The sequence below is a fragment of the Electrona antarctica genome (assembly GCF_951216825.1).
Source record: "Electrona antarctica genome assembly, chromosome: 21".
Classification (NCBI taxonomy): domain Eukaryota; kingdom Metazoa; phylum Chordata; class Actinopteri; order Myctophiformes; family Myctophidae; genus Electrona; species Electrona antarctica.
Window position 1 is genome coordinate 17,624,355 of NC_136802.1, and position 132,553 is coordinate 17,756,907.

A 132,553-nucleotide genomic window follows, 5' to 3' on the forward strand; every position below is an offset into this window, starting at 1 on the left:
GCCCTGGCAAATAAAACCCTTTTTTTACTGTCAATTATTTTTAAGGTATGACAATAGTCTTTGATTCTGAAAATAATAAATAGGTTAAATTAGTTAAACATTGTTATTGTGTCCATCTACTTGGATGCATGCATTTGTGATATATTAATAAAATGCTTTTTATACTTTAATATGCACACCCCATCCATAGTGACTTACTGAACATGGATGGATAGAGGTTGTAGGGATTGAATTACAGCATAACACATGGCAGTTGAAAGTATGTAATATGTTGGTTATGGGACATAATTTCAGACCAGTAGCTTGTAACCCCAAACATTCCCACACCAGGCTATGTTCTTACTGGTAGTAGACTAGAAATAAACATTTAATATACTCTATATACAAGACATCAGGTCTCAAGTGTACAATCTAGTTGAGTCATTACAAGAAACACTGTCACCTAGTTGTGTATTCATTTAAGTGTACACAAAATTGAAAAGTCCCATCTGCACAGAGCAAATCAATAAAAAATCTCTACAACCAAGAATTTCTTTTGGCCATTCACTATTTTACACACACAAAAACACACATTTCCAACTTTTTTTTGTATCCAGTTTTCTTTTTTTAATTTCACAAAACACGTGAATCTGAAACATGAGTTCATTTTTCCTTCTGTGCAGCTATCAATCTCACCATTTTTAAAAACAGGAGAAGAAAAATAATTTACACATCTTTTAAAAATCATATCTACAAAAATAAAATCAAAGATGAAGACTAAGGCTTTACAGAACGAACAAAATGAAACCAATAAAACAAATAAACATATATATATATATATATAGAAAACAGTGGGGCTGGACTCTATATTACATTAGTGGACAAGATTGTGTTCTTTAAAAAGAATACAATGAGATGGTGGTTAAAGACGTTATGTGTATGCATACAGTAGTTTGCACTGTGCAGGGGAAGGGATTCTCTGTGCAATATTTTACAAAAACAAAACAAAAGGTATAAAGATGATGTTATTTAGCTAAGTTATAGCTTCAACCGTCACGTCATTTTAGAAGATATAAAGAAAAGAAAAACACTGATGAGTATAAAGTTAAGCAAAAGAGGTAGAAATTCCCAAAATGAAGAATGCTGTAGGAATGAGAGGAAGAAAATGGTGGAAAAAATGGTTTTACAACAGAATCTGTGCGTTTCATTATGGGTGACATCTTGCATTGATTTTCAACACAAGCAGTTTGAGACAATGCATATTTAGTCCTTTGTTAAATCAACCTGACACGACGGAGGAGATGCTTAATAATTAGCAGGCTTAGAATTCTCCACCGACTGAACTCTTCAATTGGCATCTCATTTAGATTTTATTTATTACTTTGTAGTGCATGCAGTTCTACTGGAGTCCATGAGTGGTCATGACCCAATACGCTTTATTATTATTATAATATTATTACTTTCATTAGGAAAACCTCCTCTGTAAGTTGTTTGAACCTGCTTGGGTAATGTTTTTAAATGGTCCCTTGTTTGTTTTTTTCTACCAGTACACATTTTTCTCCGGCTATTCTTTTAATTAAGCTTAAAGTTTTTAACCACATAGCATTTGTTTTATCACAATGTGTGCAAAATGAAAATCACTACAAATCTTGTATGCGCTAACAAGGGATTCAGAAGGAAGAAAAGTGACAGTTAATTTTCCCTCTCCTCTGGGCAAAAAACATTTTCTACTCAAGTAAAACATCAGCTGAGTGACTGAATCAGTGATCTGATTAAACTCAGATAAGAGGAGCAGTTGGTTTAGCTTAATTTTGGCAGTAATGTTTCCAGTTTCAAGGTTGGAAAAGAGCCTAGGTTCGTCAATAATAGCGCTACTCTTCAAAATATTTGAAACCAGTTCAAATACAGAGTGAGATGTCAGTGTGTGTTCTGTGTTGGCTCAGCTAGATAGACAGTGTGATCCTCAACGTAGGACTTACAGACTAGAACCATAAGAAAACCAAAAGCATATAATATAGCCTGGGTCTGTACGGTATTGAATCAAAAAATGTAACATTTGAAAGCACACCGGTTGCACAGACCTAAACAACAAAGGCCTACAAGATGAGTTACACAACATTCTTTTCTCAAATACAAAGAAACTGCACATTGTGTGTCTCCAATACGTGATACAGTCAGCAACGAGTATTATTAAATGGCAATTCAAATAACTGTGCTGCTCCAATATAACGATACAGCACAAGTATAACGAAAAGACACTTTAACCATCTGTGCTGCGGCTCTGGACAGATCCACAACGTTACTTTGCCCACATGTACCGACTCTTTCAAATGGAATCTTTCAGACTTATTGGGCCCTGTTTGTCAGTGCTAAACCCCTTATCCCTAAACTTTGCCTTTATCATTTGGAAAAGTAAAATTGTTCAACTAGCCGATCTACATCGACACGTTGTGAGCTTGTCGATCGACTATTTTGAACTATTAAAAAATGTTTTTCAAAATAGTAAAATAAGCCAAAGGTTTAGGGATAAGGCGTTTAGCACTGACGAAAATAGGGGCCATTATCTCTGGACCAATCAGTGTTAAATGTCTTGTGCACACTACCAGTAGGCCATATGCTTACTTTTCTTTTCATACATTAATATTGCTTTACTTTTTAGAATTTTTATATGGGAAAAGTCAATGGAAACTGATGAACCTTTAAGTTTGCTCAATATGGTAGATGACTAACGTCATAGTACTGACGTAGACAGACTGGCGGAGATAGGCGCATGCACAATTTTTTTTCTCCTTTTCTCCCAATAAATATAAGTTCTGTTCTGTGCACAAGGGGAAGAGGGAGTGTATTGCTACAATGCTACTTGGTAAATATAACAGTCCCTTCATGGTTTTCAGGCTTGGGCGAGGTGGTTAGAGTAACATAAAAAACGCTATATCTAAGACAGTTTTATCCGAACATGTGACACTGAGGCCCGGGAGAATTCTCTAGGCATTCATTCCAACCAACGAAAGGCCTCACCAGATAAAGTCCCAGTTGCTAGACAGTGGAACAGTCCAAAAAAGGACATTTATGTATGTAATTATTATTTTAATGTATTTATTTAGCTGATCATAAACAAAATCATTTGTGGAGCTTGATCCAGTGTGTTGCAGACTATTTCACTAATAGCTCACGTTCAACCAGAGAGGGTGAAACCAAAATAGTGAAATGGCCCTCCTGGTGTGGTTGGAATGAAAACCTGCATAGCCCATTCAGGACGGGAACCCCTTTTGGGGTTCTTGTTGCCACCTACAGTATATAGCAAACATCGGCCTCAGTCCTAAATGGGATAGACACCCACCATGTCCCATGACTGAATACCACTGATTTATGCATATTACCGAGTGGGACAGAGGGATGGTTGGTTCACATGTGTTACACTCAATACAGTAGAGACAGGCCTGAGTGACGCACAGGCAATTTCTAAGACAATGCAGAGATTCTACTTTTGACTTTGTTTTTTGGCAAGCAGTTTTTTTTCTCATGGTAAACCTGCCACAGATGGTTCAAGTTTTTAATATATATAAGCCTCCCCCCTTCAGTTTCTAAGCACACTGAAAAATTGCCTGTGTTCCATCTACCTTCTTAACAAGAACAAAAATAAATGATGCATACAACTATGGATTCACTGAAACTGTTACTTTGTTGTGGTAATCCCTGTGGGTCTCTAGAACAGCGCTATGGAAGGAGGGCCACACACAACACAGCTCTTCAGTAGCAAACAGCGCAGTAGTAGCAGTAGTGTTTTCTTCTATAGTCTCTCGAAGTCAGACCGTCGACTCCCACAATTTTCAAACGCTTTCGCCATGCAGTGCAATGTGCAATGGAAGCTCTGAAAATGTTTCCGTTTAGTCTTTGCAGTCGCACAGATTTGTCCAAATGTAAAACAAAAAGAATCAAAGCCTATATAGCTTGTTGCTATAGAAATGGAAATAAAATAAAATAAAATGTAGGCCTAAAGATAGTTTTTAAATATATTTTTGTGAACGGAAATTACCAACTTCCCTTTTCTTTCAGCTTTCGGGGGGGCATTGTTCCAGACTCATTATACTGTAGCATTCGGAGATTGTGGAATAGTTGTCTGGCTACGCAAGACTATGTTTTCTTTTCTAGAACTTAATCTGTGATCAACAGGAGCGATATAGTGATCCATATGTTGCACCGACTAGTGGAGTCGGACAACGCTGACATGCGTAAAGCACTGCGTTAAACGTCAGCGTACGTGTTCCCAAAAATAACACAAACAACATTTTTATTGTCTCTACCATAGTGCTTCTCAAAGTGGGGTCCAACTAAGGACCCTCTGTTTCTCTGAGAGTGTACAAATGGAAACCAAATGTTCCATTTGTACACTCAGTCGAAGGTTTTGAGAACCACTGCTCTAACCAGGTGTGAGGGAGGAGGAGGAGAGCGTAATAATGGGGCCAGGTTGCGTGAATAACACAGACAAACGTTTGAGTGTTATGTTATATTGGTATCCTCAACGATGATGACCCAGTGCAAATAACCTGAATTATATACAGACACAGTCCTTCGGCTTCAGCGGTAGGTGAATTCAGTGTAAAAGCAACCGGAGATGGGGAGGGAGGCGGGGGTAGGGATGCATAATTTGTGGGTAAAGTGCTGGGATTGCGGGTCCCTTGGTCTATTATTTACTTGAACAATTCAACACTTTCCTGCTCCCGTTTTCCTTCAACCAGCTCAAAGTACGCAAGTGACTACTAGTCCTCCCATCTTTCAAAATGTCGCCCACGTACGGTTCTCCTTCATGAACCTCCCCCGCACGCACGCACGCACGCACGCACGCACGCACGCACGCACGCACGCACCTCCGTTGTCCAGTAAGGGTTCTTCCAACTTTTCCCCTTTTATTTGTTCTTCAAACAATCTTCCCTTCGCCGTTTCAACATTTCACTTCTCCGCCTTTGATTTTTAAAAGTTTTTTTTTGCTTCTTCCTTCATGTTCCACGAGTGCAGCAGGTGCTCGTCGCGACCTCGGCAATCGCGGGAGGTACCCCCTCCCCCCCGATTGGGTCAGGCGTCCAGACTTCCTGGTATCCCAGCACAGCGGTCCTTCCTGGGTTCTGTTACAGTGGGTGTGCATGCAGAGGCTGGGTGGGGGGGCGGGGTGGGTGCAAAGGGGTGTGAGGCTGAGGTGCCTGACTGAGTCTGATCGCCAAGTACGTTACTGTAAATGTGCGTGTGTGTGTACTTGTCTCTTGTTCACGCCAGCGACCAAGTGTGTGTGTCCGTCAGTTCACCAACAGTGAGGTGACGTCAGAATCCAGTGGACTGGATCTTGAGTTCTGCTGGACTGCTGCCCTCCTTGCCTGGATTAGATGACACAAAATCTAAAATAAAAAGATTCATCCGTTACCGTCTAAATTATATCAGCCCTTCTTTCACAGGTATATCCATTTAAGCCATTCTTTATTTCAACCAAAGTAAGTTGATTTGAAAAGATTTGTAACGCTGAATACATAACACTATTTCTTAAAGACAAGTACTTAAATAAAGTACTTTTGCACACCTACAAGGACAAATGCCTAGGATAGAACAGCCAACGTGGCGAAACACAAAACAAAACAAGTCTCACGTACAAACTTTTATTTATATACTTTTACAAAAACATTCCAGAATATTTAACCCAATTTCCAGACCTATATAACAATCCTTCAGCACAATAATGAGTCTCTTACTCCTATGTGCAATGCCCAAAGACCAAAAAATAAGGCATAGAATGGTACGATTCCTTTCCAAATTTCATGCCAACGTTTTTGCTACACCACCACTAAGGCATAGGATCACGCTGCAGCACGGTGTGAGCTTGTAGATCTGTTCCGTCACATCCGGTAGACATTAGGCTGCAATCACGCAGCCCGTTTGGCGAAAAATGACTTATGTTACATAGTTTGTGTAATGTTATATATGTTTTGGAAAATGTTTTTTTTATTAACTAAATCAATGACCAAAAACAATGCATATCCAAATACTTTTTCCGGGAACTTTTTCAGGACTGGAACAAGTTTTTTTTTCAACTTTCAAATTATTTCCAGGAATTTCATGACCGTTGTTGGAACGCCGTTTATTACACATTGTCCAGCTGTCTGATGGGTAACAGGTACCGTCGCCCATAATCCATCTCGCCCTTGTTTTTTTTCACGCTGACCTCACGCCGACCACTCGGTGTGGCGGTTCTTGTATTCTTTATTTTACTGAGAATAAGGTTATCAATAAGTTTAGGGTTAGGCATAGTTTTACTGGGGTTAAATTTAGGAATAGGGTTAGGTTTTGTTTTACTGAGGTTAAGGTTAGGAATAAGGTTAGGTTTAACTGTTTAAGCATCATTTACTTAGGTTACTTTAGGAATACCAGGCTGAGCAGTTCCGCCGGCTGTACGCCCGGAGCGAGTTGGTAAAAGGGCGACTTCGTTGGTATTTGTATGATGATACCCTGATGAAGGACAGTGACTGAAACGACACCCAACTACGTACCGTGCCACGTCCTTCGAAAGCCTCCACGGGTTGTGCAAGGACGCGCTGTGATTGGCCATTAGTCAGTCGGGGCGGTAAACACTCTCGCTACAACATTATTTACTATATCGGGTTGCAACTCGAACGGCCCAGAGGCTATCCTTTATAACTCTATGGTTGCGACATCCAAACCTGCCAGTGAACTTGGGAGCCCAACTCACTCACCGTCCCCTGAGCCGCGGTCCAGAGATGGCGTCCTGGAGACCGTTGTCGAAGCACACGGCTGCTCCTCCGACTCCTGATTGGTTGTGGACTCTCTGAGGGTTTTAAGGAGCTCCTGGTGAGCCTTCTCAATGTCCTGGGGATGGATGGAGGGAGGGATGGACACAAGACAGTGCGCTTAAAACATTACAGTTATTAGCTCTGGTCAAATTATATACAGCATATCGTTGATGCAGGCCAGAAAACTTCTATTTCCATATTTCTAACGCAGTGGTTACAAGGGGCTGTTATCACCCGCATGTGCTGTCACAGGGCAGCGCCACATTGAAACATACTGTAGCACAAAACAGTTCAGTAGGGACCTACTGAACCACCATAGCTATGGGATGATAACGGTGATAAAAGGCCCTTTCAATAGGATGATAACGGGAAGATCGGCTGACCACACATTCAATCGCGCAAGGCACCTCACCCTGGCTGGTATTAGTAACTCACCCTTAGCTGGTGCAACTTGCCCATCAGCACCTCGATGGTGTGGAAGATCTCATCTACGTTAGTGATGACGTGACTCTGGGGGCCCGCCTGCTCCTCCAAATGGCACAATTCCACGTCCTGTTCCTCCTCCGGCTGCACAGGGAGGTCCGACGGGTCGGTGTCTGTGGCGCAGCGCGCTTCCTCCTCGTCCTCCCGAGGCCGGCCCGGCGATGACGACAGCGCCTCCTCTGGGGGCAGAGGGAACAACACTGCTGCGGCGGTAGGGGCGGTGGGGGTGGCAGGGTCGTGGGAGTCATCCGTGACGCTCTCGCCGTGCTCCGTTGGCATCACCAAGTAGAAGACGTTCCCTGAGACATACAGACAGGGCCTCGTCATTATGAGAGCAAGGACGTGGGAGGGCTGGGGGAAGGAACTAAAGTATATTTACTCTGCTGTGATTCAACCCATTTAGACCCGAGGCCGATCCATTCTACAAATGCCTTCTTGACCAGTAGTTCTCAAGCACCCAGTAGAACTAATACATTAGGCTAAAAGCGTATCAACATTTTAACCCATTTTCACCTGAGATCAGATTCTAAAAATGTCTTCTACATCCCGACAGTTTTCTGAAAAAGCTATGTTTCTATGTCAGTGGTTCTTCGATTTAAAAAAAATCACACCCGTGTGAACTGAGTGGTGTAAGGTCTTATATAGCCTGTCTGACGTAATGAAATAATGTCTGATGTAATGAAATCACACCCGGGTGAACAGGGTGAACATAGCAACCATGCTCATTTTTTCTGCACAGAAAAAAAACCCTGTTCACCCGGGTGAACAGGGTGAACATAGCAACCATGCTCATTTTTTCTGCACAGACTAACAAAGCCAGTTGTAGGAGTGGTTTACACCACTCAAAAAATAGCAGACCTACAAGCTCGTAGCGCGCCACTCGGTGGCACGCTATGAGCTTGTAGATCTGCTATTTTTCAATAGCTAAAGCATAACATAATGCTAACACCAAAAGGGGTTCCCGCCCAAAATGGGTTAAATGAAGCGCTAACCTTCCTATGGATTTCTTGTGTAGCAGGAGACCGACGCGTGTTTATGACTGAATTAAACCACCGTCTTTGTTCTGACCTGCATGGACTACCAGCAGGGAAGGAGTACGCCTCATCAGGACTATGCGTGCAATGTCTGTCATATGTAGAAAACACTTTAAAAAAATGCGATACTTTCCTGTGATTGTCCAAGCTTTCCAAAACTCACTATAGTGTATATAGTGTATTGTTTAGTGTGTTACGCAACATACAGTGGGCACAAAAGAAGTCGAGAAACTAAACCAGTATAGTATATTTGGAAAAATACTATTTGATCCCAGTTTGGCAGGACAGAAGACTTTCAACAAGGATGTGACTGCATTGAGGTGCCTACAGGACAGTGTCCACTATATCTGGTTACCATTACCCTGCTCTGTGGCCTCGCCTCTCGGCTCAGATGATTGGTCGAAGGGGAGGCCGACATCATCGGTGATGTCGTCAGGGATAGAAGGACAGCCCGCAACCACAGCTATGCAGAGGATAGACGTGAAGAAGAAGGTAGTGCATGTGTGTGGATGTGTGTGTGTGTGTGTGTGTGTGGACAGTATGGGAAGTGTTTGTGTGTTGCACATTAAGTGAGAGGGAATGAGGAGCAGGCAGAAAAAGAAGTAGCAGAAAAAGAAGTGAATGAGAAACCACCACAAAAGAATTATTCAGAGTGTGTGTGGAAATCATGCAGAGGAAAAGCCGGCCTTTGCAGAAAGTTTACCCACACCACAAAGAGCCAGTTGCCAAGTTCATTCAAGACTTCGATTAGACTCTATTCACCTTTAATTCAGTCAATTTAAAATACTAACCAATACCCAGGCCAGAAGTGTAATTAATTGAAGTGCAGCGCGGTATGATTATTACGTTTTGTTGAATTGACTGAATAGAAAGTGAATAGAAAGTGAATGGTCAACCTTGATGGAGAGACTCGACACTCAATGATTCCTAGATGACTCATGCTGCTTCATGAAGAATCTTTACCTTTTCTCATAACCTGAAAACTACGCTGCTGTTGCTCCGCCTCCTCCTCAGGGGGCGGGGCCTCAGGAGGAAGGCAGTCGTCTTCAGGTTCTGCATCCCATTGGTCGGTGCTGCAGCTGAGGACGGTCTCCAGGGACTCGGGCCTCTGCCGGTCATTGGCTGCCTCGTTGGTGGGTGTGTCGTCTGAGTCGTGGCTGCTCCAGTCGTCCTCATCCAGATCTCTGAAGATGAGCTGCCTTAGCGTTTCCACTGTGAATAACAAGCCAAAGAAACATGCATGTAGGAGCAAATAACACAGTCTGTGTCTGCGACTCCGAATGATATGATATAGTACTTTGTCAGTTCGCACTGAAATTTGTCTTGCGGCCCAGCGGCCTTGTATGCAACACATATACACACACATTTGACATAATACAAAAACAGAAATAATACATACATAGAGACATAAGGGCACAGAGCAATGTCCACAGCTCAGTCTAGTCCTGGCCAAAAACCTGATTAAGCCTCAAAGTCGACTGATGGACAATGGATTGTTGAAAAGCTTATTAACAAAATGTCAATAACATCACATCCTTCAGGTTTTGACATTGCTCAACTATGTCCGACACTGAATGAATTTAAGGGGTATAAGTAACTAGATAATGTCTGTGGCATGGTAATTAGTGGTGTTGGTAGAACTGCCAACACTACCGACAACGGGCTTTCATTCTCACCGTCTTGGAGAGCGGCCTCTGCCACGCCAAGAGCCTGCACATCACCGCAGAGGAAGGATGCTGATTGGTCCGTGGGTGTGGTGGGTGTGAGAGCTTCATCGCCATTGGAGGAATCCGTCCCCATAGAAACCGATCGCTCGGTCATAGAGTCATCTGGGAGATGAGTTGAATAAATTGTTAAAAACTAAGAAGAACATACCGTTTTCATAAAGCAAAATCAAGTTAGGATCACATTTTACTAGTGCGGTTTATCAGTGGAGGTTACGGTAGATCATTTGTTGCTGACGATAGTTGTTAGGAATGAAGGGTTGACTGAAATACTGTATAGATGCTTTTGCTAAAAATGTAGTGATGTCTACTGGTTAATGAAGTAACTCTCACCTGAGGTGAGATGGCTGCTTGCAGGTGAGACTGGGGAAGAATTGCAGATGCCAGGGGAACTGCGAGAGACAACGAGACATCTATTGAAAACTAAACTAGAAGTGACGTGGTCCTCCACATACACACAAGGAAATCTACATCTGCATTCTATTGATTGATTGAAACTTTTATTTCACAGTATGCAGAATGGGTAAGTCAATACAAAAACTGTTCCTTTGTGAACGATTCATGCTTACGCATTACACTTATTTACAACATGGTCCACCATTTTCAATTCATCAGAATTGAAAAGCATTTTCAGTTCATCAGCATTAAAGACATAAGACGTTACATTTACAACAGTGACTTGAAACAAAAATGACATTCTTGTATTTTTGATAATGCATTAATCATTAGAGTCACTCACGATATAGGTGTGGATCCGTGGTTGGTTAAAGGTGACGAGCCTCCAGCTCCAGCCAGTAAGATAGTCTTTTCAAGTAAGTCTTTCCAACTGGAAAATGGCAAAAAGCCCAAGTCAGTCAGGACGAGTTAAACTAGCGGGGACAGACAATTTAACCCATTTAGACCTGAGGACACGTCTGTGTCGCCTTAGCTTTTAACCACTTTAACCATTATTTTATACTTTATCTGTTGAAAAATAGCAGATCTACAAGCTCATAGTGCAGCACCGAGTGTCGTGCTACGAGCTTGTAGATCTGCCATTTTTGAAAAATTGTGAAAACGTGGCGCAAATCTTTGAATATATATTCGTTCACAGTGAACATTTTTAACTTTAATCTTTGCTTCTTGTCTCAGGTCTTACGTGTTCTTCTCTGAGGAGGTCCCAGCTACCAGCTCATAAATCTGCCTCTCCATGGTGCTGATAACATAGAGGGCCTTATTGTCTGGGGAGAACAAAAACGAAAGACACAGAAATGTCATCCATCGGAGGTCCAAACTAATCTTTAAAAATGTATAGATAAAAGGCACAAATTAAAATAGAAAGTTAACTGAATAAGAATGAAAGAAAATGTAAACGTTTTCAATTTAAAAAAAAAAACGATTCACAAGCTTTACAACGTGTTGTGAGCTTGTAGATCGTGACACTCAAATGACTCAAAGTCCTAAATAGTTAAATGTTAGTTAAGTTGTTTGATGGTGTTGTATGATGGGTAAACAAAACATTAAAGGAAAGACAAATTCAGAGGCAAGGAACAGGACATGAATTCATGTCGACTTGTTGATTTACAGTATAAGAAAAAAGGAAAGAAAAGAAAAAGAAAACCGCGCTTCTCATTTTTTATGTGATTTAACCCACATGAGCAATATGAAGTTGGTTATTGGTTCTAATGGCCCGATCCCCTTTACTTGACATGCTGTGATTTAACCCACATGAGCAATATGAAGTTGGTTATTGGTTCTAATGGCCCGATCCCCTTTACTTGACATGCTTCAACAAACCTGTGGCCACATCACGAACCAACAGCGAGTCCAGCTTCACGAGGGGGCTGAAGGAGGTCTTGGTGTCAGTGCCCCCGCCCAGCCAACGGGACGGGCAGCGGAGAAGCAGCCTCTCGTCTGGGCCCCTCTGCAGCAGGACCAGGCAGTCTGATAGCAGCAACGCCTGGATCTCTGCATGTGGTAGGGAATAACAATGGTGATAGTTAACACTTATGATGCCCATGATTGCACACGTCTCCATAATTACACCCGTAGGAGGCCCAGGACGTGTGGACACGTTTTTAGGTCCTTCATTTCTGACTTCACCAAGCATGTCTAAATCCGTACCTAACGTCTTTTCTTTGCTGACTTTCCAAGTGAGGGGACCCTCGTGGATCATCGTCTTTGTGCTCAGATTAAGACTCTGTTGGAAGCAGCAGTAACACAAAAACAATAGATTAGACAGGAGTGTGTCTGGACGCGCATACACGCACAGTCGCACACGCACACAGCCACACATATATGCCAGATAAAGTTGTTGACCTTGAACTGAGGGGCGGCGTCCAGCCTTCGCTGGTACTGGTTGAGTCGTTGCCGGTGTTCCGTTATCCGGACCACCTCGTTGACATCCTGCAGTATACCACGACAATATGCCTGGGCCTGCTGGAGGTACGGGAGATCCGACGAGCCAGCTGGAGGAAAACCAGAGGGTTCATGTTTTATTCACCATCTAACTATAAATGCACCATGTCTCTGTGTGTACGTCTGTAATCCACATAACTCGAGAACCCTTCGCCCCACCGACACAGACAAAATAACTGGGTGGGGCATGCATTTCTAACTTGCATCGTTCAAGTAGGCCAGTGCCCAACGGGCGCTCTAGTTATAACGATGCAATGCGTCTCTAGTTGCACGGTGGTAGCACGTTAACCACATCCTCGTAGCGTCCTCAGTGTGATTCTCACTGGATGCCCGTGTCGGATGCATTTCCACACCTGTGTGACAACTTTTCCACCGGTTGGTTCCCAATGGGAACCGGTTTAGGTGTTTTTGGTTCTTAGTTCATGAGCCAGAGCTCCAAAATTGGAAAGTTAATTATGAATTGAGTGGACAAAACAATTCCTTTATTAAATTGTTTATAGGATCAATACAAGTAAATGAATATATGATAACTTACCTTCCACAGTAGTAGCCATTTCATATTTTTTACATAGTCCTATATAATGTCTCATTTGCATATTTAAAAATTAAGAATTTGTAATACAAAAAAATCATTGTCTTCGTGTAAGTAATCAACTGGGGGAAGTTTCACAATTTAATATAGGTATGGTTTTGCATACTCAATTCATAATTAACATTCCAATTTTGGAGTTCTGGCTCGTGGACTAAGAACCAAAAAGAACTGAACCGGTTCCCATTGGGAACCAACCGGTGGAAAAGGGGTCTGTGTGTACGCGTGCGTGCGCCCTGCACTCACCTTCTGGGAACCAACCGGTGGAAAAGGGGTCTGTGTGTACGCGTGCGTGCGCCCTGCACTCACCTTCTGGGAACCAACCGGTGGAAAAGGGGTCTGTGTGTACGCGTGCGTGCGCCCTGCACCCTGCACCCTGCGCCCTGCACTCACCTTCTGTGTGTTTGATGATGTTGTCCAGCAGTAGAGGATACTTGGTTAGTCTCTGCATCTCTGACACCAGCAGGTCTTTGAGCTGCAGTCTCCTGCAGTGAGGGCTGGCTTCACACTCCTATATGAAAGCAACACATGCACAGCTCAGTTCACTAGTAAACGCTAAAATGCTGTTTATTTATTACCTGTGGAAGAGTTGGAAGTCAAAATCTTGTCAGACACAATGGAAAATAGGTATATTATTTATTTAAAAAGTGGAAAAATTGCATATAGGCATTAGGAAAATTGTCACATTGCGGGAAGTGACGAGGCTGATTGTGATTTTTCAATTTGTGTCCCAAATTGTATTGATTGTTGGTTGTCAGGGTGACGCCAACACCCTGGACAGGTACATTTATACAGTTATGTGGCTCGTTTCTTTTTCTCTTCAGTGGGTTGGCCAGGCCAACCCAAGCTTTTACATAATTGACTATTGGCATATGAAGAGACCAGTGTTAATTTTTTCACAATATTTTGATTTAGTCTTGAATAACACACCATTTAGTCTTAGTCCTAATTAGTCGACTTAGTCTTTAGTCTTAGTCTTAGTCAACAACATTAACACTGGAAGAGTGATGAATAAATGGTAAATGGTGCATTTATAGATTTACATTAGGCATGTAACGATACACTCAACTCACGATACGCACGATACGCATCACGATATGAGGTTCACGATACGATTTTTCACGATATTTTCAACACAATTATCTTCCAGACAAATCTTTTTTTTTTATGATTTATCTTCCCCCCCAAGCTTTTTTCACAATTTCTATTTAACTACATTGCAAAAGTAGCATTACTTTTCATGTAAAATTACTTAATTTCTGTGCAACAACTGTAAACATGCTTTCATGTTTAAACCTAGCTCGAGTTAACATTTCTTCTTTTCTTTGATGGCATCTTAGGATAGATGTAGACCTATTTGACAGTGCATAAACATAATTGCCTTCCTTGTATTATATACATATTATACTATGTATTAATGAGCATCAATAACGACCATCACCTGTGTCAGACACATACAGCTCCCCTCTGCAGGCCTCTACTACTGAAAGTGACTGCATGGAGTCTGTCTAATTTCTCTCCAAAAGCACGTGAATATGATGGAATATAATTACAGCTCACATTTCATATCACACACTAGCCCCCCCTAAAACAAATATATATATATATATATATATATATATATATATATATATATATATATATATATATATGTATCGATATATTAATCGATGCATATCGTTGGGATATAATATCGATATATATCGATATACGATATATCGTTACATGCCTAATTTACATAGATTGTGCATTACATTCACCCGTTCACAGTTCACACCGATGGCGGAGGAAAACATGCTAGGCACCAACCTGCACATCGCGGGCAATTAGGGGTTCAGTGTCTTGCTCAAGGACACTTCGACACGAACTCAGATTCTTAACCAATGTAAGCCATTAGCATTTATCTGTCAATCCCAATGTTTCATTTAGCAAAAATACAACTGAACAGGCACCAAATTGTTGTTGTGGAAACAGAGTTATACTACCGTATAAGTATATTATCAATCGTAACTCTAATATTATCACACATGGTTTCATTTCATATGTTATCTCATTATGTCATATCATAAAGACATTATGTCATATATATAATATAAATGCACCACGTCTGTGTGTACGTACGGCTGTAATCAACGTAACTCGAGAAACGTTCGCCTTCAAATTTGACCCACTGGGCTCTGGACCTGATCAACCCTATATGGAACTCCTGGTGAAATCCTGGTCTCTAAAACTACCTCCCCCTGGCCAGCCGGGGCGCCTGATGGAGGGGAAAGGAACTGGTCGGAATAACGTGTTCCTTCCACGTGCTACGTCCGGCCAGGGAAATTCCCCCCTGTCAGGTGAAAAGAAGCAGCTTGGACTCCTCATGCATAGAAGGAGGCATGATGTCAGTCCGCTGCCCCCCCAGGTTGGCAGAGGAAGTGTAGCGCCCAGGATTACAGGATTAGATAATTGGCACTGGGTGAAAAAACTGGGTTGCAAAATCGTGGGATAAAAATTATAGGTTTTAAAAACCCTAAATGGAACTGGCCTGTTCTGACATCAATGTTTTTTCTGACATCACAATGATGTTCTGACATCTACATAGACTCCATGTTTGGGAATGCCTGACAAAGAACTCCATATATGGGCATGTTACCTGGATAAGGTGCGCAAAGCGTGGATCTTTTCGCTGCTTGTTCTTGATGAGCTCCAGTGCCTCAGACTGCTGATTACACAGCTGGGACACGTGGTCCAAGAACTCCTCTCCTGCTGCTCCCTCAAACTGAGACACACACACACACGCACACACACACACACACACACACACACACACACACACTAAAGTGATTCCCTCCAAACAAGCTTTACCATAACAATTAATCACTCAAGCTTAGCCACTAAGACTTGCGTTCAACACTTTTGCAGAGTGTCGCAGTCCCGCCCTCTTTCAGAACGACGAGCGGCCCAGAAGAGAGTTTCCCATTCATTTTTCCACAGACGTTTCAAAAAGTAATTATTTAAAGACCTTTAAGCCTCAGACAAAGCCAACTCGGCTCCTGACAAATCATGACAATAAACTATTTTTTTTGGGACCCAACAAATAATTAGCAAGAAGTAAAAGTCAAAGAAAAAATAAGTGTTGTACCTTGCACTTTTCTTCTTTCTAATCATTTGTTCGGCCTTAAAAAGGTCTTTAAATAAATACTTTCTGAAACGTCTATGGGAAAAATGAATGGGAAATTCTCTTCCGGAACTCGTCGGGGGCGGGACCATAACGCTCTATTACATGCACAAAGTAGAGACGACAGGTTCAATGTGGCCGAGACACAAGGGGTTGGGGGTTGTACACAGATGCATTAATAAACAAACACTCACCCTGGCAAACATAATGTCCCCGATCTTCTCAACGACGGGGGACTCTCTTCGCTTCTTCATCGCCTCACAGAGGTTCGCTGCAACATAACACCAAAACAGATGAATGAGAGAACTGAGTCAAGTGGTGACTGTACTGTTCCCAAGTGGTTGCACCACTCAAAAACATATCGGCAGGGAAGAGGGTTTTCTTATTGATAAATGTGTTAAACCACTTTGGTCTGGACGGGGTTTTACAACAAACCTGTTTAGGTTATTGTTCAAACTGAAACGTGGCTCAGTCAGACCTGACCTGAACTCAGCTTGAACACCAGCCTTGGCACTTCTTGACAAGTAGATTTGCATTTAGTTTTGCATTGAACATAAAAGCACAAGAAACAATTTAGTTGATATAATCTTGTTAGGAATCAAAAGCCTCATTGTGTGATACCCAGCACCACCCACTACTGGTAAACAATGGGAATTACGCTGCTGTATTTAAAAAAAAGCCTTAAAAGACAATAGCCGTGAAAGGTTATAAACAAGCGGTCATTTACATTAGAGTTGGGTAACAGCGAGGGAGGTTACAGGTACCGGCTGTTGCAACAGTTGTGAGAACAGTGACTTTGGACTACATGCTTTAGAACAGTGAAGAAAAAAAAACTAAAACATGAATAGCATTTTTATAGCGCTTTTCCAAGTGCTCAATGCACTTTACAATGGTTCATTCATTCATACATTGGGAGGTGAAGCGGCGAACAGTCGACGCCAGCGTCCTCACTTCCCACATTCACACACCAATGGTGGCAAGCTCACACCGACCAACTCATTGGAGGCAATAGGGTTCAGTGTCTTGCCCAAGGACACTTCGACATATGGACAGGAGGAGCCGGGATTCGAACCGCTGACCCAGGGATCATTGGACGACCTGCTCTACCTCCTGAGCCACAACCTAACCCTAACATAGGGGCGGCAGACAGAACATATCACTCAGTATTATGCCTCAACAAAACAGCACGTGTGCCTCTATGTTGAGTCCATTAAATACAATCATACATATTGTGCCTCTATGTTGGGTCCATTAAATACAACAATCCATATTGACCTAGGCCTATGGGCAGAGATTTACCATTACCAGTGCCACACACTGCTCTGAGTCTGAATACATATTTGCTCCAAGTCTGAATACATATTGACCCAAATTACAACTGGTTTCAGTGTACACAAAGCAGAGCTAGTGTTACTAATGCAGGCATAGTATGAGAGGCAGACACGTATGAGAGTGCAAGGACATGCACGCACAGAGACAAGCACACATACAGGCTGCTCTGGCCCCCTAAACCTAACCTCTAAATGCATAATCCTAACCGAAACCCGAATATTTGAGAGAACTCAAATAATACTTGTCCTCACACTGTCTATTCCTCTTCTTTTCTACTATACTTCTGGGGACATTTGGTCCTCACAGGTATAGAAATACAAGCGCACGCCCCCAACACACTTAACACACGCTTGTAGATCTGCTATTTTTGAAAAATCGTGAAAATGTGTGCAAATCTTTGGAAATGTATTCTTTCACAGTGAACGTTTTAACACACTACACACACGCACGCACACACCCACCATGGAGCTCGTAGACTTGTTTCAGGTTGGGGAAGATGCAGGACAGCTCGTCTGGCCTCAGGACGTCCCTCATCTTCTGGAAGAACACCTGGTCTAGAACCCTCAGCGTCCTCAGGTGGGACGCCTCCGTCGTAAACAGTTCTACGGAAGAGGAGAGTCGACAAAGGGGAATTCAGTTGGATTTTATTACGATCTTTTTTTGTTTAATGGATCTAGATATTTTTATTTTATATTTGACCTAAAAGACTATCTGTCTAAAAGACTCTTTAACTATTAGGGCTGGATCATGTACATGATCAAAGGCCCTAACCCTAACCCTAACACTTAAACCCTAGGGACCCCCAGAGGTCGGCTCCTTTTTTTCCCCATTTACACCAAATGTCTTCAAAGAGAATAGCCAATCTACAATCTCACGTGTGTCGTAGCACTATGTGTTGTGAACTTGTAGATCTGCTATGTCGTCCACAGACGTCCTAGGACGTCTTTGTAAAAAATAAATAAATAAATTTGGTCTAAATGTGGGCACCCCACTTTTGAAAGAATGAAAGGGCACATTATGTGTTAAAATGTCAATTAGACATTTCTTGCAGTGGGAAAAAAATCGCTTTCCTTCAACCTTTTACGTAGGGACACTGAAGTGTCTTGAACAATGCCTACACATTACCATTGATTGGATTTTGATGGGGACAGAGAGATAGAGAAATATATACAGAGATAGACAGACGAACCCTGTCTAGACCAATGGTTTTCAACCTTTTTCATATCAAGGCCCATTATTTATTCTGCATTTGAGCTGCTGACCACCGTTTGATGAGATTTAGCCTTGCTGACCCAAAACTAAAGACTTTGTTATTGTTGGATAAGAATTTGTCCACAATTCCATGCTGTATATTGATCTGGTACCATAGGAGAGATGAGGCAAAATCGAAATAATTATTTTACATTCTCTTTGTTTTACATTCTACAATTGTGTAGACTTTTTGTAAATTAAGTAATGCAAATGTTTAACAATATTAATAATTCTTGAGAGCGTAAAATTAAACCAAATGTACCCGTTTCATTTTACACTCTGCATAATTTAGCTGGGGACCACCTGGAACCCCAACCTGGTGGTCCCCGGACCACTGGTTGAAGACCACTGTTCTAATCTAGATGGCTACTAGGCACCAAGCTGTAAAAAGAAGCCATGGTTCCGACGGTGGTTTTACCGTAGATGACGGCTTGTCTGTCCACCTCCCGCGGGCTGAGGGTGCAGAGGAGCTGAGCAGACACGGTCTCCTGCCAGTTCTGACCGTCGCTCACCTCCTCCTCCAGGGCCGAGACGTCTGGGAGCAGGGCCAACGTAGACTCTATGCTCCTGCATGGGAGGGCACACACACCGTTGTCACTCATCATTGACATTTTGGCAGCAGCTACGATGCTGTCACATGCTAATGCACAGGTACAAGTTATATAATTCAGAGCAGACAATCATTGCTAATTATTTTGTACTCATTTCAAGTGCTTCTGAAATTTGACAATTCACATCTTGACACACATCTCTCATGATAAACACCTGTGTCAGTTTATTAAGTGTAAAACTGGAGTGCAATCTCCAAGTTAAATGAACATTACGGACTTGTGTAATGTGGGAGCTACAAAATTGGGTCTCCTTTGGGGAAAAGCACAAAAATCGGACGCAGGAACTCACCTGCGTCTGGACCTGGGGGTGTATGGGGGCGTTGCAGTCTCTAGAGACCTGAGGATGAGAGAGAGCAGATAAATTGGAAGGGTGGAAAGAGAGAGAGAGAGAGTGCCAACGCAACACAGGGATCCCAGCTATTGTTTTTGGTCGTCCAACAGTTTCTTAACCACTCGGTGGGAGGAGACACAAATATACCAAATCCAGTGTCGGGGAGCAGCCTTATAACTCTATGGGAGCAGCGGTGATAGTGCTGGCGGTGCGCTGAACGCACGTGCATTCATTCACTGGACGCAAAAAGTGTCGTTCTTGATTGACAGGGGCGATTGTGGCTCAGGAGGTAGAGCAGGTCGTCCAATGATCCATGGGTCGGCGGTTCGAATCCCGGCTCCTCCTGTCTACATGTCGAAGTGTCCTTGGGCAAGACACTGAACCCCAAATTGCTCCCGATGTGCTGGTTGGTACCTTGCATGGCTTCCGCCGCAATCGGTGTATGAATGGGTGAATGTAATGCACAATCCATGTAAAGCGCCTTGGATAAAGGCGCTATATAAATGCACCATTTACCATTTATTGTGTGTTTGATTTGGTTTTTTGATTTGATTTGATTTGATTTAGAAAAGCAATCATAATACAACATTATAATCAGCGATTCAAGGATTTCACAGTAAAGTCCAAAGACTTATTTCCACTGAGGTCCTCTCACGCTGAACGGAACAATACTTTAAAATACATCACAAATACATAACCGTACATATACATTACATACACAACACAACAAGTACGTCCCTATCCATCCCTCTAAGATGACCCTTTATAGGGGAACCTGGTATAGCTCCAGGGCCCTCGGAGGGGTTGATTCAGCACTGTGTGTGTGTGTGTGTGTGTGTGTGTGTGCGCGTCCTCTCACCGTGCAGAGCTGCTGGAGGCCGAGGACGAGGCGCTGTGCTGCAGAGGCCTTAGCCCTGCCGGCCCCTCCCTCTCTTCCCCTCCTCCACAGTCCTCCATGTCCACGTCGCTACGGGAACGGGGCACCACGAAGTCCGGCCCGGAGGAGGAGGGCACCACGCCTCCCCCCCGCCTCCGCCCCTCCCCCTGGGCCTTCAGAGACTCGCTGCGCGCCAGACGCACCGAGATGGTAGGACTGAAACACACGCGCGCGCACACACACACACACACACACACACACACACACACACACATTGAAAGAGAAAGAAGATAGATTGTTATACAAAGTTTGGTATGATTTGAGAGAGAGCTGGAAAAGAGTGGAAAGTAATACAGAATATATAAAAATCGTTATAGATTTCATTTCAAGGACAACAATGGAAATTAAGTGAATTTATTTGGTTTAAATATTAAATTAAACGGGGATGGGACATGCAAGATTGGTTCATATTGTAGTTCTGTTTCTCACTTAGAAACAGTCGACTCACACGTTGCGGATACTAATGTCCCATAGCCTGAAGGGTTGGTTCAGAAACACACAGACGTCCAAAATGCCCAAACAAAAAGCCATTTGTCCATCTTTAACCAAGCCACCCCCCAGCAGTAGCAGTCATTCAGTCACCTCTCCATGCCGTCGTCTCCCAGGCTGCTGGTGGACAGTCTCTGGGTGTCGGGACCCCCCTCCTCCCCCGGGACCTCCGTATGGTTCTCAAACTGCTGGATGATGTTCCTCACATTTCCTGAACGCACTGTAATAAATGGAGTTAAAAGAAACAAAGTTACTCCACATGCACACAAAATAAAATCTCAAGACTGAAAATGTAATGATGATATTTTAGGCCGACCAGCTGAAGAAATCATGACATTTATGAGACCATTCATGTTTCTGGAAGATGCTTCTAAACTTGTATTCTATTGCACTTCAAATACTCTTTCATCTTGAAATAACTAATGACTGAAAATAGGCAATCTACAAGCTCACAACACGTCGCAGCTTGTAGATCTGCTATTTTCAGTGTGCAGCATGCTGGCTTCTATGGAATCCAAATGACTGAAAGCAGTCGTGGCTGAGACTGAGAACTTTAATCCATGCATACAACCATAATAAGAACATGAACGCACGCACAAGCACAGCTCAAGTTTTGATGAACAAAACCAATGTATAAAAAAAACAAAAAAAAGGCAACAAGCGGAGAAAAACAAAGGGGAATGTGTACCTTCAGTGGGAGACAGCGGGACATGGAATGCTGGGAGACCAAAACCAACCGAGAACAACAACAAAAATATACAATGAAATTAAAATAATGGGGAAACCAATAAAAAAATCAGTCAAGCCAAACACATGTGATGGGATGGAAATAAATGAGGAAGAAATCTATATTGTTGACTGAAATCAATGAATGAGTGCATCTGGACTTCACATGCAGTCAGTGGGGAATAGAGGGCATGTGTTTATACTGAGTACTAGTGGACAAGGAGGTAACCGTGCTAAATAATGCGTCCCTTGTTGGATTGATGTGTTTTTGGGTTAGCCTGGCAGGACTCTTGGCCATGGTTTATTATATTTAGTGTGATTGGATGTGTTTTGGATGGGCCATAGCCGCCAGCCGTACCAAACGCATATGGCTGGATAAGTCATTGGACCGACAAATGACAACCCACCTCATCTCCTAACCTAACCATAACCGCAAGCACGGGAGCAGACGCTAGTCCGACATGCGGATGAATGTCGGACTAGTGCCCTGTCTGAAAAGCGTCCACCTCCCCTGGATTATACTGCAAACTGACTTTGACCATTTTGTTATGGTTTGGATGTTTGTTTGGGATGCACACGCAGATTAGACACACCAACAGAACGACATGCGGAAACAACGGTCAGACATGCGGTCGAACCTGCGCTGCTAGGTTGTCGGTCTAATGACAGTCGGACCAATAGTAGGTCTAAACTAAAGCCTGTACCTGTTTATTTTCATGTCGTTTTGTATCTCTGATAAACTTCACTATATAAAAAATGGCTGCTATATAAATATGGACTTTATATTTAGAGAGATTGTAACGAAGAAGTAATAATAATGTTTTACTTCGTAGCAAATTTATTTACTGCTCCTAGCTTGAAATACTCATGTTCTATTTTGGAAATGAGTAACAAATAAAGAGGAATACAGTATATTTTCTGAGTACACATAGTGGTCAGTCAATCATGAAATTAAATATGGAACGTAATCCCAGACCAAATGTATGGTCAAAGGTGTCTTTGTGTATTATGTGATTGTTAAGTATTTTGTTTTGCCTTCAGTGTTGCAAATGGCAATACTGATGATGCACAACAGATTTCACAGCAATACGACAACAAAAAGCATAAACCAAGTCCATGGGCAAATCAAGTGTGTGTGTGTGTGTGTGTGTGTGTGTGTGTGTGTGTGTGTGTGTGTGTGTGTGTGCACGTGAATGCGTATGTATGTACACTATCAATAAAGCCTAAGGCAGAAATAATGTAGTGTGTGTGTGTGTGTGTGTGTGTGTGTCAGTGTGTGTGCGTGCATGCTTACTGGACTGCGAGGTGCTCCGTGGTTTGCCGATATATTTCAGTATTGGATTTCTCTTCTTATTCTCCTCTCCGTCCTTCTCTTTTTTGGTACCGCTCAGCTACAAACAGAGCAACATGAGTCCAGTTTCATTCAATGGAAGCTTAACCCATTTTGACCTGAGATCAGATTCTAAAAATGTCTTCTACATCCTGACAGTTTTCTGAAAAAGTTATGTCAGTGGTTCTTTGATTTTTCAAAAATAGCAGACCTACAAGCTCGTAGCGCGCCACTCGGTGGCGCGCTATGAGCTTGTAGATCTGCTATTTTTCAATAGCTAAAGCATAACATAATGCTAACACCAAAAGGGGTTCCCACCCAAAATGGGTTAACAGATTAGGGCAGATATACTACTTCTTAAGACAAATAGCAAAAAAATAGCCATTTTGTCTTATTACAGAATATATAAATATAGCATAAACATAAGGTAAGCTATATCGTATGCATCAAACCCCAGCCCATTACCTTCTTGGTCTTGGGGAAGAAGGCCAACCACTTCTCCCTCTCTGTGCTGAGCCCTGGGAAAACCTTGGAGTCCCTCAGCTTGATGCCGGCATGGCGGAGATACAACAACACCACTGAGGCCAGAGGAGAACTGTGGACACGAGACGACAGGAGAGAGAGAACGAGGGAATGAGGGAATAGGAGGACAGGAGACGACAGGAGAGAGAGAACGAGGGAATAGGAGGACAGGAGACGACAGGAGAGAGAGAACGAAGGAATAGGAGGACAGGAGAGAAAACGAGAGAAGAGGTGGACAGGAGACGACAGGAGAGAGAGAACGAGGGAATAGGAGGACAGGAGACGAGAGGAGAGAAAACAAGGGAATAGGAGGACAGGAGACGACAGGAGAGAGAGAACGAGGGAATAGGAGGACAGGAGACGAGAGAAGAGGTGGACAGGAGACGACAGGAGAGAGAGAACGAGGGAATAGGAGGACAGGAGACGAGAGGAGAGAAAACGAGATAAAAGAGGACGGGCAGTGACACGAGAGGCAGAGAGAAAGAGAGAGAAAGGAAAAAAATAAAGAGGATCGATAAAGATCCGGAGACAAGAGGGCGAAGGAGGAGGGATGTGGTAAAGTGGTGTGCAAAAAAGACAAATTAACAAGTGAGTTGGAGGAGCAGATGATAATTCACAAGTGTTCCATGTTACTGTAAAAAAGGGGAAAAATACGGGTCGGGCGATAATATGACACACTCGGTCTTACCTTCGGTCCTCCTCGTGTTTGGAGCTGTGGTGGGAAGAGACGAGAAAGAAAGAAACAAACGCTCATTAACCCATTTTGACCTGAGATCAGATTCTAAAAATGTCTTCTACATCCTGACAGTTTTCTGAAAAAGCTATGTTTCTATGTCAGTTGTTCTTCGATTTTTAAAAAATAGCAGACCTACAAGTTCATAGCGCGCCACTCGGTGGCGCGCTATGAGCTTGTAGATCTGCTATTTTTCAATAGCTAAAGCATAACATAATGCTAACACCAAAAGGGGTTCCCGCCCAGAATGGGTTAAATCCCTCCACGGTAGGAAAAAAAAAACAACAGCTCTGACATCGAACGCTGGGTCGATTCAAAGCCGGGTCTCCATTTTATCCCAGTTACCTGCAGCCGATTCAGACACCACTGTGGAAAAGCTGAAAACTGGCTGGGAGGACGCCGGTCATGTGATGGGAGTCGTGTGTGTGTGTGTGTGTGTGTGTGTCTGTCCCTGGCTTGTGTGTACAGTAGAAAATGTCATGTGGTTGTGTGTGGCTGTGACCTTTGATACTCTCCCTGGTTCTTGGCAATAACTTTTTTTTATTAGCCTGCTTATATTTGGGCCTGTTGCTTGGCAACCCCGTCTCACTAACCTTAACGCCATGTGAGATTCTCTTTAGCTGATTAGAATTCCTAATTCAAGCGCTACTATGTATCCTGATGTTTTGACACTCGCCACACCTCCCCGCACACCTTGTTCTTAAGTAAACAATGTGAGCTGAGAGCTCCTCTCACCATCTTCTGAACTCTGCTCTTATGTCTGACCGTGAGCTCTGCTCAACTCTTTGTACTCTTGCTCAGCATACACGTCTTCCTCAAACATTTGAGAGCTTTGAAAAACTTGAAAAGAGATGAAAATAATCTAGCGCCTCAAGTCCTGTGCAGGGTGCTGGTTCTCTCACTGAAGCTTTTTCTATGATTCCTACCAATTAGGCATTCCCCTTATCTTAAGCCCAAACCACACCAAAGGGTCGGGTTGGGACAAAGCGGGGTTTTAAGGTAAATCATACCAATGCAACTACATTAAAAATGGGTGTCTGTCCTCCAATAGATACACATGCCGTCGCCAGCTGCTTCTTTTGACTTGACATTGTACGTTACTCCTTCCCAGTGAAATTCCTCAGATTGAACATACTATCCTCCCCAGTTCCACTGCATGCAGAGTAGCCGCCCCTCGCCAAGCTGTATGAGTCGACAGTGCATGCAGCAACAGAGACCGCCCTCCCCACCCGCAAAAACAGGCAATTGTGTTTGTTAAAGTGCCTGGACAAGCTGGAGGCAACGTGTAGGAAATGAAACCCATCTGTATCTATAACCGTGGACAGAGGCGCACGCACGCACACGCACGCACACGCACACGCACACGCACACACACACACACACACACACACACACACACACACACACACACAAAGGTTTAAAAGCAGTAGACTCACAGTATCTCCCAGAGGGCAGTGACCTGTCTGTCCACCACCTGTCTCTCTTTAGCTGGGTCTCCGTCAAGTTGTAGCAGGTCTCCCTCTCCAAACAGAGAACCCAGGCCCATCATCTGCTTGTTCCTAGGAGACACACTTTCATTATGATCCTTAACACTCAAAACAGGGGTATAGTATCAGTGCAATATTGGCTAAGATATTTTTCCATAATGGCAGCACGAAGTTGCAAAAGAATGGTACATGGATAATACTGGGGAATTCTGATTAGAAGTATATTTCCACGGGAGTGCATGATACCCCTTTCTTCCAACTAGAGACTAAATTTCACCATGTTTTATTCATTAATACATGCGGTCTCTCCCAAATGAACAAATAAATGAAATGCAATTAAATCTAGAGATTTACACAACCGTTTTATCAGTTAGTTTTTGGTTTGGCTTCTTAAAAACACAAATAAATCCCCCCAGACATTGGAAGTCAGAGCCAAGGAGGATCATGGTACCTGTAGTCCTGTATCTGATCCTGGATGTCAGGGAGAACCTGCTGCTGGAGCTCCGACAGCGGCCCTCGGATGTCCTCCTGGGCATGGAGTCGGCTCTCTGGACGGACAGGACACACACACAGTTAGTAGGGTTGCATGATGAATAACACCATTATACAGCAGTGGTTCTCAACCAGTGGTCCGGGGACCACCAGTTCCCGGTGGTCCCCAGCGGAGAGTTGGTAACCAAATGCATCCTTGGTCCCTTATAGATCTTTAGATCTCTCGAGGGGTCCATTTGGTTTCATTTTACGCTCTCGAGAGTTAAATTATTGTTAAACTTCTGCATTACTTACTTTACAAGAAGTCTACACAATTAGAGAATGTAGAATAATTGTTATTTTTGCCTGTTATCTCTCCTATGGTACCACATCAACACAGCATGGATGGAATTGTGGACAAAATCTTATCCAACGAATATTCTTTAGTTTTGGGTCTGAGAGGCTAAATCTCATCAAATGGTGGTCCGTGGCTCAAATGCAATAAATCATGGGCCTTGATATGAAAAGGGTTGAAAACCACTTATACAGCCATAAAATAGACACAAAATGTTGTTTAACATACATAAGAGATTGATAGATCAAACACACAGGCTGAGAGATTCAATGAAATTGAAAAAAAGGCTGCTCTTTGGAGCACAGGTCTTCGGCAGACCGCGCATGCAAAGTTTCACGCTGACAGGTCCAACGGTGGCGGAGAATAGCTGTTCATAGATGGATGGACACTCACACGGACTGACGGACAAATAAATATTGAAATAAAAATTCTAACATCTAACTTTGCAATTATTTCAATGGGTGAAACTTTACAACATCTAGAAGGGAGGTGAAGGGGGAATTCTAAGCTAGAATTATGGGCCAAGTTACTGCTGAAATGGCAAGAATACAGAAGAGTGGAGCAGAGGACGTCTTACCTATGTCTGTGAGGTACTCCTCTCTTACTTTGATTTTCAAAGGCTGAAGGCAGAAAAGACATAAATTAGTCAAGAGGAAGTGCAGACACGATGAGGCGAGAAATACACTTGGTACGTCAGGACAGTCAGGACAGAAAAACATGTATTCTAATGAGATTTCATCGTTCGCTCGCATCGCTGCCAGTGTAGATGAGGTGCCGGTAGTCAATTCCAAAATAATTGGAATTGACTACCGGTATTTTATCCTAATAATAATCAAAATATGTTTAAAACTGCACTCGCCAACACCCATTATATCACAATGACAAGTCAGCTAATACAAATAATCTACCTGATGAATAACTTTTCCAGAGACAGAGGTACAGTAAGGTCAGCAGAATGAAGGCAAAAAAACAATCTTAAATTATAAGGTCCTCCTTCATAAATACAATCAATTATAAGGTTGCATAATAGAATAACAAATTGAGCCAAATCTGGAAAATCCAGACACTCGTGAGGATATCTATGCTCATGTGAGGGACATTCACGATTATCCTGGTTTTATTGCAATCAAATTTTAAATCTTTTAACCTCCAAAACCTACAACAGACACTCAAACACAATAGAACCAAAACATTATAAATATGGAACAGTTATATACACACGCTTTCAGTATATAAAACCAACACGTACTGCGTCAGGGTCCAGGAAGTGGGAGCAAATCTGAGGGGCAAGAGAGCGAGCGTCTTTGGGACTGGAACCAAGGTAGGCCTCCACAGATAAGTAGAACAACTGTCTCACACACACACACACACACACACACACACACACACACACACACACACACGTCAATGTATATCAAATAATACCACTTAACATTTGGGGTGATAAAGCAATGACATGTATGTCAGACTATGTCATATGAATGGGACGGACAGACAGACACTGACCAGTGGGTTGGGGTCCAGCAGCTGAGTGAAGACATATCTCATGAACACCGTCATGTGGGCCGGCCGAGACTTTAATAGCTCTATGTCCTGGAACGGACCGTCCATCTGAAGGGGGGGAATTAAGAGGCAGAATTGGGTGAGGAAGATGAGACCAGAGATGGCAGAATCGATGATGAGGCTCGCTCATGATGTTACCTCATTGAAGGCATAGCCATCATCCTCTTCCTCCTCTTCCTCAGGGCCAATGATCTGTGCTTTACCACCCTTCAGATAAACACACACAAAATGACTGATGTCAGGGAGCTGCAGTTGGCACACGAAGTGAAGGATTAGTAGCTTTGCCGGTTCCTTTCACTGCTCGTGTCTGCATGCATGCGAGTCAGGAGGCCTTTTCAAAGTGTCTGCTGTGCGTATGTGTGCGCCAGGAAGACAGAGGCAGCAGGAGACACCAAGAGAGACACAGAATTATGAAGAACAGAGGGGGAAAAGGAAAGCCGCAGAGACGAGACCCAAAGAGAAAAGAGTGCGGGCACAAAAGCGCCTAGAGAAGACGTCTCTTCCGGGTTTTTTAACACCTGGAGACTGGAAATGACGCTCGCGTGCGGCTTCAACTTGTAGCGTTGGTAAAGCGTTTCCGTTTTTTGCCGACGCTACAAGTTGAAGCCGCGCACAAGCGTCATTTCCATTTACTAGCCGTTTCAAAACCCGCAAGAGCCGCCTGCTCTAGGCGCTTTCTTGACGCGACAGTGTAGTTGTACCAAAAACAATGGCCGGCGATGTCAGTCTCACCGAATCAGAGGTGGTGTGTGTGTCGGAGCCCTGTCGCCTGTGTTGGGGAATCCTGAAGGAGGTGGAGGTGGATGAACAGGGGGAGGAGGAGTGGGGGCTCTCACAGGCCTGGGGAGGAGCAGGGGGAGGGGTGGGATGTAATGATTGCATGGATTTAAAGCAAAATAAAATCTCACGACAAATGCTGCTGGGCCAAGTCCTAATATTTAATTAAGCGATATCACATGAGAGGGTGTTCTTTATCGTCATTAATGCACGCCTGTGGTGCCGTAGGAACTCACCCGCAGGGCGAGTTCCGAAAGGTATCGCAGAAGTGATTAGGTGTTCCTTTGCGTTTAAGGAACGGCTAGAAGCCGTTTCAACCAAACAGATTGCTTCCTCGAAACGACCTGTTGTATAATTTGTGAAACAGCGTGAAAAGAGCCACCACACGCTAGCGCTGTATGTCCATTTGTAAATGTACAGTATATATGTCAAATTATGATTAGTTTGGTTGTCATACAGCTAACCAGTTCAACAAATTTCAGATTTGAGGCGTTTACGATCGCGGTTATGAAATATCTGAGATCATTAGGGTTTTCTGGAAGACATCTACAAGCTTACAACACGTTTTGTAAGCTTGTAAAAAGCCTATTTTTGGTGCAGGACACACTTCTATAGAAGGCATGTGGACTTCTATGGAATCCAAATAACTGAAATCAGTCGTGGCGACTGAGAACTTCAATCCATGTGATTGGGAATGTCACAAACGTGCCAGGGCTGCACAGTCCATCAATGGACATGATCTTAACAGCAAAAGACGAATAATTGCACAAAGAAACTGATTATTCGAAACTGCGACATCAGCAGCTTGCAATACATACATTCATTGTCATGTGTTACAATGAATTATGCACTCTATTTGGTGTCACTATCACCAAAATCAAGCTTACAAACTGCGCTGCTCAGCATGTGAGCATCGTAACCAATCACAGACATCTATTGAGTGCACAGACGAATCAGAGGCCAATATCCCGAACCGGACATTATTTCATACACTTAGGCCATCCCTGTAAAAACAGATACACTTGCTTCGTTTTATTTGTAAAAGATGTCTGACCTTACCCCCGCTTGTATGATTTTTTTATTTAGCAGTTGGAATTGGTATTTAATTATAACTTTATTTATCACACGATAAGGAAAATGAACACAATCATCATTTTGATCATAATCGTGCAACCCTAGCACCATTACACACACACAAACACTAGTGGGGTGTGATTCTGTTGCATTAAACGCTGGAGCTTACCTCCATGTCTCCTTCACTGGAGTCCACTGACAATCGACCTGCAAAAAGTACACAACATGCTTTTAACAACCAGAGGCAATCCAGTTCAATCCACCATGTTTCACAGTAACACAAATGAATCATTAATATTCTGGATTAACGCCGTCCTACAGTAAATTGTACGTCCTTGATTTCCCCCAAACTCTCTCACCAAACAACATAAACACACTGAAAATGAAGATAATAGGATACAAACCTTCTCCTGCAATGAGATAGTTGGTCACAGATTCTGACCGGGTTCCCTCCTTGGGAAACAGAGGAGAGGGTTCAGTTAAAGGACGGTGAAAGGCGTCTATCCATGCATTGCATTTTCTTACATTTTGGTATGTTTTAACACCTGTGGGACAGCAATGCCTAACAGCATAGAGTACAGGTCAGATCAATCAAGAGTGATTGTAGATTCATTTTAAAACCCATTGACAACAAGTCGTCCTCACCAGATCCTGCTGAATCTTAACCCGCACTTGGTGAGCCCGCTTCTTGGCACTTGCGATTCTCTCCTCTAGCGATGTAGAGGGGTTCCGAGACAGCTCCTCCATCAAGTCCTGTTGACGGGTCAGTGTTATGTGATTATTAGTCATGACTGGCCATGAAAAGCTCCAAATGTTAAACCTTGATTATGCTAATGAGACTATGCTAATAATTTTTCTCATAGTTTTTTTTAGCGTTTTCTGACCTCAATTGCACCCAGAAAAACCTGAACTTTAAACATTCAGTGGATTTTCTGCGGTCTGCCTGTGGACAGTGATGTAACGGTCCACAAATCACGCCCTTCTCCTCCCTGCCCCTCCCCACCTCTATGCTTCAGCCCCTGGGTGGGTGGAGCTAGTCTCATATAGCGATACTAATATCACTCCCTCTCAGTTTTGCAATGTCCCGCCCCATATTTGAATACAGGGGCCGGGACGAATCTGGTTGGCTCGTCAACACTTCGGCCGTGAAGTCCTTCCACAATTGAGAGGGGCCAAAGTTAATCTGCCTGGGGCAAAGGCAGATGAAGGCTGGCTATGCGAAGCAAGAGCGGAGCAGGGGCGATGATTGACAGGCAAAGTGCCATCTGTTGGCTAAAATAAGGCGTTTTTCCATTGCATGTGAAGAAGCAAAGAACACAGAAAAACACCTGGCATGGCATACTGTGTGTGTGTGTGTGTGTGGTACCTGGAGCTCCGCCTCTCCCTGCTTCAACATGTTCCTGAGGATCTCACTGGCCTGTTTCTGTACCTGCGGGTCCTAAATGACACATTTACAAGATTTTGAGGAGGAAAACACTGCAGATAAAATGTGTTTGGTCTTGGCAGGACATTCCATGCTTCTGTATCCCATTAACCCAGTGGTTTTCAACCATTTTCATATCAAGGCCCATGATTTATTGGGTATTTGAGCCACGGACCACCCTTTGATGAGATTTAGCCTCTCAGATCCAAAACTAACGAATATTTTGGCGTCGTTGGACAACATTTTGTCCACAATTCCATTCTGTATTGATGTTGGTACCATTAGTAGAGATAACAGGCAAACGTTGAATTGTGTAGACTTCTTGTAAATTAAGCAATGCAGATGTGTAAGAATAATTTAACTCCTGAGAGCGTAAAATTAAATTTGGTTTCATTTTACACTCTCAAGAGTTAAAGATCTATAAGGGCCCATTTGGTTAGCAACTCTCCATCATTTAGCTGGGGACCACCTGGCCCCTCAAGGCCCACTGGTGGTCCCCGGACCACTGGTTGAACCCTTTCTGAAAGCATATGTGTCATTTTAGATTTGAGCTAAAACGTATTTGTAGATCTGCTATTTTAGAAAAAAATTATATATTCTTTTAAAGCATGCATTTTTAACTCCCTGGAACAAAACAGTTTGAGATGGGGGTCGGCGGCCAAATATATAGAATTGTGGGTAGTCCTTGACATGTAAAGGTTTGAGAACCACTGATATTAGAAACATACGTGTTTTCTGAATTCTGGATTTAAAAGACAATTTTACAATGGGCCTCAGGTCTTAAAGGGTTGTTGTATTAAGTGTGTGTGTATGAGTGTGTGTGCCTCAGAATCACCTGCAGTGGCTTGGGTCCAGTGATTCTTTGGGAAGGCGTGCTGCTCAGCCCAGAGGGCAGCGGTGGAGGAGGAGGGGGTGGGGCCTCCCCACCCAGAGACGTCCTCTGATTGGGTAAAAGGTCAGTGGGGAGGGGCTCTAGGGGCAGGGCAGCAGCCGAAGGGGGTGGCCCTTGTAGCGTGAGAGCGACATAAGTCCCAGCTGGAGGATGACATGGAATTTTTTTTAACTGACATTATTGACCATAGGGCCACAGTGGCTAGGCTGTGCAATACTAGAAAGATCCAATATTTCAAGTACTTATGAAGGTGTAACACCAGCGTGTACCAAAGTCATAGTTTGTACTGACATTATGGTTTAGGCTTTTGAATTACAAGCATTTTGTTGCCTTTTCACACTTTGTTTGTACTCACATTTGATGAGCTTCACCACCTCTTGATGAGACATGGAGGACACCAGAGAGCCATTCACCTGATTGAGAGACAGAGAGATGAAGTAAAGTGTACAGGAAATTAAATTATCCCCAACAACAAAGCCTTCTACTGTAAAGTACATGTCCAAGCCATCTAGGCTAAAACTTTAAAACGTTTCCATGCTAAGGAACCTCAAATACCCATAGTCTCTGGCTGTGGTCACTATCGGGAAATGGCTTTAATACAAGGGGAAAAAAGAAATGGCAAAAATATACTAGTCCATATTTAGTCCACTTGCCAGAATGTGAACCCGGGCATTTTGACTTTTGAGTACCCCAACGTTTTATGTTAGAAATGTCGAGTATGGGTCCCCAGCATTTAGAAACTGGCAGATTCTAACTTGCATATGTTGGGCAATTTTCATAATTGGCATAATATGTGAACATACCATTAACAACCTATGTAAGGCAAAAATTTCAACATGTTTTAAGTAGCATGTGACATGTCAAACTAGGGGGTTTTCATGATTCTGAATCCATTCCAAGCATTAGTTTTGCACAAAAAACATTAGTTGGGCTAAAAACGGCCATAGCAGTCATCACAAATGTGATGAGGTCAGCACATTTGGGCAAAAATAACCTTTATGATTCGATCCCCTTCGTGGACTCCTGCCTTGACCGCTGCTCCGCCTGTAAGGAGTCAAACAGTAGTTACAACAAGGTGAGGCCCAGGAGGAGAAGAGCATGCAGGAGCGCTGCATGGGTTTTATAAACAATTATCACATTGTGTAAAATAATGTTGTTTGGTAGCCATACAGCCAACCAGTTGAAGTAATTGCAGATTGATGCTAAAGTCGGCCACACCGGTGCTGACGAATTGTAATTTTGTATTTTAAAACAAAACCTTTACTTTCATGAAATATCTGAGATCAATAGGATTTTCTGTAAGACAGAACATGCATTCTATTGCTAGTTTGATCACTTCAAAAAGGCAAAAACGCTTTAATCTTAAAATAATGAATAAGTGAAAATACAGGGCTCTACAGGGCAGTGGCTCAGGGGTAGAGTGACCGGATGGGAACCGCAAGGTTCCCAGGTGTCGAAGTGTCCTTGAGCAAGACACTGAACCCCTAATTGCTCCCGATGTGTAGGTTGGTGCTTTGCATGGTTTCCCCCGGCATCGGTGTGTGAATGTGTGTATGAATGTAATGCACAATCTCTGTAAAGCGCCTTGGATAAAGGCACCATTTACAAGCTTACAACACTTTGCGACACGTTGTAAGCTTGTAGATTTTCTGTCCATGACATGCAGACTGCTGCTGGAATCCAAATTACTGAAATCAGTCGTGGCGACTGAGAACTTGAATCCATGAGAATGAATAAGAAATAGAGCTTACCTGGGCGGACGTTTTGAACCAGCTTGATCCTCTCTCCGCACACGGTGAAGCCGAAGCCAAGCTGGTCCTTCTGAACCACCACACATCTCTGGATGAGACCCGGACCTGGGCAGTGAGGGTGACATGTTAGCCAAGCAGACAGACTCTGAAGTCTACATTGTATTGTATAGAGTCCTACAGTTCAGTACATAAAAATCACATTAGTTTAGTTTTAGTGATTAGTTCAGGTGCTGTATAGTTGATCAGTCTAGTTATTTGCAAAAACAAGTTGATAATTAAAAAAAACATGCCGTAAACAATTATTAAAACAAATAAGAAACATAACCAGCAATGACACCGCAGATTGTGGAGGAGCAAGATGATGTCAAACCCAAATAGGGGAAAATAAAACAAAAATAAAATAAATAAAACACACAAATGTGAATTCTGGCAAGCCATGATGGACAGAATGGATTATGTCATGTGAACTAAACAAGTGCTCCCTCCTCACGTCTGACTCTTTGCCGATCACAGGGATTGAAGACAGGATTTTGAGCTCAACTGTATTGGGAATTTCTCACAAAAACATAGCCTGTGTATAGGTATGTACATACATGAGGATTCACGATAACATGAATTTCTCAGTGCACACTGATGCACATTTTAAACATCAATCGATATACAGAGACAATCCATCTTCCAAAAATAACTACCATTTATTCAAGTGTGTGTAGGCGCAAGCATGTGCTTGTGTGTGTGTGTGTGGTGTTTTCATCTTCAAGCGCCTACCAGTGCTCTCAGCTGGGAAGTCGGCCGTTGTCTCCCTCTGCTGGGTGCCAGAGGACTTGCGCTCCGAGTCCCCAATGGTCAGACTGCTTAACCTGTGAAAGGAGAAGACAAGAGGATACAAAATCTAAGTACAGATAGAGCGGAACTTGGGAGATGGAAGGAAAGAGGTGTAAGGCCTATTCATAGTCCAGTTTTCGGTGAAGAGGTGGTTAGTAAAAACAGAGAGATGTGTCGCAGTGGCGGAATGTTCCTATAACGGCAGTGGGTGCCCCCCAGCCACCCCCTCCCCCGGCTGCAGTACTTTATTTACAGTTTGCTAATAAATACAGTGGTGCGCGCTTTCAGTTCACAACGATTAACGTTGTTTAACACATTAAATTGTTTCAGCATCTTGTTTCAACAGTAAAGAATTAAATTGTTTCAGCCATAAGCGGCGGGTGGATTTTACCTTTAGCTAGGTGGGACGCCGACGGCGCAGATTTATTTATTTATTTCCCCCAGATGGTCTAACAATGTCATGACATTGTTTGACCAATTTATTACACCATTGCTCACGAAAGCAAGATCCTTGACCCAATTACAGCCACTGCATCTTACCTTTTAATTAAAGTAAAAGTAGTCTGAGGAAAATGAACAGTTCTGTTCCCCGGACATTGTTTTGGGATATCTTGGCTGAGATGGCTCTGTTTGTCAAGTCTCAAGTCAGTGTGGCGATTACGGTGTTGCTGCCCCTCCCCTCCCGGCTCATGGCTCTTTACAGACAGGCCGACGGTACACAGACAGCAGCCTCTCCGCTGACCGTGTTAGTGTTGTGTTGCTGCAGGAGACGGAGTGTGAATGAACCGTGCGGTCACTGGAACAAAGCCACCGTATTAGCATTTGAATACCTGCTCTGTGAACACCGTAAAGGTGTGTGCCTACGTGACAAAATGACCAGGGGGAGGGGATCTTCAGCCTTCAGTCAGTGGGTGCTTTTTGGCTTATTATTTTGTCAGTGGGTGCTTGTGCTCTCAAGCACTCCCGAAGTTGACGCCGTTGGATGTGTGAACGGTGACCACCGCGGTGTGACGTCATGTTGTAGTTTTCGGTGGTCACCTCTTAACCGAACTGGACTATGAATAGGCCTTAAAGGGGAATACCACTCAACATTTAACTATGTCATTAATATACCTTAGAGAAATAATGAAAAAGTTCCCCCCTTCTATTTAGTCTAGAACTGGAGGTCTAAAACCTGGGGTCATATGATCAGTGACATCACAAAGATGTACTCTTTGGCTTGCAAAGTACACTCAGAACAGAGACATGTGAATAGCATATGGTCAGATGTGAGTACGAGGGAGGTAGGGATAGGGAACGGAAAAGAGACAGACTAGAATAAGGATAAAACACAACAGGTGCACAAAAGAGAGTAACAGACATGGGTGCTGGAATGGGGGGTATTATTAAGTCTAGTCCAGGTGCTATAGTTAATAGAACATTGGTGATAATGCTGTCTAAGGCACTAAGCTTATCACTATTGTCTAGTCTACCCCTAATGTGTCAACCTTTTAATCCCATCATAAAACAAACTAACATATGGACCGATAACTCAAATAAGATGATTGCAGCTCAGGACCTTTTTAGCGAGGTCAACAAGTTGAAGTTACCGTGAATCTACCTCAGTGTGGTCCTCAAACTTTGGGGGCTCAGAGCACCCCAATACATACTTTCTTCATCCACAACACCCCTAAATTACATTGTTAATTTTTACTCTACCTTAAATTTATGGCATCTTTTACTAGCATCAGCTGTACTGTAACTATAACCATTTGTGTCTTTATGATAACTATTACTACTAGTCCTTACCCGTTGTGAGATATCCCCCCCCCCCCCCCGATAAATATTGTTAATTACCGTTCATTTTAACTTGTATAATGTGTTTCTCTCACACACACACACACACACACACACACACACACACACACACACACACACACACACACACACACACACACACACACACACACACACACACACACACACACACACACACACACACACACACACACACACACACACACACACACACACACACACACACACACACACACACACACACACACACACACACACACACACACACACACACACACACACACACACACACACACACAGCAAAAAGGTAGAGAGGCAGAGTGACAAAAACCAGCCGATCCCCAGCTTATCAATCCATTGAATGGTCAAGTTGTCATGAATTGTCACCCATTCGTCTGGGCCCAGTAGGTCCCTACTGGCCTACCAGGAGATTCTGGTAGGCGCTGTCAGCCAGTTCTATCGTTGACACCATGTTAATGCCTGTGCTGTCACGTGAGGGTTAGGGTTATGGTTAACCCTAACCCTAACCCTAACCCCCTAACCCTAACCCCCTAACCCTAACCCCCTAACCCTAACCCTAACCCTCACATGACAGCACAGGCATTAACATGGTGTCAACGATAGAACTGGCTGACAGCGCCTACCAGAATCTCCTGGTAGGCCAGTAGGGACCTACTGGGCCCAGACGAATGGGTGACAATTCATGACAACTTGACCATTCAATGGATTGATAAGCTGGGGATCGGGTGCAGCCAAAAACAGAGAGATAAGAAACTAAAAAGGTGGACACAGAGCAGCGGTGACACACTGGCAGTTACGGGTAATAGTACTACTTGGCCTTTTTTTTTTTTTTAAAGAGGCATTTAGAGCAGTAAAGGAAAGCAGTCAGTCAGACTCACCAAGCAGCGAAAGGGCTGAAAGCGAGGCAGAAAAGGTTGGGGGCAGGGAGAGAAAAGGAAAAGATACACACACACACAAAGAAGAAGAAAGCAGACATTAAGTATGATGAGGTGACGTCTAGAGAAAGAAGCAGAACAGTGAGGGCATCAGGGCATGCACAAATATAAGGCCAAAACATGTCCTTTTACATCAGTGGTTCTCAAAAGTGGGGTCTGGGGACCCCCAGGGGTCCTTGAGCGGGCTCCAGGGGGTCCCCAGCAAAAAAACATGTTGATACAGAATCACAATCATTTTATCCATTTATATACGTTGGCCATTCAAAAATAGCAGATACACAAGTTCATAGCACGTCACTTAACTTTGTGCCACGCTGCGAGCTTGTACATTTTCAGATGGGGGTCCGCAGCCATATATATATATATATATATATATATATATATATATATATATCTCAATTTGGGGACCATTGGCACAAAAAAATGTTTAAGAGATAGTTACTGCTTTACATCCCACTAGGGCTGCGCAATGATTAATCCGACCAAAATAACTGAAAATTGTGATTTTTATCATGAAACTTGTCGATTAGGCTAATTCACCATGTTATTTGGTCAGCTGCTGCGCTGTTCTTTTCTCCTTATAGAAAGATGAATAACCTGTACTATACATGGTAACCCATCTTCCCATCCATCAGGATCACAGAGGACATTGGATGACACAGAGAGAAGCACAATGAGCAAGAAAAGCCTTTCCAATGCCGCCCCCACCCAAAAAAGAATCGACATTAATATTGTGGTTACAATATTCAGCAAAATAGGAATAGTTTTAATCATAATCGTGCAGCCCTCCATACCACACACACATTCTATAGGCTTAATGATTGTTAACATGGACTGCAATCACTGGCTTTTCTTAGATATGAGACAATATTTTGATTAATAAGGTGTGCTTATAAAACTATCCCATGCATTTTCACGGTTTACGTGCCAAGGAGTATTGCCTGGTTGATGACTTGATGATACCGGGCCTGAACAGCGCGATAGCAACTGCTTTTTAGGGCCAGGCGATGCATCAGTCTGCCAATATTGACTTATTGCAGATATATTGGTATTGGCATATCAAAGTCAAATGATATGCACTGTATGTTGTTCAATTTACAATACTATATACAGCACGCAAGGTGGCAGAGTAGCACATCACGACTGAGGGTTGACTTGAATGACTTCTTGTTAGGTTGCCAATAGCCGGGGAGCCACAGGCCCAAAAGCACAAGGAATAGAGATTAACCTGTGATGTCATCATGACATACTTTTTATGTGCGTTTTTTCTATGCACTTGGTCATCAAGGTCCACAGAATGAGAGGTCTGCTCTGCCGGAAACATCGCGAGAAAAGGTTATGGCCATTTTTGTATACCACACCATAGACAACCAATATATGGCACAAATGTCCAAATTTCATCATACTTTAAGATAACATGCTAGCATGTGACATGTCAAACAAGGGGGTTTTCATGATTCTGAATCCATTCCAAGCATTATAGTTTGGCACTAAAAACACTCCTTGGCCTAATTCGGCCATAGCCAGTAGCCACTTGCCCAAATGTGCTGACCTCATCACATTTGTGATGACGGCTATGGCTGACCCATGTTATGTATTAAAAATTCAAAGAACAGCCTCAGCAAGTTAGTACAAATGCAGTACTTCCACCGCCGTTTTCATGCAGCAGTTGTGGCATTTTAGTGTCCATTCCACATACAGTTTAATGATTTTACTGTAGGTTGAAACGCTAATTGTATTTTCTTTTATCACACCCGTGGGAAGTGAGGGATGCTCTTATCGTTCATCATCATACATCATCTCATCAATGTTTGTGTTACGCAATGTTTGTGTTTACACAAACACTCAAAATTGTCCATTCATTGTCAATGGCATTTAATGTTTGTGTTAGGACAAAATTTGGGTTTTACACACAAAAGCTGGTCATAGGAACTTAGGAATGGAAGGGCTATCGCCCATCAAAAACACACTATTTTTGAGGAGCGCTAGCTTTGTAACATTGTTATTAACATGTATCATGGTGAGTTGACAAATGAATTCATGAGGAAGTATATTATTTTTTTTATTGGATGATGTACGATGATAAGAGCGCCCCTCACTTCACACGGTTGTGATTTTTAAACATACATCTGTGTATACACTGGTGTATTCTTTGTTTTTGTGTTGTAGCTGTGGTGCCACACCACTGCAGAATGAAAGCAGAGGAAATGTGTTAATGTTCTCAGTAGCACTGACACCCCCCTCATCCCAATGACGAGGACTCCCATTGCACAGCTGTCCTACCTGAGCAGGTGGGAGGGTTTCTTATTGGCTGGCCCACTGTCACGTGACATACACAGACACAGACAGGAAGTAGTGTACACAAGGAGACAAGACGGTGCAAGACAAATAGCAAAAAAGGCATCCTTCCATCAACAGGACAAACATGATCACAGCCACAGTTGGGGTTAATGTTGGTCAGTCACCAACAGCAAACAAGTTAAATGAGCAAGATCACGACAAACAGATCTACACACAGAGACAGAACAGAACAAACAGCCAAACAATACTTTACACTCAGATGAACACTAAACACAAATCAATAGAGGGTATGCGCGTGACATCATCATCATACCCGGAAGTAATGGGGGAACGCCTACTGAGTGGCAAAAAATACTTTCTGGCCTTGACAGCCCATATATCCAAACAGAAAAGTCCTATTTGATTCATTGCATTAATTGGCTTTAATCAACATTAAATTAAACTTAGTCACTCACTTTGCCACTCGATCTGCCATTCACTTTATGCCTGCGCATGCCCTCTATATAATTACTTGGCAGTTGACAATAGTCATGCAATTCTCTTCTCTCATCTGTTTCTCCCTCTGCCCGACTCTGTTTCGGTCTTGATATTGAAGGGAGCTTTCTATTGTTTCCTCTCTTTATGCAAAAGTGAGCAGTTTTAGCAACTCTCAGCTTGCCTGACTTGTTCTTCCCAAAAGGAGCCTGGCCGACTGACAGCAACTCACAAAAGATAAAGAAATTGTAAATTGGTTGAGCTGGGAGAGCTGCATTTTTGGGGGCAAGGTGATAAAAGTACCGTTATGCCCAGAAACCCAACAGCAATAAAACAAACACTAAAGACTGAAGCTAGTCTAGCACAACAGAATCTGATTAGCATATCCCTTCAAAGAATGAGACCAATCCGCATCTTTCTTTCTTTTTGGCAAGTGTTAGTGGAACAATACCTGTTACAGTATGTCCTCTCCAGTCTCTTCTCCATCAGCTGCAACCTAAAAACGATCAGTATTTGGTCTACTCTACATCAGCAACAGAACTTTGACTGTGTGCCTTTCTTTCATTCTGGGGTCTTATATTAACAGTCTACCCAACACCGCTCTCTCAAATGGTCAATAATATACCATCTATTATCTGCAGCTGCCAGCCGGGCATTGTGGTTTGGAGCCCAGCACTTCTACTTACTCTAAATGTTCTTTGGGGAATATTTGCAAAACAAAAACCCTCATCTCAGTCATTATTTTAAATAATTAGCTCTGGATGAAAGCATCAGCATATGTTCCACCAGCATTATGCTGCTTGTACCTGCATGAGTGAGAAATGTCTAAACATTTAAGGCAGTGGTTTTCAACCTTTTTCATATCAAGGCCCATTATTTATTTGGCATTTGATCCACGGACCACCTTTTGATGAGATTTAGCCTCTCAGACCCAAAACTAAAGAATATTTAGTTGTCGTTCGATAAGATTTTATCCACAATTCCATGCTGTATTGACGTGTTAGGTGTTACCATAGATAGGAGGGATAACAGGCAAATGTTGATCAAAATAACAATTCTTCTACATTCTCGAATTGTGTAGACTTCTTGTAAATTAAGTAATGCTGATGTTTAACAATGTAACACTTGAGAGCATAACATGAAACCGGTCCATTTGGTTTAATTTTAAGCTTTCAAGAGTTAAGGGTCCATTTCGTTACCAACTCTCCATAATTTAGCTGGGCCCTGGGGACCACCTGGAACCCCCTCAGGGACCACTGGTGGTCCCCGGACCATTTGGTTGAAAACCACTGATTTAAGGGAAAAACACATTTGGATGGCTGGGGAGGGATCATGCCAAATCCAAGCCAAGAAACAGCCTTTGTTACCTGTCCAGTGTGGAGGTGGGCTGGCGAAGACTCATGTCTGCAGCTTGAGATGGTGCTCCACTGTCTCAGGTGTGACTGTGAGAAATCCACAGGCCCAGCTCTGTCACTGGATGACTGGCAACACCATCACTTTCCTCTTCAAGTTTATATCAGTCCACGGCACGCTAAAGGGGTTCTATAAACCTCCACTGGGCTTTCAAAAACTGGAAGTTCAGTCCAAAATCCCCCACGCTGTGTGCATCAGCTAGCGGGAAGGTGGTCTGATTCACTGAATGCTCTGAAGATGCTCTTCATGTTTTAGTGATTCAGGTTCGTACGCCAACTGGCGGTTTGGCCAAGGTGCTGCAAGTTAACAAAGTGCCACATCTATCACAGTATTGACTGTCAACAAAACACGAGTCCAATATAAGTCCAAAAACCAAAAGTCTAATCCTTTCGTCCCCTTACTGTCATTTTAAATTAGATTGTGCAAAATGAATATAATTCATCAATGAATGATGAATGAATTCACAAGTAAGTGTGTTGACGGCTTAATGTAGGGGTTTCCTTGTAGTCTTGACAGGGGAAAAAAAGAAGAGCTCGGTTCCTCAGAGAGGTCATCAATTATGAATTATTTGAGGGGAAGTCTCACTGTGTTGAGGTCAACTCCCAACTCCCAGGCTGTGTGCTGTCTACACGCTTAAACCAAACATAACTAACACACATTCAGCTGAGCGTACGTACATTGCATTGCAGATGTGTGCAATTCTAAAATCACCCAAACAGTAGCACCTTGCGTAGTCTGTAATGTTTATAATAGTGAGTTTGCATACAGGAATATCGTAGTGCTAGTTACTGGCTATAGTGTGTCCCTCCCTATCATCTATTTAACAAACCTTTACGTATGTGGCTTTGAACACTGGAGACCTAATAGCCCCATACAACAGGCACTAGTTTGGTTCATTTGTTTTGTCAGTGAGACCCTAGCAAGGCTAACATCTGGGGCTGGTATTCACAAATCAAATAACACAATAGCTTTCTAGTCTCATATCATCATGGTATCAATATTATATTGATACAGCAGCTCATACAACAATTACATTGGTAATGCTACCGAGTTTAGAATACATTAATATAACAACAGTGCAGTTAGTAGATCAATGCAGTCTAGTGCTAGTCAGGTCTGACCCCCAATGTAAACAGTGCCAGTGTGTTGGCTCGCATACTGTAGTCAGTGTAAACAAGCCTCTAGTCTAGTGTTACCTGTAAAGCTTTGCTATGGGGCTCGTCTAAAAATGGAGGCCTGTACGTCATGCAAACGATATTATTTACACAAAATATTAGTTAGTTACCCAGGAAACATCAACGACCATCTATAACGAGGCCTAGTGTCGAGCTGGGCCAACGGTGGCAATCCCCGGCGTCGCGTCGGGACCGAGGCCGACCAAGGACGCTGTCGGTCGGCGTCGACGTGCGCCACCGTGTCGGTAGTGCGGAACGGCTAACTAAAGCTAGCTGGCTAGCCTAGGCATGCAGGTAATGGAAGCAAGCCAGCAGCAACAACGTTACTCTCCAGCTGCATACGAGCGGTTTAAGTGATTATATCGCAGCATTTGAGATTATTCTAATTCTTCGGAGTCCATTGAAATGCTCAAATGGTTGACATTAAAATCCACAGTCTTGTTGTTTTCCGTGCAGTGTCTTCTTCTTCGAACACCAACACTACTTCAGTCTTCTTCATGTAGAATTATTAATGCTGAATGGATGGCATCCCAACGTGATGGTGGATTACCGCCACCTTCTGTCCAGGAGAGAGAGAGAGAGAGAGAGAGAGAGAGAGAGAGAGAGTGTGTGTGTGTGTGTGTGTGTGTGTGTGTGTGTGTGTGTGTGTGTGTGTGTGTGTGTGTGTGTGTGTGTGTGTGTGTTTGTGTGTGTGTGTGTGTGTGTGTGTGTGTGTGTGTGTGTGTGTGTGTGTGTGTGTGTGATAAGAATTCGATTTTTTTATTTCGTTTTGATTAGTTATATTTGTATTAACTGAAGCTGAATAAACATGATGAGGGACATGGCATTTTAGCAAACCATTATTTTATCCATTTCACTCTGAGGTACAAATCTGATAGAAAAGCTTTAATAGTATAAGATAAGCTTTTTGGAATTAGTGTTTTGGCTTATCCTACACAATATAGGCTGTATTATGAGTATGACCTGGGGACACAAATAACACTGAATACTATAGGAATGACCCGCCTATATGTTTATTGTTTTAATTAAACAAATTGGTCTGCATTTTAAATTGGCATAATTTAGCCGCAAAAGACCTACTGCAAACCCGTAAAAATGTAATGAGTTGTCTACATTGTTCTGCCAAGAGCAGAATAATACATTGACACCGTATATATTATTTATTTGTTTACATGTTGTAGCCTAGACTGATTGATTGGGGCTGACTCTATTACTACACCATGTCCAACAAATCACACAAACAATGTTGCCCTCTTCTGGGCAGACTTCGTTACAGCAAGCGAAATTCTAATCTGACAATCACCAAGTTAGATCTGAGAATTTATAGTGTAATTTATAGGCCTGTAGGCCTATTTGTTCACTGTCTGTGAGTGTGAAATATCTCAAAAGAAAACGGAGTTGATAACAAGTGTTTATATAGGTTTAACTTTAACTTTCAAGTGAAGTCACACTACTGTTTCCAACCTTTTAGCCTACGCCTACTTCGAATAAGCAAAGGCCGCCTGACCTGCATACAATTTGCTAAAGTTACTACAATGCTTAAGTGTGCTTAACATAAATTATTTGACTATCTATCTATCTGGGTCTACGAGCGCGCGCGTGCATGCGTGTGTGTGTGTGTGTGTGTGCGTGTGTGTGTGTGTGTGTGTGTGTGTCACCGTCTCCACACCATAGCGCAAAACTTTCTTAAGCTGCGCACTTCTTAAGCTGCGCGCAGCTTAAAGCTTGAGTTTTTAGACAGCTGGTGGATGGAAAAGAAGCTCCACCTCCGCCGAAGACTTGAGCGGAGGAGAGCGTTTCCGGGAATCTGGCCGTCGCGCAAGTCTTCGGCGGAGGTGGAGCTTAATTTCCATCCACCAGCTGTCTAAAAACTCAAGCTTTAAGCTACGCGCAGCCGAGAACGTGCGCAGCTCTTTCGACCGTCTGGCAGCACCTAGAGTGTGTGTGTGTGCGCGCGCATCTGTGGGAGGCAGGGCAGGGAGCGATTAGAGACTAATAAACGTGACTTGTATATAGGAGTCGGAGTCTCCTCATCTCCTGTAAAATGTTTCTCTTTTAATCAACTCTACTGGCTCAGCACTGCAGTCAGCCATGTCCTCTTGCTCTTGGTTCCTTATTTTAGCCACAGCCCACCACGCGACCCCCACAATTGACTTGGAGAGGGATGAATCATGGAGCGCACAGCACACCACAGTACCAAATTTGGGCATCATGGGGCGTGGGGTAGACACAGACTTGCAGAAATGCAGTGAATGAGCCTCGGCACGTAAAGTACGCAAATTAAGATAGGAACATAGCTGGCAAGAGCACAGAATTATGAAACAGAACCTCAGACCGGTAAGAACGAAGAAGACTAATCGTGTGCTTTGTTTTAGCCTCATACCATTTATACGAGGCAATACTTTGCATGTTGTGTCAAGAATGTTTTCTTTCTTTCTTCCTTTCGTTCTAGACTGGCTATTTCTAGAGCTATGACGGTGGCGTGTCCGCTATCCAATCCATGCAGACTATTGTCTTCTCCGGCCTGGTGTTTCTAGAGAATGAGTGAGTATCATTCTTTATTACAGTTCTAAACTTAAAACCTAGGCCTATCCATCGATTTCCGTTAGGCAACAAACTTTACTTTTAAAACGGTGTCCTCTGTGTGTGTGTGTGTGTGTGTGTGTGTGTGTGTGTGTGTGTGTGTGTGTGAGAGTGCGTGCGTGTGTGTGTGTGTGTGTTTATTATAGTCCCTACAAGGCTTAAAGCTGCATTCCCAAAAAAGTTAAATTTAGCCTACTTTTCAGTAATTTCATGACAAAATCAAAGAAAAATCTAATAAATTCCATAAATTAGAAAACAAATGTTTAAAGGGTAAGACCACTTTTGTAGAGGTTTGTGTGAGCTAACGCGAGGCGTTGTGAGCCAGTGTGATACTCACTATGGAACCGATTCAAACTAAATTTAATCCCTCATCTCCTACATTCCAAATGCTTGTCAGGATATAGGGGGGGGGGGGGGGGGGGGGGTCCTGGTTCAAATATAATTATTTTGGAGGGTCACAGCCTGAAAAGGTTGAGAACCACTGAAAGCATCAGTAGAATTTAAATTTGTATTGGTTTAAAGTTCGGCTGGGTGGTGCTCATGTGGGTTCCTGTGTGGATGTGTTGTTATGTTAAGTGATTTCCTGTGCTGTGTGCATGAGTATTATTACTGAAAGGGGAAGTGTGGCAATGAAATTCATGTCTAATGGACTGCAGCGTGCTCTGTCAAATTAACGGAGCTGAACGTGAATCCCCCCCACCGCCCACCCCTTTTTTCCCTCACTGTATATGTTTCTTTTCCCTTTTTACCTCCTTTATGATGAATTCCTGTTCTGTCCTTTGTCTATATAGAAGTGTCTATTTGTACGTCTCTAAATGTTTTTGATGATTTGAACATGGTGGACCCTATTGGAAACAAGTGTAATGCTTAATTGGGTCGTCCACTCACAGTTAACAGCCTTTGTATTGAGTTTGTGCTTGAAATGTACTGTAATTCTGCAAACTGTTAATACATTTTTCAATCAATCAATCAATGTTGTGGCCTTTAGGTCTGCTCTGAATAAACAATAGTCCTATGGATTTGCAATACAAAATAATGCATTCGATGCACGTTATCTCCAGAGGGACTTTAGACGTTGAATCTGTGCAGCGGTTGAGTAATCTTGAACCTTAAAGCAGAGGGTTTTATTTCATCTTATCACTATGATGATGGTACTGTAGGAACAAACTCAAAACTAAACTAAACTAAAAGAATGGCTGACCTCAAGTGAGCATGGTAGTAGCATCCTCTGCCCCCGCCCCTCCTTTCTCTGTAAATATACCGGTTGATGCTACTGAGTTTTCTATCATTATGTATTGTAATTGTATTGTATTGTATTACTGAGTACAATGGACCACAATGGAACCTGTATTGTTAAAGTTGTTAAAGTAGGCCTATTCAGTCAATCAATCAGTTATTTATGCTCTATACATTTCAAAATATGACAATGCAAGTTGTATGTGCCATCTCGGTCAAAACAAACAAGAAACGGTCTATGATTAGATGTAGGAAACTCATTTCAATATCATGTAGACTGCCAAAATGGCATGCCATAGTTTGTACAGTAGATGGTGCTATTATTATTGACTCTCCTCTGTGCCATGCAGGGACTTTCCAGGCCCCTTGTGACCGTGTAGACCAGCGGTTCCCAAACATTTTTGGCCATGCACCCCCTGTTACCTCCCGACCTAGCTGATGCACCCCCCCACATGGAAATATAAATTGCATAAGCTATCTAGAGACATATTATTTATATATTTCCTTTTTATCCACATAATATGCACCTATATGAACCTGAATATGGCATAATATATGCAGCATAGGCTATATGCTGCATTACTTGCCATATATTGGCATATGTTAATATATTTAAAATAAAACCATGGCACCACCATTAGACATTTCATGTCGCGCACCCCCTAGAAGGTGCTCGCGCACCACAAGGGGGGCACCACAGTTTGGGAACACACACACACACACATTGTTTTGGGCTATTTTGGCTGAGATGGCTCTGTTTGTCAAGTCTCAAGTCAGTGTGGAGATTACCCGGCGGCCGGCGGTCGGCGGTGTTGCCTACGTGACAAAATGACCAGGGGGAGGGGATCTTCAGCCTTAATCTCAGTGGGTGCTATTTGGCTTATTATTTTTTCAGTGGGTGCCCAAGCCCTCAGGCACTCCCGAAGTTGACGCCGTTGGGGCTGAGCCACAGTAATATAAAATATATGATACAAAATATTACAACTAAGAAACACATTGGTATTGGCTTTAATCCATTAAAACTGGGAACGCATATCTTACCTGTGTGATTTTAGATTTATAGCGTCAAAAATCGCAGATCTACAAGCTCTGCTATTTTGGAACATAGAATTGGCCCCAGGTTTAAGAGATGGCACCAACATGCTGGAGACAGTGTGGCCACAAGGGAGCAGGCCACGCTCATATATTCTGGACTTGTCCTAAAATTCAGAAATACTGGCAGGATATCCACTCCACCTTGGAGACCATTCTGTGTTTTGAGATACCTCTGACTTGTTCCTTCTTATTGCTGGGAAATATCCCTGAAGAGTTTCTAATACATGATAAATATTTAATCAAGATCCTCTTAGCAACAAGTAAGAAAGCGATCACACGACGCTGGTACCAACAGGACCCACCAACGAAAGAACATTGGATGGACATTACTGAGGAACTGTATGTTATGGAAAAACTAACATTCATACTTAGACTACAAGAGGATAAGTTCTATAAAAAGTGGGAAAAGTGGGATCTCTTCTCTCAGCCTAGCGATAATGCAATAGGATTTCAATGAATGTATCTTGTAATATGAAAAATGCAGCTTTGTCTTTTGTTTTTTGTTTTTGTCTTCCTCTTTTTGTTTAAAATTAAGTGAAAAAAAAAAGAGATGGCACCAACAACCAATTTATTCTAATCATGTTCCATTTCCTTTGTTTCCTTACAGAAAAGTGTCGACAAGGGATGTGATAATAAAGGACACACGCAGAATCGTCTCACAGATTACTTTAAACTAAAGGGTTCTCCGGACACCACGCACTGACCCTCTGACATTGACCTCAATCATCATGCCACTGATTGTGCTGTCCACTTCACAACTGCTATGGGTTCGCTTGGCAGCACTCGTGTTCACCTGTGTGGCCTTCAGCGTGGCAGCCCACGGGGCCGCGCTTCCTGACGGAGGTATAGCTGACTGGTGCATCTTCTGCTGGGCCTTCAGCTTCGCCGGCACCCTGCTGGTTCTCCTGGTGGAGCAGTTCGGCCTCCAGGCCCGAGCCCCCGTGTCCTGGTCCAACTTCCCCATCACCATCGCCTGCTACGCCGCCCTGCTCTGCCTCTCCGCCTCGGTCCTCTTCCCTCTCTGGTTCCTCAAGGACCGCGTCGACGGTGAGGCGCGGGGCTACCGCATCGCCTCCACGGTCTTCTCCTGCCTGGCGGCCGTGGCCTACGTGGGCGAGGTGATCCTCTCCAAGGCCCGGCCCGGAGAGGTGGCGGGCTACATGGCCACGACGCCAGGCCTGCTGAAGGTGTGCCAGACCTTCGTGGCCTGCGTCATCTTCATCCTGGTGAGCAGCAACCCTGTGACGTACGACAGCCACCCGGCGCTGGAGTGGTGCATGGCAGTGTACTGCATCTGCTTCATCCTGTCCATGGTGGTGGTGGTGCTGTGCGTGGGCGAGTGCACGGGATACCTCCCAGTGCCCTTCTCCAAGTTCCTGTCGGCGTATGGCCTCCTGGTCGTCATCATGTACCTGACCGCCACCATCATCTGGCCCGTGTTCCAGTTCGACAAGCGTTCCCAGGGTCGGAAGGACTCGAAGGTGATCGCCACGGCGGTGCTCACCGCGATCAACTTCCTGCTTTACGTGGCGGACCTCGTGTACTCTGCCAGACTGGTGTTTGTCAGCATTTGAGAGAACACGGAGAAAGGAGTGTGGAGTAATAGAAATAGAAGTGAATACACCATATCTTTATTTATACAATGAATATAGTACTAGTGAAATAGAACGCTAAGGGCCCTATTTTCGTCAGTGCTAAACCCCTTATCCCTTTGCCTTTTTTACTATTCTGAAAAACATGTTAAAATTGTTCAACTAGCCGATCTACATCAACACGTTGTGAGCTTGTAGATCAGCTATTTTAACTATTCAAAAATGTTTTTCAAAATAGTAAAAAAGGCAAAGTTTAGGGATAAGGGGGTTAGCACTGACAAAAATAAGGCCCTTAAGTGTTTTATTATCTTATTTTCTGTCACAGATGTGTAATTCTGAGCTATGAGGTGAACCACAGAGAGGGAAACCCAGAAAGAACATAAAGGGAGAAAAAAGCTGACTTTGTGCATGTGCAAACATCTGTGCAGTGAGACCATGTCAGAGCTCTGCTGCCATAATGGAAGTTGTGTTAAGGTCGTTGGATAAGGTATACAATTACAAGCTATAACGTATGTATGCTAAATTCAGTGCAAAATACAATGTGGAGGATCTTGCTTTGATCAATGACAGTACAACGAGGTAAAAACTTGCAAAGAGTTTTAAAATAGGGAGCGATCACAGAGAAAAAATTGAGAAACTTCAACCTTTCCCAGTATAAAGTATTATTTTATTAGTTTTCATTATCACCCCAATTAAGTCAAACCTTTTTACAATATGTATGAAGTCACAAGTGCCTTTCTTTCCTTTTTTTTCCTTTAAAAAAAAATACCAAACAGCAATTGTCACGAGTACATTCGTGATCCATTTGGGTTCCTGAAACTTAAAGTACTGCTTCTCAGGCTGTGGGGCAGGGCCTTGCCGTGAGCGTATTGCCAATAAATAGGAACTTAAAGTTGTTAGTTACATTGATCCAATGTGGATTGTAGAACAGTCAATCGATTGATTCGGCTACCACATGGGTCGACATATCACACCGCTGAACACCTCGTCCCGTCTCGACCCTTTGGTGTGGTTTGGGCTTTAGAGTGCTCAGTCAAACCCAGCTAAACTCACTGTTGGGTAATGCACATGACATGGGTCTCCGCTATAGCGCGGGGAGTGTTTTCCCCTCTCGTTTATGACACCCATAGGCCAAATGTAGACATATTATGGCGTCTGGGGTCCTAAACAAGAGATTTATGGAAGCTTCAGGTTTATGACAAACTTCCATAGAAGCTTCACGCGTATTCAAATACTGTAATTTATGTGCCTTGAATGTGAACCTGGTCCAGTTAAGGTTAATCAGTTACAGATTATTTCAAATTAATTATTTCATATTATATATGTATACAGTGGTGTTGGTACACCCAACGAAGAGGGAGTATATGTTCCAAGAAATTACAATAAACTATAATGTAACCTTACTAATACATATTTATAGAAATGTTGTGTTCAATTATCACACTGTAATGCTTACTGGGCACTGGCACCAATTTGACATCACTTGTACCGTTTGTTTATTTTTTAAACATATGAGGACTGACATTAAAGGTACACTTCACTGTTTTTGCAAACAATATATGTTAATGACGTTTGGAAAATCTAGAACACTTTCCTGGGGGTATTTATGTGTGTAATATGTGGTTTTATATATTTTAGATTTTATCAGTGAGCCCAGTGTCTATGATGTCATGGACACTGGGCTCACTTCCTTCCTGGACTACAATTCCCATAATGCTTTGGTGCACTGCTCCTCCTTGTGGATATGGGAGAGCTGTCTAAGGGTATGGGCACATCTAAGATTCCATGCACGGCCAAAGGAAGCTGACTCCCGACGTCTTTTACGGGTTTTTAGACAGATGGTGGATGGAAAAGAAGCTCCACCCACGCGGCAGGTTGCCGTCGGCCAGATTCCCGGAAAAACTTGCCCCAGTGGAAACTTGCCGCTTCTTTTCCATCCACCAGCTGTCTAAAAAAACGGAAATGACGCAAAACACAGCTTCTGTCCGCGGATGGAATCTAAAGTGTGCCCAGGCTGTTACTGAGACATGTAGTCCAGGAAGTAAGTGGGCCCAGTGTCCATGACATCAGAGACACTGGGCTCACTGCTAAAATCTAAAATATCTAAAACCACATATTACACACATAAAGACCCCCAGGAAAGTGTTCTAAATCTTCTAAACGTGTCCGTTTAAGACAGTAAGTGAATAAACTACGTTTGTAGATAATTATAATACCTTAAGTTCAAATGCTTTAAATGCTGTGCTTTAAATGTCTGATATGTTTTTGTTCCTGCTCTTGCCCATCCACCTATTCTGAAGCCAAAAAGTAAATAAAGGAGCTTTAAGTGATAGACGTTTGTTGTGTGTTAGTTGTTATTAGTTAGTTAGTTGTTGTTGAAAAAAAATCACACGTGTGAAGTGAGGGGCGCTCTTACCATCATACATACACAATTGGCGTCATCACTTTTCTTTCCTCATTTTTGAGGGGCGCTATAGCTCCTCCTATGCCCAGCTTTGTTTGTGTGAATTTTAGCGATGAATTGATTGGCTGACCACCCCATAGCGATGATTTGATACACAAACACACAAAGCTGGGCATAGGAAAAACAAAAGTTATATTATGTCTTAGTAATCATTGCTTATAGCCTAGAGTGTTTGTCAATTGTTCAGTAACAAGGGTTTCCCCAGGAGAGAGAAATCATAAACAAATCGAAAGTGACAAAATAATTAGCAGACATAATTGGAACTGGAACACTAAATTGAAGCTGATAAATGGGTACTCTCTCCTGACTGGATGAAAATTGGTAACCCGCCTGATAGTTTATGAAAGAGATGTGGAGTCGATTACAAACACAATATAGGGAATTATATTATCTTTTTCTTATTCGATCCTCTTGAATGAATACAATATTGAATATTGGAATGTTTTATGCCCAGTTTTTATAATGTTTTGACTGAGAATAAATATAAATTGATGCGTTCATTATACCCTAGATTTTGTTTGAATTTGTTGGATTTATATTGTTACCATTGGTTGACTTCATATTCAAATAAAATATATTTAAGTGTTTTGGTCAGGTATGAAATTTGCCTCATAAGAGAATGAGGTAAATAAGAAAGTATGAATATGATTTTAGATGGGTTATCATAGGTGATAAGCAATATACAGTAGCCTATATAATAAGGAAACTCATATTTTCAATAGGTTTATACACACACACACACACTGTATAAGGGCATCATTCAAATTGACTTTAAATTTAAAAAATCAGATAGTCATCAACAGTCAACTTGATGATGACATAATAGGCACATTGTTTTCTAAAGGATGAATCCCATGGTCTCAATAAATTCCTATCAAGTAATTTTCTGAAGCTTCAGGCAGTTCGTAGCCTCGGAAACCCAGAAGTCTTTATTTCCAGGGAGGAAAAAAAGGCAGTTAGTGGCTTCCCTGAAAGTTCCCAGCATGCCTTGGGGCACGCCTATACACGTTTCCTAGTCTAGTCTGTGTGTAATGTTTTGGGGAAACAATGTGACTTACAGGGTTAATTGCAGTGAGCAGCACCATGCGTAGGCCTACTCCTGATGTCTGAAGAGTATTCCTATAAACAATGTGACTTACAGGGTTAATTGCAGTGAGCAGCACCATGCGTAGGCCTACTCCTGATGTCTGAAGAGTATTCCTATGAGTGAAGTTGCCAGCATGCTTGCGTTCCAATTTTCTGTACATTTACTTCTACTCCACTACAACTCAAGAGGCAAATTTTATAATTTTACTCCACTACAATTATCTGAAATTATTATTACAAAACATACATATAAGTTTTCAAATGTATACAAAGATTTTGAAAATAGCTGATCCAGAAGCTGTGACACGATGCTATGTACAGTATTGTGAGCTTGTAGATCTGCTATTTTCTTAATATTTATACATTTGAAAACTTGGGACATTATGCATAATGAGTAGTTTTACATTTGGTACTTTAAGTAAGTAAATGCTGAATACCAGACTGAAGTTGCCCGAACGGCCAAGGCTCCAAGAACAGTCAGAAATGGTAGTTAATTAAGGGCCTCCACCAACCGACAGTTTTCTTCAGTGCAATTCACATATCAAAAGCAAAAACTAAATACTGGCCAACAATAGACCAACAAAATAAATACTTTTGAACAAAACCAAACAGGATGAGAGAGAACTCTCTTCTGGCTAAACCTTGGTCACACAAGGCCCTGTAGCTCTACCTCAGGAATGTTACCCATGTTAAAGCCCACAACCAACTGACTAGTTTGTCTAGTGCAGCCTCCCTTAAATAGGAGTGGATCCTACCACCGGACAGAATCAATTAACAACATTTCTTACACATAAATAGTTATAAATACTTCCATAAATAATCCATTGTATAAAAGTAACCTAAACATACTAAAGATGTGTTACAATTAAACAAATGTAAATAAGCATGAAAACTCAATGACAAATACTCAAAGCATAAGAAGAAACACCCCTCTCCTGCATAGCACTTGGCCCCTTCCTACTCAAGGGAAATGCCACCAGCAGTGCAGGAGAGAAACTTTGCAAACAATCAGTGAACATTTAAATACCCACACCCCACTTTAAAACATTAGTCCTTTCATGTTATAGAGAGCAGTTTTATATATATATATATAGGGCACGGGTTGCCCCGTGACACAGACCTTTACTTGTAACAGAATTTCTACATTGTGGTATTGATACTTTAACTCAAAAGTAAAAAATCACACCTGTGTGAACTGAGCGGTGCAACTACGCTGTTATTGTTATATGTACTGTACACAGTACAGTACTTATAACAATAACAGCATAGAACAGTGTACAGTGTACTGAACTCTAGTGCAAACCCCAGGTCACACAGCGCTAGCCGCCCAACAGTGCCACCCCAGGTCACAGAGCGCTACTGCAGCTGTCGGTGCTGAAATGGACATACATACACGGGGACAGACATACATAGCTGCGTACTGGAGCGGCTAGGCACCGCTCAAAAATGTGAGTGCTAACCTACTTTTTCAACCACTGTCTATACAGTATGTGTACAGTATGTTTGTGTGTTTCAGTGCACCCAGAGCCAGACGTGAAGACTACCTGAGAAGAACAGACTTTTTTCACAGGAAAGAGAGTATGTCTGTGACCTGTGACCTATAGTGTCAGCTCAGCTCCGACCCTACAGCTATCGACCTGCTAGTAGATGGACACATGCGGGCAAGCACACACATGCACACATGCACACATGCACACACGCACACGCGCACACACACACACACACACACACACACACACACACACACACACACACACACACACACACTTACTTGCTTATGGCAGTCCATCGTTGTCGATGATGACTTCATATCTCCTGGGGTTAGGGGGTGGGGGGTTTCAGCGCTTGTTGCGCTCATGCGCCCTCATGTGGCTGTTTAGACAAATTCTTGTACCCAACCTTGTCCACATGTGGGGCAGATGTGTGTTGAACCTGGTTGGACAGGTCTTGCAGCACGCTCATGCCGCTGCCTGCGCTTCTCTGCGCGCCTCAGGGATGTCTTGGCCTCCAGGTGGGAAACACCCGTGAGGCAGAAAGAGTGCCAGGTGTCTCGGCCTGCTGCTGTCCTTTCCAGGTTGGAGGGTGGAATGTTGCAGTCCTTGAGCAGCACCTTCATGTGGTCCTTATATCGCTTTCGTTGTCCTCCTGCAGACCTCTGGCCGGATTGGAGTTGGCCATAGAGGACCTGTCGAGGTAACCGGACTGCAGGCATACGGATCACATGACCTAACCAGCGGAGCTGTCTGCGTGCCAGAATCACCTCTATGCTGGAAGAGTTGGTGCGTGCGTAACCCTAACCCTAACCCTCATAGGTCATGTGGTGCTCCCATGTGATGCCCAGGATCCTTCGCAGACAGCGGATGTGAAAGTCCTCTAGGGATCGTATGTGCCGTCTGTATGGTGTCCAGGCTTCCGAACCATACAGTAGTGTGGACACACATACTGCCTGGTAAACTGCTGCCTTGGTTGAGGCCTTCAGGTTTTTGTTGGTGAAGACCCGTGACCTTAGGCGACCAAACGCGGCGGAGGCAAGGTTGATGCGGGCTTGGATGTCCACATCAACATTACAGCTGTCGGAAAGGATGCTGCCGAGGTACTTGAAGTGTGGTACCAGTTTCCAGAGGGGTGTTGTCAATGTAGAAGACTGGTGTGGGAGTGTGTGTGGAGCACTTATCTGAATTGTGTTAATGAATTCTGGAACCTTTTTTGTGTTCGCTAGGTTTTTCTTTTTGTCATTCACTCATACAGGTTAGTGTACAGGTGTGTGAGTGTGTGTGTGTGTGTGTGTGTGTGTGGGGGGGGGGTGTATGTGCACGCGCATTTGGGTGGTGGGTGTGTATGAGTAATTCTATGGACAATGTTTGTAAAGACAGAGGCGGGCCACATACCAGTCATAGGGACACACCCTCCTGTCCACAGCACTTTAAAACAACTTTTCGTGCTGTCAGGGAGAGTAATTAAGAGACAGACAGAGAGAAACACAGTAACTGTGGGTGAGGATCTTAGGCGAAGAAAGAGAGAAATGAAAGACACCGCAACAGCTCTAAAATATTTTTCATTCATTCATCCCAGGCCTTGGTGACGCTGACGCTTTCTTTAATTTTCTCTGTAGCGATTACCTATATTGGTGAGTACCGGCTCTCTCTTACTTGACATCTTTTCCATGCCAGAGATTCAGTGGTTTCATTTGTGGTAGACCTTTATTATCTGGTGGCAAGCCAGTGTATACTTTAGTTACTAGTTAGTGACTTCACCTGGTTTAATGGGTCTTAAAGCATAAGGCGTAGCTATATGATTAAAGAAAATAGGCACAACTTTGTGCCACATAAAACTCTACATTTTCATGCTTTTACTATTTGTTGTGTCAAACTTTTAACCAGTTTCTAACACAGGTGTTATTGAAAAATACATTATAAAGGGAAAAGTATACCTATACAGTCGATACAAGTAAGCTCAGACTACAAGTTTGCAGAACTTGACCACAAAATCACAAACATCCTGTGCTACCACTCAATTTATTTTAATTATTATATTTAACCTTTATTTAAGCACATTAGTCTCACTGTTTAGATAATACAAAACAATCTCTTTTGCAAGAGAGATGTGGCCAAGAAAACCAGCACAGAGTTACTGACACACATAAATACAACATTAGCCTATACATCCACTGGACACATAGGTAGGCTACTGTAGGCATAACTGCAAATGTGTATACCATTTCATTAAATATTTCCTTTTTAAAAAACAGTTTTACTCATAATCCATGTGACCTATTGGTAGACAATAATTATATCTTCAAGTCAGTTGTTCAGGTTGTACAGGTTAACTAAGAGCTTGCTTTAATTAATTCAGTTGTCTTGTCACAAGGAGACAAGACAAGGCAACAACAGGTAGCCCAACTGACATATACTACAACAATGTTATAAGCCGGAGTCCATTATGTTCCAATGAACATCTCGACTACAGAGCCGTTCTTGTTGTAGTGTGCAAGGCCATGACTCAATCAATGACATCACAGCACTCACCTGATGTGCCGGGTCAACCATGACATTGACAATGCAGTTGGACCAGCTTTCTGTAAACACTGACCATGTGTTCGTGTTTCTATTTATTTACTCCATCTCCATGACAGTTAATCATATAATATACAATTGTGGTTTTGTATTCTGCATTGTGACACCTGTTAACAGGCTCTCTTATCCCTATAATAATTCATAGCACATGACACAAGTTTCGTTGTTTCTTTGTCAAACTCGCTTGGTTAGTATACAGTAGGAGCGTTCGTTGTTTTTTCTTTTTTTGTGTTCTAAACGGAGAGAGTTTTCCATGCTTGTGTGTGTGTGTGTGTGTGTGTGTGTGTGTGTGTGTGTGTGTGTGTGTGTGTGTGTGTCTGTGTGTGTGTGTGTGTGTGTGTGTGTGTGTGTGTGTGTGTGTGTGTGTGTGTGTGTGTGTGTGTGTGTGTGTGACTGTGTGTGTGTGTGTGTGTGTGTGTGTGTGTGTGTGTGTGTGTGTGTGTGTGTGTGTGTGTGTGTGTGTGTGTGTGTGTGTGTGTGTGTGTGTGTGTGCGCGCATGTGGGCGTGCAGTGTACACATTGCAGTCTGTGCATGAGTGGACCCTAAGGTGTGTCGGTTCACTGAGTAAGACTTGAGATATGTTGGACAAGCAATGACACGCATTCTGTATTACTTAAAAGAAAGTACATGCCGATGATGATACAGTTGAAACTAATTGGGTGATTGACAGTGCATGACACGTGCAACGTACCGTGGGCATCTAATAACCCGCAAACAAAAACAAGTTAAATACCTGCATTTTGCCATTTGTTTTCACTAGATGATAGTTGACAACGAACATCCTCTAGGTCTAGGATGCAGTCTTCAAATGAAGGCAGAAACAGATACTAGAGATAGCCAACTGTATATCTACATACTGTACATCAGTGGTTCTCAAAGTAGGGTCCGGGGACCCCAAGGGGTCCTTGAGGCAGTTCCTGCCGAAATGGGTCTGTATTGGGCCCAAATGTGTCTGTATTCTGTAAATTGGGGTCTCGAGAGATGGAAATGCCTTTAAATGGGGGTCCGTAGTAGCCTATTGAATATCAAACTGAGGGTCCTTGAAATTAAAATGGTTGAGAATCATTATATAGCCGTAAAAATGGGGGTCCCAGGCATGTCTTTTCAAATGGGGGTCCGCACTCCACGGGCATAATAAGTGTCAATTTGGGGGTCCAGGTCCAGTTTGGGAACCACTGCTGTAGGGTACATAGCAAATGATAGAGCGGACTAAAATGTGTTTAAGTGTGCAAAAGAATGTGTCTTGGCTCTAAATTGTTTCTCAACCCCTGCATGGCGTTGAGAACTGCTTGAGGAACTGCTTAACTCATGTCTGGTCTCGTTGTTGAAGAGCTACAGATTCCCCGTTACAACCTGCCAGCCACCCTTACGACACACTCCCACATGTACTGTTACAGACAAGGGTCTCGGTTAGTCAGCACAAACATGTGTTTGGATTTTAAGTACTTGCCGTGTTACAGCGTGGACGGATTACAGAGAAATTACGGGGTGCAGTACTTAGTTTAGACAGTTTTTGGTTTAGACTAGTCATTGGTTAGACCAGTCAGTTAGTCTAAACTAAGTATGCACCCCTTTTTTAAGATATATATTTTTGGGGCTTTTCTGCCTTTATTAATAGGACACAGTGAAGAGAGACAGGAAACAGAGACTGGGAATGACACGCAGCAAAGGTCGTGACTCGTCAGGGTCGTTGAACCCTTGACACGCTGTCAGGCATGCTCCTATACTATGTGGTAACTATGCACCTGGACCGCTAAGCCAGCAGGCGCCCCTTGGGTGCAACATTTAATCAAACGAATTGATTTAACCAACTATAAACAATAATAGATTAGCAGATCTACAAGTTTGTAGATCGGCTATTTTTCTGTGACACTCTAAGGGCTCAGGGCTAAGTGGTTACCGGTAATCGACAAAATCAATAATTATAAATTATTTTATTGTCGATTATAAAACATTTATTCAACTTTTTCATGTTGATTCGTTGATATAATTTTTTAGAAATTGTCCAAAAAACACACTTCTCGATTATTCGACTAAAAGGTAATCGATAGAAGAATCGCAAGAAGTTAAACAAGAGTTGCAGCCCTAATTATGAATGAGATCAGATAAACCAAATGACTGTTATTAATCTTGAGGGGATGTTGGGCACATGTGGGACATTTTCAAAACATGATTAGAAGCATAAGGTCAAACAGGGAAGCTTCTAAAATCCTCACCTACAGAAGATGTTATTGTCCTGATCCGTATAGTGGCTTCACTGGCTTGTAGGGATGGGGCAGTATGGATTTTTCAGGGCTCTCCCAGTCTCCCCAGGTTGACAGAGGGAGAGTAGCGCCCAAGATTACAGCTTAGACAATTGGCACCGGGTGAAAAATGGGTTACAAAATCGTGGTATTCAATTTTAAATAAAAAAATGTATAATCGCGGATATGAACTTAATACCTCTTAATATATAGTAGTATATTATTAGTATATTGTATTAAGTATATTAAGGCATACTATATATAGTATGCCTTAATAGTATGCCTTACACAACCGCAGTATGGCGGTAATGTGGTTATTGCACCCAACCCTATACCTGTGGCCACTATACACAAGCACACAATCTACCATCATTTGCTGAACAGTGAAGAACACATTCTCACACACATACAGACAATTAACTAATGTTGGTTACTAGTTACATTGTTCATCAAACCTAATGACCTCCTGTATACATTCTCTCTTTGGCAGCTACCTCACAATGTCCCAAAGCAACAAAAGTGCTACCTTCCTTCAGGTGACTCGGTCCCTTATCACAGCCATCCCCACCCTTAACCACTCACGGAATGCTCTGGTCACCTCTGTCCCCATGGCTGTGCCTGGTGTCAACACTACTACACCAGGCTTCTTGGACGGCAAAGGCATAGTGAACGACGCATCCTCCACCACGGTGGGCGCCCTCATCCTGAGCCTCGTCTTCCTCCTGGGAGTGCCCGGCAACCTCTTCATCATCTGGAGCATCCTGGCGCGGGCCCGCAAGCGCTCCGTCACCACCCTGCTCATCCTCAACCTGGCCTTCGCCGACGGCTCCCTGATGGCCCTCACGCCGTTCTTCATCGTCTACCTGGTGCGGAAGTCGTGGGTGTTCGGGATGGTGATGTGCAAGATCCTCTTCTACCTCTGCCTGGCCAACATGTACGCCTCCATACACCTCATCATGCTGATGAGCCTCCACCGCCTCGTGGCGATAGTGTGGCCCCAGCGTGTCGGCGCCATCGCTCGCCGGAAGACAGTGTTGCGGGTGCTGGTGGGGCTCTGGGTCGTGGTGCTGGCCACTTCTGTTCCAGCTATCATCTACAGGGAGGAGAGGACCAAGGACAAGGACAAGACGCAACTGGAGTGCGCTTCATTCCATGACAAGTGGCAAGAAGTGAGTGAACAAGGGAATCGGGGGCAGGCAGGCAAGAGCCCAGAGCTGTATTTCTCAATGATGTGTATTTGGAACCTGTGTAATGGGTCATGGAATGGCTTTGACAGGGCTGACAACACGTTTTTTAGAGGAATATTGTGTTAACAATGAATATACATAGATAGTAACAAGAGCATCTGGACTAAAACACAGTATGCAACGTGTCACTTCGTGCCACGATGCAAGCTTATTGTGCATCTGCTATTTTTGGACATTAATTGTGAAAAATCTTGAAAAGTGTGCAAACTACTGATTTAGAAGGCCTTATAGAATCGGCCTTAATGGGTTAGTGTCAATTATTGTAAACACATATTGTAACTGACCAATGATGACCATGCATTTGTGCAGTGTTGACAGCCCTGACTGACAATCTTCTCTACACATTCTCAACAGACGATTCTCCAGTACGGATTAGAACTAGTGCTAGGATTCTTTCCATATGGAGTGATTGTTGGCAGCTACATCTGTATCTTGCGCAGGATCCGACAGACCAAGTTTCGCCGGCGGATCCGCAGTGAGAAGCTCATCTTGGCCATTGTGGTGACCTTCTGTGTGTTTTGGTTACCATACCATATAATCAACATGGTGCAGGTATGCTGGATTTCAAAGCTCTCAGTTTATATACCTGTACAGTAGTAAAAAGACTATAACGGTCTGATTTATCTTTTTTTAAACATTCAATTCATTCTTGTCTTTGCAGATTGCAGCAGCACTATGTAACACGGGTTCATCCATAAAGGAAAGGTATGTGAAGGAACAACGTGCCTCTGCATAATGCTAGCCTGGGGGGTTTCGGTCTGAGAATGTCCAGAGCTAATCTGGCAAACCGCTGGAGCAAACAGAGCCAAATTGCCAGAAGGCACACTTAGTTCAGTCAGACAACTCAAGAAGGATGTAATATATATTTATTGAATATAGATGAGCAATACAGTATATTCATTATGGTTTGGCGATGTATTGGATCTGCTTTTTAGGTACTTAGATCAAGCGCATCAGTCCCGACCATAGGGACTCTGAATCCCCCGTACCTAAACAGTAGATCCAAAACGACAGGTGGTAGCTGGGGTGGAGGTGGGTGCGCAGAAGGTTTGTATACAGCGGCACGCTGATACAGTAGCAGCAAGCAAGTTGTATACTGCAGCGCGCAGGTATACGGTAGCAGCAGCGAGCAAGCAAGCAGAAGGAGGAATGCAAACCTCCGGTTAAAGTAGCCGGTATGAAGATGGAGTGAGTGTGTGATTGGCTGAGTGAATCATGTGAATGGGAGCGTGATGCTGAGGCGGTACTGAGGTTCCCTGACTGAACTTGCTCTGCGCATGTCTACGACAGGCGCAAATGCTCATTAGCTTCACAAAATAAATTTCTTTGCCTATGTTTATATATACCTTTTTGAATATTTAACTTATTTTATAGTGGAAGTCAATCAGGCTGAAACCTTGCCTCAAAGTTGAAGTCATGCGTCGTAGATATGTTAGAAGATGTTATAGATGACTGATGTGATTGATTGATTGTGGGCTCTCTCCAGTGAGCACACAATAGTTCTCTACAGCCACTTTTACCACACATAGGCCTACTTTGTGCTAGAAATCAAGTTCAAACCTCAACATGTTCAGCTTTATGCAGTTATTTTATGCTTGTACTTCTTTTTACAAATGTTTATTTTGTAAACGTTTTTGAGGAAGGGTCAGATCTTTTTATAGGTTCACACAGAGGTGCTATTTGTGGTTGCTAAAAAAACACATTCAAACCTCTGCCGCTTCCTGGGTGCGGCCAAGGACAGTCTAAGAAGGATGAGACGCGAAGACCGTACGGGCGACGCCATGTTGCTTTGGAAGGAAAGAAACATGCGCAATGGGCTATATGCAGCCAACACTTCCGCGTTCAGCTTCCTTGGTCTCAACTGCGCATGTTTCTTTCCTTCCAAAGCAACATGGCGTCGCCCGTACGGTCTTCGCGTCTCATCCTTCTTAGACTGTCCTTGGGTGCGGCACGCATGAGAATATGTCACCATCCATCCATCATCACTGGATCAGGGAACTTTCCTGCTGTACATCATAGCGCGTTTTCAGTGAGCCCACGCAGTTTCTGCAGGAACTGCTTTTTTAGTTGAAAACAGTTTGTAGAGTAAGCACAGTTCGAGGAAAGCACAGGTCTGCTAAGATGATTGAAATACCCAGAAAAGCACAATGGCTTGTTTACATTGGGGTCCTCCATTTTCAACTCATCAGAACATACTGTAAATAGTCGCACACAAATATGTATACAGTACTACTACTAATGTACTAATGTACTAATGTACTAATGTCATATAGATGACGGATGTCATAGAAGGACATAGTCAAAGAGGTGCACACTACATTCACAAGGCCATTGGTTCTCAAAGCGTGGTCCGGGGACCCCCAGGGGTCCTTGAGAGAGTTCCAGGGGGTCCCCAGCTAAATGATAATTAGGAACCAAATGGACCCTTATGGTCTGTAACTCAGAGAGTGTACAAATGGAACCAAATGGACCCGTTATAGGGTCCATTTATTAACTTTGATTTTACAATATACATTGGGGTCCCAGAGATAGAAATGCCATTAAATGGGGGACCGTAGCCTAATTCAGGGCAATGAAAATGTTTGAGAATCACTGCTGTTTGAGAACAGATGACTGACGTCACACGGGATGCAGTCAAAGAGGTGGACACTAGTACATTCACATGGGTATAAGACTGTAGGAGAAGGTCTGCACACTGTCTTAATGCTACCAAAATATTTACTTATTTAAGGCAGCGGTAAAAAAAAAAAAAAAACACACAACTTTTCGGCCTTTGCGCCTTTGTCAGGTGTAGGCCTACTGATTCACAGGATGGCCACATGAAGTCTGAGATCCTTATTGGAGACACGCTATGGAGGTCACGCTGAAACAACAGAGCTTAATTCTTAAGACTATACGGCACAGTTGAGAAGCAGGAGTTAAACAATGAATCTGGTGTCTGTGAGGTCAGATGTAGAGTTGCTGGCCGCCTCCATATATGCAGATGTAGATGATCCATTAATCTTCAATGTCACTTAATTGTCTGCCCCTCTCTGACTTCAACATCTCCATCCATCAGTTTGGATAACATCTGGAAGAAGTACCGTGCGGTCACCTCCTCTGTGGCATTCATCAGCAGCTGTGCTAACCCCGTGCTGTACACCTTCGCTGGGAAGTCCTACATCCGCCGGGACGGCTTCGCGTTCATGGCCCGTCTGTTCGAGGGCACGGGCCTGGACTCCGGGACCCGGAAGGGCCGACAGAACAGCCAGAACAACAGCCGAGACAAGGACGCCGACGCAGTGATGATGAAGGACAGAGATCCAGAATCTACGACCAGCGCCAACGCCAATGCCAATTTGAAACCTTTGAAGAATGGTAAATAAAGAAGGGTTGCTATATCAGAAACGCTGATTGCACCGTGGAGCGTGGACTTCTGTATAAGGTGCTTTGTGCAACGTGGAGATGTGTGTAAACCAAGCTTTGTGCAAAAACTATGGGTTTACAAGGCAACTGAACAACTGATTACTGCACCTCTGAACCTAATTTTGTTTTGGGATACAGAGCTTATTAACTTTTTTTCTTTTTTTATGTTTTTTTTTTGTGGCTTTCACCTTTATTTTATATTTTTTATAGAGGGACAGACAGTAGGCTGACAGGAAATGGGGAGAGAGATGGGGGGTGACATGCAGTAAAGGCCGTCAGGTTCGGGAGTCAAACCTGCGGCACACTGCCAGACTTGGACTACCGGCCAAGGTGCCTGGACCGCTGAGCCACGGCCAAGGCCAGAGCTTATTAACTTTTGACAGTGAGCCTTGTGCCAATGGAGGCTTCATGCAGTGCAGTTCCCCATTTGACCACCAGAGGGAAGTACACATCCTGGGCAATAGGATTTTTATTTCTCAATATGGTCAAGGTTTCTCCAAACTTACTTCCCCACAAAATTCAACAACTCTATGTTATGTATGCAAGTCTTTATTTACTGACATGAGGCCTCTGTCCCTCTGATGATTCAGGTGGAATATTTTCTCTTTACTCTGTGGGTAAGATATGTTGAACATTTGAATAATTTGAATGCTTAGATCTTTATCATATAATGAATTGTACTAGCTTGAACATATATGGAAGCACTGGGCCTCTGTGGAGATTGGATAAACACATAACACACTGTTGGATAATATTATGGCCTTCTGACCACACCTGTCTAAAAGGAGTGTCACAATTCGGATATAGTCATTGTATTGCCTGGTCAACATTTAAGTCATGTTTGTTTACAGTGCAAATTACAGTGCATGATTACTGTGGGAAATTGTAAACTGGACAATGTGTACATTTGCCACTTTCCAACAGTCCTTTTGATAGTATTTTTTTTTTAAACTTTTTATACAGCTTTAACTTTCTGAACAGACATTATAAAGCGAACAATGGATATAATATCATGGTACATACCATGACCACAGAATGTTTTTGTGGTCACCAGGTTCTGTACACTTCAGCTGGTTCTTTAAAATACTGGTATTATACCTGCTGTTCTTTTGTTTCGTTTCATTTTTTCCATGTACTGCCAAAACAGGGAGAAAAACAACACAGTTTTGTGAATAAAGATTTCACGAGCACTGAAAAAAAGGATATCAACAATAAATGTATGTAACCCTTTAGCTTCACGTGATGGCAAGATCCAAAATACTGAAAAGGCCACATTATACTTCTCAAATGGGAGTATAGTACATTGATGCTTTAATTGTCTCCACCAGGCCGAAGGCATGGGGAGAGAGTATGTTTTGCACTCCGTCCGTCCGTGTGTGTGTGTGTGTGTGTGTCCGTCCGTGTGTGTGTCCTTCCGTCCGTCCGTTACCAGCTAATCTCCGGCACCGTTAACCCGGTCGATGCCAAACTTTGCACACACACTCCCTGGATGCCAACGATGAACCTCTGCCCCGCATTTTCCAGAACGGCCTGTTATAGCGCCACCAGGAGGCCGACTTTTGTAACACATTTTTTGATATTACTCCTCCAGATTCTGTCCAAAAATCTCACAAATCGTTACACAGTATCTCTATGGGCATGTGCTCAAGTCGGATCTGTCCCATATTTCATATTCCATCCTAATTGGCTATAATTGGCTTTCACAGTTTGCAAGATTGCCCCGTTTTGAACAAAAGCCTCAAATCATGAACACAGCATGCAATTTACGTGAAATCTTTCACACATTTTCTTACTAGGCTGAGGAATATATCCCACCCTTTTCACATTGGCCTGTTATAGCGCCACCAACAGGTTGATTTTTGCAAAACACATTTTTGGAACAAAATGCCTCAAATCATCCAATTGCCATCAAAGGCAAACATGTTTATATTACTCCTAAACATTTTGCCAAACATCTCACACAGTCCTATCCTCCTGGTGGAGACCTGAGCCCAGAAGGGCACTTTTTCTAGTTTAGTCCATTGTTTTTGGCAACTTAGCGACCTTAACATAACAAAGACACAAAGAAAATAGCAGGTACCACAATATACAGACATTACATTAGACAAGAAAAAGCATGTAAAATAAAATAGACAAACCCAAAAGTAGGCCTACACCATACATCAGTTTGATATGATTGTGTTCATATTCCAGGTTAGTCTTTTTCATTTATTTATTTTTTGTTTGTCTTTGAATTCCTTTTTTCATATATCCGCCAAAGAATCTTTCTTCATAAATATGACTTCAGTCTTCAGCCTATAAGTCATGCGCCATTGGACAACAACAATTCGCACGCAGAAAATAGACATCCTACAAGCTCATTGGCGCTCAACTGTAGAGGCCAGTCTGGAGTGGCGGGACTGAGTTGCTTGTTGGCCAGCTGGTGTGATGCTGGTGAACACTACTAGTGTAGTTGTTTGGCACATTGGACACGGACACGCACACACACAGAAGACACACATACAGATGTGGGCGAAAACATAATCACAATCTGGCAGAGATCATGATTACTATGCAGATATTATTAATAAGCACAAGGAACAACATTTGAGTGAACATAACAAGGGGGATTCAAAAACAAACAAAAGTATTTTAGTATTATATCAGTACAACCTCAACTAATCTGGAAAGATGACGAAGGTATTTCATGCAATCTGGCACTTTGAAGCATACTGTTCTTTGTTCTACAGTGAGATGAGGCAGGTCCTATACGTGTTGCAACAGGAAAACCATAGCTAATTTGTCAGACCGTTACACAGAGGCCTGCGGCAAGGAATTAGACAGTTTATGAAGAAATGCATGATTCAGGGCTTAAGCAACAGAACATTTCCCTGCAGTTCTCTATAAACACTTACCCTCAAGATACTTTATCCAGCAGCGGATCCCTTTCCCTTTAAAATTACATCACTCACAACCCCATGCATCATTGCATCGTTCATTTTCCACCTCTCCAGAACACCTGGCCTTATCTCTTCCAACCTCTTTCAGTACGAGTTCAGTTTTAGTTGTGCTATATGGCTATAGAGGCTCTAAAGATCGGTCAGTCGATCTGTACATTGGTCCATCCACCGCTTTGGTCCCAATTAAGTGACACGTTTCTAAAATGAATGTCATTTTCTGTGCATCTTCAAGCTTCCCGGAGGATGAACCCCACTGACTTGATGACCCCATGACCTTTCATCTAGCACCACCATTAAGGCCAAAGTTTCCATATGTACACATCTCAAATCTAAAGGGTAGATTGCCATGATAGCGCAGGATCACAAGAGTAGTCATGCTCCCCGGAACCCTGACCCCAAGCCCTTGCAGGACAGTAAACTCTACACATGATATCTTAACTGAAGGTGGCCTTACACTAGCCGATAATCGGGCATTTGAAATCTGACAGCACCACACACTACAGGATAATCGGAGCGGGGCCGAGCAAATATCAAACATTCTTGATGTTGATCGGGCCGATCCCGATCGCGCGCGGGGGGTGCCCGATTGAGTCGGACACCCCCCGAGCGTCAAAAATGCCCGATTATCGGCTAGTGTAAGGCCACCTTAACTGACAAGTTTGCAGAGAAAACCCTACTGATTTTGGTGACTCTGGTCCCACCCATGTGCACTTCAGTTGGGGAACTCACAAATTTAATTAACAATAAAGTTAGCAATACATTTATTTGATTCGACAATGAAAATAACTCACAGCCCATGTGTATCACTCAACAGCCCATGTGTACCACCTGTTTAGAATTTGCACATAATGCAGAGGTTTTTAGGTTTTTACTAGTGATAACGAGTGCTTCCAAACTCTGACACTTAGAAAAATAATCATCTGCAAGGGATTTTTTGACAGGAAGTAGCTCATAACATGTCTGCGGTGGATTTTTATGAAACAAACGCTTTGCAGATAGTAAGACGATAATTCAAGCTTTTCATACAGCTGCAATGTTGGTGAGTTTGATGTTATTTAATACAATTAAATAGGACTTCTGTTTGGATGAATGGGCTGTCTTTTGGAAGTTGCACCTAGGTAGCACCTTGCTGGCAAGATGGCAGCCGTGTGCATATCATCAATTGCTGGGTAGCCTGGAAACCAGACAAGTATGACAAAAAATGTCGCTGCCCCCTAAGTTGTGCAGCACCTGCACCAATCAGGGCCCAGAATGCAATGATTTGGGGCAGGTTTATCACCAGAGGCATTTCTTTTTTAAATCAGACCCATGGAAATGCAGGTTCCACACAGAGAGATTCCAGAATATCTTACGCAGTAATAGTCTGCTATACGGGCAGCAGCAGCAGCAGCACAACACAACAAGCAAACAAATAAAATAAGCAATGCAAACCTATCCGCTGAAAACTTCATAAAGGAAAAAGAAAATGGAAGTGTGGAGCTGAAGCCGATGATCAGCTGCCAGTAACTGCAATATTTCTTGACTGAACTTGCTTTGTGCCTGTTGCATGATGGTCATTGTTTTTTTATGGAGGGACAGACAGTAGGCTGACAGGAAATGGGGAGAGAGATGGGGGGATGACATGCAGTAAAGGCCGTCAGGATCAGGAGTTGAACCCGCGGCACACTGCCAGACTGGGTTGCCAGCCAAGGTGCCTGGGCCGCTGAGGCACGGCCCAGGCCGATGGTCATTGTTTTTTAGTGGTGCAGCCACTCCATTGCGGAGCTGTACCACTCAGGAGTTGTACCACTCAGTTCACACGGGTGTGATCTTTTATTCAAAGACACTTTGGAAAGACACAGGAAATCCTTTTATGTCTCTTGAAACCTTTTGAGGCTTTAAGGGTCTTTGCATATTGAGGGGGATGCAATTTTCCAGTGGTCAATATGTTTTATCGCATCCGGAAAAAAAACACAGGAATCGAACATGGGTTCATTTGATAAAATTCATGGGTAATGCTTTATTTTACCGTACATTAATAACCAGGTTATTACTAGTATAATTACCTATACTAGTATTTACCTGGTAATTACCAGGCATAGTAAGAAGTATTTACTGGTTAAATTACCAGGTGATTTCCATATCATTACCTGGTATTACCCAGTAAATACTTCTTACTACCTGGTAATTAAATACCAGGTAATTACCTGGTTATTACTGTACTGTAAAATAAAGCGTTATCAGATCATGCACCATCACAGCCACTCATTGGATGGCAATGTAGGTGCGGAAGAGCACAGAGAAGTGTCGGTTCATTTAAAAAATGTTTGTCTGTTCTTTCCCCTTCCAAATAAAATACAATAAAATAAAATATATATATGTGCACAAGGGCATTGAGATTCAATTTGGCCTCCTGTAAAGAGCAGTATGGCATCAAGGGGTCGTGCTTTTAGCCACAGCCATCTGCAAAGGATGCAGCGGTATAGGGAGTGAATTTGATAGAGCTACGCCATAATCATACTGTACATCTACGCCCTAGTTTGCCATCTAGATGCCAACAAACCACATTATGTAGAAACCAACAGATTTCTGTTTGATTATGATGTATTTTGATCAGACGTACGTACAGTATGTACTTTAAAAACGTTTATCTTGGTTTCTACTTACTCTCTATGTAAGCAACTTTGCTTGCACTTGTTTTGAAAGGTTCCCTTCAGTTACGAGCACTCATACAATAAGTGTGCCCAAGCACTTGCACAATTTCCTTCATATAGGAGAAAGTTCTTCTTATTTCTCGTATACTCTCATTCAACACTTTTACAGCTAGGCTAGGTCATTTTGTTTCCCCTCCGTATAAGTCTGGCTTTAGACATGCTCAAATAAAAAATCACACCCGTGTGAACTGAGTGGTGCAACTCCCCCCTCCCCTCCCCCCCCCCCCCCCTCTCTCTCTCATTAGCAGGCAGCAGCACTATCTCTCTCTGTTTCTGGCACAACAGCGACACTTTTGCTCCTACTGGTACTCATAGTCACATAGTCACATAGGTTAACACGGACATTGCTGTTCCTTGGAGTGGTTGCACCACTCAAAAATATAGGTGCCGACCCAAAAGGTAAAAAAATTGCAAATTAGAAAGTTGTGCTCCACGGACCGCATATCTCCGCCAGGTGGTTTATACCCAGGACTGCCCGTGTAAGTTGTGGGAGGCCAATCTAGCATAGCGTTTCTACAACACTAGTCCATACCTGGGGATGTGCACACCCAAACTATCTGCAGACTTGAGATTTGGAACCGCAACTGGCACTCATCGAGAAAAACAGCCATGTATTTGTATATACTGTACTGCAGATTGCTTGTTGTGCCACATAGCACTGAGTCAGTGATACAGTGGGTTGATAAGTAGGCTAGAGTTTCAACAGATTTCCTTTCTGTGGTGATCTTTATGACAAAATGATGATGCAGTTCTCTGAGCAACAGAAAGGGAGGGACGTACTGTACAGTGGAGTAGCCACACAGGGGCCACACAAACCTGAAAGACGCTTCTTGGTTGAATTTACTGTATTTCCCGTCATTTTACAAGGGGGGTCAGCGACAGAAGGTCAGTATTACTGTAACTATTAAGTGCTAATGAGAAGATTTTGTGCACATGGCTATTTCATATTTCTGCACATTTCATTCTATCAATTTGTGTGATTTAATGATTGTATGCATTTTGAAAATATATGCATTTTGAAAAATATGTTTCATAACATTTTAACTTTACATTAACATTTCTTACATTTTTAAGAGTTTGAAACACATTCAGAATAGGGCATTAATTCATAACTGCTTTCTGGTCTGTAGTTTTTATTTATTATAATGATTTATTTATTCGTATGAATTTATTTATTTATGTCTACACCGTCGTTGCGTTGAATAACCTAATGATAACCCATAGCCTACATTATGGTGTTCCATAGTCGAAAGTTATGGTAGGAAAATTGTCAGATTCCATAATCAAGTGAGAAGAACAACTGATAAATGTGAAGAAAACACATGACGCAATGATGGCCCAAACCCGTCATGATGGCACAACACAAACTGCTTATCCTGTTTGATCAACTCTGTGTTTTTCCCCTCCCAAGGTCTGAGCTATTAGACCCTTTAACATAAAAAGGCAATCATAGTTCACAAATCACATCGGCTTCAGATCCACACCGTATAACCATTCTGATGGCAAACACCAGTTTCCCAATAAATGGCTCCGGTGGTCCACTCCTTCCCAGCTCAGCCCATGTGCCTGCTGCCGCGCCTCCACCCATTCCGCTCTCAGCGCAGGTCGGCATCGGCATCCTGACCCTGGCCTTCATCCTGGGTTTCCCCGGCAACCTGTTTGTGGTGTGGTCGGTGTGGTGCCGGGTGAAGAAGCGCTCGGTCACCTGTCTGCTGGTCGTCAATCTGGCCGCAGCGGACGCCTTCGTCCTGCTCAGCGCCCCGCTTTTCATACGCTACCTGTCGGGGCTGCCGCTGCGAGGCTGGGAATTCGGCTCGGCCGTGTGCAAGCTGGTCCACTACCTGTCCAGCGTGAACATGTACGTGTCCATCTACCTGATCTGCCTGATGAGTGCGGACCGCTGTCTGGCTGTCTCGCGGCCGTTCGTGTCCCAGAGGATGCGCACAAAGCGCTCACTGATGATTATCTTGCTGGTGGTTTGGTTGATGGCCTTCATCCTGTCACTGCCCATGCCCTTCTACCGCAAGTGAGGCTTTGTGTTTGATTGATTGATTGAAAAGTGTATTAACAGTTTGCAGAATTACAGTACATTTCAAGCACAAACTCAATACAAAGGCTGTTAACTGTGAGTGGACGACCCAATTAAGCATTACACTTGTTTACAACAGGGTCCACCATGTTCAATTCATCAAAACATTTAGAGACGTACAAATAGACACTTCTATATAGACAAAGAACAGAACAGGAATTCATCATTTTGTGTGTGTGTGTATATATACTGTATGAAGCATATAGGGCCCGATTCACAAAGCTGTTCATACCCATATTTTGGGTGTAAAGGAATTTACCAAACTTCCCATGTGAGTAGTCTAGAATAAAGGTGCGTTCAGACTTGGATGGTTAGAGCGGTGTGATTACATACAAAGTCAATGCAAAGACGAGAAGTTGCGCGAACGGGTGCAGCCCGACCTGGCGCAGCACAAACGGGGCGAACCGAGTGAATACATATATTCAGAAAGATTCACAGACAAAAAAGGATTACTGAATCAGACTACTAAGGTGGGTAGTTTGGAAAATGTCTTTACACCCAAAATATAGGTGTAAACAGCTTAGTGAATCGGGCCGAATGCAATGCGTAATGCAATACCATCACGTTACTGCTCGACTTAAAATAAAATAAATCAATAAGTACATATTATTATCAATATCCTGAATTTGCCCTTGATTGTCACTGTTAATTGTTTTATTCACAGCGTGGTGCAACCCTACATAAGTAAAAACATCCCTTTGAGACTCTGCAATCCGCACTGGGCTAGTGGCGGTCATCGTGTTTTCCAGTACCTGTTTGAGACGGTCATGTCTTTCCTGCTGCCCTTCACCATCATCACCGTCTGCTACTCCATCGTCATCTGCCGCCTCCGCAGTGCCATGTTCCAGCGCAAAGGACGGGGCAACCGCCTCATCCTCCTCATCATCGGTACCTTTGCCCTGTTCTGGCTGCCATACCACGTCACCAACATCATAGAGGTATTATGTATACTCAATTCTTTCTTTCTATCTTTTGCAATAACCCCCCAAATGTAGTATGTGTGGAGCCCATGGGGAGAAGCAGGAGACATTGTGGTTGTGAGGTGAAAGTGGTAAAGCGTGAAATGATATATCACCAGTGCTCCTTCTTTTGTTGGGGATATGCTTGCCATCTCAAGCTTGTGTTGTCTTCTGATGTTTGATAGTGTATTTAGTACTATATATTCTTCTCTTTTACAGTGAAGCTAACGTTCTTTTAGTTTTTTTTAAGATATTTTTGGGGCTTTTTGCCTTTTTTGATAGATGTATACAGTAGGAAACTGGGAGAGAGATGGGGGGGGAAGACACACAGCAAAGTTCGTCTGGATTGGGACACGAACCCGCGACACACTGTCATGCTGGATTACCAGCCAAGGTGCCTGGACCGCTAAGCCGGCCCAGGCCAAAGACCCCACTTTTAACCCTATTTGTCCATTTATACCTCTACACCAAATGCATAATAGGGACTCTTGGGCTCATGTGAGAAAGTTTCCGTATATATGCGGACAACAAGTTGACATTGCGTGCTGTCCTCCTCTTGTCTCCAGGTGGTGGGCCTTCTGCATGGCAGCGCCACGCTGGTCGGCGCTGCTAAGACGGCCCGCCCCAACGTCACGGCCTTCGCCTACTTCAGCAGTGCCATCAACCCCGTTCTCTACGTGTTCGCCGGCAGCTCGCACATCCGCCAGGCGGGCCTCAGCTTCATGGGCCGGCTCTTTGAGGCCACCAACTCGGAGTCCAGGAACGCTTCGATCGCCTCGCGCGGGACTCGCACCACCAGCCGCAGCGGCTCTGTCGTGGACGAAGGCTCGGCACTTCGCACGCTGTCCACTAAGCTGAGCAAGCCTTTCCGGGCCAAACATACGGAAACAGGGCACGGCATTGCCGACGGTCAGGGCGCCGGGGCTGATATGGCCGGTTCTGAGCTAATGACATTGGCTAGCATCGACAACCAACGCTATTAAAGGAGGTTGTTATATTGACATGACTCTTGACTCACTGCAGGCGTATAAACAACCACTTATTATTCTCTAGGCCGGGCAACCGGAACAGTGAGCCCTTGAAAACACTGGGCAGCATTTATTTTTATTTTTGTATATTGATTTATGCCCCCTAGCGGCCATATTCTGTGGTCTGCCGTGGGACATGCACACACACACGCGCACGCGCACACACACACACACGCGCACGCACGAGCGCACACGCATGCACGCACGCACGCGCATGTACTATAGATGCTTATGTCCTGTTGTTTCACAATTATCCTGTATATATCTTTTCAGTAAATAAAAATAAATAAAATGGGATGCAAAATGTTTTGATTCATCCCTTATTTGCCTCTATGTGAAGCCTTTTATGCATGAATTTGAAATTGTATGCCAAAATTAGATAAATGTGTACCATAACAATTGAATATACCATTGCCTTTATCCTCATCATCATCATCATCATTATTACTACTACTACCGCCTACAAAACCGCTCTCAAATAGCATCTACCGGGTGGCTGCAATTCGAAACTGGCCCCTGTAAAAAAGGCAAAGTCCCCCCTTACCCCCCCCCTTTTTCCTTTCCATAATGTACATGTCTTTTCCCCTTTTTTAACTGTGATGATTTCCTTTTTTTTCATAGAAGTGTATGTTTGTACATCATTAAATGTTCTGATGGAGGACCTTTATTTGTGCTTTTTCTGGTTCTATCCTCAAGTAGCAGTTTTTGTATTGACCTGTACTTTCATTTGAAATTAACCCATTCTGCATACTGAGAAATAAAAAAATCATCAATCGATCAATTAATCAATCAATCAAACAAGAAGTAGGACGCAACAGCGCTGAGAGTCAGGGCACCGAGGCCAACAATGCTGTTTCCGAACTAATGACCATGTCTTGCATTGTCAGCTTTGATGAGCGATGGATGCTAATGGTGATTGTTATTTGGCTATATGTGTCTAAAGTACTAAACAGGTGCTGCAGCACAAGGCTATGAGTGAAAATATGCTACAAATGTATCATAGTTCTAAAAGCCATATCAGTTATTTTTGAGTGGTGTAAACCACTCCTACAGCTGGCTTTGTTAGTTTACGTGTCTGTCTGTTTGTCTGTCTGTCTGTTCGTACCAAAAAATGAGCATGGTTGCTATGGTCACCCAGTTCACACAGGTGTGATTTCATTACGTCAGACATTATGTCAGACCACAGCTGATCAGTCTATATAAGACCTTACACCACTCAGTTCACACGGGTGTGATTTTTAACTTTGTTCATGGAAATGTGCAGTATGTGTCGTCAGCAGTGGTTTGTTGCACACTTGCACACTCACAAGGAAGTCAGCTTGTGAAGCTGTGTATTGGGTATAATATGTTTATGTTATCAAGTCCCCAGTTGTGAAAACAGTTTGGCACATACATACACTTGCATGCAATGCCGTTAACGACATGGACCCTAGCGTCCCTAATTTCTGGGCTCATAAGAGGTGAACATTCCGCAAAAATAGGTGAACATTCGCCAGAAATCGCAGATCTACAGGCTCACCATTAGTACCGCAACTCAGGGCGTTGTCAGGTTGTAGTTCGGCTCTTTTCGCCTAGGAGACAGCATAAAGGAGTGGACCAAGTACAGATCCCTGGGAGGGGGGGGGGGGACCTCAGTGAATGAACTACAATAGTACATACATACCGTACTACAAGATAGAGGATAAGTGGGTCTAAAGTCTAATGTTTGAACATTATTAGCTAAGAGGATAATTAACACACACATTATTGCAATGCTCAAACCAATTTCTTACTTAGAAAATAAATGTAGCAGTGATGCCCACGTAGCAGAGGACATTGCATTAACATAATTTCACAAAGGATAATCCTCCCTTCCCCTGTTTGGTAACAATCACCATGGCGATAGGTAGGCATAACGTCAAAGCAGTGTCTGATCTCTGTACTAAATCTCTGATCAAGATTGGGGTTTACCTCAAACAGGAACATAAAACATGTTATTGGTGCACACAATCTGTCTTTAATTTTCTTTTTGGAACATTGAATGTAAATTATAGTAAATAGTACAGTACAAAACAAAAAGTATAATGTTTTTAAAAGTGAAAAAAGTTGATTATGTCAAACATTAATGAGAGGCTGAAAGTAAAAACAATGAATGTAACAACAGTATTAATATGATTGTTAATTTGAAGTTGCAATGTTGGCTGCAGCAGACATCACCATGGTTCTCAATCTGTCAAAAAAGGGGACATTATGATAAAATATGGCAAAACCAATAATTGATCATTTAATTAACATTGTTAATAAAAAAATAAAAAAGCTAATTGTTTTAGCAAATCATTTTATAACCTTACCATTTATAGTGTAAATAGTACAGTATAGTTAATGCAAGGCTTGTGTCACTGTCAACTTAACAAATGTTCAAAAGCAAAATAATTCATTGTAGTTTGCGGTTGCCCATTGACCCTATTGGTCAATGTTTGTTGGTGTCTTTAATTCAATAGCTACATATTGTCAGGACCCGCAATGTGTTTTGGACCCAAATGCAGAACTAATTTTAAAGTTGAATCAGGAAACCCAGGAGGACTCTTTAATGAGTTGACGACTTTACTTTAAAATAAACAATAATAATCACAACAGAAGTACACCACAGGCCACAGGGCAAAACTCCGGACACTACAGGGCAGGAGAATGAGAATGCACAGGGACCCGAAAAAAGGAACATGACACTACTAATGATCCAGCACACAGTCACTGAACAGTCACAGGTCGCCATCTTAAATATTCTGAGGCTCGTTGGTCAACTAGGCACAGGTGAGTCCACTCTAGGAATCAGAGGCCCAGGAGGAGAGGAGAGGTTAGAGGGGAGGGGCTGGGGAGAAAAGGAGGAATGCACACTGGGCAAAGTCACTCACTCACCACCACCACAGGGCAAGGGCACAGTACAGGGGCAGAGGCAGGCAGTACAGGGTCATAGTGTGACTGTGACACATGATATAATGTATGATGATTCTACATCAAAAAAGAAAAGTGCCAAAAATAGCACTATATGGATCTTTACCATGTAATCATAGGGAAACCTCTTTTGTTGCTCGAGTCTATAGCACCTACCTTGAAAGTGGTACAGTGTATATAGGCTACCGTATCACCTTTCTCAAATGGTATTATATACAGTAGAACCATTAGAGGTGCCTAAATTAAGTTGAAGGACCACTAGAGTACATCTAAAGAACCACACAGGGACTTAACAGGTTATGTATTACAGCTATTAGAGCTATAGCACCTCAACCACCCCAAAGAACCACTGAAGAACCAATACAGGCTATTATTGTGTGTGTACAGTATAAAAAGCAGCACCACCTCCTGCTAGAGTGATATACTGTATGTCTGTCTGTCTGTGCTTTCATTTCACACAGGCCAGTGGTTCTCAACGTGGGGTAAGGGGACCTCCAGGGGTCCTTAAAGGACAACTTTAGTTTTTTTCAACCAAGGTTCATGTTTTAGGTTGTTATTAGAGAAAGTAAAATATGAGTGTTCATTTTTTTTCATTTGCTGCTTTCTTTGTTTTAGGGATTTTAGCTGTTTTTCACAGGGGGGCGGGGGCATTTGAGCATGGGGCTAAATATGTATTTTTTTACAAAATTGTATAGCGATTTATTTTTGTATTATTTACTATAGTCCTACTAAACCCCAATAAATTACATCTGGCCACAAAAGATCACGGGATCTACTGAATGTGACAAACTGACATATTGAGCCTATGACACACAGTGTGGCTTCCCCCCAGTAGGCCTCCTTCACATTCAGTAGATCCTGTGATCTTTTGTGGCCAGATGTAATTTCTTGGGGTCTAGTAGGACTATAGTAAATAATAAAAAAAGAAATCGCTATAAAATTGTGTAAAAAAATACATATTTAGCCCCATGCTTGAATGCCCCCGCCCCCCCTGTGAAAAACTGCTAAAATCCCTAAACCGAAAGCAAGCAGCACAAAAAATCTTTTACTTTCTCTAATTACAACCTAAAACATGAACCTTGGTTGAAAAAAACTAAAGTTGTCCTTTAAGGGGGTTCTAGGGGGTCCCCAGCAATAGTAGTTAATATAGCATCAAAATCAGTTGAACCACTTGAACCATATTTAAACTAAAACATATAGTTGATAGAAAATAATGTTTTGGGTGAACTCTTTAAATCACATCATGGAGGAGGATCCATGATAATGCATTAACTCACCGCCACGCTCGCAGATGAAGTTGAGTGTCTCACTGGTGTTCACGGGGGACCAATGATAGGGACATCGTTTGTCCATCGCTGCACTCGTCCCACACATCTCCCTCGGGGAGATGTGTGGGACGAAGGGGGCCCACACATCACTGCAGCTGTAGGAGTGGCCACTGAGCCAGTACCAGAAGTCCAGAGTGCAGGTGTAGTGCAGGCCCAGCCACACACGGGCAGTGGTTGCCCTCTGGGCTTCCTTCTGCACACACCTCAGCATGTTCTCATCGCCATCGTTGATCGAGACCAGCTCATAGTCGCGTTCCCTGCAGTAGTTGACTGCGTCTGCCCAGGTCTTGCTTTCATTGACCAGGACTAATGGTGGACAGTCAACTGTAGAAGACAGAAGGACACGCACACACGCACACACACACACACACACACACACACACACACACACACACACACACACACACACACACACACACACACACAGACACACAGACACACACACACATTGGCCCGGTTTCCCAAAGGACACCTCTAAGAGGTATGGTGTTGCACATGCTCAGTTGCCCTCTAGGCCGCACATGAAGCCTGTGTGCGGCCTAATTGGCAGTGGGAAACACTGTCAAACACAACAACATAGCAAGTGGTGACTTTCTTCATCTCATTTAAATATAAAAACTTTGAAATTAAGGCCTACTTCAGTATCAAAGAAATGTAATTGAATTACAGTGAAGAGAGCCTACTGTCAGCTGTCCAGCAGTCCAAATATTATTAAATTACATTTCAGAATGGTAGACCTGAGGCCTGAGGCCTACCATACCAGAGGCCTGAGGCCTACCATTGCGTGGCACATCTATGCACGGAATGTCTATGTTCACAGGCTTCATGTGCGGCATAGAGGGCAACTGAGCATGTGCAACACCATACCTCTTACACCATGGTGTAAGAGGTGTCCTTTGGGAAACCGGGCCATTGTGCGTTCATAAGAGCATCACAAGACATTTAAGGACTATATTTGCTTATTGTAATTTGTGAGTCATGTCAATACTTGAAAATGTTATACGTTTTTGGTCAGTGGACATATGACAGACTACCAATAAGAAAATAACTGATACGTAGCCTGCAGAGTTAGTTCAGTCAGACATACTCGAGGGAGTTCATGCCGTGCTCAAAGGCGCATACTATACTCAAGGGGTTAACATGCTGCATTTCTCTCCCACTGGGCACACCTTAGCGGACAGCCGCGGACAGAAGAAGCTGTCTTTTACGTCATTTCCGAGTTTTTAGACAGCTGGTGGATGGAAAAGAAGCTCCACCTCCTTGGCTGACTGCCGCGACAGACAGATTCCCGGAAACGCTCTCCTCCGCGGCAGTCAGCCACGGAGGTGGAGCTTCTTTTCCATCCACCAGCTGTCTAAAAACTGTCACCACCTGTCCGCGGCTGTCCGCTAAGGTGTACCCAGGGGGTATGTGGGTGTATAGGTGTGTGCAAGTGCACGTCATTCGCTGATGTGGCAGTCAGCTGACCAATTGGGTGGGCTACTTAAGCTCACTAGACTGTATGCTCTTCCTGCCTTCCTCCTAGGACAAATAAAGAGGATAGAGCACGGAGGTGCGGCCCGGTCTCCTGCGGGAGGTTTGCACGTGCAGTGTAAACAGGAACTGCGATGATGGAGTGTTCCAGCAGAGGTGCTAGAGGTGCATGAGAGTTGCTGACCCTGAACTGAAATAATAAAAAGGATATCAAAAAAAGAGTATAGTACAAAGTTGATTTTGTTTTTATTTTGCATAACTGTGGAAAAAAATGTTGTGTATAACAGACTGAAAGATAAAGGACAAGTACATTTACTAAATGTTAATGTTTTTGTATATTTTCTTTTGTGGATTTTCCATGTTCTTTAGTACATGTGTCAAACTTGTATTTTTGTGAAATGACAAAGGAATATGGATACTGTTCATTCAAGTGCTGTGGATGATATAAAACATTTGAAAATGGAAGGGTGACTGCTGTTTAATTCTCAACTGTTCTGGATCTCATTATTTACATCACAAGTTATGAGCTTTCTATCTAGCACCTCTGCTGGAACACTCCATCATCGCAGTTCCTGTTTACACTGAGCATGTGCAAACCTCCCGCAGGAGACCGGGCCACACCTCCGTGCACTATCCTCTTTATTTGTCCTAGCCTTCCTCTGCATATGGTTCCTGGTTGTTATGTGATGTTTGCTCCCAGTCCACCGGTGGGCTCTGTTATGTATGCTCCCATGGGGGTTTTATTGTATATCTATCTCCCTGCTCTTAATGTTTTATGATGGTGTTTAATCGTGCCAAGCAGGGAGAAAATGCAGCAGAGCCGAACGCCAAGTCAAATATCATATGCACACTTGTATTCTCATTCTATAATAAATATTGGTTAAATCTATTTGTGAGTTGTCTGACTGAACTAATTGTTATTGCATTAAAACATGTTTGTTTGCAGGTGCATATAGTAGACGCATATTAGAGGATAACAATAGAAATGTAATACACAATGTAATGTCGCTGGAACCTACCAGTCTTACTCTGGCACAGAAATGGAATCCGCGCAGTACATTTGTTGTCATTCCACATTCCACCAGTGTCGAAATTTGCTTCTACACATTCCTCTTTTTTACTACTCGGCTCTGTTTTAGCCCAATGGGTAAAATTGAAATCACTTCCATCAGACCAGAACCAACCTTTCGGACAGTCATCTCTATGTAAACCTATCCAGATCCATGCCAAACCCGATGTATTCTTAATATAAGAATTGTCTTCCTCATCTGCAACTGTGGCCAAGTCGTCAAAATTTTCTCTGCAGTAGCACTGGGCATCAGTCCAGTTCTTTTTCTCTTCAACAAAATGGTACTGACGAATTCTCTTTCCACTCTGTTCACCATTGCTCCCTGTTTTCAACAAGCAAGATAGACAAACAAGCAACACAATTAAATGCATTAATAGCATACAGTACAGTTGTGGACATTATTATTATTTTTGTGCAGGTGAATTATATATTGGTCATGCAAGACTGATAATATTAAATAACAGAAACAACAACAACAACGACAAAATTGTACAAAATGTCACAATGTAAACGGTTGCCCGATCATCCAAACAAAGATACTGACCTGAGACCAGCAGGAGTAGGCCAAAAAGGTATTTCATTGCTGTTGAATTCACATAGAGAAGGCATTTTTATTGACCACTGTTTTGCTGTTTTTTACTGCTGTCCAATTCTTTACTGAATGATTGAACTGCTTACTGTTTACAGTAGGCTTACTGTGTTTTACTCTACTAAAAATAAAAATAACTAAATAACAGAAATCCACATGGCTCGTATACCACATCAAATGTGAATGCATAAAGATGCATTGAAACAAGTACAATATTAATATACAAATTAATATATCTACCCATGTAATAATTTGTCAGATACTCTAGTCTAAAGTGAACTTTCGCATGAAAGTGCAACTCATCGATTGTACATAAGTGAACTCAATGGAAATCGCAACATGTTATAGATACTACCATATTTAAGTCTACAGTAGGCTATATGTTTTAATGGCATAGAATCCTTACCTTCCATCCTAAAACAACGTTGTGTTCTCATGTGGCTCTGCCTCACACAATGGTTAACCTGTAGTCTACCTGTAAACTTCATTCCGCATATCTTTTCGAGCAACATATTTGCGTATGAAAATTGAATCTCCCTGTAACTCATTTGTATGTTCTCATTGTCTCCACCAGGCCGAAGGCATGGGGAGAGAGTATGTTTTTTTGCTATGTATTTGTACAGTATTTCGTGTATGCTTGTAGGCTTGCCAAGTCAATACGAGCCCAGTTGCTTCCTTTCTAATCTCGATGACTGACTACAAACTGTAGAATTTATAGTTTTTGGTTTCATTGTATTCCTATTGCTAGGGATAAGGAGAGCGACTCCTTGAACCGAGTCACTCTGTCTGTGACCTCCTGACTCCCGTCCCAGGCCAGTGACTACATTGCGACCTATTGACCTCTGTGCTCAGTCAATGTCCTCACCTCATGATATGATATGATATATGATATGATGTACTTTATTGTCAGTTCACAGTTCACACTGAAATTTGTCTTGCAACCCATGTATGCAGAACAGATATACACACATTTGACACAGCACAAAGAACAAAAACAAGATTACATACATACAGACATGAATACAAGAGCACCGCTCAGCCTACTGGCTACAACTCCTGATTAAGCCTCAAAGTCGACTGATGGACAAAGGACCTCTTTAGTCTGACCTTATTGTAGGCTGGGACACCGTATCTCCTTCCTGAAGGTAGCAACCTATATTCTCTACAGACTATAATTGCGTGTTCCCTGTATACAGAGGATACACAGAACATACAGATTAACTGTAGAAAAATGTCATTACATCAGAGACAAGCAAAACATTGTCATCCCATTTCTTCCTGTCACTTATTGAGTAAAATGAATGACTCAAACATGACTTATTTTTTTAAAGGCGGGTTTGAGAAGAATGAAAAAGATCATTGACCACCCTGCAGGCTATACGATTAGTAATTAATTATCATAAAAATAAACATCTACCATATACTGTAGATCAGTGGTTCCCAAAGTGGGGTCCGGGGACCCCCATGGTAGCCTGGTTAATAAACCAGACCGAATCAGCCGTTGGCAAAAAAAAGTTGCCTACCAGCGGATTTCGGTCTGGCGAGGCTCAGTAGCACGCCTCTTTCCTACAATCGAGAACAGGTCGGACCAATCGGGACACGGTATGCAATATGGGCGGGCTTTGGTACAGTGACGTTCAATGCTTGAGACCTTTGACTGACAGTAGCTCTGACCAATTGCGTCAAAGAGAAAATGTTTGAACACGCCCCACGGGAAATGAAATCCAAGTGGAGCCAGCCCAGACTGATATACCGCGACAGTGTTGTGTGATATTAGTCTGGCTTATTAGCCAGGCTACCCCCATGGGTCCTTGAGGGAGTTCCAGGGGGTCCCCAGGTAAATGATAGTAACTCAGAGAGTGTACAAATGGATCCAAGCGGGTCCGTTTGGTTCCATTTGTATACTCTCAGAGTTAAATTAACAGTGACTTTACTATATAAATCGGGGTGGCAAAGATAGAAAATTAGAAATGGTGAAGAATCACTGCTAGAGTCATAAAAATCTTCTCTCATGGAGGGTCCCTGGCATATCTCTTCAAATAGGGGTCCGCAGGCTAATTAGTGTCAATTTGGGGATCCTTGACATGAAAAGGTTTGGGAACCACTGCTGTAGATAGTGTATCCTTTAATTGTTTTGCCAGACATTATCAATATTCACTATATTGGGAAATTGGGAAAAATCACACCGTGTGAAGTAAGTGGTGCAACTCTGTGTGGGGGTCCTCCAGACCCACATGAACGTGCCCAGGGTGCCGGCCCGGTTCCGGCAAGCCGCCCCGCATCCGAAACGGTCGAGAAATGACAGAGTTACCGTGTGGGGTTCCCCGGAACATCCAGACCCCCAGGAACGTGCCAGCCAGGCAGCCAGCCAGCCAGCCAGGCAGGCACACACACACAAAGCTACTTAAGGAAGTTGCTTTGCACCACTTAAAAACCATGGTGGTTCTATAACAGGCAGTTCTACAACATTTGGGGCAGATGTTTGTTGTTGGCATCCAGGGAGTGTGTGTGTTTGGCATTGACCGGGCCAACGGTGCCAGAGACGGACGCACGCACACACACACACACACGCACACGCACACACACACACACACACACACACACACACACACACACACACACACACACACACACACACACACACACACACACACGTCACACACACACACACACACACACACACACACACACACACACACACACACACACACACACACACGTCACACACACACGTCACACACACACGTCACACACACACACACACACACGGACGGACGGACGGACGGACGGACGGACGGACGGACGGACGGACGGACGGACGGAGTGCAAAACATACTCTCCCCCATGCCTTCGCCCTGGTGGAGACAATTAATCAAACGTGACTTTAAGATAAAGAAAGAATATAATATCTCACAATTATATAGAATTGAATGCAAACGGGGAGTTAGCTCTGGTCCATATAGGCCTAATGCCCTTTGCTGCCGTTGCATAAGGCTCTGCCACTCTTTGCTTCTAGCCCTCGCATGAAATGCAGACTAGCCTCCACCGAAGAAAAAAAATACTTTTAGTTACTCCACTGCGCCCTCTACCGATATTGCCAAGAGAAAAATCTCATAGACAACATTTTCCTTCCGGAGAAAAAACTCTGAACCCCCCACCACATTTTTGGCCCTTTCTGGCCAAAAATGTGGTGGGGGGTTCAGAGTGTGTCCACTAAGGAAAGTAGGCTTATTACACAAACTGCCTTTGTATTGGTGAGTAGGTAAAACGTTTTTTATATTTACGCTACGGACGAGAGGCTGGTCTGCATTTCATGCAAGTGTAGGAAGAGAACAGTTCCATAGCTCTAGTGAAGGCATTAGAGCTATATCAGGGGTGCCCACACTTTTTTGACTTGCGAGCTACTTTGAAAATGACGAGCTCAACAAGATCTACCCACCAAAAAACAGTATTATCCCATTGCTGTTTTTTTTTTTTTTAAATGTACCTAGTGACACACTTGAGGAATAGAGGGGAGGATGGGAGGAAATGTAACTGGTAGGGTTTTAAAATATATATATAACTATATAATGCTACTGACATCTGTGCGCAACACACTTGAAAACAAAGACTTGCATTGTGGGTTTGAGCTGACAGGCACTTTTTGATGTCAATCAATCAAGTCACCTTAATTCAAGTGGCAGGTGGAAATAAATATTTGTTATATTATTATTTTTATATTTAAATTATATATATTTTTAGGGGCATGTCATTTGATCTACCTGCACAGCCTTTGTGATCTACTGGTAGACCTTTTGGGCACCCCTGAGCTATATGGACCAGAGCTAAGGGGGAGTAGCGGTGGCAGCGGTGGCCGAACGGATAGCGGCGCGGTCTAGATACCGGAAGGTTCCCAGTTCGAATCAGCCGTCCGACACGTTAAAATTACCACCGCTGAAATGCCCTTGAACAAGGCATCAACCACTACGATGAAATGTGTTCTATGAGCAGGGCCTGGCTGGAAACAAGTTCTTGAGCTTAGCCCAGATACCCTGGGTAAATATAGATTTCATTTCATTTCAGTATACATGTATCTTAAGTAATATACCATAAACACACTCATCACCTTAACATACCCAATTGTCAAATATTTCAAATATAGTAACATCACGCGTACAAATAATCGTGTGATGAATATATCCTATAAGCAGTTCTGAACGCCCAGAGAAGGTGAGTCCCACCCATGGCATCATCAGTGTCTCTAGTCTAGAGAGTGTGTGGGTGCGAGCAAAGAAGGCAATGGAGGGAGGGAGTCACCTACTGCTGAAGGTATAAATTTGAACCAGAATGGTTCAGACGAAGCAGTGTAAAGCCTTCAGAAGACGAAGTATTCATCTGGAATAAGACAAAAGCGCGTAAGTTATAAGGAATAATTATTGGCCTATTTAAATAGAACTCCCTCAAACAATATGCTGCATGTGATGTTAAGGTGTCTGTTTTCATTAGACATTTATACACTAACAGATATGATATCAATGAAAATGATTGCTGTGAATTATTTATTCATGATTTTTGGCTTATTTGACAGGGACCAATACAATGTACATAGACAAACCGAGAACAGCTATCTGACAGTTCTGACTCATTTTCACCTGTCCCTAGAAGGGCTATTGTGAAAATAATAAATAACAAATTAAAGTGAGGTAAAAAAAAAAAGAAGAAGAAAAACTTGCTGCACCTACAGTATGTAGTCTCTTAATGTATTTGCATAATGGCACACAACGAAAATCAACAAAGTTAGCAAAACTTACAATCTTGTTGACTATTTTGTCAAATTCAAGGATGTATTATTTTTTATCCAATATTTCCACGGTCCAACTTGTTTCATTTTTTTCATTTCAGTTTTACAATATACAGATATGGCATAGGCAGGATTAAAAATAGGCCTTAATTTCTTAAATTCATACAGGCCTTGACCAAGGAGTTATGGGCACTGTCAAGACGGCAACCCTATAGGGCATACAGTATGCCCGTCTAAAGACCTTCTGTTTGCATTTCAGTGGTTCCATGACAAACAATAACCTCCATGTTTACAGTAGGCCAACGTACTAATGACCCGAGTGTCCATTAGTTGGACAGCCTCTGACAGACTGGGACACTTATCAGTGTTGATATAGCAATTTAAAGTCTGTAAGGTATCCAGGCAGAATTAATCTAATTTCACACACAACGTTGATCTCTTTGGAGTCATGAGCGGTTGTGAGGTAACAACACCCACACTCATGGCTGGAGCAGGATCCATTTAAACCTCTAGACATGACGGGGACCTTATACTGCCAAGATGCTAGAGACACTACTGATGATGCCATGGGGGGGACGGACGGACACGCTTATATATCGTATAAGAACGCTTATATAGGATATATTAATCAGATGATTATTCGTACGCGTAATGATTACCCATTAAACTTTGCCACAAGGATTCTTTTATTTTATTCTTTTATTTTAAATGTGGTGATTCATGTTTAAAGTCTTGCGAGTTTATGGCTAGTGGATTATCTTTAAAGTGAAATATTCATCATACGTGGAGGAGTGAAAAGCATTGCTCGTTATGGATTTGATCATTCTTGGTATTATGCATGCTCCTTCTGCTTGGAACATTACATCCTAAATAGGGTTATCGATTCGTTCACGTGATCGTAAATCGGGGGCGATCACGTCATTTTCAAATGATTGGAATCGGATCGGGAACAAAAACACATGATCGGGAGTATAAATATTGTATCCATATCATGATATTAGACTGGATATTGTCTGTGATTTTGAATAGTGTCTTATTGTCATATGGCATTAGTGTTGTTAAAAATATAAATATCGGATCGGAAAAATCGATATCGGCAGATACTCAAAATCAAATGATCGGAATCGGATCGGGAGCAAATAAATGTGATCGGGACATCCCAAATCTAATTTCCTTTTACTCTTCTATAGGACTACTTCAAATATTATATTGTTATCTCTACGAGGCCCAAGACTAAGGAGATAATGCTTTTGCCCATGTCTGTTTGTTTATCAAATCAAGAAAACCACTAGCCTCGCGTGGCACAATGATTCGTCTCGTTTACAGGCTAGAAAACCACTGCATCAATCAGTGCCAAATGTATTCTTTTCGATTTTGCATGATTTCACAGATGCAATGTCACTTTCAAAACATGATTAACACTAGCTATAGCTTTTAGACAATACAAAATAGCACCTGGAGCAAACCATGAATAAACAATCAAAAATACTCTTAACCTAACCTTAAGTAAACACCTAATATAAAATAAAAATGATAATTGAAATCTAAGCTGCCGAAGACCTCAGGCATTAAGTATAGGCAACCCCAACCAATCATGGGAAGGGCTGATGATTGGCATCCAGCACTCAGCAGATGAGCAGCACCTGGAAGTAACCACACACACACACACACACACACACACACACACACACACACACACACACACACACACACACACACACACACACACACACACACACACACTCTACTACAACACTGACACTCTTCCACAGACATTCCACTGGCACATGTAACACGTACGTACGTAAGTCTGTGATACACGTAACTCGAGAACCATTCGTCCCACCAACTTCAAAATCGACACACACAGTGCCCGGTGTCGAGTCTTGTCGGATAGCCGGTTGTGCAGAACCCCTCTGGCTGGGCTCTGGACCTGACCACCCCTATATCTCCATATATGGAGCTGGCCTGTTGACATGATGAGATGTTCTGACATCTGCATAGACTCCATATTTGGGCATAAAAGGGACACAGACATAATAACTGGGTGGGGTGTGCATTTCCAACTTGCATCATTCCAAGTGGACCAGTGCCCAATGGGCACCGCTCTAGTACTATACATGATCATCAAATAGACTGGCCACGAGCACTACTAGAAAAAAAGAACTTGCACTCTTTATCACAAATGTTATTACTATTCCTTTTTGATCCTGAACCGTGTAGTGTGAGGATGGGCCAGCGCACATCCAAAAGCACTGGGGTCTGCCAACAACAGGCTCACCCTCCCGTCCACTCCTGCGCCAGCGAGGAAGGTCCTCCGAGGTACTCATCGCGCCACTCGGACCCCGCCACCACCAGACAAAACAAAGATTCTATACATCTAGGAGTTCCTCCTCCCGCTGTTGTCATCGATGCGTCAAACGTAGACGACAGGTACTTGTCAGAGCGCCGGAACTCGAGTCAAGAGTGTCGGAGATCTTCCATCTACAGCACGATGGACCTGGTGCCACAGCTGGACCTCTACGCCAACTCCCTGTGTGGGGGACAGTCACGGAGCCGACCTTCACTGGAGGTTCTCCGCAAGGCTATCGATGTGAGCCCTCATCTAATTCCCAGTTTACGTTTTTTGTGACCTATTCATTTATCAGCCACGTAGGTCAGTGGTTTTCAATTTCAACCAGTGGTCCGGGGACCGCCAGTGGTCCTTGAGGCGGTTCCATGGTCCCCAGCTAAATGATGGTAATTTGGTACTGTAAATGAAACCAAATTGACCCATGTGGGTCCATGTGGTTTCATTTTACGCTCTCAAGAGTTACATTATTGTTAAACATCTGCATTACTTCATTTACAAGAAGCCTACACAATACGGAGAATGTAGAAGAATTGTTATTTTGATCAACGTTTGCCAAAAGCATGGAATTGTAGACAAAATCTTATCCAACGACAACAAAATGTTCTTTAGTTTTTGGTCTGACAGGCTAAATCTCATCAAATGGTGGTCCATGGCTCAAATGCCGAATAAATACCGGTAATGGGCCTTGAAATTAAAAGGGTTGACGTACTTGAACAAATACACATGCTACTATTTGCTTTTCAAAGTGTATGTGCAAGAAGTAATATTATCCTTATTCACGTAACAGGATGAGGCGACATCAGGTAACCCCACAGAAGTTTGCAGTTTGCCAGGGGTCAGCGGATCTGAACAGGCAGAGGGTGCACAGACAGAGAAGGCTCCTGTACGGTTTGGTTGGATGAATGGAGTCATGGTGAGGGCACATAGGCCTATATGCACACAACTTTTATTTCTTCTTCAATTATTTACCATTTCCCAAAACATATTACAAACATATTCCCTGTCTGATGATTGATTTCTATATATTATATCTTTTTACAGATGCGTTGCATGCTGAACATCTGGGGTGTCATTCTGTTTCTCCGTTTATCGTGGATCACCTCCCAAGCAGGCATCTGTGAGTCATCATCACCTCAAATCCCCTTCATTCCTTTGTTGAGGGAGCTTCTCTCTCTCCCTCTCGACACGACACTCAGAAAACTAGAAAACTGTGTGTTAACATAGAGCTTCACTGGGTGAAAACAGCAATCACAATTGAACAAAAGAGACAGCAGGTCTTGTATTCCATATGCATGGGAATTGTTCAAGAAAATACACTATCAAGCATGACCATTTAAACACTTTTTATTAACTTCACAGTCTCCCAGGCCTAGGGTCTATCATTTATACGCTACTTTTTTCCCCCTCTAATCTCTTATGCAAATAAGATCTGCTATTGTTGCCGAATGAATGACAAATCGTGAAGCTAGTGAGGTCTCGTGCTTCCTCTTTCCATCAGTGTTGACCTGGCTCATTATTGCGATGTCGGCAGTCGTGACTACAGTGACCGCCCTCTCTGTCTCCGCCATCGCCACCAATGGAAAGGTGGTCTCAGGTCAGTGACATTGTGTGCGTGTGTGTGCAACTGTGCGTATGTGTGTGTGTGTGTGTGTAAGCAAAGTAAAGCAAAGTTCTTTGTTTACCCAGGGTAAGTGGACTAAGCTCGAGATGCTTGTTTACAGCCACGCCCTGCTCATAGAACATTTCATGGTTGGGGTTCAATGCCTTGCTCAAGGGCACTTCAGCGGTGGTAATTTTAGCGTGCCGGTCCGGGGATTCGAACTGGCGACCTTCCGGTATCAAGACCGCAAACCGTTCGGCCACCGCTGTGTGTGTGTGTGTGTGTGTGTGTGTGTGTGTGTGTGTGTGTGTGTGTGTGTGTGTTTGTGTGTGTGTGTGTGTGTGTGTGAATCCGCAGAATCCTCATCTATAACTGTACACATCGTCAGCATCGCAGCTGGAGGAAGAGGAGAGGACTGTGGTTGTACTGAGGGTATTGGAGCGGGGTCAACTACTGTATCACCTTTATATGCTCCGCCAATTCTGCCACGGATAAGAAGAATAAAAAAAGAATCGTGTTTTTACTTTAAAAAAATCTTTTGTCTGATGCACGGTCCAGGTGGAGCCTATTTCATGATCTCCCGAACCCTTGGGCCTGAGATGGGCGGGCCTATCGGCGTGGTGTTCTCCTTCGCCAATGCCCTGGCTTGTGCTCTCAACACCGTGGGTTTCGCAGAGACGGTCTGTGACCTACTAAAGGTATACTCGCAGTCACCTCCATTTAAGATTTGGTTTGTTTTTACTCGATTAAATTTGAGATTTGTAAGACAATGTCAAGTTGTGTCTTGAGGGTGTCGTTTAATTCTATACATTCTTCTATTGTCATTCGTCCTGTCAGTTTTCATAATTCTGTTTTCAAAGAAGTTAATATTTCTTGTGACACACACTTGCACGCACCGCACGCACATGGGTGCGCCGCAAACACATACTTGATGATGGTGCCCGTGTTACTTCAGACACCAGCTCGAGGCTTGCATTGATGCTGCGTTCACACAGGCAAAAGGTGCAAATATCAGAGCATAATTTGTTGCGTTGTTGCTTTGTACAATCTGTTGCTCACACCGTCATTGACATCATCAAGCGTGCGTCCATACTCATAGTGATGTGTGTCATTGCAGCTACAGCTTTGCATCTGGAAGTTGAACCCAGCTCAGCTTCAATTTGAAGCTTTGTAGCTTTTGCAGCTACTACAAATGTTGGATGCATCTTTGTATCTTCATGTCGCTGGCTTACATTGACAATGAATGGTAGACTCTCTGAACTTGTAAACTGCCTAACCCACCTCGAGGAGTTGTGGCTTCACAACCCACCCTTGAGCAACCTGCTCTTGAGCAAGGCACAGAATCCCTTCTAGTTGTGTCAATGACAATGGCTGCGTTATTGTGTTTGTGTTCATGCACCGTATAGGAGTTTGGCATCGTTATGGTGGATGACATCAATGACGTCCGTATTGTGGGTGTGGTCACGGTGACCATGCTCCTGCTCATCTCATTGGCTGGAATGGAGTGGGAGGCAAAGGTCTGCTTCGCAACCCTCACATACAGTCACTTCCTCCATTCATACATTATGCTGTCGCTTCAGGACTGTTCTATTGTCTAACACCCACAACGTTCCCTGTCACCTTCAAGGTTAACTTTATGATCATTTATACAAGGCAAGTGCACAGCAGAACAGAATCACCTTACAACTAGATGCAGAATGCACATGAGAAATAGTAAAAACTGTCCAAGTAAGAGTTATAAGTTAATTACATACGTAGCATACTATAAACAAACTTGGGTGTATTGTACGTGCACTATACCCCAGGTCCATGCTTGCTAAGTGGATTTTTGAAAATGTTCTGCTCTTTCTCTCTCTCTCTCTCTCTCTTACAATGTATTTTTTTCCCCACCTCTCAGGCCCAGATCGTGTTCTTCCTGGTTTTGATGGTGTCATTCTGCAACTACTTTGTGGGAACAGTGATTCCTCCAAGTCCAGACAAACAAGCCATGGGCATCTTCAGCTACAACAGTGAGTTTCCAGGAGACACACTGTCACACACAGTAATGCAGGGAAGTGAAATAGCTTCAGACGAGCAACACGATGATATAATGATGATGAATGTTTGAATAGTTCAGGCAAGTTATGTATGACAATGATGACAGTCTTGACTTGGACCTTTGAACTTTGACCATCAAGTTGTACCAGATCTGCTATGAGGCTTTTGACAATGACAGTACAGTGTATGAGTCACTGTAGACAGAGTGACACATAGACAGACCGCCTCATTACAATAGATTTACAATTAATCACTGCTAAATTTGTTTTGAAAACAAGACGAGGTCTAAATAATGGCGTAGCTTTCGCGTGGATCTTGGATTTCAGTGCAGCACGAGATTGTATATCTGTAATTTTTAATGTATAAAATATGGATAAAGTGGCGGTACTTAAAATGAGTGTGAAGTTGTATTAACACATATTGCTGAGGAACCCCTGGAACCTCCCAAGGACCACGGGGGGCCCCTGGACTTAAAGAACCACTGACCAATCTGACCTAGCCTTGCGTAGCGCAATAGACTATACTAATATCACTGCGTGGATATTAGCCATTCGGGCTAGGCGCACTCTGCCTGGGGCAATATGCATCGCAAAGGCAGTTGAAGGCTGGCTACGCAAGGCTAAATCTGACCTACTTTGACATACAGTATAACATTTAAATTTAAAATGTTGAATATTTCAAAATCAAAACATATCTGAATAATATTTGGGGAAGTACTTCCTGGGCCTATAGTGGCAGCACGCACAAGACATTTGGTGCTTGTTGGTCTTGTGTTTTGAGAGATGGGCCCTGAAATCTTCAAATCTCTCTCCCTCTATCTCTTCCTCCCTCTCTCTCTATCTCTCTATCTCTCTTTCGCACGCACGCACGCACGCACGCACGCACGCACGCACGCGACATGACACACAGTATCATGCCGCAAATACTGTATTAACATAACGTAGATTGTCCTGGACTTCAACAGGAGAGATCTTCATGTCTAATCTGCTGCCAGACTGGAGAGGAGATGAAGGCAGCTTCTTCAAGGTGTTTGCCATCTTCTTCCCCTCTGCCATCGGCATCCTGTCTGGGGCCAACATTTCTGGAGACCTCAAAGTATGGAAAGATAAGATAGAGATACATGCATGATGCATTACATACATTAGCTGTTAATTGCTACTAACATTACTATCACCACTTCTGCTACTGCTTACTATTAGTATTTCAACATTTTGGCAGCTCTCCTATTTTTCCACAAGGTGCATGGGGACATTTAACAATGCCTTTTATTCAAATATACCTTATTGTTTTGATGTTTTATGCAAAAAACAAATCAAGAACAAAAAAAGAAATGTTACTGCTGCTGCTGTGGTGGCAACTAAAATTACCTCTACTAGTACATTTACAGTATTACAACAACCTATTATGTATTATTAATGCTGTCTATGTAAAGCGCCTTAGATAAAGCCGCTATATAATTATTACTCTAAATGTTGTGCAGGACCCAGCAACAGCTATCCCTAAAGGCACCCTCATGGCTATTTTCTGGACCACTGTCAGCTACCTTGCCATTTCTGCAACCATGGGTGAGTTGCATGACAGAAAGTGAACAGTGTGTGGTGAATCAGGATGATTAATATATTTACATAAAATGCATATAGTTGATCCTCCTGGTCAAGAGTGACCTGACTTGCAGCCTTTAGCTATATCAACAGCGTTGCAATTGATAGTAAGTACTGTATGTCAGAAACAAGCTGCCAAATCTACGCACGCGCACGCGCGCACACGCACGCGCACGCACGCACGCACGCACGCACGCACGCACGCACGCACGCACGCACGCACGCACGCGCGCGCGCGCGCGCGCGCGCGCGCGCACGCACGCACACACACACACACACACACACACACACACACACACACACACACACACACACACACACACACACACACACACACACACACACACACACACACACACACACACACACACACACACACACACACACACACACACACATGTTTATGCTGCCTGTCTCCCCCAGGGTCATGTGTTATGCGGGACGCCTCAGGCATACTGAATGACACCCTGACAAGGCACGACACACTTGGCTGTGTGGGTCTGGGTTCAGTGGGTTGCAGCCTGGGTTGGAACTTCACGCATTGCATCCAATCAAGTTCCTGTCGGTTTGGCCTATCCAACAGCAAAAAGGTATATTCTCGCTATACAGCTTTGCCTACCGCCATAGTGTTAGTCTGCAACTACCGGTATGAAGGAATGGCTGAAACTCATGATTGCCGTCCAATCCATCAGGTACTGGGCCAGGTGTCAGGGTTCTACTACCTCATCACGGCAGGTGTCTTTGCAGCCAGTCTGTCGTCAGCCCTCGGTTTCCTTGTCTCTGCGCCCAAAGTGTTTCAGGTGAATAACGGACTGCACAGCCTCAAGTCACCCGTTCTATTATGGTTCTAATTTTCATGCTTCATAAGAAAGTTGCCCCCAAAAAAAAGTTGCATATAAAGGAACACAGTGAACATTAACACCGCTTTGCTTGACAATTCCACACAGCATATTTATATTTAAATAAATAGTAATTCATACGTTATTAGGAATGACTGTAAGTGCTGATGCTATGTATTATTTGTTTTGTGAGTTCATCTTGATTGCTTCATTTTTCAGTGTCTGTGTAGAGACAATATCTACCCATACATTGGATTCTTTGCAAAGGGATATGGCAAAAACGATGAGCCACTCAGGGCCTATGTACTTTGCTATGTCATTGCCGTGGCCTTCATTCTAATTGGTAAGTGTGTGCCACTGTCATAAGACAAATCCAGGTGTGCCTTGGGATTTTGTGACAAGTGACAACCACTCATTATTATTGCAATATACAGTACTGTACTGTACAACAGCTATATAAACTGTAATGAATCTTTTTTTAATTTAAAATGTCAGTAGCCTACAGATATTGGAATGTCATTCAAGGGAAACCGTTTAAATGTTGTGAGGTTGTATATGCCAATTGTTTTTCTTGGTCTAATGTGTACCTAATGCCTGGTCTCTCTTATGTTGTTCTTACAGCTGAGCTGGATGCCATCGCCACTCTCATCTCAAACTTCTTCCTCTGTTCATATGCACTCATAAACTTTAGCTGCTTTCATGCATCGATCACCAACTCTCCTGGTGAGTCAGAAAGAAAAAAAAGATAAGCATAATTGAATAGGCCTATCATGTTTGGCTGTGTGACCTGTGTCTCCCTTGGTCAAGACAGCTTTGAAATCACACCAGAGCTTCAAGTCTAGTGTGTCTTTGCCTCCTGTCGCCCCCTATAGGCTGGAGACCGTCATTTCAATACTACAGTAAATGGACAGCTCTGTTTGGTGCTGTGATCTCAGTTGTATTGATGTTCCTGTTGAAATGGTGGGCAGCTCTAACAACCTTCTGCATCATCTTCTTTCTGCTTGGATTTGTCACCTACAACAAACCCAGTGAGTCACCGATGACCTGATGTAGTCCTACTTTAATGGTTGATGTAAATGGTTGATTCCGACAATCCGTTAGATGTTGTCAAGTTGTGACCCACACATCTTTGATGTCTTTATTCTAGGCCTAGCTAGGGTCTATTGTCAATCTCTATGAATGGTAAATTATCCATTTATATAGCACCATTCTCCTAAGTGCTTTACATCACCCAGTCGCACACATTCTCAGACTGACAGGGCAGAAACCAGGCGAGGCACCATCCTGTCAAGTGTCTTGCTCAAGAACACTTGAAGAGCCGGGCATTGACCCGGGAACCTTCCGAATCCAAAACGGCCACTCAGCCTCCCTCGTTCTCTCTGTTGCGTTCTCATTGTTCTCACCCCCCACCCCCCCCCCCCCCCCCTCTCTCTTCTTGTGTTTGACCCCACAGAGGTGAACTGGGGTACGTCAGTCCAGGCGGGTACATACAACATGGCTTTGTCGTATTCCGTCTCACTCTCAGGGGTGGAGGATCACGTCAAGAACTTCAGGTGAGGAACACCATGTCACGTTACAGTATTTAACAGGCATCCTGCGGCTAACAGGCATCCTATGTGTGTCTTAGGTACCAGGTCTTATTACTTAACTTAAGACCTGGAGGCGTGATCAATGCCATTTGGCTATTCTGAGTGGCCAAACAGCATTGGCCACACCTCCAGGTCTTAAGTTAAGTCATAAGACCTGGTACTTAAGACACGCATAATACTGCCCAGAGAGTTCAGACAGTGTTCAGTGTTGTTATAATGTATACCTTGAAACACAACTGCCACTGTGTCTTTATATTACCTAGAAGTTAGAACTCAAACTATACCAGGCAAGATAGTCTTATATTTGTTTTTTTGTTTTTCTCTATTATTATGTCTGTGGACCCCTTCCAGACCCCAGTGCCTGGTTTTAACTGGGCCCCCAAACCAACGCCCGGCCCTGGTGGACTTTGTTGGCTCCTTCACCAAGAACATAAGCCTGATGATCTGTGGACACATTCTCATGGTCAGACTGTGTCTCTCTTAAAAAACATAAAGAAATACAATTTGAAATATTGTTCAAAAATGGTGGTGGACCAAACAAATGCAAACAAATGTATGGTTGTTTTGCCGCTGGTACAAGTGCCTATGTCCACAAGATGGTTGTTTCTTGTGTTGTTTCTTTTTTGTTGGTACTATAGATAGATGGATCATGGATATGTCTATGATTTGTAAATTGTAGAATGACTTGATTATTTAGTTGAACCATTAAATTCACTGCACTGTATTATTTGTCCTTGGATGGCATGCAGACACATGAGCTCAGACACTCTGTGAATGGCTGAGACGGGGAAGGGAGCGCTCGATTTGTAAGTGATAAGCAATTCCATCCACTATGGCTTGCCTACTCAGACGGTCCGCTCATTGACATGCAAGCTCATTTGCTACTTGACGTGGGCACCTGGATTGTTGTTAAACCGTGCACAAATGCCAGACTTTGAGGGAACCAAAACAGGACATCAAGTGAACCAAAATGAGCCCTCCTTTCTGAATGCCATCCTAGGAAAAAGTCTGTAATCCTGAACGAAGAAATCTCTGTTGAATGATGTGTCTCTGCTTTAGGACCAGGAAGGACAGACTATCCCCCAGCACACAACAGACTTTTTGGTGAAATGGTTAAACAAGAGGAAGGTGCGCTCGTTTTATGCACCCTTTGCTAGCGACTGTCTCAGGAGCGGAGCTCGACATTTGCTTCAGGTATAGCCCAGTAAGAAGATAGGTCATTATATCTGTGCTGTGCTCTATATGATAAGGTGTGCAATGTCTAAAATTCTGTCATTTGTTCTTTCTTCTATAGGCTTCTGGTCTTGGAAAGCTGAGGCCCAACACTCTGGTTCTGGGCTTTAAGACCAACTGGAGAGAATGTTCTCCTGAGAGCCTGGATGACTACATCAAGACCATATAGTGAGTACACAGATATTAGATAGTTATTATAATACAAAAAACTATAAACAACAACCACAAGCTAATTGCTATTTGTTTAGTGACTCTAGTTTGTGACTGGGCTTAATTGTTCTTTCTTCAGTGATACATTTGACTCCAACTACTGTCTGTGTCTGCTGAGGATGATGGACGGACTGGATATCTCTGAGCAGTTTGACTGCAAAGGCAAGAACCCCCTAGCCATGTCCTCACTCCTCATACGTGTATGAATATCCTGTGGCCAGTGTTCTACAGTGTCATATACTCTCAATCATTTTATTTTACTCTGAATATAGAAAGGTTTTCCAAGGCCTTTGTGTTATTTTCAGTCATATGACTTTAAACCCCATTCACTTGCATACATCTGACTATTTGCACCACTAAGACTTGAGCTAATTGAAGTAACATTCAAAAAAGTAAAAATCCTAAGCCTTCTGTTTATCATATACTGTATAGTCAAGTGTGTAACATGACAAAATAATATAAAATTGATTAATCACTAATTGCTATGCCTATACGTACTGTATATTATGAGTTGACTACACTCAAAGCATAACTACAAGTGCTTAATTGATGACAGATTGACAGATGCTCCTGTTGTTATCCAATAGATCAAATGTAGAACAAGAGACAGGGGTGCATTATTTGCACATCAACTAGGAGACAATAACATATTGACCATTGTCCTCAAACTTAAGCCCGAGTTATATTCAGCTGCACACAGGTGTCGCACACCGAAATGAGCTGACCTACAAGCACGCAACGTGTGATGTTGTAGATCTGCTCTAAGTATAACTCGGGCAATAGGCAAATGATGTGAACTTGTTTAGGCTGTCGTGTTACTGATGCTGTATACATTTCATTCAAATCAGAACCCAAATGAAGGTGGTTGATGACGGCCTTTCGGGCAGAAAGATATTCAGATGTAATGTTGTTGTCTTGTCCACAGACACTACACGCTGTTTACTTGTAAATATAAGTTATATAGACAGATGCTTTGATGTCTGCTATTGTATTTACTTTGTAGCACTTGTTTTTCTTAGCACTGTATCTAACTAAGTAAGTGTACTTAAGTACATTTATGGCGAGGTATGTTTTATGTTACTGGAGTATTTCTAATTTTCAATACTTTTACTTCCACTCCACTACATCTCAAAGGATGATTTTAGATTTTACATACATACTGTACATACTGTATAGACATACCACTATCTACAGTTGAATAAAAGCAGGAATGTCATCAGTGTAATGTTTGATGTGCTCTGTGCTCTCCAGTGAACCAGGCCTTTGAGCCTGATGAGCCTGCAGAACACAAGGACCACTGTTCCCCTGACAGGAGCTCAGGTGGGCACTGAGCAATGCCACGCACGCACACACGCACGCACGCACGCACGCACGCACGCACGCACGCACGCACGCACACGCACACGCACACACACGTCGGCCACATATGTCGGACTATTGGTACGTGGGACACTCCATCCTTGCCCCTCTCTCTCTCTCTCTCTCACATGTCTGTCTTGTTGCGTTCACACACGCCACACGGGCAGATGAAACGATGCATGCAAAGGCGCGTTGTGAGTTGATTTGGAGCAGCTACATGCAACATACATGCTGGCTTCCATTGACAATGAATGGTAGACTATCGTTTAATCTGCTCGTGTGAACGCAACATCTCTGTCTCTCTCTCCCCTCTGATTCACATCCAGGTGATTGTGAGAACATCACCAACGAGCAGATCAAGACGGGGTTTCAAAACGACCAGGGCAAGAAGACCATCGATGTTTACTGGGTCGCCGATGATGGAGGTGAGAGTTTAGCTGTGCGTGCGTGCGTGCGTGCGTGCGTGCGTGAATGAATCTAATCTGGGACCTTGTAAAATATGTTATAAGGACCTTGACTGCTGTAGTGTTTCACACATCCCAATCCTGTCTCTGGTCTCACAGGTCTGACACTACTTGTGCCCTACCTGCTGAGCAGGAGAAAACGCTGGCGCCGGAGCAAAGTCCGGGTCTTCATCATAGGAGACCAACACAACATGGAGGAAGCCCGCAATGAGTATGGTTTCTGTTACTGTCATCTCCCCTGGGTTCCATGCAATCATATCACACTGCATGGTGCCTGTTGTGATTTGGGTTGACCATCTGAATGGTCCCTAGTATAGAGTCTCCATCTAAACCAAAGGGGTGGTGGGTGAGGATAAGCTGAGTCGCACACACAGAGAACATAATGTCAATACCAGGCCGTATACATTCAGAAGTTAACTAGAAAAAGTGCCCCTCGGGGCACAGGTCTCCACCAGGGCAGGTCAGGTTGTGGCCTCCTGGTGGCGCTTTTGATGCCAATTAGATGATTTGAGGCATTTTGTTCCAAAAATGTGTTTTGCAAAAATCCACCTATTGGTGGCACTATAACTAGGCTGAGGGGCTGAGGGATATATTCCTCAGCCTAGTAGGAAAGTGTGCGAAAGATTGCACATAAATTGCACGCTGTGTTCATGATTAGAGGCTTTTTGTTCAAAACGGGCCAATCCTGCAAACTTTGAAAGCCAATGTTAGCCAATTACGATGGAATATGAAATATCGGACAGATGACTATAGAGATACTGTGTAACGATTTGCGGGATTTTTGGACAAAATCTGGAGGAGTAATAACAATACATGTGTTTTACAAAAGTCGGCCTCCTGGTGGCGCTATAAAAGGCAGATGTGAAAAATGCAGGTCAAAGGTTTGTCCTTGGCCTCTAGGCCAACATTCAATTTAGGTTTCTACAGGGACACTCACCCTGAACGGTTCTTGTGAACCTCTGAATTTATCAATATTTACAGTTAATAAATGAACACAAGTTAGATGTATTTCCTGGTGCATAGAAAATCCGGTTTACTCAAATGAACTGACGTTTATGTTCATTTTCAGGACGATTTCACTGCTAAAGAGGTTCCGACTGGACATTCATGATGTCATCGTAATGACGGACAGCGAGAAACCCCCTCACGCCAAAAAGTATGCCCATTGTTGACGTTTTCTATACTGATGGTTTCAGGCTACACATGCAGCTGCTCTGAACGATCTTCAGATCTACAAGCTTGTAGATCTGCCTTTTTTGCTATTTATGAAATGTCTTGATTTTTCTTTTTTCTGAAATGTTTTCAAAATGTTCGCCTATGGCATGCCCAAAACCTTTCACAGTGAAAGGGGTCAATAGCAGAGGAGAAATGCAGTAAAGTGTTTTAAGGTGCGGTGTGTGTGTGTGTGTGTGTGTGTGTGTGTGTGTGTGTGTGTGTGTGTGTGTGTGTGTGTGCGCGTGCGTGTGCATGTGTGTGTGTGTGTCGTCCCAACAGCCTGAGGAGGTTTGAGGAAGACATGGCTCTGTTCAGACTGCAGGATGAAGAAGACAGTGGTGTTCCAGAGCTGAGACAACGCTGTCCTTGGAACATATCTGACAAGAAGCTGGAGGCCTTCAGACTCAAGGTGTGTGCGTGTGTGTGTGTGTGTGTGTGTGTGTGTGTGTGTCTGTCTGTTTGACTGTGTGTCCACATAATGTCCATGTACTCAAAAAATCACACCCGTGTGAACTGAGTGGTGTAAGGTCTTATATAGCCTGATCAGCTGTGGTCTGACGTAATGTCTGACGTAATGAAATCACACCCGGGTGAACTGGGTGACCGTAGCAACTAGCAACCATGCTCATTTTTTCTGCACAGACAGACAGACAGACAGACTAACAAAGCCAGTTGTAGGAGTGGTTTACACCACTCAAAAAAGAAAAAGGAGATTTTTTTGGGTTAAACCAAAGAAAAATGTTAAAAGGTATTGTAATAGTAAACATTGCTAGTGTTTGTTCAGTAACAGCAGTTCCCCAGTCTATCCAGCTCTTTAATAAACACTAAGTACATTCCAGGTGGGTTGCAGGCATTTCTGCCATCAATCACGCCAATCAGGAGAAAGTACCCATTTTGTCAGCTTAATTTTAGCATTGTTCCAGTTCCAATTTTGTCTGCTCATTTGTCTGTCATCACTTCCAATTTCACTTGCTTACAGTAATCTGAATCCTGTCTAGAGTTCTCAATCCCGATATGATAAAAATGGTATCCCATTTAAAAGTACAATATGTGTTTAATAAAGAGCTGGAGAGATCGACACTGTTACTGAACAAACACTCTATAGCTATGAGTACTATATCATAAGCCATTTAACACTTATTTTAACCAAAGGAAATCACTTACCCCATCTTTAAACTAAAAACTAGAACTGTAAATGATCAAAGTCAGTGTCATATGCTTCCTTTGCAAATTATACAGAGGGTTTTTTCACGTTACTATTCTTGGGAGAATATTCAAGTTCAACTGAAATATCAGATCTACAAACTCAGGTGTTTACACACAACGCAAGTTGTGAGCTTGCAGATCACTACGTTCAGGGAAGATATTGTGGGGGATATTTCAGTATTGCTTCAGTAGACCTACTTTGTTGTCTAAAATAAAATACAAAAATATCTATCCTTTTGTCCAGTCTGAGAGGAAGGTGAGGCTGAATGAACTAATCCGGAGGAATTCACAACAAGCTGCTCTCATCCTAGTGTGAGTATCATAAAAGTGGTCTTGTATTCCTACTGTATCTAATCAGAATCATTAAAAACAATCTAATTCACATACCGTACATTTATTATAGTATACAAAGTATATACAAACTACAGCAACAAGGTATGGGTAAGGATAACAAAATATATAGGTAAGCAAAACAGGGTGTGCACGCACGCACGCACGCACGCACGCACGCACGCACGCACGCAATTCTGTATAGGCTCCACACAGTCCAATAAACAAATATGTACTGGCTCTCTAGAACTGATAAAGGCCAGGTGCATTTCCATGGAAAATCAACTGAGATGTTTGCTAGAGATTGGAGATTGTTTTCCAAACCCTGTTGTTGTATTCTAGGATGGAAAAAGTAATCTTGTTTTGATCTCCCTACCGCCGTGTTTCAGACTGTTTTCACTGAGACCACGCGGTGTACAGTAGTAGGCTTATATATATTTTCGGGCCATGTCATGGACACTAAGTTCCTTCTACAGTATCTCGATGTAAAGCACCTTGGGTATCTTGAAAGGTGCTATATAAAATGATGCTGTTATTATTATGTTATTTAGTGGTTAAATGTCTCTGCGTAGATCGATTGTAGTACAGTATATGCAAACAATTGTACTGTCTATGCAAAGTACTGTTGTACTGTACATCAACATGCCACTCAACTCTGCCTTCCGTGTCATCAGTCACTCCTAATGTAGACATGGCCTGAAAATAGGATTTAAGGCCTGACGTCGAAATTAAAAAAAATGTCTTCTAAATCAAAGGTTTTCTGAAAAACCTCATGTTTCTATTATGGTTCTCAAACATTTTCATGTCAAGGACAAGGACCCCCAAAAATAGATGTAATTGGCTGCCGACCCCATCTGAAAATATGTTGTTCCAGGGACCCCCCCAGAAGCAAAGATTTAAGTTAAAAACGTTCGCTCTGAAAGAATATATATTCAAAGATTTGCGCCACATTTTCACAATTTAAAAAAAATAGCAAATCTACAAGCTCTGCTATTTTTCAATAGCTAAAGTATAACATAATGCTTAAAACACCAAAAGGGGTTCCCATCCAGAATGGGTTAAAGAATACAGTCCATGCAGTATAATAATTGCAGACGCGGGACAGCTTTTGCCTCATAGTAAGAATTGTCCATTGTTGCTTGCAAAGTTTTGCAAACATAAACAAAGCTTCTTGAATGTTGAATGTGTGGTGAATCTTATATATATACACAGGAGCCTTCCAGTGCCCCAGAGTGACTGTCCCAGTGCTCTCTACATGGCCTGGCTGGACACGCTGACCTGCAACCTCCACTGCCCCGCTGTGCTCATCCGAGGAAACCAACAGAACGTCCTCACTTTTTACTGCCAGTGAGCATTTTTTTTGAAATCACACCCGTGTGAACTGAGTGGTGCAAATCCCCCCCCCCCCCCCCCCCCTCTCTCTGTCTCTCTCTCTCTCTCTCTCTCTCTCATTAGCAGGCAACATGCAGCACTATCTCTCTCTCTCCGTTTCTGGCACAACAGCGCCACTTTTGGTACTCATTGGTACTGGTTACATAGTCACACACAAACACGGACACGGACATTGCTGTTCGTTGGAGTGGTTGCACCACTCAAAAAAGAAAACGGGACGTGGGCATGCAGGATGCACCAGAGATAACGTTCTGTAACTGAACATTTGCACAGCTTGAGCACTGCAAGGATCTGTGCTCAGAGAGAATACGCTCAAGGCCATGTGGTTCCACAACTTTTTAGCTCAAGACCCAAAGATGTAGATCTGCTATTTTCACTAAGCCTACTTCATAACCTTTTAAAAGAATATATATAGCCTATTTATGGAAATGATTTGTTTTAGATTTTTATTTTATTCATGAAAAACTTAATTATTTTCAGGTTAAAATGAATTGATCAAATGTTGTGATGTTTCTTTTGTTTAAACTTGTTTAAATTTTTTGAAATAATATGCATTGTTTTTAAATGTAATGTAAGTCCTTTAAACCCACAACTACTGGTGAGTCACCTTCTCTAAACCAAAACCATTCCCTTATCCCTCACCCATACCCCTTTGAAATTACCTGTAGTTTAAAGGCCACAGGTTCAACTCCCACAGCAGCAAAATGTCCATGAAAAAGGACCATCCATGGTCACTTATGTCTCCACAGAAAAAAGGGTTGGATAGAGATATTTGGTTTTTTGATAGCAACCGCTGGACTGACCAAATTGCGCAAAACATATAGCCTGGCTAATAAGCCAGACTAATATCACACATTAGCCAGGCTACAAAACATACTCTTCCCCCCAGGCCTTCGGCCTGGTGGAGACAATCAACCTTTATTTATATATATATGTTAAAACAACCAGAGTTGACCAAAGTGCTTCACAACAAAAGATAAAAATCCCACCCGTGTGAAGTGAGTGGTGCAACTCCGTGTGGGGTCCCCGGGGGGTCCGCGGAAGTTCCAGACCCACAGGAACGCGACGAGCTGCCCTGCGTCTGACACGGACGAGAAATGACAGAGTTACCAACCAAGCTATTTTCGTGCTTGGACAGACCCAGGGACACGCATAGCTGTGTAATGGAGTGGTTGCACCACTCAAAAAATGAAAGCAAAATACATCAAGCAGAGCGAAGAAAAACATAGCATATAAAAACCAGCGTGAGACATGGATAGTACTGTACAGGAGTGCCTAAATGGGTTAAAATCAGTTCATATTGAAAGCCAGGGAAAAAAGGTGCGTTTTAAGAAGGGATTTAAAAATGTCAATGGTTTGAGCAGCTCTAATTGGGGGGAGGTTGTTCCATAGCTCAGGGGCTGCCACCGCGAAAGCACGGTCCCCTCTTGTTCTGAGGTTTCGGGTTGTTGGCACGGTCAGCAGTGACTGGTCCACAGACCTCAGAGCTCCGGAGGGGTTGTGGCGCTGTATGAGTGAAAGGAGACATTAGGTCATTATGTCCCTCAAATATGACGTAAAATTGTGGCAACACAAACATTAAATGCCATTGACAATGAAGGGAAAATGTACGTCATATGTAGACGAGCAAATCGGCTAACCAATCACATAAATTCAGTTGTTCATGAGATGATGTATAATGATAAGAGCGCCCCTCACTTCACACGGGTGTAATAATTATATGGGCCATGTTTGGGTACATTATATACAGCACATTTTAATTCAGCACCTTCCAATACAACTAACACATTGCACATGCCATACATTTATATGATTTGCATTTGGTGATTTGGAGTTGCAATTTTAGACTACTAGATAAAATCACTCTGGAATATCGGGTTATAGTCAATTCATCATTTGTTTACAGTATTTTGGATTGATCGACACATTTCCACTTAAAGTAAACAATCAACAGTTAAGTGATTCTCACACATGCATTTGTTTGAGTTTCTCAAACTGGATAGAGTCGATAGACCATACTCTGCCATAGTTGTTTATAAAGCATTATAATGTTTTATGTCACAATAAAGGCACTCATTGGGAAGATAAACATCTGGAAAGCAGGCTAATATTGCACTGCATTTGTATGTTGAAAAGTTCACATTTGCATGGCTGTAAAATGACACACTGGTTATGCACAGCGCCCAGTATATAGATCTGCTCTACATCACCAGTTCTAGTAGGACTGAGGACCGAGGGAGGCTCACAAACCATAGAGCAGTGAGTTGTTTATATTATAACTAAATTACATTAATATATGGCATTCATGTTCAACACACAGTATTTATTACTACCGTATGTTTTTTAATATGACAGCATTTGTATTGACAGAAAATGTGTTTTGCAGACTTTCATCCTCTTTGGGAAGTTATTGCTACAGTATCTAATAGCATAATGTATCTAATAGCATAATGTACTAGGGTTTTGGAAACGAGTACCTATAAGAGGTATGTACTGTAGTATGTACAGTATACAGTTCCCATTAGTCATTCATCTATAACAGGTATGTACATTAGTGTTAGTAATTTCTATCTATAACCTGTATGTACACAGTATAGTGTTGTTGATCTATGTAGCCTACATTACAGCTTCCGTTTGTTATTTATCTAGGTATGTACAATATTTGACATTGGTTTTGCTATCCATAACCGGTATGTACAGTATAAGTAAGTTAATTATTTTGAACTACAGATTATGGCTATTAAAGATGCAGTATGCCATTTATAATGGGTACTGTATGTAGAGTATATTGTTAGTTATTGCCGTCTATTCTATTGCAGGTACAGTAACATTTTGGATAGAAGCCATTTTTTGAGGATATACTTTCCCTTCACAATGATAAGACAATAAGAGCATATATATGACACATTGCACTTTGATAATGTTTAATGTCTATCTTCAGCACACACTCGCCCTGCCTCAAAATACACAATGTAGGTGTGGATTTGTGTGACTGTCTTTCTGTGTGTGTGCGCGTGTTGTTTGTGTGTGTACAATTATTTCTTACACAGTACATTTCCAAAAGCATTGCTGCATAATGATGTCCTTATTATATCTTATACACTGTAGATTCAGAGTTTCCACACATGCAGCCAAGATGCATCGGATTCTATTTCTTATCATTCTGATGGGTAAGTGTCTTACCATAAGATTCTTATCCGTCTCTATTGTGTGCCAAATGCCAAAACAAACGAAAGGAATGAATAAACTCTCTCTGTCTCTCTCTCTCCTACAACTGCCAGTTTAAAACTTTATCGATAATTCATAATTCTGTACTCTCTCATCTACAACTACCAGTTTATAACTTTGTTATCGAATCAATCAATACATACAGTAGTAGTCGGTTTCTGCTAATCTCAAGTGGCAGAGGCTAAAATTGCCTATGGTCCTCTCTTTCCAGGGCAGTGTACCTCCTCTGCATGTCAACCACGTGTATACCATTTTGTTGATCAGAGAAAGAACTGGTCTGAGGCCCAGAGCTACTGCAGAGAGAAACACACTGACCTGGCCACCATAAACGGCATGGAAGACATAAAGTTGTTGAATGATTCTGTAGACAGTGTTAATAATGAACCAGCCTGGATTGGGCTGGAGAAGACGGGTGAACGCCGGTGGCACTGGCCAATGCTTGATATTGAGTTGAATGAAACTGAGGCACATGAGAGAGGATGGTGGAAAGATGGTGAACCAAACAATGTTGGTGGAAATGAAAATTGCGTGGTGATGAAACACGACAGTGGCACCTGGGTCGATGTCCGTTGCGATAGGACATTTGATTTCATCTGCCAAAATGGTAAGAGTAATACATTTTGTTTGTCTTCTACTGCACTCTACTCTACTCTACTGACTAGGGGGGGGGGGGGGGGTTAGTCTGCTCCTTTATTCCCATTTGTACCTTTGAGCCATGCACATACAGTATAAGACTGGTCTTCTGATTTGGAGTGTTGCGGGTTTTCTGCTTTTGCAGTTTCTCTTTCTCTCATCCTAAATACTGTAGCTACATCATCAGTATGAATAGCCACAGATCATTTGTCTACAAGCTATTGCTAGTGAGAATGCTTATCAGTCACAGTGGCTGGGCTGCATATGAAACAGTAAAACAATTGTATTCTTCACCACACAGAAAATGAATTCAAAGTAATTCAGAAGATTAGAAATTGGACATACGCTCAGAGCTACTGCGAAACAAAACACGGACACCTGGCCAGTCCAAAAGATAATGAAGAGAATGAAAAAATAAAAGATGTGTTAAAGAGAATGGATGTTACAATCGGTCTCATCAGTGACCCATGGAAGTGGTCTGATTGCAGCAATGCTTCATTCAAACACTGGCAGACAAACTTCAAGGAAAATCCAGGACAGAGCGGAGACTGTACCGTGACAAATGTGGCCGATGAAGGCAAATGGAACGCTAGGAAATGCAGTGAGACGCTACCATTCTTCTGCTACAGTGGTGAGTTTACACAACAAAAATAACACGTGCATAAAGTTATTCCTCAGATTCTTCTGTAACAGTACCACATGAGCAGTGGTGGACAGTATTTTTGGATAGGCCTTCTTATGACTTTCACTCCACTACATTTCAAAGCCAAATATCGTATTTTTGACTACTACAACTACATTTCTAAGAAGAGAAAAGGCTTCTAACTAGTCTAACCTATAGTGAAAATAGCACATATACAAGCTCACAACGTACGTGTCACGGTCGGGTGCGATGCGTTGGTGAGCTTTATTTATATTTCTAGTATAATAATAATAATTATTAATTTGTAATAATAATAATTATAATAATAGTACAAAGTTGAAAGAGCATCTTTCAATTGTAGTTGAGTAATATTTGACCAGCAGTAATCTATACTTTGACTAAAATGCTGGGGTTGAGTACTTTGTCCACCAATGCAAATGAGTCACATAATAGAGTGTTATACTGTCCAACATGATGACAGTCTAGCCAGTCTGACAACCAAATTGCAGTCAGATACGTCAGAAACAATACCTGCCACTGTTTAGATGCCCCAATAGTGTGTGTGTGTGTGTGTGTGTGTGTGTGTGTGTGTGTGTGTGTGTGTGTGTGTGTGTGTGTGTGTGTGTGTGTGTGTGTGTGTGTGTGTGTGTGTGTGTGTGTGTGTGTGTGTGTGTGTGTGTGTGTGTGTGCGTGCGTGCGTGCGTGCGTGTGTGCGTGCGTGCGTGCGTGCGTGCATGCGTGCGTGCGTGCGTGCGTGTAGAGCTAGGCTGTCTTGATGGCTGGAAGAAGTTCAATAGTAGCTGCTATCGGCATTTTACACATAAACTCAATCAGTCTGCTGCTGAACAACATTGCCAAGATCTCAACGCTCACCTGGCCAGCATCCACTCAAAGGAGGAACAGCGTTTTGTCAACTGTATTAACTGTAAGTACACTTACAGTTTGTAAGAGTGTGTGTGTGTGTGTGTGTGTGTGTGTGTGTGTGTGTGTGTGTGTGTGTGTGTGTGTGTGTGTGTGTGTGTGTGTGTGTGTGTGTGCGCGCGCGCATCCATGTACAGAATCTGAAGCTTCGAGTATGACATGAAAAATATCTTAACTGGGGCAATATTTATCTGTCATATGACTGAGACATATACTAAACATCTGCTGTGTGCGTATGTGCGTGTGCGTGTGTGTGTGTATGCGTCCATGTTAGCCAGAGCCCTGTCCGGTCATTGGATAGGATTGAATGACCGCAATCAAAAATGGACAGATGGAAGCTCACTGGTGAGTTATATGGCCTTGCAGTTGTCTTCATGACTTCATGAAGGTTCAGATGCGTCCTGTGTTTGTGACAGGATCATCAATGAAGACCGTTCACGGCCCAAATGTCGTGTCCTGATTTAAATGGTGTTTTAACTACGCGTATATTTTGCGTCCGACTCCGAGCATAGACATGGTAACGCCCCGCCTGCCTCTGATTGGCCTACCGACACTGCCCGTCTTGACTGTCCTCCGAGATGCGAGGTTTAGTTACTCCGTGGTGGGAAATAATACAAGAGAATGACAGCTTGGCACGCGTGACAGAATACAGCCTTGTAACTAACTACGTTTTATTTTTGTAGAAGAGGCAAACTAATTGTTTATGCCATTTGCTTTGATTGAATAATTACTATGATTTGATTTGGGTGTGTTCTAAATAAAGTGTTAGTGTTGATTATCGTGTATTAATCTAATTATAGTAAACGGATACTATTATACTAAAAAGGATAGACCTTTTTACAGTAGCCTACAATAATGTTTCAAGTTTACACATACAAATAAATTACACAATAATCAACACAAACACTTTATTTAGAACACACCCAAATCAAATCATATTACGACGTACATGTTCAATCAACTATTCCATCAAAGCAAACAATATTAGTTTGCCTCCTCTACAAAAATAAAACGTACAGTTCTCTTGTATCATACCGTATTATATTCCACCACGGAGTAACCTCGCATCAGACTATCCAGCATAGCGTAGGACAGTCAAGATGGGCAGTGTTGGTAGGTCAATCAGAGGCAGGCGGGGCGTTACCATGTCTATGTTCGGACGCAAACTAGATACTATATAATACGCCCTTCCAACTAATGAACACAATGACCGTGTTTGCAGATGGGAAGCCGGGTGGTGAGGGTGTTCTATGTTCCTACTCCTACTCTGGCGCTCGGGTGGTGCAGCGGTAAAGTCCCCGATCCACCACCACGGAGGTTGTGGGTTCATATCCACCGTGGTGCTTCCGGCTTTGTCGAGCGTCTAGGGGAACACAATGTTCCCGTGTTCGGTGGAGGGTCATATATACCTAACCTCGCCCACCAGGCTTTCCACCACCTCGGAGGAAAGCCTGGTCTCTGTTTCATTTCGGTATATGATCCGCTCGGGAGCGGATGATATCGTTACGTCATGTTGTAGTATTGTTTTGTAGTCGACAGGCAGGAACAACAAACACGAACTTCCTTTTCCCTGAAACCGGAAGAATAACAATAAAAGCTCTCGTAGCCTGCAGCTTTTATTGAGATAAATCGGTTTGAGAGAAAAGGAAGTTCGGGTTTGTTGTTCCTGCCTGTCGACTACAAAATAATACTACAACATGACGTAACGATATCATCCGCTCCCGCCCGGATCATATACCGAAATGAAATGGTGCCCAGGCTATATATACCAGACGTTCCCAACCTCCGGTACGCGAAAAGGGAATTCCAAGTTCTCCCGACCGTGAATCTAGAGTAGCTCTGGTCCATAGCTCTAATGCGTTGCATTTACTTACTTACTTACTTAGGCCCGTCGCTCCCAGTGGAGCATAGGCGATCTACGACTCTTCTCCATCCAACATGGTTTTGGGCTATCCTTTCTCCCGCCAGTTGATTCCCTGTCTCTTCAGCTCCGCCTCAGTGTCCCGCCTCCAGGTGTTTTTGGGTCGCCCTCTCTTCCGCTTCCCCTGTTGCATTTAGAGCTATGTTACTCTCGACTTCCGCCGCTCGCATGAATGCAGACCAGCCTCTCGTCTTTAGCGTAAATAAAAGCTAAATCTAAGAGCTAAATCTAGAGTATAACTTTGTGTCACCAGGATTTTATAAACAGCGGTGAAAAGTTGACTCGGTCGAATGAACATACCAAGGATTCGTCAGCGACATGTCACTGACTGTGGTTTATAAACAGCTTCGAGTCTGTGTTACTTCCGTGTTGCGTAGCATAACAGTGACATCAGTGTCGAATCCTTGGTATCTTTACCGTTCACGTGTGTTAAACGAGCAGCAGCATAATAACAAGATTTTGTCACACTCGTGCTAATGAAACAAAACACTATAGCTACGGGATTCTTTTTTCACAAAGACATTTTTACAGGGACATTACCATTAGCTATAAACAGATAGATTCATTGGTAGCCTACTGGAGGATAGAATTTGTTTATGATGTTTGAAAAATGAAAATGAAATTCATTTTTTTTACTGTCCATTATATAATAAATTAAGAGATTTATTATTAGTTTGTAAAATGTCATCTATTTGTGTGTTAACCTTTTTTGGTTGGATAATTGAGTACTGCAGACGAAAAACTGTTTAAGTCCACACTAATTATCCATAATGTATAAATGATGGACATAAGGGGTCAGGACAACGAGGCCTTTTCGTGGAGGGGTCAGAATCAAATTTGGACTTAAACTGTTTTTCGTCTGTAGTATTATGAAAGACTTGAATTAAGTTTTAGGAAAGTTATTTTCTTTCATAATTATGCAAGGCTTGGGAATGAATGTCCTGTATGTTTGAAATGGAGGCTTAGCACCTTTGGTACATGACAGAAGTAAATAATCTATCCATCCATCTCTATCCGATCTATCTATGTCGTTAAGGTCTATAAGAACTGGGAATGGGGTCAGCCTAATGTTAATCCGGAGGAGGAGGACTGTGTGATGATCAGGAAAGACAAGTGGCATGACCTCCCCTGCAACAAACCTATATCCGGCTTCACATGCAAGAGCGTACCTGGTAGGCGGCCACGGCAAGATGGATACACACATGAGAAGCAATTAAGCAAACGTCTCTTCAACACAGTAAAATCCTCCAAGTTAATTTAACTCCAAGAGTATAGGTTCAATTCAAAATGCACAATTCTGTCTGTCTGTCTGTCTGTCTGTGCTTACGTAGATGAGTGAATCAGCCTAGAATACATAATAATATTCAGTATAGGTCTTATTAAATATAGTGGCACTTTGAACCGTTTATAAACATTCATCCAATTATGCAACAGTTTTCTGAGCTTGAGGCAGCATAATCCACAAAATGCGGTACCAGAATAAAACAGTTAGCTAAAAATTGTGTATCCTACATCTCGTTTTTTGTTTCTCTGCAGATAACCTGATCCTAATCAAAACTAATATGACCTGGTTCGATGCCGTGGATTACTGCAGAAAGGAACATCATGACCTCGTCTCTGTCCACGATGCTTCCGAACAGAAGCAAGTCCGGCAACGAGCCAAGATGGCAGATACTCACCACGTGTGGCTGGGCATGCACTACTCCTGCCCTTTCGACTTCTGGTTCTGGCTCAGCAGCGAGGACTCCTGCTACCGAAACTGGGCCCCAGGGAACGGCACAGGGTCGTGCGGGATGGCTGCAGCTGTGAAGCGCGGGGGGGACCAGTCTTGGGTCAGCCTGCATCACGACAACAAATTCAATTTCATCTGTGTGAGAAAGTAGTTAGTAGTATATGATTCATTGATGTGCTGTGTGTGAATGTTGGGGGTATAAACCCACAGTTAGAAGAGATTTGAGGGATGTATATCATAGGGTATATGTAGGCCTATATAGAGCGTCGCAGTCCCGCCCCCTTTCCTGACGACGCCAGGCCCAGGAAATGAATCCCAATGTACGAAGCCAACTCTTGTCGTGACAAATCATGACAACACACACAATATTTCTCACGACAATTGGCTTTGTCCGCGGCGTAAACGTCTTTAAATAAATACTTTCTGAAAAGTCTATGAGGAAAATGAACAGGGATTTCTTTTCCCGGTCTCTCAAGGGGGCGGGACTGCGACGCTCTATAGGGTAGGGTAGATATACATGCTATAATTTTGTAATAACGGGAAATAACAGTGTTCCCTGAAGGATGTCAAAATTGTTGATGAATAATTTGTTTTGCTAATTCCATAAATGTTTATTTTTATTATTATTATCCTTAGCTCCCTCTTTCACATTGTGGGACATATTTTGTGTTTATGTTTTTATTTTCTGTTAATTTTTGTTTTTACATGTTTTCACGTTGTTAGTATATTGTTATTCTCCCTGCTACACAAGTTTATTAATCATCATCATCATCATCACGGTTATCATGATCATCATTATTACTGATAATAGTAATTTTAGGGTATAATATAGTATACAGTATAGTATAGTATCATTCAATGCCACTTTGACTATGCTTGCACCTCTTGGTTCTCCAACATCCCAATGTAAAAACGGTTTCAAACTGATTCAACAGATACTTCTCAGCCTAAAGCCCACCAAATAACACATTTTGCTAGTCTGGGACGGCTCACGGTAGATGACATTTTAAGCAATTAAAAATGCAAAATGGGATTGGTAAAATAGTCAATTGTGCTCAATGCCCTCAATTACCTCATACCCGACTAACTAGTAACTGATACTCTTAGCCACAATACTAGGGAGTGACAAAGATCTGGTACCACCCATAAAACTAAGATGGGACAATTCTCATTCTACTACTCTCCAAAATGTGGAATGCCTGAAACCATTCCTTAACATTATCACTAGCTTCTTTCAAAACAGGCCTGAAAATTCATCTTTCAGGAGACCACAAGGGGAGATAAACTTGTTTTTCCCATAGAAAAGAGGTGGCATTCACTGCTGACATTTCCCCCTTTTCCCTCCTTTGTACATACTGTAGTGTTTTACATTTGTTATTTGTATGCTATGTTGATTAATTGAATTCATAGGACCACAATAGAAACCCAGGACTCTTGTGTCACCCTTTTAACCTAAATGCCTGACTGTACCTTGTGCCGTTTTCATTTCTGTCTAATAAAGTATCCAACCAATCAATCAATCAATTATTTTTCTCCATTGTCCAGAAACCCACTGTTGAATGACACTTTGCAAATAATGTATATCAAGAAGTCTGTCTCTATTCTGGGCATGTCAAAAAAAACTGAAATTCTGTTCAGTGTTACACAGTAGAGTAGATAACCCCTTGAAAAGAGCTACTTGTCTGCACAAAGGGTTACAGAATCGCCTCCATGCTGGCCAGGGACTTCCACAATGCCAACTATTTGTTTAGAATAAAAAAAAATCAAAAAGAATGGATGAGATTCTTGTATCCAGCCATTTTGGGGCATAAACAAGAAGTTGAAGGATAAAATTAAGTCTGATAATAATGATGTACCGTGCATGTTCAGATCATGTATACTTTACAGACCATTTTTCAAATATATTATTACAGTGGGCTGCTTAATGTGCAATATTTGAGAAAACACTGACACCTAGAGGGATTTTTCAAGCCTCAACAGAAGCCGTGGTTTCAGCAGCTTAGTTTGTTCTGCTTTTTATTGTCCAGTACCTTCTTCCGGGGGGAGGGGGAAAACAGGGGGTCCACCCATAATTCTGACGGTCCATTGTTTCGAAGGGTCGCTGTTCCGAAGGAAAACAGACAGTGCTGTCACTGTGTGACTATAGGCCTTAACCTGTTTAAGGCTTTCACAATAAAGTTGTTTAGGGCTGGTTAGGGCTTAGGCCAAGTTTCTCAAACATGTTCAAGGAACCTGAAATTCATATAGTAGGCCTATATTTGGCCATGGACTCCCATATGAAAATATTGTATGCCAGCGCCAGGGCCCCCCAATAAATACAATTTGTCAAGAGTTGAATTTTTTTTGACATTTGCCCCAAAGTAGGCTAAAAGGGCTTATAAAATGTATAATGTTTTCTGTTCCTAGTTTTGCTGGGGACCCCAAGGAACCCCCTCAAAGACCCCACTTTGAGAACCATGTGTTATGTCACTGAGCATTTATGTTCAGAGAATGGCATTTAATATAGCAATTCAGAAAATCTGTAATTAAATTGTATTAGCATCTTTATCGTGACAGCTGGAGGCCCTACCTCTGTGAAATGGATCCTGATCCTCAGTGGTGGAAAGCCAGGTGAATCAGGTTATCTGTCAAAGCAGACAGTGAGTGAACCCAGAGGCAGAACACAGACTAGACATACTATTACGTAGATAAAGTAAACTGTACAGTAAAGCCTGTACACTTAGGTACAGTAATAACTGATTGCACCGAACAAGGAGAATGCCCAGGGGTCCAAAGTAGCAAGGAACATGGCAGTCCTCCTTGACTGTAGATCTCTGTCGGATCTCTGACTGTTTGATTTAATTGATTGAAATTAGTATTTCACAGTATGGGTACATTTCAAACGAAAGCACAAGTCAATAGGCTACAAAAACTGCTACTTTGAGGACGACACCGAAAAGCACTAGACTTGTTTACATCAGGGTCCTCCATTTTCAATTAATCAGAACATTTAAAGACTACAGATATACAATTTACTGTGGAAGAGAGCAGGTGTTACCATTGGGGTTTAAGTAGCCAGCAGGTAATTGCAGGATGGAAGACAGCCAGGTGATTGCCAGGACACACCTCCCCACAGGCAAGAGTGCAGCTCCAACCAAGGCAAATAAGACAAATAAGCAGAGCACAGACAGACAAGAGTTACCAGCTGGGGCCTGTTCCACGAAACTTGGATTAACTAATCCAGGATTTAGGCCAAAACCAGGCTTTTAAAATCCTGGTCTTTACAGCCTGGTTTATTCCGTTCCACTAAAGCCAAGCGAGGCTCAGAATTGGCGGATTTGGCGAGCCAGGATCAGAAAGCCTCGTTTACAAGCGCGTGCACGCATTCCTTGAAAAGCCATGATGCCGATCATAGATTTCTTGAGCGTGACCAATCATCATGGGAGAGGCGAGTAAATCAGGAAAACACAATCAGAGAGCTCTGTCTTTCACAGAGGAGGAGCAGCAGAATCTGATGCTATATTATGAGGAAGCCAAGGCTATAATTAAAAGGAAGGGGAATACGAGCGTAATCAATAAAGCGAGGGAGAAAGCGTGGCAAACTATTGCCGATAGATTGAATGCGTAAGTTGTCTTATATATAATATTATATATATAGTCGAAGTCCATAAATATATAATTCAGTGAACCTACTGTATAACCCCGAGTTGTGGAGGGTGAGCTATAGTTCCAAACGGGGCTTAAACTTTAAGGGCACTTTCTCGAAATAGCGCACTGAGCGCATTAATTTGTACAACGCAAACGCCAAACTAATAGGCGAGTGCGCTCCGGATTCGGTGCGGTATTTAAGTTCATGCTGTAATTATATCCTACTAATCTACATGCTGTATTATGCGCCATGAAATGTTAACATTACATGAAGTCTGTCTGTCTGTCTGCATGCACTGTAGTGTCACGATTGCATGGCATGGCAATACCAATTTTTCAGAATGTGTTCTTCCATCATTATTTTGAGACTAAGAGGAAGGCACATACCCTACAGGCCTACAGGCTACATGGTTGTAATGGATTGTAATTTGGGAAGGCATTCACTATTTAATTCATATTAATTTATTAATGTACAGCACAAACACAAGAGGGTATAGGAGAACATGGGAGCAGTGCAAAGTGAAACACAAAAACATTCTACAGAATGGTAAGTGCCTGCAGTCTCAATATAAAATGTACAAGTGAAGGATAAATCACTTCACTTTATGCTGCTCACTTTTATTATTATTTTAAGCCATCAAAAAGAAAAACTATGTATGTGGCACGGGCGGTGGCCCTTCCACAAAGGACTACACCCCAGCCGAGGACCTGGCCCTAGCCTTAAATAAAGGCAGGCCTGTGGTGGAAGGGATCCAGGGGGGGACATCCACAGACTCTGTGCCCCCCGAGGAGTCTTCCTCTTTTGTAGCAGGTTGGTATATACATTTGTTCAGTACCCTACTGCTGCACATGCAGAACATAATCAACACCATTCAGTGGTATTATGTGGACTGGCTGATTCAAAGGTCTGACATTATTGTCTTTCAGTGTCAGGAAGGGCCATGATCCTGATTGAGCCTCCAGAACATGGAGCCCCAGTGAGTATTAGAATTTTGTCAAGACTATTGGTCAATACCCTAAATTCCACTGTTCTATTGAATGTGCAGATTGAGGGCTTTTCTGATGAGGATGACGAGGGGAGGGCCCCAGATGAGGAGACTGTGTCAGTGGTGGAGGTATCATGTCAAATTGTCAATCATCTATTAAATAAATATATTTATTTAGTGTATATTGGCTAAGAAGTCAGTGATGTCGTTGTCATATAACATATAATGTCCTAACAGGAGGAACTATACCTTTATGCTGGACAGAGCCAGCAGCCACATGACAGCCAGCATGCCAATGCAGTGAGTTGGCCTAGCCTATAACTTAAGAACATTCACCTCCAAGGCACAATTCCTGCTGCATGCTGTACTAATTGATATGTGTTTAACAGACCTCAGAGACTGTGAGGAACTTATATGCCAAACACCTTCGAACCCAAATAGAATTGGGGGAGGCAAACATAGCCTATCGAAGGAGGCAAATGAGGAAGTTGGACCTCGAAATAGAGGCAATGGAGAAAGCAAGTATGGTCATCATTTCAATGCGCACTGTAAGCATGACTGTAACACAATGTATGAATCATATTTTCCCCTCTCTCCTATAGGATCCAACAGCTCCAGCTCCAACTACTAAATGAAATAAAATTAATAAATGCATGTCATCTCTCTCAGTATTTATTGCTTCAATGCCAAATAAGAAACAAAGGATAACAGAAATTATGCTTTAGGCCTACTGAAAGGTTTGTAACAATCACATACATAAAGTAACAAAAAGAAAACATAGGCATGAAGGAGAGGGGGGGGGGGGGGGAATCATGGAAAATATCCGTGTGCAATTCGTGCCCTGACAACTGTCCCCTCAGGGTTGTCAGGGTAATGGTGTGGGATGTCATCCCAGTCCCTGTCCTCCACCACTGTGGGAACCCTCTCATTCCTTATTCGTGCGATATTGTGGAGGACAGAGCATGCTATAATGATGTCACATGCCCTGTCCGGGGTGACTGAGGTGGGTGAGAGAATGAAACCGGGCCTTCAGCACCCCAAAAGTCATCTCAATTCGTGCCCTTGTTTTGGCGTGAGCATAATTATATCTTCGTTCTGAAGGGGTCTGAGGTTCTGGGTATGGGGTCAGGAGGTAGGGTTCACAAGGATAGCCCTTATCTCCTAGGAGGTAGCCTGGGAATTCACCTGCAATAATTAGGACTGCATATATAGCAGGGTAAAACGTTGGAAACTAATTGTGTGACGTACTATATACCTAGTTCAAGTCTCTGTCCCAAAGTGCAGGATCTAAATATCCTGGCGTCATGTGCCGACCCTGGCCACAGTGCCACAACATTGCTAATGATAAGGTCTGCATCACATATCATCTGAAACGGTAAAATAAGATGTGTTAAGTTAATAGAATGTATAGCCTATGTAATTCATGTATATTTAAGATGAACAATGAGTCATTCTTACTTGAACATTGATGCTGTGGTACCACTTGCGATTTACAAAATCCCCCTCATGGTCACCTGCAGGCTTTTTTATTTTAATGTGGGAGCAGTCTATAGCCCCAATGACATTAGGAAAGTCTGCAAAATTATATAAAATAAATAGTTAATTTCGAAAGTTACACATACACATCATTATACAATAGTATCTGGAATTAAATTCATGTTACCGCCAATTTGGTAGAAGTCCTCCTTGATAATGTTGAGGTTTCTATGTCCAGGGAAGGTGATGAAGATATGCGCTAATTCTTTAAGGGCAAGGTATACTCTGCGGATTGTCCTGCACACAGTGGCTTTGCTGAGATTCTCAGCATCACCAACTGTGTACAGGAACGAACCACTTGCAAAGAACCTCATAGCGATGCAAACCATCTGTGGCACTGTCAAGGCTTGGCTTCTTGCAGTGCGGTGAGAAATTCGGGGGGCGAGCAGTTTACAAATGTAACGTAGCCCGTCCCCCGAAAATCTGTATCGCTCATATAATCTGTCATCATTGAAGGAAAAGGGGTCAGACCTGTCAAGAAACACCCTTTCCCTTCTCAGTGCCCTACGTAAAATCAGCGCCTCTTCGTCTTGAACCTCCAGCAAAAAAGGACATGCCATCCTGACGCTCCAGAAGAATCAAGCCTACACAGGCTTTTATTTTACTCTCCTCGCTAACTTAATTGAAAACACCCTTGCAACCTTGTCAGCCATTTTTTATAATATCAATAATTTATATAGCCTATTATCAAACATCTAACAATATGAACTGTGTTATAACAGAGTAAAGGTCATTACACACTGGCGAATTAGCGACGCGATGCGAATAAGCGATCCGAAAATGCGAAATATTTGCCCGGCGAATTTATTCGCGTTTGCCTATACAGTGTACACATCTAAATGCGACGCGTATTGTGCGATTATATTCGCCGCCCCTCCAGTCTCCTCTCCTCCTCTCCTCTCCTCTCCTCCTCCACTCCACTCCTCTTCTCCTGCGTTGTCATAATTGGTATCCTTTCTTTCATACCCTGAAGAGAAGGCACTCAGGTGCCGAAACGTTGGTATTTAATAGAAGTTTTTTGTATCGTGATTCGTGACTACGAGCTGTGCTGCGTGCAACCTCTCCTTCCTTTACAAGTTTGTCTCCCGTACCGTGGTCAGCACCTCCTCACTATTGGTGTGCAGCGTGCGCTAATACCTCTTTTGTTTATTGGTATATCCTACTATCCTTTCCAGTTTCCACCACTTCTTGTCTTCTTCACTACCGTGATGTGGTCCAGAGTCATTTGGGATCGACGGCCGGTCGGCTGCTGCACCCGTGCCGTCGATAAAATTATAAAAAGGGGGATGTCAGACAATTTGGGCCACGTTTTGGTAATTAGCCTGGGAAACTGAGAAAAAGCAATGCATGACACTAAATTGGGTTTATATGATTATAATTGACTGTTTAATATGTTTAAAGGACAACTTTAGTGTTTTTCAACCAAGGTTCATGTTTTAGGTTGTTATTAGAGAAAGTAAAAGATGAGTGTTAATTTTTCTTCATTTGCTGCTTTCTTTCGTTTTAGGGATTTTAGCGGTTTTTGACACAGGGGCGGGGGCATTCGAGCATGGGGCTAAATATGTATTTTTTTACAAAATTTTAGAGCGATTTATTTTTTTATTATTTACTATAGTCCTACTAAACCCCAAGAAATTACATCTGGCCACAAAAGATCATGAGATCTACTGAATGTGAATATATGACTACTCAGGGTAAATGCCAGGTGAAAGCAATCTCAGTTGTCAATGATAAGGTTGACAAATCAATAAAAAAAAACAATGGTGGCCTTCATCACGTATAATGCTGATGATCACGTATACTGCTTAGCCGACTTATTTTTTTTATGTTCAGCTAAAATGGGCCACTCAAGCTGCAAAGAAAAACAGTCATTTCTGATTTAAAATAAATCACACCCGTGTAAGTGAGGGGCGCTCTTTTCATCGTACATTATCCATTTATTGTCAATGGGAATTTAGTCTTTGCTCAGACACATGACTTAAATTCTCCTTTCATTGTGAATGGCATTTAATGTTTGTGTTAGGACAAAAATCGACACTATAGCTGAATATAGGAGGGGCTACCCTCAATAATGTCATTAGTCCTACATTGTATTAATAAAACCAGTAAGACGCCCTGAGGGCGAGAAGCGAGCGTGCATGCATCCGCCTGTGTACTTGACATAAAACAGTCTATGGTTGTTATGGCGGGACTCGGGAGATGCAATGCATCACATCTTATGATGCAACAGATGCAATAATATCAGTCATATATGACTACTCAGGGTAAATGCCAGGTGCCAGCCCTTAATTTTTGGGCCCATTGAGAACTTTTTGCTGGCTGCCGGGTGTGGCTGCACTAATAACTTACCCAGGGGGCAAAGGGGGTTGACCTGCATTTGTCATAACATACAAAGTTGTCCACCAGAAATAATATCTATGACCCACTAGGATCACAACCTATATGGACAACCTGGTCAATTGTTGGGCGAAAGTCCAATATGGCCGCCCCAATATTAGCCCCTATTAGTTATAATGGGGGGTGAATAGGGCAATTTTTTTAACAGAGATATTTCCACGAAACTTCACAGGTTGATCAATAATATGAATATGAACATTTTTTGCATTGAAAGTTTCCATGAAATCCAATATGGCCGCCACAATATTAGCACCCAGAAAATAGGTTTGGCTCGAACTTCTGAACCAGATGAGCTAGAAACGCAAACTTGGTATCTATTTAGGGGTTTCTGACCATGAGATACTCAATGGAATACCTATTCTTATTATTGGGTGTGTCTGGACCCTTATTGTGCATATTTACAAGATGGTGGCTACCCGAAGTAGTGCTTTTCCATGATTTCTACCATTACTAAATAGCTCGAACTAGTGCTGGTTGTCTAGGCTAGGACCCGCTGCAGTGGTGTCCGATCCGAACTTAAACCGGGATGTTTAACGACGCTAATTGGAATGGTGGTCTTCGTAAAGCTATGCAAGGTATTTGGGTTGTAAAGCCAGACACCTTGGTTCGTATGTGTTGACATGTTCTTGATCTTGGATCTTGTGTCTTGAGTGTGGTGTCTTGAGTCTTGTCCTATGTGCTGTATCCTGAATCCTGCGTCTTGCTTGACTGCTGTAGATTCTGAGGATTTGGGATCGTTGGAGATACCATGTGCGTTGCTTGGTAACTGAGGTTTAGAAGCTGGGAGCCGCCTTTTATGTTGTGCAAGTCTAGTGTCACGATGATGTCACCACTGTGTATATCCATCTTTGGAGTTTCTACATTAATCTGATGTCAGCTCTGGATATCGCCGTTGTCTCCATATATGGGACTATAGGTTATCCCATATATGGAGCTCTAAGTGAAAGCCTTAGCAACAACCATGATTGTTGACTGTTTTAGCAAACACAAGCAATTGGCTAAGATTCATGGCACAGAAGGGACATATTTTCTTGAGTTTGCATATTGTCAAAATGGCTGCAAACATGAGACATTACATTTCCTGTCAGATCCTATTACACAGGGGGCAAACCACGCCTTGTTTTGGATACCTGCATTTGCCATAACGTCAAAGGTTGTCCACCAGAAATAATATCTATGACCCAATAGAATCACAACCTATATGGACACACCGGTCAATTTATTTGCTGGAAATCTAATGTGGCCGCCACAATATTATCCCCCATTAGCCTAATGCGGGTGAATAGGGCAACATTTTTAACTGAGGGATATTTCCACGAAACTTCACAGGTTGATCAATGATATGAATACAAACAGTTTTTGTATTGCAAGTTTCCATGATATCCAATATGGCCACCACAATACTAGCACCCAGAAATGGGTTTGGCTCTAAATTCTGAACCAGATGAGCTAGAAATACAAACTCATGGTTTCTTCTAACCACGAGAGATATATAAATATTTTAGCCATAATTTCCCTCTATTAAGTATATTATTGTTCTGGGGTGTTTCTTTGCAGAAAGACATCACTCTGGCTGTATTTTGGTTTTGTTCTGCTGTTTCTGTTGGCATTTCCTCTGTTTATGTTGACATTCATCCCTGGCAGGGACGTGCATTGCCAAGCGGGACATCCCTTCCTTCACTAAGTATGGATGGTCTCTCAGTGACGGGAATGCAGTCCCCTGTCCATCTACAGAGCCAGCCTGGCCTATGTCAATGAACAAGACAATGGCTGGGTTTCCCAAACAAGAAGAGGTGTAAGAAGTGGTTCTACACATGCTCAGTTGCTCCTCTAGGCCGCACACAGAAGCCTGTGAACATAGACATTTTGTGCATAGATGTGCCACGCAATGGTAGGCCTCAGGCCTGGTATAGGCCTCAGGCCTCAGGCTTGAGGCCTGGTATGGTAGGCCTCAGGTCTACCATTCTGAAATTTAATTTAATAATATTTGGACTGCTGGACAGCTGACAGTAGGCTCTCTTTACTCTTAGGCAAGCGGAGACAGTGCCCGCTTTTAAAAACACATCTATATGTCAAGTGTTTTTCCTAATTTCAGTTTTATATGTATGTGTGTATGGATGTATGTACACATGTATATGTATGTATGTATGTATGTATGTATGTATGTATGTATGTATGTATGTATGTATGTATGTATGTATGTATGTATGTATGTATGTATGTATGTATGTATGTATGTATGTGTGTATATATGTATATGTGTAGATATGCTTATATGGAGGTGTGATATATAAATAAAATTCATTCATTCATTAAATAAAAATGAATTTTTGGTCAACAAAAAACCATACCAAACCATACCAGGCATCAGGCCTGAGGCCTGGTATGGTATGGTAGGCCTCAGGTCTACCATTCTGTATGTATGTATGTATGTATGTATGTATGTATGTATGTGTTCAAGTTTATTGGTCATTTAAAATAAACACCTTATACAATGTATTCGTTTTTTTGTTGACCAAAAGGGAGTGTTGGCAGAAGCCTCAGCTTATAATGCCTGCCCTTTTAATATTCAAAAAAGCTATAAAGTATGAAAATACAACAGAAAAAAAAAGAACAAAAGCAAAACAAGACAAACTAGAAAAAGTGGTTGTGGCCTCCTGGTGGCGCTATAATAGGCCAATGTGAAAAGGGTGCCATTTCTTCATACGCCTTTGATGGCAATTGGATGATTTGAGGCATTTTGTTCCAAAAATGTGTTTTGCAAAAATCAACCTGTTGGTGGCGCTATAACAGGCCAATGTGAAAAGGGTGGGATATGTTCCTCAGCCTAGTAAGAAAATGTGTGAAAGATTTCACGTAAATTGCACGCTGCGTTCATGATTTGAGGCTTTTGTTCAAAACGGGACAATCTTGCAAACTGTGAAAGCCAATTATAGCCAATTAGGATGGAATATGAAATATCGGACAGATCCGACTTGCGCACATGACCATAGAGATACTGTGTAACGATTTGTGAGATTTGTGGACAGAATCTGGAGGAGTAATATCCAAAAATGTGTTTTACAAAAGTCGGCCTCCTGGTGGCGCTATAAAAGGCAGATGCGGAAAATGCAGGTCAAAGGTTTGTCCTTGGCCTCTAGGGAGTGTGCATGCAACGTTTCACGCAGATCGGTGCATTTTTAGGTAAAACATGTGAAAAGCTGCCTCATGGTGGCGCTATAACAGGCCGTTCTGGAAAATGTGGGGCAGAGGTTCATCGTTGGCATCCAGGGAGTGTGTGTGCAAAGTTTGGCATCGACCGGGTTAACGGTGGCGGAGATTAGCTGGTAACAGACGGACGGAAGGACGGAAGGACGGACGGACGGACGGACACACACACGGACGGAGTGCAAAACATACTCTCTCCCCATGCCTTCGGCCTGGTGGAGACAAACATAACAAACCTGTAAAAACTATTGCCCGTGTACGCAGTGGTTATTCCCAAGTGTGAGGAACTACAGGGCTGACAAGAGCCGTACAGCCTAGTACACCCTATTCTAGCCTATTCCAGCCTAGTATAGCCTAGTACAGCCACAAATCCCCCCCTACAGGGCTGACAAGAGCCTAGTACAGCCTATTAGAGTCCAGTACAGCGTAGTACACCCTATTCTAGCCTTCCCCAGCCAGATCCAGCCTAGTATAGCCTAGTGCGTGCGTGCGTGTGAAGGCTAGTGTCGTGTATTTTGGACACGAGACCATACAAACTTAACCAAAACGGGAGAGCGGAGATAATTGTGAGACGGCAGCAGACAGAGTAAGATGTTCCTTGATGTTTATTTCGAAGTACACAGCATAGCATAGCATAGGCCTGGCTGGCCTTGACCAGCCACCAGGTAGTGACTGGCCAACTGACTGAACTGGTTACATTCAATTGCATGACATTAAGTACAGTTTTCACAGACAAGAGGTGAGAATAGAGGCGTGTTCACTGTTCCCCTGAAGTCAACCCCAGCTTACGCATTGATCAGCCATTTGTTGAGTGGCCACTTTGAACCCATGTTTAGCATTTGATTGCTCTAGGTGTGAGTGTGTGACTCAGGAACTGAACTCAAACAAAAGGCACTGAAGAGCCATCCACACCCCGGGGGTCCCGAGCCAAGTGCTTGAAGTTTGAGACAAGCATCTCGGACCGACACCTCCAAATAGGATGAGCTAGAATAGGTCTACTGCATGTAAACACATGTCACATTTGGTAAGAGAACATGAGATATTGAAGAATTATGGATTCATAATTCACCACATTCCCCCTTTGACAAACTCTAGTCTGTCACTATGAAATATGAAACCATAATTATCTTACCAGTTACCACCCCCCTTGACCCTCAGCTTAACAATACTCAAGACACCAGAATAACGGCATTACAGTACAGCTTTCCCCAAATGGTTTTCAAACACAGACATTTAAGGTTACACAACTTGACATAAATGATTTCATTTACAGTAAGTTCAAATACAATTTCGTATCAGTGGAGGATTCTCTTTGCGTTATTTCAAACTCTTATGGCAGAGTCAAATTAAACCCTCTTTAACACTGTCGGCACTACACGACTACCAATTAATTACCCTGTAATTGAATCACTATCCTGACTTTAACACTGTCGGCACCAAACGACTGCCAATTGCACTATCCTGACAAGTAATCTTAAACAATGGATAATGGAAAATGATTAGTAAGTTACAATTAGCTGACGTTTAAACAAGACATTGCCGCTTTCAGGAAATTTAGGACGTGCCATAACATATCTATACGTTTATAATGCTTTAAATAAAACTCTGCTCCACTAAGGTATATAGAACATACACACCAAATCACATGAAACTCTCTCTTTGGAGTTTCACAGGACCAAAATCAAAATAAGTCTCCAGACCTATCCTGACCATAAACAAATACATTAACAGGCCAGAGTTTAAGCAATATTTAACTAATTAATACTCTCTTCACGTCTCTAGGAAAACACCTATTTGATTCACAATTAGGCTACTTATGAACCAACTTACCTAATTATACGACAAAACATACCAACATGAGGCCTATTTTTTCATGTTGAAACAAACACGACGCACAATTTTGTAAACAGAGCGAAGGAAAGTCCATCTTTTCTCTGTACGGACAAAGGAAATTCTTCTGTATTCTGCATTCCGTTACCTCAAAGTTCGCTTCAGCTGCAGATCAAGTTGAGAAAATGTTCACCGCTGTTCTCGCTGAAAGCTCTCATAATCATCTCATCATCATCTCCCCCCCTCCCAGCCCTGAAACAACAGAGATGGGAATACGAAGAGAAAAAGGCCGCAACGTAACTTCATCACAGACCCCGCAGGTCCGCAAGGCCCTCAGCTTGCGTCGGCAGCCGGCCATGGAAAGTGGAAGCCACCGCCACGGAGATGTGTCCTTCTTCGGCACGTGTCGTGCGTGCAATGTGTGATCAGTACACCGCATACTACACGGCCGCTGTTTGACACCGTCCTCCTGTCCATTCCGAAACGAATTCCCGAAAGTGGAAACCGCCGCGCCAAGCGTCGAGTGGTCGCCTCACCCCGTCGTGGACCTCCGCCGGCGTCCCCGTGCCGTGCTCCGCTGCATCGCCCCTCTGCTCGCCGTCCCCCGCGTAGAGTTGACGATCGAAGGCCCCCGTGTGGCTGTTGCTCCTCGTCGACCGCTCCTCTGTCCACCCCGTGCACTGGCTGGATAGTGACGCAGGCCGCCGTTGCGCAACACTCCTCATCGCGGTGGTCCGTCGTCATCCTCGTCCTCGTTCCGCTGGAACACGCCGTCGCCGTTCACAAAAACTCGCTGATTAGACTGAATAAAAAAGCCAACTGGTTCTTCTCCTAACTGGCGTAAACACCATGAAGGTCGGGATCGCGCACCATCTGTCGTGTATTTTGGACACGAGACCATACAAACTTAACCAAAACGGGAGAGCGGAGATAATTGTGAGACGGCAGCAGACAGAGTAAGATGTTCCTTGATGTTTATTTCGAAGTACACAGCATAGCATAGCATAGGCCTGGCTGGCCTTGACCAGCCACCAGGTAGTGACTGGCCAACTGACTGAACTGGTTACATTCAATTGCATGACATTAAGTACAGTTTTCACAGACAAGAGGTGAGAATAGAGGCGTGTTCACTGTTCCCCTGAAGTCAACCCCAGCTTACGCATTGATCAGCCATTTGTTGAGTGGCCACTTTGAACCCATGTTTAGCATTTGATTGCTCTAGGTGTGAGTGTGTGACTCAGGAACTGAACTCAAACAAAAGGCACTGAAGAGCCATCCACACCCCGGGGGTCCCGAGCCAAGTGCTTGAAGTTTGAGACAAGCATCTCGGACCGACACCTCCAAATAGGATGAGCTAGAATAGGTCTACTGCATGTAAACACATGTCACATTTTGTAAGAGAACATGAGATATTGAAGAATTATGGATTCATAATTCACCACACTAGAATAGGGTCTGTCTGTCTGTGTGTCACGCTGTCACGCTTCCCGCGTCTTACTTGTGTAAAATCTATCTATCTATCTATCTATCTATATATCTATCTATCACTTCCTGCTTCTCAAGACAGATAGCCTACCAATAAAATAAAAAAAAATAAAGTGGTCAATGTTGGATTTAACTTTGACTATCAAATACAGTTCTGACTCTTCAAATGAACATATTTTTCAATTAATTTAAGTTCTATGACACGGTTTTTCTCCCTGATCCACAGACCTCCTCCTCAGCTCTGATCAAGGTTGGGCACCCTAATCAAACTACTATTGTGACACTGCATTCCTTTAAATCCTGACATGGCCTTCATGAATCACTCATCATGTACTTAATTATCTGTTTTGAATCTCAGGTACGTTTCTATTGCATTGTTTTCTCTTCAACATAGAGTACAGTACCACACCTTAATGGACTGACACCAACTATTTAAGCTACGTTGACAAACACAAAACTAGTTTAGCTTGTACAACTTCCTGTCTCCTCATGTCCCCAAGTAACACTGTCCTCTGAAAGGCCATCTGCAATAACCTAATATGAAGTATACTGCACACCCATTCACCTTTGCAGCTAAGTGTCCCTTTCTCGGACTGCAACTGTACTTACTGTATAAGACCATTTTATTGAAATCCCAAACATGGAATATACTTGGACCATGCATTATGCCACATATAATGCCTGTCTCAGGATGGCCACCTGCCAGTATACAGTGGATAACTTCTACAGAAGCCTGTGAACATAGACATGTTGTGCATAGATTTGCCACGCAATGGTAGGCCTCAGGCCGGGTATAGGCCTCAGGCCTCAGGCTTGAGGCCTGGTATGGTAGGCCTCAGGTCTACCATTCTGAAATTTAATTTAATAATATTTGGACTGCTGGACAGCTGACAGTAGGCTCTCTTTACTCTTAGGCAAGCGGAGACAGTGCCCGCTTTTAAAAACACATCTATATGTCAAGTGTTTTTCCTAATTTCAGTTTTATATGTATGTGTGTATGGATGTATGTACACGTGTATATGTATACACGTGTATATGTATGTATGTATGTATGTATGTGTGTATATATGTATATGTGTAGATATGCTTATATGGAGGTGTGATATATAAATAAAATTCATTCATTCATTAAAATAAATGAATTTTTGGTCAACAAAAAACCATACCAAACCATACCAGGCCTCAGGCCTGAGGCCTGGTATGGTATGGTAGGCCTCAGGTCTACCATTCTGTATGTATGTATGTATGTATGTATGTATGTATGTATGTATGTATGTATGTATGTATGTATGTATGTATGTATGTATGTATGTATGTATGTATGTATGTATGTATGTATGTATGTGTATGTATGTGTATGTATGTATGTATGTATGTGTTCAAGTTTATTGGTCATTTAAAATAAACACACCTTATACAATGTATTCGGTTTTTTGTTGACCAAAAGGGAGTGTTGGCAGAAGCCTCAGCTTATAATGCCTACCCTTTTAATATTCAAAAAAGCTATAAAGTATGAAAATACAACAGAAAAACAAAGAACAAACAAAAGCAAAACAAGACAAAACATAACAAACCTGTAAAAACTATTGCCCGTGTACGCAGTGGTTATTCCCAAGTGAGAGGAACTACAGGGCTGACAAGAGCCGTACAGCCTAGTACACCCTATTCCAGCCCAATCCAGCCTAGTATAGCCTAGTACAGCCACAAATCCCTCCCTACAGGGCTGACAAGAGCCTAGTACAGCCTATTAGAGTCCAGTACAGCGTAGTACACCCTATTCTAGCCTTCCCCAGCCTAGTATAGCCTAGTGCGTGCGTGCATGTGAAGGCTAGAATAGGGTCTGTCTGTCTGTGTGTCACGCTGTCACGCTTCCCGCGTTCGCGTGTCTTACTTGTGTAAAATCAATCTATCTATCTATCTATCTATCTATCACTTCCTGCTTCTCAAGACAGATAGCCTACCAATAAAATTTAAAACTAGAAAAAGTGCCCTTCTGGGCACAGGTCTCCACCAGGAGGATAGGACTGTGTGAGATGTTTGGCAAAATGTTTAGGATTAATATAAACATGTTTTTGAGGCATTTTGTTCCAAAAATGTGTTTTGCAAAAATCAACCTGTTGGTGGCGCTATAACAGGCCAATGTGAAAAGGGTGGGATATATTCATCAGCCTAGTAAGAAAATGTGTGAAAGATTTCACGTAAATTGCATGCTGCGTTCATGATTTGAGGCTTTTGTTCAAAACGGGGCAATCTTGCAAACTGTGAAAGCTAATTATAGCCAATTAGGATGGAATCTGAAATATGGGACAGATCCGACTTGAGCACATGACCATAGAGATACTGTGTAACGATTTGTGAGATGTTTGGACAGAATCTGGAGGAGTAAGATCAAAAAATGTGTTTTACAAAAGTCAGCCTCCTGGTGGCGCTACAAAAGGCAGATGAGGAAAATGCAGGTCAAAGGTTTGTCCTTGGCCTCTAGGGCGTGTGCATGCAACGTTTCACACAGATCGGTGCAGTTTTAGGTAAAAAATTTGAAAAGCTGCCTCATGGTGGCGCTATAACAGGCCGTTCTGGAAAATGTGGGGCAGAGGTTCATCGTTGGCATCCAGGGAGTGTGTGTGCAAAGTTTGGCATCGACTGGGTTAACGGTGCCGGAGATTAGCTGGTAACGGACGGACGGAAGGAAGGAAGGACGGACGGACGGACACACACACACACACACACACGGACGGAGTGCAAAACATACTCTCTCCCCATGCCTTCGGCCTGGTGGAGACAATTACAAGATTCTGTGAACGGCTTAGTGAGGTCATTAGTTCTTGGCTAGGACAAAAGAGAGTCAACACACAGCCCGTCCCATATACATTGTTATGACATCTCCATATGGCCTATATAGTCTATACTCTGGTTGCACCATAATGGTGTAATGAGCACACCATCCCTCGGCTGGCCAAAAGGATTAGGCCAGCTCTGGATCGGCCATCGCTACATCCGGATCATCTGTCATCATCACGGGACATGAACTCTATTCTCAACCAATCACAACAATACAACAACTGTGACATCTTAAAATGCTATATAGAGACATTATTCAGACAATGGGATTTTGTAACGATGGATTATGGCTATATGTATGACGCTGAATCTTTACAACATGATTTTACTGAGAATCACTCAAATGATCTTTCCTTCATGTGTTGGTGTCGTGTCTATTCATTTCAGAGTCCTCTGAATTACTATTTGGGTCTATTGAGGTCTATTTACATTGTTTGCTTTTTCAAATGGTCTTAAAGTGACAGTACTATTTTTGTTAACTACTAAGATTTCACTTAGAAAGTTAACAAGGATAATTCCTTTGGGTGAATGAGAACGGTTCTGCCCTCGCTCTGCGTACCAAAAAGGACCAGGAGGGAGGAGACTGTTTTCCATTTGAAGGCATTTGTTTTGGATGTTTCTCTTTTCCTTTCCTTCATTTAATCTTTATAATTTTAATTTGAAAATAATTACATTCAAATCACTACCCAGAGAGAGAGAGAGACAGAGAGAGAGAGAGAGAGAGAGAGAGAGAGAGAGAGAGAGAGAGACACAGAGAGAGACACAGAGAGAGAGAGAGAGAGAGACAGAGAGAGAGAGAGAGAGAGAGAGTCTAGCTGTAGAACAGTGTTAAATACAGTGAGTGTAACAGTACATGGATCCTGTCTATCAGTACAGCAGCACGGTGGTGGAGCTGACATCTATTCGAGAGGGAACTGTGATATTCTATCATCTATCTATGCACTGAATGAATAATATGAATGTACATTATGGATTCATACAGTATGGAGCCACAGCGTGTGTGCGCACGCACGCACGCACGCACGCACAGAGTTATAAAACACAGAAGATTTGTTTTGCTATTTTTGAAAAACATATTTGAATAGTTAAAATAGCCAATCTACAAGCTCACAATGTGTTGTCAATAACAACTATTAACTAGAAAACACTGTTCCTGCAGTGTGGCAATGTGAGCAATCTACTCTTGCTTGGCCTTCCTGCTATTGCAGTTATTGAAGTGCATCAAATTAATGCACAGCTCTCTCTCTCTCTCTCTCTCTCTCTCTCTCTCTCTGCATGTCCGCAGCAACAAACAAAAAAAACTATTGGTGAAAATGTCCACCACAACATTGTGATGATCAGGGGTCATCAACCTGTCCGTACATGGACAAGCGTGTCAATCTATGACATATGGTTTAAACACAGCTGTGCCAAGATGAGAAGGCTCGTCTTTTGTTGATTTCTATGAATCCATCATTTATACTATTACATTTACCGTATTTTAGCTTCCCGTCGCTACGGCAACACTTTGCTTCCACGTTGTGACTTTATCGATATCCAAAAAAATCGTAGTGGCATGCCAAGATTATAAAGAAATAATCCTGGCATGTCCTTCATCAATCACTCTTCATGTAGGCCTACCTATCTGTTTTGTCTCTCAAGTTTCCTTGTTCCAGACAGTGTTCTATTGGCAATTTATCCTTGACGTTCCTGTGAGAAGTATTTGACATGCAATTATTACGTCTAATACATCAAATCTAGTTTAGCTTGTAGGGTGTGTGTTGTTGTTTTTTTCAATTTGCATGCCGTGGACTTTCTCATCAACAGAGGAAACCACAACCATTTAAGCTACCTTGCCAAACCAAACACATGGTTAGCTGGTAGAACTTGATCTGATAAACATCCATCACGAGGTGCCATGGTGATGCTGTCAAGCTGTCATAATATGCATGCAGCACATCTTTATGGCTGAGGAATGAGGAAAGTGCATCGTTTGGGTTCAATGTCATTGTCACCGTAGGAGCAATTTTTTTCTCTTCCTTCTCCCGTGACCGATACTATGACAACCCCCCCCCCCCCCCCTAAAATAGGAGTATGAAT

General features: G+C 42.8%; 6 protein-coding genes and 3 long non-coding RNA genes across 15 annotated transcripts; 6 read left to right on the forward strand and 3 right to left on the reverse strand.

Moving 5' to 3' along the window:
- Positions 1 to 344: 344 nt before the first annotated feature.
- Positions 345 to 43,647, reverse strand: arhgef11 (Rho guanine nucleotide exchange factor (GEF) 11). Of its 5 annotated transcripts, none has more exons than XM_079491569.1 (41): positions 41,939 to 43,041; positions 34,987 to 35,078; positions 34,219 to 34,323; positions 33,462 to 33,511; positions 32,823 to 32,880; positions 32,411 to 32,610; positions 31,519 to 31,590; positions 30,798 to 30,905; positions 30,557 to 30,605; positions 30,322 to 30,359; positions 29,034 to 29,141; positions 28,440 to 28,508; positions 28,245 to 28,349; positions 27,988 to 28,086; positions 27,316 to 27,358; positions 26,364 to 26,460; positions 25,862 to 25,984; positions 24,381 to 24,404; positions 23,636 to 23,765; positions 23,135 to 23,231; positions 21,803 to 21,832; positions 21,208 to 21,334; positions 20,548 to 20,781; positions 19,647 to 19,694; positions 19,165 to 19,313; positions 17,957 to 18,097; positions 16,358 to 16,434; positions 15,639 to 15,764; positions 13,394 to 13,511; positions 12,313 to 12,461; positions 12,118 to 12,193; positions 11,791 to 11,961; positions 11,153 to 11,234; positions 10,754 to 10,840; positions 10,348 to 10,406; positions 9,967 to 10,119; positions 9,254 to 9,502; positions 8,646 to 8,753; positions 7,209 to 7,555; positions 6,717 to 6,849; positions 345 to 5,348 (listed from the first exon to the last, which is right to left on the reverse strand). In XM_079491569.1, the coding sequence occupies exons 1-41, from the start codon at positions 41,971 to 41,973 to the stop codon at positions 5,296 to 5,298; spliced, it is 4,419 nt and encodes a 1,472-aa protein (XP_079347695.1). In that variant the 5' UTR covers positions 41,974 to 43,041; the 3' UTR covers positions 345 to 5,295. The 5 variants fall into 5 exon arrangements, with proteins under 5 accessions (XP_079347695.1, XP_079347696.1, XP_079347694.1 ...); XM_079491570.1 differs by lacking the exon at positions 41,939 to 43,041 and adding an exon at positions 43,270 to 43,647 and having other exon boundaries at positions 346 to 5,369; XM_079491568.1 differs by having other exon boundaries at positions 346 to 5,369; positions 8,652 to 8,753; positions 41,939 to 43,039.
- A 1,536-nt stretch (positions 43,648 to 45,183) lies between these two features.
- Positions 45,184 to 52,632, forward strand: myadma (myeloid associated differentiation marker a). 2 transcript variants are annotated; one of them, XM_079490402.1, is made up of 3 exons: positions 45,184 to 45,496; positions 45,612 to 45,707; positions 48,686 to 52,632. In XM_079490402.1, the coding sequence occupies exon 3, from the start codon at positions 48,802 to 48,804 to the stop codon at positions 49,645 to 49,647; it is 846 nt and encodes a 281-aa protein (XP_079346528.1). In that variant the 5' UTR covers positions 45,184 to 45,496; positions 45,612 to 45,707; positions 48,686 to 48,801; the 3' UTR covers positions 49,648 to 52,632. The 2 variants fall into 2 exon arrangements, with proteins under 2 accessions (XP_079346528.1, XP_079346527.1); XM_079490401.1 differs by having other exon boundaries at positions 45,612 to 45,703; positions 48,681 to 52,632.
- Positions 52,633 to 56,196: 3,564 nt separating this feature from the next.
- ltb4r2a (leukotriene B4 receptor 2a) lies at positions 56,197 to 64,633 on the forward strand. Its single transcript, XM_079490764.1, has 5 exons — positions 56,197 to 56,342; positions 60,023 to 60,701; positions 61,134 to 61,331; positions 61,441 to 61,484; positions 63,838 to 64,633. The coding sequence occupies exons 2-5, from the start codon at positions 60,033 to 60,035 to the stop codon at positions 64,142 to 64,144; spliced, it is 1,218 nt and encodes a 405-aa protein (XP_079346890.1). The 5' UTR covers positions 56,197 to 56,342; positions 60,023 to 60,032; the 3' UTR covers positions 64,145 to 64,633.
- A 6,626-nt stretch (positions 64,634 to 71,259) lies between these two features.
- On the forward strand, positions 71,260 to 73,947 carry ltb4r (leukotriene B4 receptor). The gene is made up of 3 exons (XM_079490440.1): positions 71,260 to 71,842; positions 72,570 to 72,843; positions 73,431 to 73,947. The coding sequence occupies exons 1-3, from the start codon at positions 71,316 to 71,318 to the stop codon at positions 73,845 to 73,847; spliced, it is 1,218 nt and encodes a 405-aa protein (XP_079346566.1). The 5' UTR covers positions 71,260 to 71,315; the 3' UTR covers positions 73,848 to 73,947.
- A 1,264-nt stretch (positions 73,948 to 75,211) lies between these two features.
- On the reverse strand, positions 75,212 to 80,732 carry LOC306913940 (snaclec 5-like). Of its 2 annotated transcripts, none has more exons than XM_079490777.1 (3): positions 80,653 to 80,732; positions 78,101 to 78,475; positions 75,212 to 76,101 (listed from the first exon to the last, which is right to left on the reverse strand). In XM_079490777.1, the coding sequence occupies exons 1-3, from the start codon at positions 80,699 to 80,701 to the stop codon at positions 76,097 to 76,099; spliced, it is 429 nt and encodes a 142-aa protein (XP_079346903.1). In that variant the 5' UTR covers positions 80,702 to 80,732; the 3' UTR covers positions 75,212 to 76,096. The 2 variants fall into 2 exon arrangements, with proteins under 2 accessions (XP_079346903.1, XP_079346902.1); XM_079490776.1 differs by having other exon boundaries at positions 80,644 to 80,732.
- A 7,560-nt stretch (positions 80,733 to 88,292) lies between these two features.
- LOC306914238 (solute carrier family 12 member 3-like) lies at positions 88,293 to 103,449 on the forward strand (the record flags this gene model as incomplete). The annotated part of the gene is made up of 26 exons (XM_079491230.1): positions 88,293 to 88,655; positions 89,203 to 89,328; positions 89,457 to 89,532; positions 89,914 to 90,009; positions 90,574 to 90,713; positions 91,422 to 91,532; positions 91,913 to 92,024; positions 93,017 to 93,147; positions 93,533 to 93,617; positions 94,077 to 94,243; positions 94,346 to 94,453; positions 94,712 to 94,835; positions 95,114 to 95,215; positions 95,365 to 95,520; positions 95,946 to 96,045; positions 96,433 to 96,544; positions 97,141 to 97,275; positions 97,376 to 97,482; positions 97,604 to 97,686; positions 98,776 to 98,844; positions 99,210 to 99,308; positions 99,447 to 99,558; positions 100,417 to 100,503; positions 100,842 to 100,971; positions 102,013 to 102,080; positions 103,311 to 103,449. 26 exons carry the CDS (start codon positions 88,293 to 88,295, stop codon positions 103,447 to 103,449), a joined length of 3,138 nt encoding a protein of 1,045 aa, XP_079347356.1.
- An 887-nt stretch (positions 103,450 to 104,336) lies between these two features.
- LOC306914414 lies at positions 104,337 to 115,523 on the reverse strand. The gene is made up of 4 exons (XR_013788680.1): positions 115,138 to 115,523; positions 112,516 to 112,674; positions 110,790 to 110,960; positions 104,337 to 104,996 (listed from the first exon to the last, which is right to left on the reverse strand). It is a non-coding gene; the product is annotated as an uncharacterized lncRNA (long non-coding RNA).
- A 528-nt stretch (positions 115,524 to 116,051) lies between these two features.
- On the forward strand, positions 116,052 to 116,954 carry LOC306914656. The gene is made up of 3 exons (XR_013788721.1): positions 116,052 to 116,171; positions 116,672 to 116,742; positions 116,830 to 116,954. It is a non-coding gene; the product is annotated as an uncharacterized lncRNA (long non-coding RNA).
- Positions 116,955 to 117,231: 277 nt separating this feature from the next.
- Positions 117,232 to 117,704, forward strand: LOC306914657. The gene is made up of 3 exons (XR_013788722.1): positions 117,232 to 117,310; positions 117,419 to 117,481; positions 117,571 to 117,704. It is a non-coding gene; the product is annotated as an uncharacterized lncRNA (long non-coding RNA).
- Positions 117,705 to 132,553: the final 14,849 nt, after the last annotated feature.

Coding starts and splice junctions, on each gene's coding strand:
- arhgef11 (XM_079491567.1), bottom strand. CDS start 41,973: ATGAGTCTTCGCCAGCCCACCTCCACACTGGACAG. Junction 16,435..17,956: donor ACAAGTCTACGAGCTCCATG/GTGGGTGTGTGC, acceptor GTTATGTTGCAG/CGAACCTCTGTGAGGCGATG. Junction 11,962..12,117: donor CAGCAAAGAAAAGACGTTAG/GTACGGATTTAG, acceptor TACCACATGCAG/AGATCCAGGCGTTGCTGCTA.
- myadma (XM_079490402.1), top strand. CDS start 48,802: ATGCCACTGATTGTGCTGTCCACTTCACAACTGCTATGGGTTCGCTTG.
- ltb4r2a (XM_079490764.1), top strand. CDS start 60,033: ATGTCCCAAAGCAACAAAAGTGCTACCTTCCTTCAGGTGACTCGGTCC. Junction 60,702..61,133: donor TCCATGACAAGTGGCAAGAA/GTGAGTGAACAA, acceptor CATTCTCAACAG/ACGATTCTCCAGTACGGATT. Junction 61,485..63,837: donor GGTTCATCCATAAAGGAAAG/GTATGTGAAGGA, acceptor TCCATCCATCAG/TTTGGATAACATCTGGAAGA.
- ltb4r (XM_079490440.1), top strand. CDS start 71,316: ATGGCAAACACCAGTTTCCCAATAAATGGCTCCGGTGGTCCACTCCTT. Junction 71,843..72,569: donor CCCATGCCCTTCTACCGCAA/GTGAGGCTTTGT, acceptor TTTTATTCACAG/CGTGGTGCAACCCTACATAA. Junction 72,844..73,430: donor ACGTCACCAACATCATAGAG/GTATTATGTATA, acceptor TCTTGTCTCCAG/GTGGTGGGCCTTCTGCATGG.
- LOC306913940 (XM_079490776.1), bottom strand. CDS start 80,701: ATGTGGAATGACAACAAATGTACTGCGCGGATTCCATTTCTGTGCCAG. Junction 78,476..80,643: donor TCTGTGCCAGAGTAAGACTG/GTAGGTTCCAGC, acceptor TGTCTTCTACAG/TTGACTGTCCACCATTAGTC.